Genomic DNA, 135940 nt, shown 5'->3' on the forward strand with positions numbered 1-135940 from the left:
ATGGAGTATTTGGTGTGAAAAGAGGGAGTATTTAATTATTTTATTTTATGTTAGATGTCTTCGTTAGAAACAAACTACAACGACACTGCGCTGATTGTGGCTTCTGAAGCCGATATAGTGGGCGTGTTAAACTAAATAATTAAAAGCGACAAAGCCATTTCCCGGAATCATTAGAAATCTCTGCCAAAAACAGGGTCCATTGTATGATTCCGATTTTAAAATATCAGAAGCATGTGTGTTTATGAATCACTATCAATTAGTGATGACACCAGGTGTTCATAAGATGCACATCCTTCCCCAGCTGATGCGACCGCCACAAATCACAAAATACGCAGATTCTGTTTGAGTAAATATCTTTCCTAAAATGTTTTGTCCATTCAAGACAAACTCGTTGACACATTTGTATTGACATTGCCGACAATGTCTGATAAGGTAAGACCCAAGACCTCGGCGCCTGATATCGATTATCAATTGACACCAGGTTGCAGTATTCAGTTTGTCCGTGGTCTCATTAAGCTATAGCCTCTGACTTTGTCAGTCTCATTATAGACGAACACGTCTTTGTCAGGTCTGACACACCATCTCGCACCTGTAATCAAATACTCTAGCAAATATATGGTATGTCTCTGTCTTTTACGACATAGCTTTCATGTGGTGATTCCGGCTGAAACAGCCCATAGGGAATTGGAATATACCAATGTGTCATCTAGCTTATTGTGCCTTAGTGTTCAGTCACTGGTTTATCTGGTCCAGTCTCCATTACGTATTTGATAACATGTCATGATATTCCTGACCAGTGCATAACATGATTAACTCAGCATGTGTTCCCCTTTGCGTCGATAAACTCGTTCTCTGCCGTCATTTCGAAACAAGTTAAAACGACTTTCATCAGTAAACAACACTCGACGCCAATTTCTCACTTGCCAGCGTCGAACCTGCCTCGCCCATCGCAGTCTCAGGCGTCGATGTTGAGCAGTCAGTACCATTCCTCGGAAAGGACGATACGTTCGGATTCTAGCAGCACGAAGTCGTCGTAGTACTGTACGTTGGCTAATGGGATGCCCCAACGCTGTTGCTGCCGTCGCCGTCGCCGTTACGAATCTGTTTTGCAGGTGAATGAGCCGTATCTGGCTGTCTTCAAGTGGTGTTGTCACTCGGGGTCGTCCGGTTCTAGGCCTGTCCTGTCTCCTCCCTGTCTACCTCCTGTACCGTTGAATCAGCCTGGCTACTGTCAATGGTGTACAACCAAACCTCCTGGCAATTTGGACCTGTGTTGCCCCCATTTCGGCCATACCGATGTCTCTCTCTCTCTCTCTCTCTCTCTCTCTCTCTCTCTCTCTCTCTCTCTCTCTCTCTCTCTGTGTGTGTGTGTGTGTATGTGTGTGTGTGCGTTTGTCTTGTGTACGTGTACGTGTAGGGGTAGGGGGTCACGGGTGGCCCTGTCGTCTAAGGCGCCGCAACTGTGAAGAAGCCAATGCCAAATCAGGACCTGATTGCTGGGATAATAATGAATAAACGAGTTGAACGAGAATGTATATCTGTTTCATAATTAACATACCCCTGTCCCAAATCTATAGACGTGGAGAAACAAACAACATATTTGTAATTGACTTTCTTTGTGCCAGCTAAGTTAAGAAATAAACGACGAGTCGGAGTTGTTTATCGTATGATAAACAACGGCCACGAGTCGTTTATTTCGTACATGAAATATCAACATTATGTTCAGCCTCTTTAAGGATGTTAATAAAATGTGCAAGATTTAATAAATATTTACCCGTCCTTTCATAATGATTACTCCCTGAATAGAATCCGACCTACGTAAAGTAAAGCTTGGTATATATATTACGTCATCAAGTTGCGAGCGTGTGTTCGAATCTTCTGAAATGACGTCATGATAAAACAATGATTATCGTGAAATTTACCACTCTTCGTTCTTCATTGTTCTTTGCTATCGTGCAGCTGCATTATTTTTCTAAATTCAAAACGGGGCGATCGGGTAGCCTAGTAGGCGTAAAACCATACTCACTAAATACAAAACGTCAAAGCCAGAGAATAGCCAGTATCGGTTATGCGCCGAATCATATTCCATTAGGCGTAAAAGGCAAAGTTGCTATGAAAAACCTTTTAAAATAAAAAACCTTTTATAAAAATACTTTAATCGTTGAACCAGATATTGATATGTGTAAATCTGTCACTTTAAATTTATAAAGCCCACCTCTTTCAGAATTCAAGTATAGTATGAACGCGAGACTTTTCGCACTCGCTCTGATGCCGCTATCAACATTAACATGCCTTGTCAGAACCACCTGTCGCCCACCCTGGAGCCAGACAGTGGCATGCGACGTGGTGCACAATGGACGCAGCCACTCGGCGCCGTCGCTCCGTCTGGAGACATCCACGTTAGCTCTCTTTTCCAATGTGCCGTAGGTATTTTTAATGATTGGGTGTGACAACAAATAGCTATGTATACATCATCAGCAATTTGAAATCGAACTGAGCGGCTGGCATTCTTGCATTCGGGATCGCTATATATGCATGTCACGTTGTTCGTATTATCTATATCTACAGTACACTGCATGGCAAAGTATAATTACGTATATTTTGTTCAGGCTGATACTGAATAATTTGAATCACACTATTTTGAACGGTTCTGGTCAATAATTCCGAATGTGAACCTATAACTCATGTATATTTGTACAAAACGTTCAAAATTCATTTACAACAGAACATTGTTTCGAGAACCCAGTCTTAAGTACATCCATGCGAAAGAAATACTTGTACCACTTGTGTGAGATGAATTGAAGGGTGGGGAATGGTGTCCAAATTTAATTCTAAAACATGTGACTTGGCTATATGATCTTTACGATGATGTCTTAAACAAATCGACCCGTGAAGATAAGGGTTAGAATTGGTCTTCAGCAACACTTGCTAGTCGCAACGGGTGGTCATGATCAGCCTCACTGACTTTGTTGCTGCATGTCATCGTATCCAGATTGCGTAGTCATATGCTCATCATGTTGATGCATGTCATCGTATCCCAATTGCGTGAATCGATGCTCATGATATCAATCACTGTATTGTGTGGTCCAGATTCGATTATTTACAGACCGCAGTCATAAAGCTGGAATATTGGTGAGTGCGGCTTTAAACAACAAAAACAAACAAACAAACAAAATTAAACACATTATAAATAATTAAACATGCAAACACGAGTACACAAATGATTACATTATTTTTTTTAAAAATAGTATCGATCACAATCATGGCGAAAACTGTCAAATTACCAGTTCGTCCAACCCTTTCCTTACTTTCGAATAACAGGCAGAGCATGAAAGCCATATTCCTCATGGGGAATTTACTAAATGTCAAGGAACAAGTGGTACGAGAAGGCATCTCTCCATTTTTATGTCATGCCTCATTCAGCACACGTGCACATGCTGTCTGCTTTAATGTGTTGGGCAAAAACGTCAAACACACTGCAACGTACGTGTTAACGAATCGATAAGATGGGTTGATGGACAGAGAAAGAACCAAACAATGATGTTATACAATAGAATGATGTGTTTTATTGTGATTGGCAGTGCAAAAAAAGTACGAACAGCACATATGCTTGCAATTTAACATAGGTCAGAGAGCCCTCTGCTGTATCCAGTGCAGTCACACCAGTCGATGTTCATAACGCTGTCTATATCTTGAGACCAACATGACATGATCTTACAGTAAATTAGACGCCTATGCTCAGAGTACATAGAACATACATACTAGCATAAACGTCTCTCAACCACTCAAGCTTACATACTTTGTAAGAGAACATGAAAGAGTGAAGCTCTTGCCGACGGCTTTTAAGATACCATTTTAACATAATTTGATGCGTCAAAGTGTTTCACGTACGTCATCTGGAAGATATATGAATTTGAACAACCCTTTGTTCACACCATGTGTGGGCCGCCTCCGTGGTCTTGTGGCAGAGCGTCCGCCCGGAGAGCGGAACGTCCGGGGTTCGATCCCCGCCCGCGTCATACCAAAAGACGTTAAAAGATGGTACTTGTTGTTACCCTGTCTGGCTCTCGGCATTAAGGGGCTAAAACAAGGACTGGTCGGCTCGGAGTCAGTATACTGTGTCTGAGTGGGGTATTCATGTTAAACTACAACATGGTATCTCAGTGAGCTAGCACTATAAATCGGCATCAGTCCGGACTAGTACAAGCAACCACACACACACACACACACACACACACACACACACACACACACACGTGCATGCACGTCGCTATATAAGTGCAATAATCTTGGACGCGACGTTAAACCCAATTTCACCTCACCTCATACCATGTGTGTTACTCTTGGTATTTAGCAAATTATGTTGCAGATGTTAACAGACTTGTACGTCTTACGCATGCCTGTGTTTTGTTGTTGTGATGTACTGGTGAATAGCATGTTGCCATTTCATGGAGAAAAAAGCACGTCTTGCATTGTTTGGATGTTAGTTTTATTCAGCGGGAGATCCAAATAAATGTGAAAACGAAATTGCTTCATTTTAGTAGAAACGTAATGTGTTTAGGTAGTATTAATGAGGATGATATCAAAAGTACATTGGCATTACTATAAAGTGTCCTTAATCACAGAATGTACACTCCCCACTTCATGACTGTGTCACATTGTTGATACATATAATATATGTATAATTATATATAACTATATATATGACCTGTGTTTCCTTAACATTTTGAATACAACTATTAAATACACGTCGCTTTAGTATTTCTTGAGTTTTCTGAGTTTTCTAGCCATGTCGAGAATCGAACCCTGGTCTTCAGCGTGTCGAGCCAACGCTTTCACCCCTGGACTACCCCTCCTCCATCTCAATATTGTAAGCGGTCCTGAAGATTTATGAGTGATATTTAAACGTAGATGTACAATTAAGGTGTTTTACTCGCCACTGAAAGCCTTCCACAAGGATGCAACCTTGCATACGTCATTGAAGACAGTGTCAGTACCACATTGGTGGACACCACGAATCGCCTTTGTTCACATGTAGGGAAATGTTCCCTGGCTTCAGTTTACTGATCGAATGGTTCACCCAGTAGGCTATCTCGTACCTCTTGGACAGGATGTGTATGCAATTAATAACATATTATGCTTGCTGTGAAGTCGATTAGTTATATTGTTTCTTTAGGCTATTTTCATTTGTTATCAGAGTCGAAAGACGTTTGTATAGTGGACGCATTGCCGATATTTTCAGTGCTGTGAAATATGACTTATTCTTATGAAAATATCGATTTATTGTGTTACCTACTCCCGATATTGTACTCTGAAGAATCTAATACATAATTACGAAGTATTGCTCATGACGTTTTCATTCAATACGCTTCACTAACACCCATTCAAAATTTGAAATGATTCGCGAGTTTCTGATTCAGTGAATGTGTGGCTTCCATTATCTTTGAATGATGTTTGGTTCTTCCATGTGACGGGTGCGAGTGTGATTTCCCCCAGGACATTGCCTGTGTGGTGTCTCAGATCTTTCATAAATAATAGTCTTGGTTTCAAGACAGTCATTGGATACGACCCAGAACAAAGGATTGGCTAAATGGATGTTCGGTTCCATTAAGTACTGGGTGTAAATATGGATGTGACGGTAAATAACGTCACGTTATTCGAGCTGGACGTCGCATGTTCCATTGTCTAATATTCAAAATGGCCGTAGCCATGGAAGTGAAATTGGAATTGAATGGTGCTGTTGCTGGAACTGGTGCGTGATAGTGGCTCCGTCGATAATCAATAATGACCCTTTCAACAGTGTGCGTATCAGGAACATTTCCTTCAAGGCTCATTGTTAAGTAATAGAGAATACCTTATATACCAACAACTAATTAACCAGTTGCAACGTACTTGCCAAAAGCACATTTTATAGAGGCTTATATACTAGCTGTGGTCAGACACAATCCTAGCACAGATATCACATAATTGATATGACAATGCTAAATATGTATTCGTCGTAGCTGCAATGGTATTCTGTCATATAGTACCTGATGAAGCATATCTACATCTAGTCCATTAACACTATATTAGATCACGAAGCCTTGCTAAGCATTCTTAATTAGCCATTCAAAATCTTCGGAATGCTTATAATATATTTCTGTAACAAATTTTGGCTTTGCTACCTATTTATACTTAGCCATTTAACAATCTTCGGAATGCTTATAGTACCTTTCTGCGACAAATACGCGCATTTTTATCAGTCAGTAAGCACATGTAGTACCTCACAGCTATTTTCGTCTTTGAAAATATACTTAAATTCTCTGTTAATGGTTATGAAGATTTTGACTTTATCACCATCTGTGTTGATACAACTTGCATGCGCAAATAATTACCTTGACTTCGTTTGATGACCATTTTAAGGACAATTTTAAACAGGTTACTTTTTAACTCAAAGCAAGTACAGTCGCTATTGTTCATAAATAAAAGCGACAACCCTTTCCGCATACATACGAAATCCCTGCCACCCAGGCATTCATTGTCATTTATAATTACGAAACAAAAACCGGAACTGTAACATAAAATGTTCAACATTCTTTCGTCTCATTGGTCATGACGTATGGGCACTCATGGCTATGGATTTCATACAGATGATATCAACAGCTCCCGTTTTAATTCTGGAAACCCAGTTGTCCGGAAACGCCCATCTCTGTGGTGGTCAAGTATTAACAAATTTCAACCTGTTGTTTTCATGGGTTAAAAGAAAACAAAAATTATGTTTGGTGTCTGTAAAACTCAAGATGCTTGCAATGCATTCGTCACCACTCGCCCCCATCCGTAACCTATTCGGCTTGTCCCGGAATAACACGAGTTGGTCACGAATGGCCTGCAATGGTTTACACATGGAGCTTTCAAAAAGCGAATGGGTTTGAAAAGGTGAAACGGGATGTGTTAAACAGAGAAACATAAAAAAACCGTAAAAAGTATATAATTCTGAAACGGGGCTTCCTTCTCATGTGCCAACATAACGCTCAAAGAAAAGAGCATTTTTTTGTAAAAATCATGAATCATGTCAAGGCAATTGACTGTTCGACATTTGACCTGGGAACATTATGAACAGGTACACACAGCGACACACGACATAATCGATTTTTACCACACATATTGAATTAAACAAGCCTTGAGGGCATAGCAGCTTGTTCTGCTCATTAAAATACCTAATGTGATTATGGCTCGTGTTCATATGGATCACTCGGGACAGACATGAGATCATGGTGTCAGTGGACGTTGTTCAACATGGCAGCATGACACCTTCTCCCCTCCAGGAAGCGAGACGGATGATTATGACACGAAACAATGATCAACATCCTCAGCGACCTTTAGGTGGAATGAGATCGATGGGAGACTGTGATTGCCTATAGATCTTTCCTTAGTGAAGATAAGTACCTACTGCTGAGTTACCGACTGATAATGCACCACGGGGCCACTTTTTAATATCTTTTTGCAGATGCCTGACGAGAGATAGGGCATTGTTTCTTTTGTTTTTTAAATCACTTTCTTTTTAGATTATATTGATCATTTACATTTTTCAGTTTAGCTGGTTCGTCTTGAAATTGTATAGAAGCTTATATTCAAGATGGTTAACACGTGTACACGTGTCTTTAACGCTGCTTGACGTTAAGCCCATCGTCAAATGGGCCGCTTACGGACATAGATAGAAGTAGTAATACTTCTGGTTATTTATGTTGTAATATCGCCTCGTCAAATAAATTAGAATATCCTTGTGTGGTACACTTATTCAGTCTTCAAATTGCATCGGTATAAGCGGGTTTAGGAATGACGCGTTTGTGATATGTGTCGACCACTAGCATTATTGTAGATAATACATTCTAGGAATGTTACGGGATATTTCACCTCCCTAAAGCTCAGGATAAATTTACAGCCAACTATTTCTATTTCAGACTGTAGGTGATTAGGTATACTTATGTAGGTTTAAACTGTTTGGGGTTTGTTTGCTTTTTCAGGTGAATAGTTGAGTTGCCGTTGCGGCAGGAATATAAACATTTCTCTCATTCGTTATCGCACACTTCTGTCATCACTCTTTGATAGTGATTCATAAACACATGGAAGTGTTTTTGTCGCTTTTATGCATATATTTTTACGAATGACAAACATGCTTATCAACATCCATTTATAGATAATCATTTTGTTACTGGCATCTATCAAATTATTATAAAGGATTTATCACAACATATTCTATACATTCTGCACCATTTCTTATTAGCTGGATAAGACAAAAAAAAACATAAGATAAAAACGTTTGATTAATAGGCGACTTATATAGTGAAAGACTCCAGGGAGGGTATGCCCAACGAGCACGACATTATTACCCGATCAACAGATCAGTGGGGACTCCAACTGCCGAGTCATCTCCCTGGGGAGTATTCAACCAAACACGCGTTTCTAGCGCTGGAAGGTTTTCAAGAAAGTCGCATTCACATCACTTTATCGCAGTCAAACATCGTTGTGTTAAAGCTGAAGGAACCTGCCTAACTAATAAGCGTTATCCGAGGTTAAACTCAGTGGAAAAATTATGAATGAATAACGCGAAACAATACCTGACAAACAAACAACGAGAAAATGAAATCATGTTCGACTTATCAGAGTAACATTGTGCTGTAAGAGCATGTTTTGGACTGGAAAATTCAACTTCGAGACAGCCTAACTTCGAAACATTCGATTCGACAGAACAGAGGTTAGATAAAGATGAATAAAGAAGGAATATACAAGGACCAAGCTTTTACTTCGTGACAACCGTTAGTCTGACACATCAAAGTTCGGAACATCGGTGTTCGACTGATACCGGGCACCCTTTCGCTGTCTGGTTAACATCGGAAAGAGATACTGACCAACAGGGACATTCAGGTCTTATTTACCACTTTTCTTTCCCGGGGGCCGGGACTGGAGCCATCAAAACTTTTGACCTGTGGGCGCCATGCACAGACATGCCACCACCTATCCCATGATACGCAGGGAATGTAAGCAACTCCAATTTACAAACGAAACCATTTACCAGTGGTATCTCCTGCTACATCAAAAGTGAGTTGACTTTTGTTTCATTAGTCTGGAGATTTATTGTCTAGACAGCCTCCGAGCAGCGTGTCCCAGTTGTATCATAACGCCTGTTGTTATTAGTGTGTTTCAGAACTAGATTGTGTCAACTTGTGTTCGTGGGTCCAGATGGCTGATTCGACCTGATTATTAACCTTGCTCAGTTGGGATCATACGTGTGATCATTGACTTTCCAAATGATAAACTTCTCCGATGATAAACTGTATTTTGGCTTATCGCCTTTCATACCATGAATTGTTTTAGACAGAAACCTCCTATAGGTATACCTGGGTTTAACGTCAAGTGTGAGATCAAATGCGGGATAGGGGGTGAGGGGTGAGTTCAACAAAACCCACCCCTACCAACTCTTTCAAAGATCACATATGGACATCAATGACATAAAATGAAAAGTAGCCGGGCTAATAATTATGTTGTCCTATTATTCTATTAACCCCAATCTCATTGTGCTGTGTTTATTTAGGTGTTATTTTCACTGTACATCCCATCGTGCTGCGTTATTAAGGAGCTCTACTGACTCTAATGCGCATCCCAGTGTGCTGCACATCTCATTGTGCTGCGTTATATAGCAGCTCTTTTAACCCCACTGCACATCTCATTGTGTTCCCCGTGCGGACCCGGGGAAGATAAACAAGAATGAGTCCTCAGCACCCCATTGCTGGTCGTAAAAGGCGACCGAATTGGACAGCCTGTTTGCCATGGGCTGCGACCCTGTGTCGGCAGAGGAAGGGAGTCTGGTGGTTAAGGGCGACGGAGCCGGCAATAGTGCTCCTCAGTCCAACACACCACTTCGACCCTAACTTTGCCTGGACGGGCGGTAGAATGGGCCCGATTATATAAATCGCCTGGTCATGTCATGTCCTGTGCAAAAACTACTTTGCACAAACGTTTGGTATTTAAAAATACATGTACTCAAACTGTCTATAATATCTGTTTTAATCTATAAAAAAAAATTGCTTAGAACCCTATGCCCAGGTTCTCATGGGCCAGCCTGTGGTTGCTGACCTCTGAATTCTGTACGTCTCAAATTAATTGTCATAGGCTGAACCAGCCTGATACTTAATTTGGTAGATTGTTAAAGCTTTTCGCGACGAATTTGCTGGAGTATACCACCCCTTTATCCTCGGTCTTAGCAGCTTGGAAATCCGTTGCAGTATAAGACCGTCCTTGTAGACACTCCATGGTGGGTGAGGAAAAGGGGTGCTGAATCTGTTTTCTGTCGACATGGCTTCCCAACACCTTGGTTCAAATCATAGATATATTGAGTCTGACAATTCACCTGACGAAAATACCACCACCCGATCTGACCATAGTCCTTTCCAATAGGTTCTTATCTCCCCCTGATTTATTATCCGCCCTTGCAAACTCTTTCGAAAACAGAGATAAAACGGCCCTATCACGTGCTTGACGTTCACTTCCAGAGAGGTTTTGGCAAACGAACGAAACGAGAACGAAACAGCGGCATTATTGCACTGTCTGCTCAAATTATAGAGGGAAGGGGGTAGATGGACGGGTGATGACACTTATCACTAATGAATGAATCACTAAAGAAAGCGTGGATTCGACGGCTCAAGTTGGTCTAAAAGGATAACAGACAAAACACCACCCAGCGCCAATGTTCGGAACACTTCAAGGATGGTCATTTCAGACGGTGTTTAATACCATCCATTTTTGGGGGGAAACGTTCAACACGTATCAGGTAAAGTCTGCATAAACAATATATTACTGAGGCTTAAAGTTCATGTTATTTAATGCTGCATGGGTACCCCTAAAGACAAAATACTTTTCAAAATGCTAATCATTACGATATTGTTAAAAAGCAACCAGAATAAGAGAATAATATTGGAATTATTCACATAGTTTTGAAAATGTATTATTCGGTGTATGTTACCTTGTATAGAGAAAATACATGATTGCAATGAACACGAGTAAACTGAAATTAGATCAATTACTTATGTTAACCCTGTGAATGGACACCAAGGATCTAATTGCAAATGTTGTAATCATGGCTATTATGTTTTATCTTGACGAATGTTGTAAACAAGTCTGGTTCATGTTACTGACCAAAAAGCGACAAAACCCTTTCCATGTTCATAAGAAATCGATTTACGATCCCGACTATATCATGAGTATGCGCAGTGGTAGAAACTAACATTTTAGTCTGCTAGTTGTTATAATGATAACATATAGCAAAACCCTTAAAATGGCAAATATCTACTGGTCCAAGTAATACCTTACCTGTTGAACAGTTTGGCAAGGACTTCGGGACTAGGGCCAATTTCTAACGCTGATGTGATTATGAATCACTTTCAAATGAGGAGACCAGGTGTTTGCGAAAAGGTGAGGGTGTCCTCACATCTTATCTGCAATAAATAACAGCAGGTGATAGAAAAGGGAAACAAACGTAAGTTTTTAGACAGGTATGGAAACTTTTAATGTCATAAGACCCTTCTTCATCTTTCATAACAGTGTTCATTTCACAATGACTGGCAAGGGAAAAAGCAGAAGCCTGTTTACATCAGTATGTGAAACAATTAACTAATCCTGTCTAGGATGCATATTAATGATGTTGTAATTGAATTAAACTTTTAAGGCTTTTTAAGGCTTTATTGTGTCTCCCATATTTTAAAAATGATCCTATTTCAATGGGCCCAGAGAGCCCTACATTTTGTTGAGTTAGTAGAATGAACACTTTAGTCATAAGTGAAGAGTCCATATACACATTGTATGGACGTGTCTGTCTTCATAGAGAACCGTAGGTTTCAACTGACGTTTAGCGTTTTTTGGGCCCGTGTCGAGTGTCCGCTGTTTGCTCAAAACTAAATGATTATACAAATCACTTGAGCTAAACGGTGGCACAAGTTCAACATTGCTATCCCAGCCATGTTTCAGGAGTAATGGGTCTGGTAAAAGCGCGCCGAGAGGTGACAGAAACTTCTCAAATCGTCTTTGTCTCACATTGACCACGTCGGTTGTATATACATCTTCAATATATCGTTTGCCAATATCACTTACACCTTTGGCGTGCAAAATCAATTCCGACTTTTTCTTGAAACGTATTCTCCATGATTCCATAAGAAGTCTTGAGTTCACACACGTTTAACTTGTCAAAATTCAAATTTATATATTGTGCCTTCCCGTTTACATGCTCTTCTCTTGACGCCATTTTGAACAGAAAACATCTCCGGAAGTGGCCTTGATAAAGGGAGATCATACACGAAAGGGGAGATAAGAACTTGTTGGAAAGGACTTTTGGCCACGTTTTTTTATTATCGAAGCTTGTGACAAAGAACCCATAAAACTTAATCAGTTTGCAATCTCCAAAGGTATCGCTGGTATCTGCAGAGAGGTTACAAATGTCACCAGGCTTCGATCTGGTTCTCTACTTATGTAATGTGCACGGAGACAGCAATCCGTCAATCTACTCAAATTTAAAGAGTTTGCAAATATCAAGGTTGGTGTCTCTGAACACAGAACACCGAACTCATGCAAGAGAATTGTGCGCAACAGGGCACACTGCCTGTCCGGCATGACCGAGGATGAAATCGTCAAAGATCTTGCCCAACAGTCTGTCAGGAAGAATGGTGTGGTTGTGCAGACCAGCACCTATCTCTTCACTTTCGCCCGTTCGAAAATTCCACAATCGACCAAAGCCGGTTACTGTAGCATTGGAGTGGAGGTGTATATCCCTAATCCACTCCGGTGCTACACCTGCCAAGCGTTTGGACATGGATCCAAGTCCTGTCATGCCTCTGCTGTTTGTTACCACTGCGGTGAAAAGCACGAGGCCACTGACACCAGGAACGTCCATAACTCCTTTGGTCCTGTGGAGGTAACTTCCATCTTCAAATGAACCGATAGGAGTACTACAAAGTCTTCCTCACATTCTCGTGACATTTCACCTGTGGAAGCGCCACCATGTATCCACAAACAAATATACGATGGAATTGCAGATGTCTTTAGAAGAATTTTAATGAAATACAACTTTTAATCCAAGATATTAAACCGTCTGCATATTGTCTCCAAGAAATATATCTAAAAGACATAGATCTATTTTAAATCCGTCAGTTCAGTTCTTACCACCCATCCCCCCCCCCCCCCCCCCCCCCCCCCCTGCTGTTGCTATCCATGCTACTTTGAACATACTATCAGTTACACTTTTCAGGATCATAATTAATAATCTCAATAAAGTATTAAACAATAGTGCTGATGGATCACTTTTTGTGGACGATTTCAACATTTGTGTCGTGGTAAGAATACGAGTACAATAGAAAGAGTTTTGACCTATATTCAACAACAAAACAAATCTAAAAATTTCATCATCCTCTCCGATTCATTGCATGCCTTCAGTGTCTCCGCAAATCATCCCATACTAGCCACATAAAGAAACTGTGCACGTAGAAAATATATTCTGGATTGAAATACAACTCAGCAAGAACAAAATGATGCAGACGCTGTATCAGCTGAATGATCGGACCATAAGAAAATGTCAACGGGACATGAACAACATCTGTTACGATGACGTCAGAAGATCAAAATGGAGTAGGGGGTCATACGACAAAGTCACAAAGTCAATAACGGGTATGACCACCCTGTGCGTGAATCACAGCAGTGCATCGTCGACGCATGGAGTCCACCAAATGGGCATGGAAGGCCTGGGGAATGGGAATCCTCCTCAAATCCTGTGCCAAGTCACGGACGTTATCTGGAGGATGTGGAAGACGACGTTGACGGCGCTCCATTTCATCCCACACATGCTCTATTGGGGAGAGATCTGGAGAAACTGCAGGCCATGGCACTAACATGACATTGTTATGGTGAAGGAAATCCATTGCAACCCTAGCCGTGTGAGGACGAGCGTTGTCCTGTTGAAATGTCAATCCCGGGCCATGACGTAGCAGGAAAGGAATGACCACAGGCCTCAGAATCTGATCTCTGTAGCCAACACCGGTGAGATTGCCCTGAACAACCACCAAAGGGGCTCGGTGCCGTGCTGTTACCCCACCCCAAATCATCACAGAGCCACCTCCAAAGCGATTCCTCTCCACAATACAGTTGCGTGCATAACGTTCTCCCAAACGCCGGTAGATACGTTGGCGCCCGTCACTGTGGGAAATGTTGAACCTCGATTCATCTGTAAAGACAACATTTCTCCACCCTATTCGAGGTTGGCGAACATGATTTCGACACCATCTTAGACGGTTGACTCGATGACGGTGTGTCAGGATGGGACGTATGGCAGGGCGTCGTGGTCGAATCCCGTACTGACGTAAACGATTCCTGACAGTGTAGGGATGGATACGGCGCAGTCCAGGAATTGTCTGGGACGTCGTTACTGCCGTTTGGAACCTGTGTCGGAGATGTGTAACTCGAATCCATCTGTCCTGTCTTGGCGTCGTTACTCGGGGACGTCCTGAGCGTGGGTGGTCGGCAACGTCATTTGTGTTCTGATAACGCCTCACCAATGCCGATATCGTGTTACGATGGCATTGGAAATGTGTTGCCATCTATTGTTGCCTCATTCCCGCTCGGATCATTCCAATGGCTTCATGACGCTGTGCAGCTGTCAATCTTGGCATGATTTGCTTGTGATATGCTTGTGTCTGCGCCTGAGACGTTTTGAAATTTTGAATGACCACAGATCATGCTTTCCAAAGTGACAGCGAATTTTGAGTTGCACATGCTGTGTACAGCTGCACAGGATGCACGTGCAGTAACACATTGCACGTCCATAGGCCCCAATCAATGACGTCATATCGCATGGCACGTGCATGAGCGTTTGAATGTCTCCAATAATTGCTGTGTTCAAACCTATATTTCATATATGGACGGTGTGCCCTTATATCTATATTTTCTCCGTGCACAGTTTCTTAATGTGGCTAGTATATAATCCTGGACATTCCCGTGCAGCATGCTATCCTCGAGTATCTCTAAAAACAGTATATCCAAATGTTGAAATTGCTTTCTTAAGCTCGCTTTTAAATAGTTATTCCATGACATTGTGTGACCATGGAACAAAGGTGATTATCATAACGCCACGAGATGGCAAATAATCGGCATGCATAACGCAGGAATGTCTTGTAATGTCCATGTCGAATTTTTGGATATCATCATACTGTCGTAAGTCGTTTAGTCGAGAAACATGCTCAGACTGGTGATGTACAGGACCGTCCCAGATCCGGAAGACCTCCCGTGACGACACATAGCGAAGACCTTCATCATCTCATACGCCGAGAACCCAATCGTCGTTTCGGCACCAAAACCGCCAGGAACCGGCTGAAGGCAGCAGCAGGACCTAAAGCGTCCCTTGTGGAGAGATCACTACAAAGCTGCTCGTTTAGCATAGTGTATTGCGCGACAGAACTGGAATCAGAGAACTTGGAGACGGATCAATTGGTCAGACGAAAGTCGCTTTCTGCTCAACGTCACTGATGGAAGAACGGGAGTTTGGAGGCACCGGAACATGGTCTACACCAGGAACATTTAACCGACTGTTGCATACGGCGGGGGCTATGGTTTGGGGGTGTATCGCTCATGATTGCAGGTTGGATTTGGTCACTATAAGGGGCAGCTTAACAGGGGCTCAGTACATCCGGGACGTTTTGAGGCCAGGTTTGACCTCAGTACATGGATGACAATGCAAGGCCTCATCGTTCGCATGCAATCGTGGATTACATGATGGCCAGTGCAATAACGACTCTACCCTTGCCCGCAATGAGCCCAGATTTGAACCCCCTTGAACATGTTTTGGATATTCTGGGGCGGCCCATACAGGCACGAGATCCTCCTGTACATGATATGATTTACGCCAAATGGAAGCAGCATTGCATCAGGAATGGTTGTACGTTGTTGACCCATCAACAGATCCAACGTCTGACTGGAGGCATGAGACGAAGGGTGGAATGCCTGGCACGTGGCGGTTAATCCCGCTACTGATCTGTTTTACATGTCATGTCAAGTAGAGACTTTAAGGAACATTTTCACATGAAACATCAAACGTAACTCGTTTACCTGCAGCTCCATACTTTTTTAGATATTGTCTGAGGTAAAAATCAATACCTGTTTTACAATGATGTTTTTGTCAGTAAATGTCAGACAATTGTGAATAAATTAACTTGGTCTCGTCGCTATATGGCTGAAATAATGCCAATGCGACGTTAAATTTTTAACTCACTTAATTCACATACATCTCATCGTGCTGCGTCATATATCAGTTCTTTTAACCCCACTGCACATCTCATTGTGCTGCGTTATATAGCAGCCCTTTAACCCCACTACACATTTCATTGAGTTCTGCCGGCCTCTACTATTAGGGACCTATTAAAATATACATGTATACATGTAATTGTTTAGTATAACAAGACAAATACACATATGCTACCAGGGGTTCGCCCTTGCCTCTGGAAACTTAGAGGTGAGGTGAGGTGAAATGGGGTTTAACGTCGCGTCCAAGATTATTGCACTTATATAGCGACGTGCATGCACGTGTATGTGTGTGTGTGACTGCTTGTACTAGTCCGGACTGATGCCGAGTTATAGTGCTAGCTCACTGAGATACCATGCCGCAGTTTAACATGAATACCCCACTCAGACACAGTATACTGACTCCGAGCCGACCAGTCCTTGTTTTAGCCCCGTAGTGCCGAGCGCCAGACAGGGTAACAACAAGTACCATCTTTTAACGTCTTTTGGTATGACGCGGGCGGGGATCGAACCCCGGACGTTCCGCTCTTCGGGCGGACGCTCTACCATTAGACCACAGAGGCGGTCTCTGGAAACTTAGATCATGGATCATAACATGAAAACGGTTCAGATCTTTATGCTACATTTGTATCTAGATAAGTACACGTTCATGCTGTCAGATTTGCCATCCACCCCTTTTAAGGGGGCACGGGTGGCCCAGTCGTCTAAGGCGCCGCGATTCGCTGTGCAGATTGATATGATATGCTTGTGGGTTCGAATCCTGGTCCACCCCGATTATGTTTCTAGGTTTGTCAACACCATACCCGTGCTCGCGGGTTTCACCACAGTTGTAAACATCTGAGATCTGCATCACTTGGGGCTTTCCTCACACATTAAGCTGACACGCCGCGATATAACTGGAATACTGTTAAAAGCGGCGTTAAAACCAACTCACTCACTCACTCCACCCCTTTTAAATGATGACAGAGTCAAAATTACGAAATATTTGCAGTTTTATATACGTGTACAATGAAAATGTATATTTTGTCATGATTGTGTAAAATATCCAGGTGAGAGATTCAGTCCCTGTTGGCCTCTTGCTACATTATCATATGTCAAATATCAAGGGTTGGCGATAAGACATTAATCTGACGTGTCATTTAAGAAAACATGAAAGCAACTCCATCTGAAAAATATAAACGGACATTGTTTATATACTTTGTCCGGGCATTTTCACCCAAGGCAAAAGTGACTTTTGTTACGAGATGATTTCCTAATTCGCAAAGGTTAACCAGAAGTCAGTTCGCACAGAGGTGAAATCAATAAAAGATCACACAGAATTATCAATAGATTATAAGTTTTAGGTTGTACAATAGAAAGGGCAATACAATGGGTCAATTAGTGGCTGCAGTAATAAGTAACTGGCCCGGGAATCACTGCTGATTGACTTATAACAGGCCCGTCTCCGGCCTTGAATCCTGAACAGTGTTGGAAGATGGCAGGAATTCGTTGTTTCCAGAAAGGTATCCAAACCGCACTTGCCAAGTAGATAAAACCAGATCGGGTCGAAAAGGCCCCGTTTCGTCATTTTGTCACTCTAATATATATGTATAAACAGCCTTCTTTAACATTCTCGTACGACGTTCACGTTCATGTGTTTTCTGTCTTTTGTGCAGTAAGTCTACTCGTATGTATCATTGTAAAACATCATGTTATGTGTACATGTGGGACGCAAATAGACCTTATTATTCACAGACCAAGTCGCCCTAGAGCTACACCACCACCACCTCAACCACAAAACCATTCTGGAAAACTCGCTGCTGACGACCCCTGTTCAAGTCCAGCCACGAAACCACGTGGTATTTGTTACTTGTATTTCAATCACTTGCTACCACTAACAGGTATTACATGTCATATATATTTAAAAAAACAAATACTTACACGTGACACTGGGGGACATGTTTGGGAGTTTTGGGAACTCAGACCTGAAGTCGCCTTCTCTTGCAAAAGCTCTTTTGGCTACTTGTCGGATTTACCGTCAGCGTTTTTATCCCCCGCCGGGCCAGAATGGCCGAAGGGGGATTATGTCGTGGCGCAGTCCGTCCGTCCGTCTGTGTACTAAGCTTGTGAAATCAACTCCTCCTACAGTTTCCAGAGAATATCCCTGACACTCTATACACAAGATGTCGACATGTTGATAATACGCATATCGCAGTCCCGTTTTATTTCGACTAATTGTGACAGAGTTACTGCCCCTGTTTTACGGAGCTTCATGAAAAATACAAAGAAAATATAAACTCATGCGGAGGATGTTGTGCTCTCAGAGCTCTCTTGTTAAGCTTGTTCGCGGATCTCCTGAGTCAATGTGAAAACACCGTCATACATGTATGCTTCAGACATATTCTTAAAGCCACGAGCTAACCACGTGTAGAGAAACAACCTCTATTATACATAAAAAATTATGATTCTACATACGTAAAATCAGCACGACACAAACTTCTCTATTTATTGCACAGGTTTAATACAAAATACATTCATTAATACTATTATGATGCAAAAATATTACTTTATATTGTTTAAACGTTAGATTGTCACATTTCTGGATTTTGCCGTTTCGCGGTTACAAAATAATGAAAATATATTACGGGATATACGTATTGAGCGACCAGATTCCATCCTTAGAGTGTCTCAAGAAGCTGTCAATGGGCTCTTACAAAGCCTATTAAAAAGTCTGACGTCAATAGTTTTGTACTTCCTGGTATGTTTATCAACTCTGGAACAAACTGTTTGTTTTTGACGGCAGCTGGCAAACACTTGTTTTCACGAACGTCATCAGTGTTGTCTATTCCTCGCACCGAGCCAATATGTTGTCTGTATGCCCTTGCCCTGGAAGAAACATCATAAAAACGTAATAATATCAATTATGATCATTAAAACTTTTCATGCACGTATTTAGCATCACTACAAAATAAATGCGCTTAAATGTATATGTAATATTTTTTGTGTGCTTTATGGTATGGGCTGGTAATATATATATATATATATATATATATATATATATATATATATATATATATATATACTCAACAACAAAAGTTCCTGTGACACCAATATTTTAGTGTATTTTTCAAACAGGAAACGTTTGCTTTTCAATATTGTAGTACATGTATGGAATCAAGTCACAAAAACGCAACTGCTACAGAAAAGCAAAAGCTGACTTTTATGCAAGCCCCAAGCATGTCACTACCCAAGAATGGGTATTAAAACGTGTGCGTTAACCGGATTCCATATGCATTGTTTAGCATCGTGCTGACAACCACCACCCAGGAAAAACAACAAAATTACGCAATTATTCAACATTACGAAATGCCACGCCTATCCGAAAATGAATGTCTGGGAGCCATTGGTATGCTTGAAGCAAGATCGAGTCAATGTGATGTTGCAAGACAATTTAATGTCCGCACAAACACCATTTGGGGTGTATGGCAACGTTGGCAACAGACGAATGCAGTCAGCGACCATCCTCGGAGTAGCAGGCCACGCGTAACCAGTAATCAACAAGACAACTGGATTCGAACAACACACCTACGAAATCGATTCCAGCCAGCAACAGTGACTTCAAGAAGCATTCCTGACCTTCGACGAATATCTTCACAAACAGTACGTCGTCGCCTCAGATGTGCAGGGATTGGCGCCAGAAGACCCGCCAGACGTCCCATTTTGACAGGAGACCACCGTCAAGCACGTCTACAGTGGTGTATACAGCGTCTACGCTGGACGGCCATGCAGTGGGGACAAGTTCTATTCACCAACGAGTCTCGTTTTCACCTTAGCCACAACGGTGGACGGAATCGAGTGTACCGACGTCGAAGTGAACGTTACGTCAATCATTGTGTCATGGAAGAAGATCGGTTCGGGGACGACAGCTTTATGGTATGGGGTGGGTTTACGGCAAGGCTATCGCGACGAGGTCATCGGCCCTGTTGTTCTACCGTTGCGTCGTCATGGCCCAGGCATTACCTCTCAACATGACAACGCCCGGCCTCATACTGCTCATTTGTTCAGGATTCTCTTCAACAAAACAACGTGAATGTCATCCCCTGGCCGGCTCGCTCACTTAAACTCTCACCAGTCAAGCACATGTGGGATGAGATGGATCGGCGCCTTCGACGTCAACCACGTGTTCCACAGACACTCCAGCAGATATGGACAGATATCCCACAGGACTTTGTCCTGGTCCATTCTATGAGACGACCAAAAGTGAACACACACGCTATTGATTTGTAAATTGACGTTTTGGCATGTTCATGTTTTTTTATGAAATCAGGCATTTTCTGAAGTCAGTATAGCAAATTAAACCATTTGAACACTTACAGGAGTATTTTATCTGTAGCAAACCGAAATTGTTTCAGATTTGGTAAAAAATATAACTTTGCATTAAATCTTATTTAATGTCACAGGAACGTTTGTTGTTTAGTATATAATACGCCTACGCAAAATACATGCCCAGTCTTGTTTTAAAAGGATGTGATCGGTCATAATGTTATTTGTACTCAAGGAAACTCTATTCTGACCTGTCAGATCAATGAGCTGTACTTTTTTGTTGTTTAACGCCGCACTCAGCAATATTCCAGCTATATGGCGGTCTGTAAAATAATCGAGTCTGGACCAGACAATCCAGTGATTGACATCGCGAGCATCGATCTACGCAATTTGGATACGATGACATGCATCAACCAAGTCAGTGAGTCTGACAACCCGATCCCGTTAGACGCCTTTTTCGGCAAGCATTGGTTGCTGAAGACCTATTCTAACCCGGATCTTCACGGGCATCAGGTCACTGAAATCCATTGACGTCAGATAAACATTTCCAAATACAGAATTACTCACATGGTACAATCTAGTCATTCTGTCATGGGTAAATGAAGCAATAAATGATATGGGTATTGTAACCCATGATCAACTGCAACCTACGTCTAGTTGTAATGGATAATCAGCAGTAATATATACTGTAACGCAAACGAAACGTCACCCCAAGTACCATTGCATGAAAGTTGTCAATTAATATCCGGGTAATTTTTGTCAAAGTTTCTAAAATTTAACATTACCTTGTCCGGAAAAATGAAATTTGATGATAAAAAACCCAAAGCAGATGACGATAAAACCGATCCCCCATACGCATCACGGCAACGGCCTTGGTAACCTTATGGACGTGTGTTCCGTGCACATTGAAATGCAAAGCGTTCCCCCATTTCTTGCCCTATAAAAATCCAGCCAGATCGGATAACATTCATTCGTTATGAATTGCTACCACATGCCAAGATTGACAAGAAATCAGCGACACCAAGCCCTTGGACAATTGCAAGCTGGACAAACCGCCCAGCAAGTACCCAATGCATTTCAAATCCACGTAAGGACCATATCGGGCTCCAGCAACGGTACCAGACTACCAACACTACAGATGACCGACCACGTAGTAGAAGACCAAGGGTCACCACCTGACTTCAGGATCGTCAGATTGTGCGACTGAAGATCGCTTTGTTACTGCTGCAGAAACTGCTCGACAGACCACGGGGACACACCAGCGAACACACACACACACACACACACACACACACACACACACACACACACACACACACACACACACACACACACACACACACACACATATTATAAACACTCTTCTTTAAAATGTCCCATCCAGAAGCTTCTCGTACGTCGGCCCTGCAGTCTTCCAGCTAGGTACATTAATCAATAAAGCCCGTGTCCACACTGCGAGAGCAACAAGAGACTTCCCCCAGCAGAATGGCACCAGAACCATGCAGTGCCATGCCCTCAGTCCTTGAAATCCCATTGAGCACTTGTGGGACGAGATTCAAAGACGGCTGAATGACGTCCGACCAATGCCGACAACTGCAGCTGAACTGCCTCAGGTGTTCCCCACAGTGTGGGCTCAAGTGCCTATGGCCTTCATCAACCGCCTCATAAATTCCGTGTATCGACGTTGCACGGCAGTCATCAATGCACCTGGCGGACACACGAGATACTGATTTGTTATGCCATTTTCTCAGAGACTAGTATTGTGTTTCACTTTAAGAACATTTGACACTTGACCTTGATGATCAGTTTTGCCAAGTTTCATCTGTTTAATATGTCTCAAATATGTTTACAGTGTTTGGACAAAAAAGGTTTCTCACATATCTATCCATGGTGACGTTTCTTTTGCGGTTCAGTATATGTGACCAACTATGAGATAAGGGACCTTATGGCTGACAAAAACACATTTTCACTTTTCATCATATTATAAAACTACTGTATCTTCGGAACAAAAAAAATATACAATTCACAAGCTTCAATTCATATTTATAACAGAGATACATGCCATTAAACACTTGGACTCATTTTCCGACTAATAACTGTTTCAGAGACATAATGTATGATGAATTAATAGTAGACATATTTATATTACATTATTTAAAAATATATCATATATATTTACATAAAAAATAGATATTTGTTAAGTCCGCACACATGGCGATCTTTACTGGAGTAAGTTGACGTGAAACGTTTTTATGACGTCACAGAAAAATTGTATCCAAGCACCCATAAGGTCCCTTTTCTCCTGGTCGGGGTAAATCTATCTTCCCCCCCCCCCCCCCCCCCCCCCCCTTTTTTCCGTTCCTCCCTCATCACTTATGCTTTCGATGCACATGAGTCACATTCATTACGTCCATGCTTGTGTGGTTCAACCCTATACTTGTGTCCCTTGGGCAAGCCAGAAACCTATGATTGTGGGTTCGAATCCCGGTTCGCCCCGATTATGTTTCTAGGTTTGTCAGCACCATACCCCTGCTCGTGGGTTTCACCGAAGTGGTAAACGTCTGCGACCTGCATCACTTCGGGCTTTCCTCCCACATTAAGCTGACACACCGCGATATAACTGGAATAATGTTAAAAGCGGCGTTAAACCCAACTCACTCACCCGCTCAACCCTATACACAGACCTCTATTTGTAGGAACAATGTCTCCGACAAAAACTTACCTTAATTTCAATCTCCCCTCGTCGTGAGATGTTGTAGCTCTCTTTTTCCTGCAGGATTTTGGCAGTTACGTCGCTTATGTGTATCTTCAATGCTGTGACCACAAACAAGCAGTGAATACAATGCACAGGCAGCATCACACGCCAATCTCCCGATACAACCAGTATTTCAAGGTTAGAAACTCTTACGCCAATGATAATTGCATTCATATAGGAAACCATTCATGAGCTGAACAAAGTGTTCAGTAAACTGACGAATTTGATATTTATGTATTTCAGCTGCAATATATCAGTTATCGTTCATAGTTCATAAACATATGAATTTCGTGTACTTGCAACGTTTACTATGATTCATAACTGTTTGGTTTCATTTTGACAAACAAAGAGGCAACGCTTGTAATGCTATTTTATGTCTGCTTCTGACAATACAAACTCACCTTCTCCGTTCGATTCCATTCTGGCTGCCATGTTGACCGTATCGCCAAAAAGACAGTATCTGGGCATGGTGTTCCCGACCACCCCTAGGGAAAGGAATTCAGTCAGTATGCAGAGGGTGTTGGCATGTATCTGTTAAATGTCAAACTATTTACTGTGTCCTTATGTACATGGAGGCACGGCTGGTAGCGTTGTCTGAGGCGCTGCAATTCGCCTAGTAGGGTTGCGCCCCTAGGACACGACAGAAATCTATGATCGTTGGTTCGAATCCCGGTTCGTCAGCCGCCTATGTTATCGGTAATATTTCGTCTAGATTCTGGTAGTATTTTAAATGTATGGGAGAGGGACGAGAGATGACTTAGGCGTTCGTTTCCGAAAAGATTATTCAATATCTTTTAAATGTTACTAGAAGTGTTAAAAAAGATATTTCGATGAGACACAATTACAAAATATGATCCGATTTTTTTCAGCACGTTTGCATCAAACCTGACTCTTAAATTTCACCAGTGGTAAACGTCTGAGACCTGCATCGATTCGGGATTGCCACCAACATCAAACCGACACGCCATAATATATATATATATATATATATATATATATATATATATATATATATATATCAAACTGAATTACTGTTCATAGCGGAGTTAAACTAACTTCACTATCTGTACAGTTCTCATACCATAGTAGGGTGTTGAAAGGTGTGTCTTGTCGAGTAAGCAGTGTGTGTTACTATATATCGATAGACAACGTTTATGAATGCTCAAACCGCCTCCGTATCTAGTGGTAGAGCGTCCGCCCGGAGAGCGGAAGGTCCGGGATTCGATCCCCGGCCGCGTCATACCAAAAGACGTTAAAAAATGGTACTTGTTGTTACCCTGTCTGGCGCTCGGCATTAAGGGGCTAAAACAAGGACTGGTCGGCTCGGAGTCAGTATACTGTGTCTGAGTGGGGTATTCATGTTAAACTGCGGCATGGTATCTCAGTGGGCTAGCACTATAAATCGACATCAGTCTGGACTAGTACAAGCAGCCGCACTAACACACACACGTACATGCACGTCGCTATATAAGTGCAATAATCTTGGACGCGACGTTAAACATCTTTTCACCTCACCTTATCAATGCTCAAGATATCAACCACTGGTGTACGTGGCCCAGAACTGAACTACCCACCTGCAGCACAACTACCAGTGTGAAGTCCTATCCTCAGCTTCATTTGGTATTCAGGACAATGTGCAACTCTAAAACTTCCAATCGACTGCAACAAGTCGAGTGCCATGTTGGCAATCTCCGTCGCATGGCGGTTGCCGTTTCTGTCTGGAAGTCCGCTGACAACCATGTAGGCGTCTCCGATGGTCTCCACTTTGTACACGTTATGGTGGCTGATGTTGGTGTCGAACATGGTGTACAAGTCATTGAGAAGGTCGACTACCTGTATAGGAGTGCTTCTGGCAGACAAATCGGTAAACCCAACTATATCGGAGAAATACACAGTAACAGATTCGAAGATCTCCGCATCAACCTTACAGCCTCGTTTCAATTTTTCTGCTATTGAACTGAAAATGAAAGAGATCAATAAATCAGTTTATCATGTTATATGGCAGGGTAATTCATTGTTAAACAGTTATTGTAACTGTATTGCACGGTTTCTGTTTAGATTAAGTAGAAGCTCATAGCATTGTATTCGGACAATGATTAGTAGTCAGGAATGTAGTACCATTTAATGTAAGCAGTTCTGAGGACGTTATTATATTTAGATAATGGATCTTGCATGGATGGATGTCAAGCGTTATAGAAACATGTGGAATATTCTGTGATGTTCTACCGTCACTGGACTGATCTGGCACTGTGAGGGAAGTTCGGGAAGCTACTTAGACTAAAGAAGTGGAGAGGATGCGTGCTTGTCTCATCTCTCATATTTCTGGGTTAACATATTGTTTTAATTTGGGAATCGACACGTAACGATCAAACATTAAGGTAATGGTTCAATTTATTGCCTTATATGTACCATCAACAAATATAAAGCCAGGTACTTTTCCGGAACTTGTTTCAGAAAATAATTACGGTAGTTTCTGCACATTCATAATTTCTAATCCAATTCAAAGTCATGAAACTTGCTTTATATTGACCAAACATATAGTTCATCGTGATACATGCTATCTATAGCAAGTGAGAAAAGGCACGCACAGTCAGCTCCTTTTTTGAACCACCTGCAATTCGGCTTCATTTTTTCGTGGTTTTCATAAATGGCAGCGAGACACATACATGTTGATGAATTCTGACAGAAGTGTCGTAAAATCAGTTCAATAGCCTATCGAATGGAAGATTTGTTATTCATCCGAAGTAATTTGGCGTAGAGGAGAAACAGCGTCTTCAATGGACAGATTTGTGTTGAGATGTACCCACAACAACATCAGGGTGATTGATAGTGGCATCATCATCAACTGTGACGTCCCTTCAAAGAACCTCTACAAATGATATCTGCAAAATGTCAACCGTTTCGTTGAGTCGCGTGAAATCATTACTTGCTTATTTGCTTGTTTTACGCCGATTTGAACAGTATTTCAGTTATATCACGGTGTGTCAGCTCGCTTTTTGGAGGAAAGGCGGAATTAATTAAGGCTGTAGACGTTTTCCACTTTGGTGAAACCCATGAGTACGAGACAAACCTAGGAACATAATCACTACCATAGGCTCCTGCAACGCCTAAGGGGCGCAACTCTGCTCACAGAATTGCGGCGCCTTAGATGGGGTAACCCCTGTCTGATAGATGTTCAGGTGTATACTGACACTGGCAGCATCCTGAACAGCAACGTGTCCGACTTCTTCCTCTCTTCCACGAGGTCGCTAGTCCGCTGCTCGATGATTTCCTCAAGGTTGTTGGCGTATTTCTCCAGCATCAGGATCATGTTATCGACGATGTTCAGCTTCCTGTTGACAAACAAATTATGTGAAAACACTCTTTCCAATTAAGCACATTCTACACTTTTCTTCGAATGTCTTCGTGATCTTGTGGAAAGAGCGTCTGAGTGGACAACAGGTGGTCGGCGGATCTCTCCGCAACTGCGTTAATCCTAAGGAAATGAAACTTGTTGTTACTCTGCCTTGCGCTCGGCATAAAAACAAGTTCGGTTCAGTCGGTCGGTTCAGAGTATATACGGTGTATGAGTGGGGTATCCCTGCTACACTGCGTTTCTAAGTTGTCTAGCACTATAACATCGGCATTATTCTGGACTAGTACGTAGGCACATATGCACGCACACACGCTGTGCGATAATCTTGCAATAACCTTGAACTTGACGTTAAATCATATTTCACCGCACCAGATTTTACCTCACTTGCTCTACTCTTCGGTACGGAAAACGATTAGCAATCTGAACGCGAACATAATTTGACCATTCGCCGTTTGATTGGGATAGTGTTCCGACGCATTGCGGCTGCAGCAAGATCAATTGTCGCGATCCGATCGTGATAAAGGGCCGTTATTTTGTAACAGTAACGTATAAGGAATAAATAGCCAAGCAATATCACCGCAGGGGACACCAGAAATTGGCTTCACACATTGTACCTGTGTGGGGAATCGAACCCGAGCCTTCGGCCTGACGAGCGAACACTTTAACCACTGGGTTCCCCACCAACGCCGTACCGTTATGATGCTACCGAGTTTGTCGGAGACAACGCATTGATCGAAGGTTTGATGTTTGACAGAACGAGGTCATGTCGTGACTGAGTGAGTGAGTTGGGTTTAACGCCGCTTTGAACAGTATTCCAGTTACGGTATATCACGGCGTGTCAGCTTATTGTCGGAGGAAAGCCCGAAGTGATGCAGGTCTCAGACGTTTACCACTTCGGTGAAACCCACGAGCAGGGGTATGGTGCTGACAAACCTAGAAACATAATCGGGGCGAACCGGGATTCGAACCCACAATCATAGGTTTCTGGCGTGCCCAAGGGACGCAACTCTGGACAGCGATTCGAGGCGCCTTAGACGACTGGGCCACCCGTGCCCCCTGTAATAGGAGGAACCAAGAAGACGTGGAGCCCTGACCCATGGTGTTTATTGCGGACTGGGGTTGGTACTTTTTGGCCGAGTGAAAAGGGCCTTTTGCTTTATTGAAACCGTACCCTCAGAGAGCTCGATGGCGAGTTTTAATCTTATTTCAGTTATGAAACAGCATGTCGGCTTAAAGCGGAAAGAAGGAAGAAGCGGAAGCACCAAGAACGTAACCATCTGCGACGTTTTGTGAAATCAGCAATAGGTAGATCTACATTAGTATTTATCTGTGTGGTCCATAGACCCATTTTGCACTGTGCAGCCCACTCTCAACATAAGCAACCGTAGTTTCAGCTTATGCACCAAGACATGAAAATATCCAATTCACCAATCCTACATGTATATATCTCTAAACCACAATAACGAAGAATACGTTTTACAGTGCCGTGAACGTTATTACCATATCTCGTTGTCGTCTAATTAACGTCGTATCTAACATATACAGAGTAAATGTATGAATGTTGTTTTATGCCGCTAGTATCATTCCAAATGTATCACGGCGGTTGATAACAGAGTCACCAAGGCCAACCTGCGGTTGACAGCACGAGCAACTATCAACCTCGGGGCACCATGACACACCAAATCAACCAAATCACACTTTGTCAACAGCTGATTCCGATATCGGTCAACCCGTTCGTCTGACATCGGGAACTCTGGGCTTATTCAGACTCGGGGGCGTTCATGACAACAATTGTTTATGATTGAAGCACGAAGTGGCGTGTGTTTTAGACGTTTACCACTTTGGCGAAACCCACGAGCATGGCTACTGCGCTAACAAACCTAGAAACACAATCAGGGCGAACCGGGATTCTCACCCACGATTAAAGGTTTCCGGCAGGAAAGTTGAACGCCTCAGACAATTGAACGATCCGTGACCCCATTAAAGACAATATGTGACAAGGTATTGAATGTATTCGACCTACCTGCCCTTGTTCAGTGAAAACAATTTTTGCTTGATACTTGTACAGGAGGGTCTCGTGTCAGGGACTTCCCCCCAACAACTTGCCATCAATGCCACGGCTGATTCAGGGACGTCTTCAAGACTGGACTTAGAATCGTTTTGGCGGTGGTTGCCAATATCAGGGCGGAACAAAGGGTTTCGTGGTTGTGTTAGGTTCTCAATAATCTCTGAGGAATACAATTGATGTATGTTTGGTACCATTAGAATTCGTGTAGGTTAAGCTTTTATATAATAAGTGTAGTTCTCTTGTTCTATAGTAATGTGGGCGGCAAAAGAAAGTATAGGTCAAGTTCCATGATCGATAAAAAAATAACAAGAAGAGGTTTTGTTGTGAATTATAATATAATCTAGGGAGGGGTAACAAATGATTGATCAACCCCAGATTGAATGAAATTGTTCAATCACAGGTAATGTAAGCTCAAGGTAAACAATGGTGGGGTAAAAAATTTCATTTTCAAAAGTTGTCTGAAATGTCACCAAAAAATTGTCAGACACATTACAAGTTCATTGTCGACACAGTTGCCTTCAATGGCGTGTATGACCTCCAGCTGCCTTAATGCATGCGGTGATACACCTCCTCATCAATGACGTCAGTCTTCTTATGACGTGGACTGGAATTCGTTGCCACTCGTCTCTCAGGGCCTGCTGCAATTCCTTTCTGTTGACGGGAGGCTGATGGCGTGCTCTAATTTGTCTGTCAAGATGGTCCCGCAGATATTCAATAGGATTCATATCGGGTGAGTGGGCAGGCCAGTGCAAAACGTTAACGTTCTGCTGATTTAGAAAGTTCCGAGTGAGTCTTGCAGTATGGGGCCTTGCATTGTCGTGTTGAAACAATGTCCCCTGCTGTTGGTTTTGTAAGAACGGAAGCACAACTGGCTGCAACACTTGGTCTCTGTACTGCACAGCGTTCAGGTTTCCCTGTATAATCACCAAATCAGTCTTCTGATCTCCAAAAATACCACCCCACACCATGACACCTCCCCCGCCGAATGGATGGACCTCTCGAATACACGCCGGAGCCAAACGTTCCCCTTTGCGTCGATAAACTCGTTCTCTGCCGTCATTTCGAAACAAGTTAAACCGACTTTCATCAGTAAACAACACTCGACGCCAATTTCTCACCTTGCCAACGTCGAACCTGCCTCGCCCATCGCAGTCTCAGGCGTCGATGTTGAGCAGTCAGTACCATTCCTCGGAAAGGACGATACGTTCGGATTCTAGCAGCACGAAGTCGTCGTAGTACGTAGTACGTTGGCTAATGGGATGTCCCAACGCTGTTGCTGCCGTCGCCGTCGCCGTTACGAATCTGTTTCGCAGGTGAATGAGCCGTATCTGACTGTCTTCCAGTGGTATTGTCACTCGGGGTCGTCCGGTTCTAGGCATGTCCTGTGTCCTCCCTGTCTGCCTGTACCGTTGAATCAGCCTGGCTACTGTCAATGGTGTACAACCAAACCTTGTGGCAATTTGGACATGTGTTGCCCCCATTTCGGCCACCATACCGATGGCTCTCTCTCTCTCTCTCTCTCTCTCTCTCTCTCTCTCTCTCTCTCTACCCCTGTGACAGTCGTGGCATTTCTTTTGTGTGCTTTCATCACGTGTTGTCATACCCTTCAGACGAACGCATTTATACAGCTAACATGCACGTGCAGTTTATGCCACAGTGGGTTGCGCGTTCGGGTGAGGTGCTTTATGGTACCTGTTCCTGGGCAGTCATATTCCCAATACCCACTTTCCACTAGTTATCGAAGTTTTTAGGAAAAATACAAATTGCCAACCTATACTTTCTTTTGCCGCTTAGTTTATGAATAATGTACCTTCGGGTGTGTACTCATCTGTATCATAAGGTGGACAGCGTTGCAAGATCTCATACATTATAACACCAAAGCTGTACACGTCCGCCTTCTGAAGCTCAGTCGGAGCCATGGGGTCTTTAGAACGCAGCACCTCCGGGGCTGTCCAGAATTGCCCTGTGTTCAACACAGGAGATGGCATTTTAACTGATGAATAGTATACGCTTGGGTATGGTCCAAAAACCGGCATGCAAAGATGTTATAGCTTTATATTGTGTACAACCGTGGTTTAGAGTAGAAGCGTCAGAAAGAATAACACTTTGTCTCAATCGTTCTGAGCGATTATATTGTAACAGTCACCTGTTGGCTTTAATATTTTGCCAAAACAGTGATTAGAACCACAATTTAACATACTCGCATTGTGTAATACCTGCAAAGTTCACTTTCGCTTGACGTAAAGTTTTGTTTGTCTGTTGTTTAACGCCGTACTCAGAAATAGTCCAGCTAAATGACGGCGGTCTGTGAATAATCGAGACTGCACCAGACAATCAAGTGATTGATATCATGATCATCGATCTACGTAATTGGGATACGATGACATGCATCAACCGTTAGTGGCCTCTTACAAGCATAGTCGTCTTTTACGACAAGCATGGGTTGCTGAAGACCTATTCTACCCCGGATCTTCACGGGTCGCGTGATATAACGAGGTAAAATACATCGATTATTATATAGATGGAATTAGTGTCCTAACTAAGCTAAAACAAACGATCGGAAATGAAGCAGTAACCAAATGTAACTTAAGGTTCAGAATAATACAGCGCAATGAATACGTGGTTGCAACAGTTGGTTTAGGTATTTCATAGAATTATGACAACACGTAACTAGCCTATTGCATCTTCAGCAATACTATCATGAAAAAAGATTGATTGACTAATTGATTTACTCCAACCTTGTAAAAGTTGATACTCTGAAGGACGTCGCAGGTGTTTCATGCCGAAATCGGTTAATTTAAGTACCCAGCGGTTGTCAACTACACAGTTGCTGCTCTTTACGTTGCCATGGTGGCGAAGAGGTGATGAATGAATGTAGCATAAACCCTGAAACATCAATATCGCATTTAATATAAAGATATATTATCCACGTGAGAATGCATTTCCAGGCCCGAAAGGCGTAACCAGCACGTCTTTCTTAACATATGGTAAAGACAATTATTTAACCGAGGGAAAAGTATCTGTGAACATAAAATTGAATTTGAGGCATTTCAATAACGTGTATGACTAACACAAAAACCGCCAGGCTGAATTTAAATTTGACATTTTGAATATTGAAAATATTTTATTGAAAACAAAATTCTTCAGAGAGCATTTTGAATCTGTCATCAACTCAATAACAACCAGTTCATAATAATTCTTGAAAGAGAAGACGCAGAGTTCCGAAATATATCATATATTCTAAAATAACCTTATGTGATAGCTACATTCACCATTGTGCGCTTATCTATGGGCTTCCACATAACACAAACTCGATCAGCTTCAGGCATAAAAGTCACATGAATTGATTTTACCACAACATAATACATAAAGACGAACGAGAACATCGCGTTGATATATAGTTGGTCAGTTTTGCTTCTGTTATTGTCATTATTATAGGACACAAACAGCTCTGGTATTGACCAGATGCTACGTGCTTCCATAATGGACCTTCAATGACAAATGTCCCCAAACGACATTATTTTGACGAGTTTTGTGATAAAATAATTCATCCTGTTTCATTTTGTGTCCACTCACATTGACCAGATCGGTGATAAGACTCATCTTGAACATCCACTCTAACTTGATGTCTTCATTACCTATAATATCCTGCAAGGACAATGATATCAGAATTCAGGTCAAGGACTGATGGAAAACACATCGGCAGGATTTAGACAGATTTTCATGACAGAACTCAGATCCACTATAGGATTTAAATCAATGGCTGGACTGAGTTCCATGGTAGAACAAGATCTGAATTTGTTTCGTATGTACGAATGTTGAATCTTTTTTAAACACAGCATATTACTTTTAGCCACTTGAATTTGTAAAGGTATTTATAAATTTAAGCATTATGTAATCACTCAGGACGGGTTACTGCCGAGATGATAGAACTTGTACTGAGAATTACAGGTTGGGGGGCCTACATTTTGAATATAATTATATTGATATTGATACAAGATCCATGATATGACTCAGATCCATAGTGCTACTCGGGCCCTTTGTAGGATTCGGGTTTCATGATAATATTTATAGCCGTGGTTGTAGTTAGATGCATCACAGAGACCAGTGGTTGTTCCGTTATATGAATGTTTTATCACCAGATAGATATGACTCCTCCTTCTGGTGCATGCCTCATTATACATACTACCGATGCATACGTGACGTTACATTTTAATACAATTGCTATCCTTGAAAATGAACAGTTAAAATTATAACATTTCTACTACTGAAATACTATTTGCAACCTACATGACTTATATAGAAGGGAATATGTTTCAGTTATTTGAGACCTTATACCTGCGTCCCTCAATCGTGTCAGGTTCCGTCCTCATTGGTCTGTCGGTACTACACCCCCGTACGTCTACGACCAATTGCATTAAGATCTTAGTTCTTGCGAGGGACGGTCGGATAGCTTAGTGGTTAAAGTGTTCGCTCGTCACGCAGAAGACCCGGGTTCGATTCCCGACATGGGTTCAATGAAGCCCATTTCTCGTGTCCCCCGCCGTGATATTGCTGGAACATTGCTACAAGAGGCGTTAAACCATTATCACTTGCTAGTTCTCGCTTTGACTACACAGGACACCTAATTACGGGTAACGTCAGAAAACCCTTTCGTCCGACCAATCAAACCGACGTTTACCAGAAGGTGAAATTTGTTTTCTAATCATTCAACCTCGAAAAGGTTTACACGGGGTATTCCGAACGACTATACGACTAATTCCGTCAAAAGCATCCTCTGTTCATCAATCAGTTACGCCTCAAATAGCAATGTATGTATGTATGTATGTATGTATGTATGTATGTATGTATGTATGTATGTATGTATGTATGTATGTATGTATGTATGTATGTATGTATGTATGTTTTTCAGTTATGCATGCTATATTTATATCACAAGAAAGGTACATCCAAGTAACATATTTTCATAATTGATTAAACCTACTGTGTAACCTCTGAACCTGATGTACAACCAGGTGGTTGTCCACCACCCCACTGCACCCCCCCCCCCCCCCCCAAAAAACAAAAAAAACAAAAACAAAAACATCCTCTGTTGTTTCTTCAATGGGATAAGCATTTAAAACGGAAGAGGCTTTCCATGACCCGAGGTAAGTACTACCATAAAGTCAGGGTTATCTATTAGACATTCCAAAATGTTCTTTTGTTCAGTTTTCAAATTATAAATCAAGAACTTTGTCATAATCATTTTAAAAGCGTATTCTGGAATGTCCGTCAGTTTGAAACTAGTGCCGTAAAGCTAGAGAAAGCTGCTTTTGGGTTGGCTTATGGCGACTTCGTGTTAGTCATTTCATTGGTCGGGTAAAGTTCGCGAACGGTCTTTCTTACATGACCTGTATAGACCTGTACTCCGTGTAGCAGTAGTGAGCACTGAGGTCTGATTTTAATGAGACTGGTCTACGATCCGCGTCTTTAGTTCTGTTTAGCCACAACAAAATGACACGCCACGATATTACTGAAATAGACTCACTGTTCAAAGTGACGATAAACTCCACTCTCTTAAAATAAATGGTTGTCATGAATGTATTGGTTTAAACATATTTTTTTTTCATTGAAATGAGTTGGGATTGGTGAACAAGCTTTACAGCTTATGTTAACACCGCTCCCAAGTCGTTTGTAACAAAAGTAATAGTCAATCACGAGGTTATTGTCCGGTTAATTTAATTATGAATTTGTGAAGAGCTGAAACGTTTTGTCTTGATGATGAAATCGTGGACGGATTCAACTAATTTCTGGTTTTCAGAGTGAGCAAGTTCATTGTTTCCGTTCATAATAGTATCCAGGTTATACCCGGTAGTGTAAAAGTGCATATTAAGTCTTATCTGAGTAAAGTTACAGCAAGTAAAAAATAATGTAGGGCTTTTTCACTCTGATATCCACATTAGCAACACGGACTGTCAATTAAATGTCTGTTATAATACTTATCGCCGTTTAGGTCACTACAACATGAATGTATTGATTGATGTGTTGTTGTAAAACCTTTTAACTAAATATGTGTACGAAGGTAAAACTACACGCCAATCTCATTGTGTAGAAGGGGATGCAAAAATGGCTTATTCTCTGAAGGAAAATTTCCCATGTGCTCATATAAAACCAATCACAAAAGTATTGTCGTTCTTTAATTATAGGAACACTTTGTAAAATACTATCTAAACAGACAAAAACCTCAAAATCATATGCTACTCGAAAGAAGTTAAGGACAACACGATTCTTTCATATCACTATAGGCGCGGTGAAGTATATGTAGGCTAGTGGTTTAAGCGTTCGCTCGTCACGTCGAAGACCCGGGTTGGATTCCCGACATGGGTACAATGTTTGAAGCCCATTTCTGGTGTCCCCCGCCGCGATATTGCTGGAAATGTGCTGGAAAAGTGGCGTTAAACCATACTCACTCACCCACTCACTCACTTATGACACTATAGTTAGTCATCACATGACAGATTAACTGTAGTAATCGAAATATGAAATAACCTTCTTTGGAGTAGTATACACTGAATTGAGAATGTGTATCGTACTGACAAAACAAAAGGTCATATCGGGGTGGATCTCCGATTTGAATCCATGAACAGAGAATTCTTCAGTCACCTGGGTGCTGGTGCCTCAATTATGAAATAATTGAATGAAAGAAATCAATCTCAATAAAATCAGATTTTAGTTCTTGCTATCGATAAACAAAGATCTGAGGACATCCAATTACAGGTCACGTCAGAACAACCTTTCATCCGACCAATCAAAGCTTCGCTTACCAGATCATGAAAGTGACAGTCGGAACTTGTTTTCTAATCATGCAGCCTCGAAAACGTTAACATGGGGTATTCCGAACGACAGTTACGACCCGTACGACTGATTCCGTCAACATTATAGTCTATATCTCGCTTCTGTGAGATAATCATTTGAACGAAGGAGGCGTTGCACAGTACGCGGGAAGCACTGCCATGCGATCGCAGCCATGTATTAGACATTCGGTAATGTTCGTTTGTTCAGTTTTCAAAATTTTAATCGAGAACTGTGTCAACATATTTATCAAGCGTAGTCTGAAATGGAAGTCACCAGGTTGAAACGAGTGCCGTAAAGCTGCTTTCTAATTGGCTGATGTCGATTTCCAGTTAGTTGTTTCAGTGGTCGGTCAAAGATCTCGAAAGGTCGTTCTGACGTGACCCGAAATGGGATGTCCTCAGATCTTTGTTTAGCGGCAGCGAGAACTTGATCTGATTTTAGTGAGATTGCTGCTTTTATTTACCTGTAGGCTACCTTTAGAACAGTAGAGCGTGAGCCAACATGGAAACCGGTCATCAACGCAAAGGCCAATAAATGCATTGACGTTCTCGTGGCGCAAATCTTTCATCTGAAGGGAACACACACATTATCCAATGCAAAAAAGAACTTGTATACTTTAATACACAGTCCACATGCCATGATGGCCATTGACCATGTGAAACACCTGTGTTAGAATATGTTTTATGAAGCGTGTTATGTTCTATTGACAGGGCATCCATCGTGGTTAATGTAATCACTGTATTGGAACATACAGATAGCTCCCTGAGGAATCGAAGTGGAACACTGATTTACAGCAATCGGTCTTCATGAGCTCGTAGTCTTTTTTTAACGATCAAAACATCACAGCTGTTTTCGTAGCCCCCTGCAGATCGACTAATCTAGATACCACAATGGCACGCTTTGACATCTAAAAATCTCATTTCCTGCATAATCAATTCACTTCCAATCGTCAATTCTCAACGGATATATAGCTACCCATTTACAAAATCACCATATTAACAGCCAACTGGGAAGTTAAGATTAACCATTTGGTACATGTTTGTGTGCCTACTTGATGGCTGACGTCAGGTCAGGCGGCTCTTCAGCAAATACTTTCCTTGTAGTGTAATCATCTTTTAATAACAATTACTTACAGCTTTGAGTTCGAGCATGTCTTGTCTTGACATCGTTGAGACGTTGATGGTGTCCTCTATTTTCCTGATCGCCACAGTGTTGCCTTTGAAGTGACCAATCGCTGAGAAAATTTGACCTTCACCTATCCCTCCAGTGTCCAGCTTTAAGGAGCCAAACAGGCTGGACGCAGTATTACTTATGCTTATCTGGAACAGATGGGTACATATACAGTAAAGTACGGTTATAACGAACTCAAGGGGACTACTTATTTTAGTTCGTTATAACCGTAGTTCGTTATAAGCATATATACAGCATAACTACAGCAAATAGTCGGGACCAAAAAGTAAGTTCGTTATATCCGTCAGTTCGTTATAAGCGTGTTCGTTATAACCGTAGTTTACTGTACACGTATTTTAGCCTATCCTTGTACACTCAAGGAAAAACGTAAATTTAACCATGTTCCTATTTAAAGTATTGCGTATCTTTTATTACAAATACATAGTTCAAACCTTCTCTGCACTGTTTGGATGCCTTAGGGACAGAAAATTTGAAGCGGCGTTTTTCCCCGACGCACATTAAAACGATGTCGAGTATCCTTGTCTATGTTAACTGGTGATGTGTACATGGTTACACCATTGATCAATCTGTCAAGTCGCTAAGTCCATATTACCATCATAATTCTTAAAAAACAATTAACATTTGGTTATCAATAAATAAATATGAACACGGTTACTGTGGCCTTTGCGTAAATTTTTTCCGCTGAAGAGAAAACTATAAAGCAGGTCATTTGCGAAATCTATGTTGCTATCTGGCTTCAAGACAATACCACAATAATTCACAGTCATGGTTTTGACAATGGAACACTTATTTGTGAAGTGATGTCAACACTCCTGAAGTACCAAACTGAGCAATGAACACGTGACAGAAAAAAATAATCCTGAACGGGATTCGAACTGACAAGCCACGTATCCTGCGAGCTAATGAACAAATCTCAGAGTTATAACGATCTCATAGAGACAGTGTACTCAATAAGTTCGTATCAGTTAAGTTCGACGCGGAGAAAAGTGTAAAAAATATCAATGTAGGCGTACAATTACATGACGCTTTTTAAAAATATAGTTGTTCCAAACTACGAAATATCGCTGTAGATTGAGACACTGTCCGTGGAAGAACGCTGCTAACGTCAGCTAGCACAGAATTCAGTACACTCGTACACGTATCGTGTTCCTAAAATATTAAGAAATATATTGGCGAACGTCACGAAACTATTGACATCATCATATGTCACAAAACAATATCTGCGAAAATATTTTCCTTGCAAACAAGATCACTCAATACATTTGCAGCGCTGTCCACTGTAGTTAATGTTCCTTCCTGTTTCGCTACAAAAAAAACCTACATCGACTCTGTGTTACTTACCATACTTATACTGCCAGCCAGACGATTCTTGCTGAACTTAATATCATCATATGGTATCATCCACAGTCGTTGTTGTAACTTGCGTTCCAGGCTTGAACGCCTGTCGATGTGAAAAAGACATTAATCGGAATGCAATGGAAGTCATATTGTGTCAGTTGCATGTTAACACATGATTGAATTGATTAAAACACTTCATCACGTTTCTTTTTTTCATTTCTATTTATCTTAAAGGAAGTAAATGGATGTATCAGTGAGAACACATGTATGATTAATATAAAGAATAAGGTATGATGCGAGTCATTTGTTGTCCAATGGAAACGTTGGAACTGAAAATATTGTTTTGAACATTACTTGATATGCTCATGTGACTGGCAACTATACCTATTCCGTACTTGCACTTTTATAATGTGACCTTTAACATGATCAAAGATTTCACCTTGGTGTAAAATAATAAATATAATAGTTCAAGAGCTGTCCGACAAACTCAAAATGTTTTACCTTCCTAATCCTCGATTGCAACTTTACCTGAAAAGGATAACAATTACGATGATGACCACGATGACGACGAAACCCACTAACACTGTCACAATTATTATGAAGTCCCCATCTGGAAGGCAGAAAATTACAACAGATAACAACATATCAATAACCATTACAAAACTCGAGTTGTAACTTTATTTATTTTCAGTTATATATAGACTGGGACATTCGTTTAATCAATGTGAAATGTCACTCTGGCTTCGAGATATCTAACTGTTTATTTGCATGAAAGTGGAACTTTGCGTCTTACATGATCCGTCTTTTGGGCACAACTCCTCCGAGAAACCACAAACAGGGACATCTGGCGGAGGTTTGCCGTCGCTTGTTGCCCATACGACGTCCTGTATTACGTGGATTTTCTGTAACGTAACAACCTGCACGTGTCCACTTTAGTCAGACAAACTATAACCAAACAATGCAGTGAGCTGAAGCTCTTAATTCCTTATAACAACACCCAGGGTGAGGACACAGTAAGGTTAAACCGTGTCCACCAGACAGTCTCAGGCGGTTAAATCAAATCAGCTCTATTTCTCAAGCATAATTTAATTTGCGACCTTTTGAAAGAAAGGAATTTAAAAATCATACTTAACAAACCTACATATTACCAAATACAAACATTTATACACCCGTTCTTCATTTCGTTCCAATTGGCCTGGATCATTCAACTTGCTCGCGAAGGTCAAAGGTCGTTTACGATGTGTATGTGTAAATAACTTTTAAATGTATCATATATATTCATGATAAGCAATTGTTTTCGTTTTTTTAATTCGAATGAGCACATTCTTAGACTAAAACCGCAAAAGGACTGTCAAAATATGTCTTTGTACAATGCAAGTGATACAAACGTAGCGGCTGTTAAAAGATACCATGATTCAATAATCCATATGTAATATTTTATTTGTTCTCGTTCAATCTATTGTACATTTTGAAGTCATTTTAAAGTTTCAAGGAGTAATGTAATGTAATGAAATTAGACTATGAATAGTGAAAAACAGTCACCACATGGGATGTGCATGTGTCTTCCAACTGCACACTTGTGCCGAGGTCCGGTCGTCATAAAACTAATTGTTTCCATAAAAGGAGCAATTAGTTTCGCACATATTCCGCTGTACTTGCTGTGGTTCACTACCAATTGTCATACACCCCATTTGTCAGACGACCCAATCATTTGACATACCAGTCAAGTGTGAACAGTGTATCTGCCTGGTCTAACCTACTAATTACTGAACTGCCCCATACTGTGGGCAGAGCATTACAGCTACTCCAACCCGTCGAGCGATACAGATTAACCAGATTATGATTGTGTTTGTCAGTTGCGTTTTATCTGTGTCGGGTTGCAGGTGTTTTATTAGGCAAGACTAGGAGTATTTTTTTGAATGATATAGAATAAAGGAAACTTAGTGAAGATTAATAAAAAACTTTCAACCGTTGAGTTTGTTTTGCATTAATTTCATTAAATACATTGTTAGGTAGAATAAGAACACGTTATATAGATTAAACTTCTCCATAGCCTGAGTATAATTACACATGTACTATAAGTACCGTACTATATTACTTATAGCCAACCAGACACATGGGTATTACTTACCCATGGGTGAAATATTTTAATAACGCCACAAATTAGTTGAATTAAGTTAAAATGAGTTGAAACATGTGTCATGATGCTTGTAGACAGACCTTTATGTATTTGCCAAAGAAAGCACGATTTTGAGCAAAGGAAAAAACTATTCTCGACCATGGGCCTGTCCATGAGCAAAACCTTTTCGCAGGCCCATGGGCGACATACATGTAGTTTAAATTTTGAGCTTTCGAAAGATTTTTTCACATGATTTCTATTTTTCTATGTACCCATGGGAACAGCATGTTCAATTTTGTAAATACCTTGAACAAGACTGGCAACAGCATGGAGAGTGTCTGGACAAATGGGTTTCCAGAATAAAAATGGGACGTGTTATAGAACTTTTCTCGCTAATACAAATGATTCTTTAGAAGGACGTATTTAAACACGAAGCTGTGCTACCTGTCAGCTTAGTGCATTTATTATAACAGAATAGAGAAAAATGAACCGAGGATGCCGTAAAAGAGGAGTATAGTCAATCAAGGTTGTGACATTCAAGGCAATTCATTATTACTGGGGTGACTAGGAGATTTTTAATATTTGGGAATGACAAAATTAAAATTGTTTTTCAATGAAGAACAATTTGACAATTACAGAATGGTTTCAAGGGTACTTGCCTATGCAGACATATCTCATAAAAATTATGTTGGAGATAGTATGGGCGCTTTCGAATTCAGTGGCGCTGATTTTGGAAAAGTCGCGCGATCATACATGACTCAAAACCATTGTCAACAGGAAAATATATGCCTAGTGGGCCTAGGCACAACAAACTGTTGTACAGCGTAACGTTCGTGGATCCGTTGGTAATATGTTCCTACATTCTCCTGACTATTGTCTTTGTCAAGCCCATACACGTCACCAAAACGGTAAACGTATTTTCCCCAGTGACGTGACGTGTATTGTGACATAACGCACCTGGTCATCCGTACTGGTCAGTCTGGCCTCAATGACCACATTGAAGTGTTGTCCTCCTGGTTGTAGGTCCCACACCCAGTAGTCCGGCTCCCGGTCACCGTTGTTGTCCACCTGCACAGTTCCCGTGATGCCTGAAAAAGGACTTCCACATAATTCACATAACAGAGGAAGTGTTGCTCTATTCAGTTTATCTCTGATATTGCAGATACCCATGGGTGAGGGGAGGGTGGAGCATTTAATATCCAGGGGAGATCCTGGGTTTGTTTTGGTTTGTTATATTTTTTTATACATGATATTTTTTTCCATTGCGGTTTCAAAACATAAACATAAACCGAACAGTTTGTTTTTTATTGTGAACAACAGGTATTTTCTCCAGGAAATTCAGCATAGTCAGCGAACCGTTTTGCGTCACACCTGACGTAAAATTATGTTTTTCGAAAAAGCCACTCACAACCCCTACCCACCCATCACTCGTCATTGACATCATGAGCATCGATCTACGCAATTGGGATACGATGATATGCATCAACCAAGTCAGCGAGTCTGACCAGATGATTCCGTTAGTGGCATCTAACGACGAGCATAGTTGCCTTTTACGGCAAGCATGTGTTGCTGAAGACCTATACTCAACCTGGTTATTCACGGGTTACTTCTACTGGACGTGATATAGTTGATGGGCACGTGGTAACATGAATCCTCGATATTTGATTTATAACTGTAATTATATTATGTAACATACCTTTGTACAACGCAACGTAACAACATTGTGTACAAAACAACGTAACATAACTTGGCTTTGTACAAAAAAACGTAACATAACATAGCTTTGTACAAAGCAACAAAATGTGACATTGTTTTTTTACAAAACAACGTAACATAACTTGGCTTTGTACAAAAGTAACGCAACATAGCTTTGTACAAAACAACGTAACGTAACATAGCTTTGGACAAGACAACGTAACGTACATAACGTTGGACAAAACTACGTAACGTACATAGCTTGGGACACAACAACGTAACGTAACGTCGCTTTCTACAAAGACAGCGTTACGTAATTTGGCTTTGTACAACACAAGGTAACGTATATAGCTTGGGACAAAACAACGTAACGTACATTGCTTTGTACAAAACAACGTAACGTAACACCGCTTTCTACAACGACAGCGTTACGTAATTTGGCTTTGGACAAAACAACGTAACGTACATAGCTTTGGCCAAAACAACGTAACGTAACATGGCTTTGTACAAAACAGCGAAACGTAACATCGACTTCACATTACCGCGGAAGGATTTCCCTTTGGCTTTGTTAAATATCAGCGTTCCGTTCCGATGATCTGCTCCCTCGGTGACAACTTCATGCAGCACCAGCAGGTAGAGGTAGACGGCGTCGTGGAGGAAGGGGGAATAGTCGGAACCCTGATAAGCGGATAAATAGTATATTTGATGATAATTACGACATGTATCGAATGCAACCCCGCAGAGAGGACGGGGGATTTCTCCGAATCACCTCTTGGCTAATTATCCGTTTCCGAGTAAAATTAATACTGCATTTTAAAGACATGTTCAAAGACAGAAAGCAGAATAACAGCTTAAATTGTTGTAGTCTTGTGAGCGAAACGTCTTCTGTAACTCTTAGTTGTATACCTTACCTTGATTCCTTTGACGAGGGTATAGTTGTAGTACCATGGTGCCTCAGCCATCTTTGCAGACACCAAATCCCGGAATGCCTGTACTTCGGCGCCCGCCATCTCAGACACTGTAATCTGAAGAAAAAAGAAAACAGCAAATTAATGTATTCTGTGTCATGTCTATAAACACTTGACACAGTTGTATTGGGTGTCTCCAACATTCTCAAAATATCTTCATATTACGTGGTGGCACATGGTCCTATGCACAGCGCACAGGTCACAATACAGATGAAGTTAAGAAACGTCTGTCTCGGAGAGTAGTTGGATGGGTGACCCACGTCAAGCAGCTTGACTCCTGAGAGTTTCTAGACCGCCTCCGTGGTCTAGTGGTAGAGTGTCCGCCCGCGTCATACCAAAAGACGGTAAAAGATGGTACTTGTTGTTACCCTGTCTGGCGCTCGGCATTAAGGGGCTAAAACAAGGACTGGTCGGCTCAGAGTCAGTATACTGCGTATACTGGTATCTCTGTGAGTGCTCTGTGAGCTAGCACTATAAAATCGGCATCAGTCCGGACTAGTACAAGCAGCCACCCACACGTACATGCACGTCGCTATATAAGTGCAATAATCTTGGACGCGACGTTAAACCCTATTTCACCTCACCTCACCACCACTGAAGCACATGTATCACATGTGGTGTCTCCTTAGGCAAGTAACTTTGTGTGGATGAGATGGTAATGTTAACCTCCCAGCGCTTCACAGGCAGCTTGGAATGTATACACCCCAGGGAGCTGAGAATGAAAATCGAGTGCTCACTGATCCATTGCTAATATTAGTGTGGTACTATCAGCATCCACTTGGTGAATGGAATCTGGCGCATTATAAATGCACTTATTATTATACTAATATTATTCTTATCACTATCCTATCACTAACTCAGTGAGTCATCGGCATGTGAAGACGGTGTATGTGGACTTGTGAATCGGCATGTGAAGACGTTGTATGAGGTTATGGAGTTGTGAATCGGCATGTGAAGACGTTGTATGAGGTTTCGGAGTTGTGAATCGGCATGTTACGACGTGTACTGTATACGTATATGGTTATGGAGATGTGATTGGGCATGTGTAGAAGACGATGTAGTTTAGTGTTGTGATGAATTTAGATTCAATAATTATAACTATTAACCAATAATTACAAACTTATAATAATTGCAAATAACGTGTTTTAAACCAGTGATAGCCTGCGAAGGGTTAAGGTATATGACGACTTAACGAAATCATGCATTTTGTGTTTAACAACAAATTTATTACACTGAGATGTTTCCTTCAGACAAACATATTCATATAGACCATATAGCACATCGCAGCTTCCACTTTACATGACCAATACACCAAGTAGTTCCCCACACATTATGACAATACCGACACCATAGTAGGTTAGAATGTGCACACTTTTCCATAATTCTGAGGCATCCATACCATCATATTGCTCTGTGATTGGGCTTATATAAAGTATGAATAGATCGAACGAGATACAAAAGCTGTATAATGCTATAAGCCATTACCGATTGATAATTAGCAAATGTGTCAAGACCCGTGACCATTACCATCATTGTGATTCTGTGTTACTTGATACTAATGCACGGGTTATTACTCCAGATGCTGATAAAGTAAAGTGCCATATATCGATCAAGTTGAAACAAACGTTATAGATAATTTATATGTTTGAAGGGTTGTTTTCGTGAAACCTAGCTTCAAAACAGAAAACAATGTCCGAATAAATACTATCATGTTACTTCATAACTTAAAAGCTTACCAGAATCCACAATAACCTATTTTAAGTACTACCATAATCCGTGCTCGTATTTTCGTGTCATGTAACAAAACATTCTGGCGTAATGGCAATGAGCTGTCATAAAATACTTACAAATACCTGTCATTGCGGATCGATTTGCAGCCCGATAGCTACAAATGGTACAGATGACAATAACAATGAACGGGTGATTACGGTGGATGGAGAATCCGTATCCGTAGACACCTGAGGCATCCATACCCAGGAAGGAAAAGTGTGGAGGAAGGGGAGGGGGGGTGGCTTTGTCGCTAAATTCCAGATTTGACCTTGCGGTCACACTGTAAAACCGACAAAACCATTTATAATGAGCACGCATATAACGAACTGACCGATATAACGAACTTATGTTTTAGTCCTGGCCATTTGTTGCATATATGCTGTATATATGCTTATAACGAACAACGGTTATTACGAACTAAAATTAGTGGTCCCTTCGAGTTCGTTATAACCGTAGTTTACTGTATATGCATGTGTCTATAAATCACGTCTTGGCTCTAGATCCATGAATCCTTCTTTTGGTTTGTTATGGAAATCAGCGATGCTGCTGTCATTGGGAGACAAAGGTGAGTGAGTGAGTTAGTAAGTATGGTTTTACGCCGCTTTTAGAAATATTCCAGCAATATCACGGCGGGGGACACCAGAAATGGGCTTCACACATTGTATCATGTCGGGAATCGAACCCGTATCTTCGGCGTGACGAGCGAACGCTTTAACCACTAGGCTACCCGACCGCCCCTTGGGACACAAAGGTACAAGCAATGACATACATGTAGATTATGATTTGTGGGTTGGCCTTAACCACTTCAGTGAAACCCACGAGGATATATAAGGTGCTGACCAAAATAATTAAAATCAGATATCATCAGACGAGTGGACCATCCGTGCACACGCTTAAATTCGTGCATATCGATAAAAAGCGTACAACAATGTGCAACTAAAAGGTGACGCACTTCAATAAAGTGCTAATGTGTTGTCAAGGGGAAGTACACTAATTAGGTACTTACGTTTTTTACAGTACCACTTTCGTCATCCTACAACACTATGGAGCATTTGATCTGTGTGTAGTTTGTAACAAGCGCGTCTAATGCTCAATGACCGACGCCTTCCGCTGCGACATCGTAAATAGAAGAATGAATTGAGGACAATACCAGCACAAGGAGTTACCTGGAAGACGTATGAGAACGCTGCTTTGGCCTCCTCGTCAAGATCATCTCCTTTCACCCACGGTGTCTGGACATTGGCTGGAGGAAGATGCTCCGGGAGGAAGAAGACGTAAGTTCCATCCATCATACCTGCACGTGCTGCTTGTAGAAGGATTTTCCGTCGATCAACTGTGTTTTCAGTACACAATATTACAACTGAAAATCAAAGGTTAACACTAGCGAATGGCCCATGATAGGGTAGCAGTCTCCTAACGATCAGTCTTCACAGGTTGTGTTTTCGAATCTGGGATTCATCCACATTACAGGGGCGGTCGCGTAGCCTAGTGGTTAAAGCGTTCGCTCGTCACGTCGAAGACCCGGGTTCGATTCCTGACATTGGTACAATGTGTGAAGCCCATTTCTGGTGTCCCCCGCCGTGATATTGCTGGAATATTTCTAAAAGCGGCGTAAAATGAAGATTGACCATTTGTGATTAGTCCATACAATGTACGGGACACCTGTGGCCCAGGCTTCTGAAGTGTCGCAATTCTCTGTGCAGAGTTACGTCTATGAGACGCGACACATCAGAAACCTACGATTGTGGGTTTGAATCCTGGTTCTCCCCGATTATGGTTTTAGGTTTGTAAGCACCATTCCCGTGCTCGTGGGGTTCACCAAATAGTAAAAGACATTCATCACTTCGGCATTTCTTCCCACATTTAGCAGACACGCCATGATACAACGTGAATACTGTTAAATAACGGCGTTAAACCCAACTCACCAAAGACCCGTGAAGATCTGAGGTAGAATAGGTCAACCCAGGCTTACCGTAAAAGGCGACTATGCTTGTCGTAAGAGGCGACTAACTGGATCGGGTGGTCAGGCTCGCTGACTTGGTTGATGCATGTCATCGTACCCCAATTGCGTGGATCGATGCTCATGATGTCAATAACTGGATTGTCTGTTCCAGATTCGATTATATACAGACCGCCGTCATACATCTCGAATATTGCTGAGTGCGGCGTTAAACAACAAGCAAACAAACACTCCAATCAATGTTCAACCATTACAAATAAAACATGATCCATACTTCTTCCTCGTTGCTGGACCTTCAACAGCAGGTCGTCGATTTCACTTTCACCAATGCCATCATCAATGACGATCCAATCAGCGACTGTCATATTACTGGCTCTGAAAATCTCTTCCGCCGCGCGAGACGAATAATCACAAAAAACCTTCTTGTTGTCCGTTCTTCGCCTTGATATGATGATAACACGTGACCATTTATAATAGTTACATATCTCAACAAATGCCCTGCCCATTTTGTTGAAGGGGGGCCCAAGTCTAACTAATGTTTTGTACACTGTTTTATCGCCCAGCTGTGGGTCAGTGGACGCCTGACTGAACATTGGCAGATTCCAAAACGAGGCTAAGAGGCCAGAGGGCACTGTAGCTGAAAATATCAAATTTCAGTATGACAGTTACATGTTTGTTACATCATTGTCAACATGCATTAGTTAGACCTTTATAATTATTCAGCAATGCTGACGTCATCACTATCATTCTTTGCCAAATTGTATCAACAATAACAAAATGAACCTGTAGTCATGAGTGAGTGAGTGAGTGAGTTGGGTTTAACGCCGCTTTTAACAGTATTCCAGTCATATGACGGCGTGCCAGCTTAATGTGGGAGGAAAGCCCGAAGTGATGCAGGTCTCAGACGTTTACCGCTTCGGTGAAACCCACGAGCACGGGTATGGTGCTGACAAACCTGGAAACATAATCGGGGCGAACCGGGATTCGAACCCACAATCATAGGTTTCTGGCGTGCCCAAGGGACGCAACATATTTATCTTACATTTGTAATCTTATGTGAAGAAATCCCGTTGATGGTTGCTCGTGTGTCGCCCTACACTGACGGCGTATGACGTTTTCGTCATATTCACCTTTTTGTCTTGTCTGGCCGAGACGCGGTTAATTACCAGCTGCCGTGATTTTGCTGGAATAGTGCTGATTGTGACATTAAACATAAACCTAAATACCGAGGTTGAACTATTCATTTTTGTGGGTTTTTTGTGGTTTTTTTTGGAAACACAAGACGACACAATAACCCGAAAATAATGACGAAAGTGGTACATCTTTAGTTTACGTCGTCTGTCAGTCACCGTCCCCTATCAATCATTTCCCCTTATAAACTTACCACCAAAAGAAACGCGAACCATAGTGAGTGAGTGTGTGAGTGAGTATGGTTTTACGCCGCTTTTAGCAATATTTCAGCAATATCACGGCGGGGGACACCAGAAATGGGCTTCACACATTGTACCCATGTCGGGAATCGAACCCGGGTCTTCGGCTTGACAAGCGAATACTTTAACCACTAGGCTACCCGACCGTCCCGCGAACCATAGAAACATATAGAGAGGTATGTACGTTAAGTAGAGAAATTCCGATGTGTACCACTTAATGACAAAACAAACAATCAGTTAAGTGTTACCACAGTGTCTTATCACGATATGCTGCACGTGATTTCCAAACGTTACACGCTAATCCTGCACGAGACAAATGGTGCATCTCGAGCCATGGGTCAATGGCGTCACACGTGGTGCGTTCATGAGCGTCGATTCACACACCATATATTCTTTTGTCGGTGAGTATATGAAGAAAGTGTTAAATATATATAACAGTGTCCATAGGTTACTTAAAATGTGGATTTTTAAGGACCTTGAATGAACTACGTGTAGTTACGTTACTTTTCATTGGCTGTATTAACAAAGAACTGCTACGATGAATTCGTCATGATGTCAACATTCGCGATTCACGGTAAATAAAACAAACAAATACATATTGAATGAAATGATATTGTCATTTCGGAAAAATTACCAGTGACCGATAATTGACTTGAGGAAATGTCGTTTATATTGACATTAATTAATATTTTTTTTTTAAAAGTTCCACCATTAACTGAATGCGTTTTCTCGTTTCCTGACAATGATTTAACGTCACCGGTAATGTGTATCATCAGTTACTGTATTTGTTTTAATTTTGGCGATATGTCTTCATGTCGACAGGAAGTACCTGTTCTCCCAGAAACTGATCTGTTGTCATGGAATCGACATTGGTGGACAGCGAGTTGTAGGCATTATGAAAAGATATGTTAACTTAAAAAGGTGCACGGTAATTTCAAGGAGGAAATGTGATGGAGAAAGTGTTTGTATGAATGGAAATGTTTTTTGGTTTTTTTAATGTTTCGATATTATTTACAGCAATACAGTTGTAGTAAAACAAACATGGAGGTCCAAACATCTTTTCTTGGGCCACGGACGTTCTCAAATCTAGATTTAAAAGAACCCTTATTCTAGGGCCTCCGTAAGCCTTTGTGGGTGGTAGTTTTTACTGGGGACTGGTTCGGTTAGAATGTGGAACGTGTGGTTGCTATTTTACTGATAGATTACATGACAATTGAAGAGAATTATATTCATGGAAGAGTCCCCAGAATTCAACATTCTTTGACTATCAAATATAAATTAACCAATAGTAAAACAGTAATTTGCACACTGGCACACTGGAACTATTTGTTCAAGTACTACCATACTCCACCTCCCGCCACATATGTTCAAGTACTACCATACTCCACAGCCCGCCACATATGTTCAAGTACTACCCATACTTCACAGCCCTCCACATCTGTTCAAGTACTATCATACTCCACAGCCCGCCACATCTGTTCAAGTACTACCATACTCCACATCCCACAACATATGTTCAAGTACTACCATACTCAACATCTGTTCAAGTACTATCATACTCCACATCTTTCCCCATCTGCTAAAGTACTATCCATACTCCACATCCCTCTACATCTGCTCAAGTACTACCATACTCCACATCCCGCCACATATGTTCAAGTACTTTCATACTCCACATCCCGCCACATCTGTTCAAATACTATCATACTCCACATCCCTCCACATCTGTTCAAGTACTATCATACTCCACATCCCTCCACATCTGTTCAAGTACTATCATACTCAACAGCTCGCCACATATGTTCAAGTACTATCATACTCAACATCCCTCCACATCTGTTCAAGTACTATCATACTCCACATCCCTCCACATCTGTTCAAGTACTATCAGACTCCACATTCCTCCACATCTGTTCAATTACTATCATACTCCACATCCTGGCACATTTGTTCAAGTACTACCATACTCCACATCCTGGCACATATGTTCAAGTACTACCATACTCCACATCTGTTCAAGTACTATCATACTCAAAATCCCGCCACATCTGTTCAAGTACTATCCATACTCCACACCCAGCAACATCTGTTCAAGTACTACCCATACTCCACATCCCTCCACATCTGTTCAAGTACTACCATACTCAATATTCCTCCACATATGTTCAAGTACTACCATACTCCACATCCCTCCACATATGTTCAAGTACTATCATACTCCACATCCTAGAACATATGTTCAAGTACTACCCATAATCCACAGCCCTCCACATCTGTTCAAGTACTACCATACTCCAGATCCCGCAACATATGTTCAAATACTACCATACTCAACATCTGTTCAAGTACTATCATACTCCACATCCCTCCACATCTGTTCAAGTACTATCATACTCAACAGCGCGCCACATATGTTCAAGTACTACCATACTCCACATCCCTCCACATCTGTTCAAGTACTATCATACTCCACATCTTTCCCCATCTGCTCAAGCACTATCCATACTCCACATCCCGCAACATATGTTCAAGTACTACCATACTCTACATCCCCCCACATCTGCTCAAGTACTTTCATACTCCACATCCTGCCACATATGTTCAAGTACTACCTATACTCCACATTCCTCCACACCTGTTCAAGTACTACCCATACTTCACATATTTCCTCATCTTCTCAAGTACTACCATACTCCACATCCCGCCACATATGTTCAAGTACTACCCATACTCCACATTCCTCCACACCTGTTCAAGTACTATCCATACTCCAAATCCCTCATACATTTTCAAGTACTACCATACTTCACATCTTTCCGGATCTGCTCAAGTATTATCCATACTCCACAGCCACATCTCTTCAAGTACTATGCATACACCACATCCCTCATATACCTTCAAGTACCACCATACTTCACATCTTTCCAAATCTGCTCAAGTACAATCCATACTTCACAGCCCTCCACATCTGTTCAAGTACTACCATACTCCACAGTCCTCAGTATATCTTCAAGTACCACCATACTTCACATCTTTCCACATCTGTTCAAGTACTACCCATACTCCACAACCCTCCCTCAATATATCTTCAAGTACTACCCATACTCCACAGTCCTCACTATATCTTCAAATACTACCATACTCAATATCTTTCCACATCTCTTCAGGTACTACCATACTCCGCAGCCACATCTCTTCAAACGTAACGAGGAATATTCCCATTCCAGCCCAAAGCTGAATTCGCCAAACCACGTTTTCGAACTACACATAAACACGTTTCCATTGCACAAAGCAATCGGAGCTTTATTCTACTTTTACGCTGAAGTAAAACTATGATTACAACGATAGTTGTAAAAGTATTCACAGAATATTGCTGTTCTGTGAGTTTGGATGCGATTGCGTTAACAGTTCAATATAAACTGCCATACATACAACTCGAACATGGTGGTCCTATGAAGACGTCAACGTCATCTTCATCCCTCAAAAGAACAGTGTTGCCGGACCCCTTCAGCGCGCTGCAGCCATCGTCCCTCCATCTTACTCTGACAACAGAAGAACAACAGAGTTAAGGTGCAATTCTCATGGGGATATACAACTTTTCAGATTTGGATAGATCGCAACATCGTTCATAAAAATATCGTATTCAAAAGATCGAAAGCGGCTTATTTGCACTTGTCCTATCTGTCAACTTCAGAGGCTGAAACGAAAATACAGCGGAGGTTGAGACTTTAAATACAGAGGCTCTACATGTGGTCTTGTTGGATGAAATTAGGTCCAAAATGACGGGCTTAATCGCACAACAAACCCGACCCTCCTTTCGCACTATAACATGGTCGGATGCACACGTTTTCGGCAGAGCAATCCCTTTCTTCACCGGTTTTAACTCTTAGATATTCTCCTATCCACAATTAAATAATGATCATTTGTACACTGTATTCTCCTTCGTATGATTGGATTAAATGATTGAAATATCCTCCTCTTTCCTTCAATAACGGAAATGTGACAAAGGTCACATACATCACAACTTGAGATCACTATTCGGTGAGAAAACAACGTGCGAAACATACTCTTTCTTCAATTGCGTTTATTGTTCGCGTTTCGGTACTTTCATTTATTTTTGTGATACTTTTCTATTTTTAAACGTTTCACTGATCTCAGTATAAAATGATGAAGCATCGATTGTACTTCCTTAGTTCCTTTTTGTGGTATCCAGATCCTGATGACAACTTGTCCGACTCTGACAGTGACAGTAGTTTTTGAGTTATGGAATGTGAACCACAGATATGTGTGCACTACTCACACACATGAGTCCCAAAGAGGGGCAGTTCAGCCGAAATTGCTAATGCAGAAGGCGACCTCTTAAAAACTTAAAGCACCAACAACAACACAGTAAGCCTTTTTTAAGATTCGTTTGGGTTGTGACAAATGCAGACATCAATACATTATGTTTTCGTACTTTTAATATATGCGCAACATTGCTAACCTTTTTCTCGGCCATCGTATTGTTCATCATACTGGCTACATAATGGTGTAACAAACATCTATGACTAGTTTTTCTTGATATCTGCACTTTAATACAATGGCAGCTTCCGTATTTAGTGAGTAAGTTTACATTTATCGTCGCAAAGGCATTATTTCGACCATATTACGACAGCAAGTTTGTATATCTGCCAGTACGCCATATATATATACATCAAATATATATAACTTGTCAATACAAGAGAATAAGCAGCGTAGATTATCCGCCGGAACAGATTCCATTTTGCGTAAAGGGCAGAATAGCTGTGAAAAGTATATGATTGGACCATTGGAAATCGGTTATATTTAAAACGAATTTGTCAAACATATTTTAGCATTACAATAATAATGATATACAATTTTTAATAAAAGCCATTTCATATTGGATTGTACAATTAATTCACGCGCTATAAGCCACCAGCAACCAACGCGAGATCACCTGCTGAGATCATGGGGACTAGTACCTCAGCTTCCTGCACGATATCCTAGCAGGATTTACGTTAGCAGCTTCTGTAAAGGTGATCCACTAGCATCAAGAATATACCTTATAGTGGCACTGTGGTTTAAGATGATGTCATAGATTGTGGCTTTTACAAAGTATGATACATTCACATGTCATCGGATAAGTACATTGAAATAGTGAGGGAGTTGGTATGGTTTACGCTGTTTTAACATAATCCATCTATACAACGGCTGGGAGCAACGAAAAGGGCACGTTGAAATACCATCAAACTTTTCTTTATATCCCACAGATATGTTTATTACAGTCAGCAGATTATATCAAGCATGCTGTCAATTATACATGATCAGATATGATTTACATTTTCGACTATATGTCTATATATGTCTATATAGGTGTCTATTATGTGACGTAAACGTCTTTTTGACAGTTTCTACTAATTGGAGGAATTAGCTAGATATAGAGTCAAGACTGACTATCACCTTCTGGAACAGAGGAAGGTGTTACCTCCGACTGCGTTATCTCAGGCCTTCATTAAACTGAGTATCAGCTGTAACAATGGATGATTACGGCCATCATTTAATTGTTACAGTCCGGTAGGTTTTAATACTGACAATGCCTAACTGACCTTTGTCTCACCCTCGGATTGACCATAATAATGTGGCCGGCCGTGTGACGTGAGGCTAACACACTTATCACTGGCTCTCTGAGGTGGTGACCATCGGTGACAATCCGGCAATGAATATGTCTCTGGCTCACAGCCGAAGTGACAATGTTTTAAGCCGCATATGTGAACTATAAGTTACTGGTATGCGGAGGTCAGTTAATGCAACGCCTACACCGATTTTCCTCTAAGAATATTTCTTTAAATTTGCCGACGTGATCACGACTTATTTAAAAAGCTGATGTTGTGAAGAAAAGTAAAGACGGTAAAGTAACTTAGGAACCTAAGCGTACGTCCATTACTCATCAAGTAATTCAATGACCTAGTTTCACAGTCATTATTTGGCGTAAAGTATTGCGGAAGCCTAATTGCATCTTCATTACTGGCGGTTACGTAATTCAGGAACCTAGATGTACGCTTCTTCCTCAGCGTAAATTAATTCAAGGGCATAAATATTGTTGTTAGTTCATTACTTAGCGTAAAGTATGGACCCTAGTTGTACGTACACCACTCAGAGTAAGTAATTCAGGACCCTTGTTGTCTGTTCATTACTCACGGTAAAGTAACTCAGGACCCTAGGTGTACGTACATTACTCACGGTAAAGTAACTCAGGACCCTAGGTGTACGTACATTACTCACGGTAAAGTAACTCAGGACCCTAGGTGTACGTACATTACTCACGGTAAAGTAACTCAGGACCCTAGGTGTACGTACGTTACTCACGGTAAAGTAACTCAGGACCCTAGGTGTACGTACATTACTCGCGGTAAAGTAACTCAGGATCCTAGGTGTACGTACATTACTCACGGTAAAGTAACCCAGGACCCTAGGTGTACGTGCATTACCACGGTAAAGTAACTCAGGACCCTAGTTGTACGTACATTACTCACGGTAAAGTAACTCAGGACCCTAGGTGTACGTACATTACTCACGGTAAAGTAACTCAGGACCCCATTTGTACGTACATTACTCGCGGTAAAGTAACTCAGGACCCCATTTGTACGTACATTACTCACGGAAAAGTAACTCAGGGCCCCATTTGTACGTACATTACTCGCGGTAAAGTAACTCAGGATCCCATTTGTACGTACATTACTCACGATAAAGTAACTCAGGACCCCATTTGTACGTACATTACTCGCGGTAAAGTAACTCAGGTCCCCATTTGTACGTACATTACTCACGGTAAAGTAACTCAGGACCCTAGGTGTACGTACATTACTCACGGTAAAGTAACTCAGGACCCCATTTGTACGTACATTACTCACGGTAAAGTAACTCAGGACCCCATTTGTACGTACGTTACTCGCGGTAAAGTAACTCAGGACCCCAATTGTACGTACATTACTCACGGAAAAGTAACTCAGGGCCCCATTTGTACGTACATTACTCGCGGTAAAGTAACTCAGGACCCCATTTGTACGTACATTACTCGCGGTAAAGTAACTCAGGACCCCATTTGTACGTACATTACTCACGGTAAAGTAACTCAGGACCCCATTTGTACGTACATTACTCACGGTAAAGTAACTCAGGACCCCATTTGTACATACATTACTCACGGTAAAGTAACTCAGGACCCAATTTGTAAGTACATTACCGCGGTAAAATAACCCAGGACCCCATTTGTACGCACATTACTCACGGTAAAGTAACTCAGGACCCCATTTGTACGTACATTACTCACGGTAAAGTAACAGGGAACAGGTAAGCATGCCTTTTACGAGCAATAGCAAAATGAAAGCCAAGGTCAACACAATGGAGGGTATATGTACATTTATATGCTTTGTACATAATCATGTTCATGTGTTATCATAGATGAGCCCCTGGCAGGAACTCACGATGCGTCTTTGTATGGTGTGGGCATGAGAGGGTACCATTAGATGACCATGAAGCATATTGATTTGCAACTACCACCAGATCTGTATAATGAATGTGCGCCTTACGGAGCTACCAGGTTCAGGTTCAGGTGCAGAAGCATTGATTAACGACAAACAATTGTGTGTTTATGTATCAATATAAAACATGATAAATGCAATATGTACAACAAGTATAAATAAAGAACATACAAAAATTCCGAACCCTCATTATTATCATTTTATTAATTAAATGTTTGCCAGATACCATGGCGCAGTTTAACATGGATACCCCACTCAGACAAAGTAAACTGACTCCGAGCCGACCAGTCCTTGTTTTAGCCCCTTAATGCCGAGCGCCAGACAGGGTAACAACAAGTGCCATCTTTTAACGTCTTTTGGTATGACGGACGCTCTACCACAAGACCACAGAGGCGGCCCTCTAATGACAGTGAGGTTCTTCAGTATTATTTAAGAAATATGCAATTAACACATAATCAAAATCAAATTCATGTGTTTACATTTTCAATAACCATACCAGGAAACGTATTAAAGTAATTGAGACCCCAATGCGACTGAAGTTGAATGTATGACCAGGTTCCGTGACTTAACTGATTGCGTGTCATTATGGCCCGATGGCACGGATCGTTGTTCAAGTTCTCAGTCACTGGTTTGCCTTAACCAGACTCGATTAATGACAGGACATCGGGACAGAGTTGCAATGCTGCTGACTGCACTGACTTGAAGAACGAAGTACATCGTCCGATCTGCATAGACCTGGCAGAGTGTGTTGGTCAGTAACATAATAAAGTCTTTGATAGGCATGTAAAAGTTGGAGGTACATGAGTAATGACAATAAAAGGTTGCTGGAGCAGATGTTCTTGGCTCTCTTTGTCATTGGAGCCAAGAGCACCTGCTCTGGCAACCTTGACCTTGACCGTGAACTTAAACATCTGCAGCATGTCTCAACCACTACCCACAAAATAAGTCAAGAGGACCATCTCCACTACACTCCAGCTTAAAACCAAAACCGACCAGATCAGAATCTGTTTCCATCGCATTCACCCTACCCTACATTGGGAAGACCAGCAGAAAACCTCGCTTCGTGCAATAAACCAGAAGTTGTTATCCATGAAATTGTACGTTTTCTTACTGATTTACCAACTTCTAGAATGCCAATCAAATAGTTACCAAAACAATGCAATTATGTGTCGACGACTTTCAATATTTAATACATTTTCTATTTCCCAAATCTTTTTCACATAAAAGAGATGCCACTACTTTACTATCACAAATCATGAAAAATAAATCAAAAGAACTTGTTTTTCGCCTAAACAATGCTCTGAAAGTACCCAATATAACTTTCAGCGCATGAGATGCATCACCCTGACTATGTTTATGCGATTTTAATGTTTACTTCAGATAATACCCAGAAGCAAATATTTATGTAATGACACACATTACATTCTTAGAACTTTATAATGGCATTTTTCTTCTTTTTGATAGCAAACTACCCTTCTTGAAAACAACATCTTTAGTTTCAACAAAAATAACTTTTAACTGATATTCATTACAATAACATTCAAGAATTTTTATTCCCTTTTCCTAATCAAAAAGTTCAACAGATACCACAATAAAACAAAGTCAGAAAATAACACTCTGTCATGTCCAAATGTAAATGTAGTCATGGTCTACCAATGTCTAAGAGCGCTAATTCATTTATAAACATGGAAAATATATCAGGACTGGGGACACAGCCCTGGCGCACACTTAAATCACAATCAAATACATCAGAAGACAGGCTTTCAAATTTGACACATAATCGCACTCTATTATAAATAGCTTACACCGCTTTTAATCTATTTGGTGAAACTCCTCTTCAGCACCGTCTATAATTTTGACCTCGCTACGAAAATGAAAGGCTTTAAAAAAACAGAAACAAAACATTATCAACTATAGAGTAACCCTGTCCAATTCCGGCTTCAGATTTAATAAGCTGTAAATAAGCCATTTCCAAAATGCCTGTTTTCTTACGGATATACTGACGCTCTAGCCTTTGGCTAAAAACGCAATAAAGGATATTGATTTCCAATTCCACCAGGTCTGCATATTGAATGTGCGCCTAACGGGGCAATCAGGTTCACGTTCAGGCGCAGAAGCATTGATTAACGACAAACAATTTTGTGTTTATGTATCAACAAAAACCCATTTTTTCTTGCAATGTATACAGCAAGTATAAACAGACAACATACAAAAATCCCGACCTTCATTATTATCATTTTAATAATCAAATGTTTGCCAGCCAGCGAATAGCCTGTTAACGCTGTAACAAAATGGAAATGACCCCCTTTTATGAACACGCTGTTCTGTTGTTAACAATGCTCTGCCATGATGTGTTCCAGAGGCTCATTGATTCAATCAATGTTAACAGACATAATGTAAACGCTCTTCGTCAGGTTTGTAATGACGGCCGGGTGAAATAGGGTTATTGCACTTATATAGCGATGTGCATGCACGTGTGTGTTGGTGTCACAATCACCCTACCTTACATTGGGGATACCTCTCATCAAATCAACAACTTAAGCACCAAGCAGCCATCGATTCCATAGTATCATCCTCCAAGTTAATGGCCACAATAGGATCCAATCAGCTTGTCACAGCTTTTTAATCCTTATCCTTATTGTACATCCGGCTTCATAACTTGTGTGCTATTGTTATTCTCTACTGTACTGTTCTCTTCTTCTATCAACATGTCATTCATATATACCTCTCATCACTTGGTTGTTGTCACTCCAGCTTGATAACGGTGTAAGAAACAACTTCGAAACGTCGCTTCGTGCAATAAACCAGAAGTTGTTATCCATAAAATTGTACGTTTTCTTACTGATTTACCAACTTCTAGAATGCCAATCAAATAGTTACCAAAACAATGCAGTTATGTGTCGACGACTTCACGCCAAGTAATGACTGACAAACCATGATGTGAATAGTTTTAATATTAATACATTTTTTATTCCCAAATCTCTATCACATAAAAAGAGATGCTACTATTTTACTATCACAAATCATGAAAAATAGATCAAAAGAACTTGTGTTAAGTCTCAAAATGCTCACAGAGCACCCAATATAACTTTCCTTGCATGTGATGCCACACCCTAACTATGTTTATGCGATTATAATGTTTTACTTCAGATAATACCCAGGAGCAAATATTAATGTAATGACACACATTAAATTCTTAGACCTTCATAATGGTATTTTCCTTTTTGACAGCAAATTACCCTTCTTGAAAATGTATAGGGTTTTGTCGCTTTTGTTATTCTTTGGGGGCGGTCGGGTAGCCTAGTGGTTAAAGCGTTCGCTCGTCACGCCGAAGACCCGGGTTCGATTCCCGACATGGGTACAATGTGTGAAGCCCATTTCTGGTGTCCCCCGCCGTGATATTGCTGGAATATTGCTAAAAGCGGCGTAAAACCATACTCACCCACTCACTGTTGTATTCCTTGGGGATAATAATGTATTAGAAAATAAAGGCGAAGTTTCCTATATTTCGACAGACCTCCAGGACAATGTTAGCGTTAATAGTATAACATAAAAATATATGGCAGCAATCCCCTCGCCCCTCCACCTCTACACGCCCATGATCCACACAACAATTGTTCACTCACAAATGAAGATCTGAACATGAAACTAAACTTCATACAGAATATGGATAATCTGATGCGTCAGTTTCATAATTGCTTAAATTATCGGGTGCACGCACAGACTGATGACATGGGGAAATTTTCAGGATAAATTATCGATAATCTTGATTTGATTCATTTTCGTCGGGTTAACATCGATTTCGTTGCGTTGACACTGGTCCAAATGCAGTACATGCAAACAGTTTCCGTTGTGTGAGATGCCGTATACAAATCATATATTAAATTAAAACTATTTGAAGACTCATCCCATAAAACATATTTGTGAAACGGTAGATTAGCTGTATCACGCTTCTTAAAAAGTATATGCCATACAAATGGTCAAAATATGTGTCATATGTGAAATCCATTTTCCCAAAACAACACGATATTCTCTCATTATGGCTTGTTCATTAAAGAAGCATTGATTTCTATACACACATCTTTCAATTTATGAGGAAAAGACGCCTTTACTCGCTGTTCAGATTTGCATACCTTAGACGTGCCAGAATCCCGTTACAGTGGATTCACACACATCCGCAATGATTATGACTTTTAGTTTGTCAGCACCATATCCGATATCGTGGGTTTCACCAATGTGCTAAACGCCTTAGACATGCATCTGTAAATGATTGAATCTGGACCACACAATCACGTGATTGAATAAAGAGTATCGATCTGCAAAATTCTGATTCGATGACATGCATCAACCAAGCCAGCGAGTCTGACCACCCGATCAAGGCAGTCGCCTTTTGCGATAAGCATGGCTGGCTCAAGACGAATTCTTACAGATATGCTGCAGCTCCAGCCTTTGGCGTCTACATTTCACACGCATTGAGGTACAATCGACCATGCTCATTCCAGGCAGATTTCAAAGTGCGTCATACGACTCTTGCTCCAAAGTTGTTACAACATGCAATGCTTTCAAAAAGTTGTAGAAGAAGAAGAATATTTTATAATAGTGTCACCCGCTGTACATGTACATGTATTTGTATATGTGTATGTATGTAAATGTATGTATGTATGTGTATGTATATATGTGTGTGTGTGTGTGTGTGTATATATATATATATGTGTGTGTGTGTGTATGTATATGTGTATATGTGTGTATGTGTATGTGTATATGTATGTATATGTATATGTGTGTGTATGTGTATGTGTGTATGTATGTTATATATATATATGTATGTATATTATGTGGAGTTTGCAATGAGGATATGGATTGTTTTTCACATGCACAATATGTACTTCTGACTGAAAAGGTGTATTTTATTTAAAATTTTGATTTCGAATATGTACAGTCTTATTACACAAGTATGTGATCACAACAAACATGTCTATAACATATATTCCATTCTACTTTTGAAATATATACCGTACTCTCAGGTATTAGATTCAAAGTGAATATGCACTAACTAACTTGAAAATTATGTTTAAGTTGATCAAAATTGGAATTTGAATACACTCTTTATGTGCTGATTCACCTATGATCAAAACATAAAGGATTATACTTTAAGTATTAGCTTACACAAAATGATCAAGTCGCAGCTAATCATATACTAAATAACTCAAATAGTAAATACTCTATAATCATAGCTCAAAATTACCATCCCAATCCAGTGAGTTTTAAAATTCAATGTCTAAACACTGATGTGGTCCAATTTGCTTGCATATAATAATATTATGATTGTTGTCATATCTATAACCCCGGCTGACCACTCATTCTGATACAGCGCCATATATTTCCCTCAACCAAACACTATTTAAAACATTTGCATAACTCTCTTAAAATTGTATTCAACAAATACTTACTTTTTGTGTTTCTTTTCTTTATTGTAATGGGTATCCAACGGTATGAAAACAGCCGACAGACTCGCATTGAGGTCGCTTGCGTAAAGCGTGCAGCAGCTTATGTTATGTAACTTAATCGAGTCTCCCGTATTACCCCAGTATGCTGCGCTTACGGCATACAAATATAGTTATCGTAAATTATTGGCTACCTATTTCTCTTAAACTGTACATGTACTGGTACCTCAACCAAATGACCTAGTAAAATAAACCATGCGGTGATTGACTTTCTACTGCATATTTATGGACACATCCATTGTATGCAGTCCTACTTTAAATGTTAACTTATGTAAATTGAATCAAGTCGCAGCTAATCACATATTAAATAACTCAAATAGTAAATACTCTATAATCATGGTTCAAATTACCATCCCAATCCAGTAAGTTTTAGAATTCAATGTTAAAACACTGATGTGGTCCACTTTGCTTGCATATGATATAATTGCTGACTTATTAAAACCCCGGCTGACACTCATTCTGATACAGCGCCATATATTTCCCAAAACCAAACATTTTTAAAATATCTATTGCATCACTCTCTTAAAAGTGTATTCAACAAATACTTACTTTTTGTGTTTTCTTTCTTTATTGTAATAGGTATCCAACGGCATTAAAACCACTTGCGTAAAGCGTGCAGCCAACTTATGTTATGTAACTTAATCGAGATGAAAACTGATGATCTTGAACAGTACAGTAGAAGAAACTCTCTACGTATTAGTGGCCTACCTGAATCCAAGGAGGAAAACACGGAGGCACTAGTGATGGAGGTCCTCAGAGACTTACACCCTGACCTTACAGCATCGGACATCGACAGATGCCACCGAGTCGGTAAGAAAAACATGGATAGGAACAGACAGGTCATCGTAAAGTTCGTCAGCTATAGAAACAGGCACAAAGTAATCTCAAACAGAAGAATGCTGAGACAAAATAGAAGTTCAGTCTATATAAACGAGGACCTAACCAAGCATCGAAGTAAACTGTTCAAACTGACCCGAGATTTAAAAGCAAAACACCTAATCTCTTCCACGTGGACTTATGATGGCCGAGTGTATGTTGAGGAACAACCCGAGGGTGTTATGAGGGTGATTCTGTGCGAGTCTGACCTGGACAGATATCGCTAACTTTATTGAGAACTTACATTAGATAAGATTTGTACCCTGCACTGTACATCTTCAGTTACAAGTAATCCATACTGCGATGAAACAGTGATACAAAAGGATCCGCCAACGTATACTTATAGTAATGTCATCAAAACTAACTACTGTCACGTGTCCACACAACGGAAAACACTCCATGTATCTGTTGTTACTGTTACTTGAGTCATGTACTATAATTGTATATAAGTTTACCTCTGTCTCTACCTTCTGTCAGCCTTCCTATGTAGTCCTACCGAAACCTTCCTGTATCCTTTTCCTATTGCTTTCTGGTGCACACAGTTTTATGATGACTAACTATCCTTGCCATAATTCTTTGTCAAGATCTGCATTGCCGGTTTTGTTAAATATGCATGATATTTTGTTCTCGCAGTTATCTTACTATTGTCAGTGTTCCCGATCACACTACCACACACCTTTGAGAAGTATGTATATATTTATCTTACCCAATGGGTAATGATGTAATTCAACACCGTGTGGTGATCGGGGTTTTCAATTGTATTTTGTGTCAAAAGAGTCTGCGTTGCACACTTAAACTCAGCCTAAGTTGTACTTCATTGACTGTATTTTTTCTGAACGAATTTTACAAATTGTGTGATATACTACATGTCGAATGCAGAGCGTGCAGCGTGTTTGTATTTCTTTGTTTCATACAAGCTCAGATCAGAAACGCTAATGTAACAATTGTATTGTTATTGTTGCTCATGCTAGCCGGGGACGTACATCCAAATCCTGGACCACCGAACCGTGACAACGCTGACCAGTCACTGTCTATATTTCACCTAAATGCTAGAAGTATACGTAACAAACTCTCTTATTTAAGTGAATACCTTTCAGATTACAGCGTCGTTTGTTTTACCGAGACACACCTAGATGACAGTATTAAAAATGAAGACTTGAGCTGGGAAAACTTTTATGAACCGGTACGAAAAGACAGAAATATGTTCGGTGGTGGTGTTATGATATATGTAAATAAGCTGTTATCTTTTAAAAGAAGACACGAATTAGAAAACATGCAAGACGAATCGATATGGATTCAAATATGCTTACCTCAAAGCTCAATTTTATTGTGCTCTGTCTACAGACCTGAACATAATTCAGTGAACTTTTGGACTCGCTTAGATGATAGCATTGAAAATGCCCTGGATATTTCGTGCAAGATTACTATTGTTGGTGACATAAATGAAAACATGTTATTGTCTAGGAGCTTAAACGTAAATGAATTAATAAATAGGAAAAATCTACAAAATATCATAACCGAGCCTACCAGAATTACGAACCATACCAGTAGTTTATTGGATCCTATTATTATCAGTGAAGATATAAAAGTCATCGACAGTGGTGTAATTGATTTTGATAGTAAAATTAGCGACCATAGGGGAACTTACATTGAAATAGACACTGGTTTGCGAACAAAATTAGCATATAAAAGAGAAATTTCATGTTTCAAAAACGGTGACTATGATAAGCTCAATTCGCTCATTGAAAATACTTGCTGGAATGAATTATTTAGTCAAAATTCAAATGTTGATGAAGCATGTAATCTGTTCTATAAATACTTGAATAAATATGTTAAAATATGCATTCCAACCAAAGTAGTAACCATTCGTCCAAATGACAAACCTTGGTATGACTTCAGTTTAAGACGAGAATCCAGGAAAAGAGATAGATTAAAAAAGAAGGCTAGAAAAAGTAAAAAGGAAAAAGACATTCGGGCCTATAAAAATCAGAGGAACAAAGTAAATAACATGAAATGTCACGCTAAAGAACATTTTTACTCAAATCTCGATGAATTGCTATCAGAATTGCATGCAGAAAACAAACCCTCTTACTGGAAAGTTTTACGTTATGTTGTGAAGAACTCTGGCTCAGCTAACAACATAGCCGCTCTTAAAATGTATGATACGGACGAACACCCGACAATTTTTACTGATATTGAAAAGGCAGAGAAACTGAATAAATATTTTCAATCTATATCTGATGTCCACGATACAAGAACAACTATGCCCGACTTCACATTTCGTACAGAGACAGAGATAAACAACATAATCATATCTAAAAAGGAAATTGAAGACATAATACAATGTTTGCCTCTTAATAAAGCCTCCGGACCGGATAAAATTTGTCATAAATTATTAAAGAAAACTGTATATTCTATAAGCGAAGCATTGTGTTTACTGTTCAATATGTCACTACAATCAAGTATATTTCCATCAGTGTGGAAAAAAGCAAACGTTATGCCATTATTTAAGAAAGGTGATCACACTATCGTTTCTAATTATAGACCGATATCACTCATTAGTTGTTTAGGAAAATTGTTTGAGAGAGTAGTGTTCAAACATTTATATAATTATTTTCATGAGAACAAATTGTTGTATAAGTACCAATCTGGGTTTCAGGCTGGTCACTCAACTGTCCATCAACTAATAGAACTTTACCACCAAATTTGTACAGCGTTAGATAACAAAGAAAACTATTGTATTGTATTCTGTGATGTATCAAAAGCCTTTGATCGTGTATGGCACAGTGGGCTTGTGTATAAATTAGAGAGGTATGGTATAAAAGGCCAATTGTTAAAATGGATCACCAGTTACATAAGTAATCGTAGCCAAAGCGTATTTGTGAATGGGGAAATATCCAAACCAAGATACATGAAGGCTGGTGTGCCACAGGGGTCCGTGCTTGGTCCTTTACTCTTTATTGTTTATGTTAATGACATTGCTGATAAATTAGACTGTATGACAAGACTGTTTGCCGACGATACATCGATTGGCATGTCATCCAATGATAACAGTGTACTGGAACGTTCCTTAAGCACAAATTTAGCAATCTTAAGTGAATGGGCGAAACTTTGGCTCATAACTTACAATCCCGATAAGACCAAATCGGTTCTATTCTCTCGCAAAGACAACAACGGAGGTCTAAAACTATATTTCAACGGAAAAGAAATCAGCTCTGCAAACAGTCATAAGCACTTGGGTGTTATACTTGAAGCCAGTGGCAAATGGTCTTGTCATATAGATACCATAATTAAAACAACTTCCAAGATGATTTACTCAATGAGAAAACTCAAACATCTACTTCACAGAAATACTATTAACAATATATATAAAATGTTCATAAGACCACACTTTGAATATGCATGTGAGGTTTGGGATGGTTGCACCGAAGGACAAAGTGAGAAATTAGAACAATTACAATTAGAAGCTGCACGCATTGTAACTGGTCTACCTAAATATGCCCCCCGGCATTCATTATATTACGAAACCGGTTGGGAACCCTTAGTTGAGCGTAGAAAGAAACGTAAACTTTGTCTTTTCTTCAAAATTAATCATAACATGGCCCCTTCCTATCTAACAGATATTCTACCCAAAACGGTTGCAGCAAAAAACTCATACAGTCTCAGAAACTCTGAAAACATCAGTGTTCCTGTCACAAGACTAAGACATTCGTGTGAATCCTTTTACCCATCGTCTATCCGATTGTGGAACTCTATTCCGTTATCAGATCGAAATTCTACGATTTCTTGTTTTAAAAATTCGCTACAAAAGCACCACCCCACGTCACCTGCGTACTTCGCTTATGGAAAAAGAAAATATAATATCTTACACACAAAACTGAGATACATGTGCAGTCAATTGAATTATGATTTATATAGAATTGGTATAAAAGATCACCCGAACTGTACATGTTCGAATACATGTGAAAATGCATATCATTATCTCATGGAATGTCCATTCTTTAGTCATCAGCGTGAAATTATGTTAAACAGCCTTAAACATATTGTTCATAACATACCTATTGATGTACACTTACTGTTACACGGCAATGCAGATCACGTTGTTACAGAAAATGAAGCTATATTTAAGGCAGTACAACATTATATATGTACAACTAAAAGATTTGTGTAAAGAACTGTTCATTCAACAATGTCTGTCTGTCTGTCTGTCTGTCTGTCTGTCTGTCTGTCTGTCTGTCTCTCTCTCTCTCTCTCTCTCTCTCTCTCTCTCTCTCTCTCATCTATAGTGTTTTATGTTTTATGCATATATATTGAATTTGAAATTGTGAATATTTTGTAAATACCAGGGAGAGGGCATTCTAAGTTGGAAGAACTTGTCCCCCAATCCCGTTCACTCCTTGTGAATAAATATGTTTAAATCAAAAAAATCAACTTAATCGTGTCTCTCGCACTACCCCAGTATACAGCGCTAACATACAACTATAATTACCGTATAACATTGGCCATCATTCTCCTTGAGTATGACACTTGCATTATGTCCAATAGCTGTAATTCTCTGTTGTATTGATATTAAGATATGCATTATCCCTGATTGTTTTTATCGGATATTTTGTTTCTCGAACCGAGAAAACTATGTTTGTGTTGTTCATTCACTTTTTCATCTCTGTTTTTGATAAATATTTCGTACTTGTTTGTTGTCCAAGAAAAGAAAACCAAAATAGTGCTTATTTATGTATCTTGTACCGAGCCATATCTGTAGCTTGTGTGTGTCTGTGCGTTTGTCCATTTCTTTTGCGACCCACTGTGCCTTTGTTTATCATACTAACATTCGATGTCGGTTGACATATCACAATATAGACAAGCAGTGGGTACATTTGCAGTTACACTTCATGTTAAATACTCATTTAAGTTTCTGATTTTTGTACACATTTCTAAATTTCGATGTTTGTATAATCTGGTACTATCAATTTTCTTCATTTTTCTACTCCTCTGCTGTGGAGATGTTCACCCTCATCCTGGACCTAAATACTTAAAAGACTTAGATATTATACACCTAAATGTTCGTAGTCTCAGGGATAAATTGAATATTTTAAGCGCAGAATTTGGGTCATACGATGCAATATGTTTGACTGAAACATGGTTAAGTGAAGATATTCGAAACAATGACATACAAATTCCCGGTTTTCAATCTTCATTTAGAAAAGACAGAACAAAACGTGGTGGTGGGGTTGCGGCTGATGTTAAAAATAATCTAAACGCTAAAATAATGAGAAATTTAGAACTTGCCGAGCTTGAGGCGATATGGATACAGGTTAAATGTAAAACTCGAAATTACTTAATTGGTACATTTTATCGTGCCGATAAATGTGTTCATTATTTGAATTTAATTGATGAATCAAAAGGCAATGCTGTTGATCTTGATATGTTTACTATTGTCACTGGCGACTTCAACTTAGATATTCTATGCGAAACCACTAAAAAGATTGAACATTTACAATCTATGTACGGTTTAAAACAAATAATTACAGATCCTACAAGAATAACCTCTAATTCTAAAACTTTGATCGATTTAATATTCGTATCCTGTGTAAACAATGTGAGGTCTTCTGGTGTACTTGATCCAATGTGTAGCGATCACTGCCCTATCTTTGTTCATATAAAAGAAACTATACCCAGAAACTATGCGTTTAAGAGAAAAATATATAACTATCCCTTGGCAGATGCAGATGGTATAAATCAAGGTATTAATGAGATTGACCTGGATAGCCTATTCGCATCTGATAATATTAACATTATCACTGGAGATCTGACTTGTAGACTTAAAGACATATTTGATAAATACATTCAAACTAAAACTGTCACAATACGAACAAAGGATCCTCTATGGATAAATAACGAGATACGCTCTCTTATTAGGAAACGTAATCGTATTCACAAAATTGCTAAAAACAGAAATCGACCGTCAGATTGGGTAAAATTTAGGCTTTGCTGGAATAAAGTAATATCATCAGTCAGAATAGCCAAAAGAGCTCATGAACTAAAAATAGATAACATCATAAATACTTCATATGGTACTTAGATCTGGTGGCGACTAGTTAAAAAATATGTCAAAACGCAAACCGAAAATTCGTCGTTTCCGTCAATAGTTTCAAATAATGTTTTATATGATGATATTGAAGATATTACAAATGTCCTAAATGAATTTTTCACTGACCAAGCAAGAGTAAGAAACCACGATTCTGATCTTGCATCTATTTTGACCTAAAATACGGTCATAGATCATGCCAAATTGTCCACTGTCGCCTTAGGCTCGGCTGCAGTGACCTAAACGCTGATAAGTTTAGACGACATGTATCAGACATATCAGACTGCCCTTGTGGGTATCAATTTGAAGACGCAATTCACTTTTTCTATACCTGTCAAAAATACCATAATATCAGAAACACTATGTACTTCTACACACATGGGTATGATTTAAAAACGGTATTACATGACAATAGTTCAGTTAGCAGTTCTACAAACATGACTATTCTTAAATCAGTTCACGATTTCATTGTCAAAAGCAAAAGATTCGAGTATGCATGTAGTAATGGAAAACTGCTATATCTTATTTCACAGACACCACTTGCATTGGCTTCTTATCTTTCATTTGTGTATTTAGTATGTTTATGTTTAGCACTATTTTACATATAATCTGATATATAACCAGCTGTTGTAAAGTTATTACCTGGAGAGGTATTTACATAAGCAAGTTTTGCTTGTTTACCGATCCAGATTTCTTTTGAAATAAAAATATGTTTAAACCACCCGCTGTACATATAAAATGACAAGGCAAGAATGTAAAAATTAAGGGCTGGCCAAAATGGCCTACGAGACACTAAAAGACTCATAAAAACAATATTTTATACATGTACACACCACATTTAATAGTAATTATGAGAATAACATTCATAATATTATCCCCAATACAAGCATCCTATATACACACAACCACATCAATTCCCACATCCAGTCTTTCACTCCTAGCAGCTTACTCAAAACACATCCAAACCCTCATCGACAACCTTTCAATCACATCCGAACCTTCACTCACACCGTCACACATTACCCTCACGCACACCCTATTTCTCAAACATACCCTCACCTGTACCCATTCCCGCATCCATACTAACTCCCTCATCTGCATTATCAACCATGTCCTCACTCGCATCCACATCCTTTCCCAATCCACAAAAAGAAGCATCAAAACCACGTACAAAGTCACTATCAAAGTAACAATCCACTGTCGCATATACACACTCACATGAAATCCTCACGGAGGGACGGGAGACCTACTAATATCTGATATTCCCACGGAGGGACGGGAGACCTACTAATATCTGATATTCCCACGGAGGGACGGGAGACCTACTAATATCTGGAATTCCCACGGAGGAACGGGAGACCTACTAATATCTGATATTCCCACGGAGGGACGGGAGACCTACTAATATCTAATATTCCCACGGAGGGACGGGGTACCTACTAATATCTGATATACCCACGGAGGGACGGGAGACCTCCTTATATCTGATAAAATGTACTATAACCCGTAATGATATTGGAAAGGTAAATGAGCAATACATAAACTAGCCAAGGTATCTAAAGATGTTGCTAAGGATTGGTTAAAGAAACAAGCAATATGGCAAATATACGTGCCAGTCCCACGATACATACCGGGGGAAAAAATTAATATTGCCACAACTAATAAAGTTCATCGGGCTGACCACTTCTTTCTTACACGGTAAGTAAGACGCAAAACACATAAACATGCTTTAACAGTAGTAGATGTGGGAAGTCGATACAAAGAGGTTGAACGATTTACCTCAATACATTCAAAAGAAGTAGCTAATGGACTGGTTCGCACATATAAACGCGGACCCTTAAGTGGCCTGCGTTATTTCAAGTAGATCCTAGACGCGAGTTCATGGACTCAGTAACTAAACTATTAATAAAGCATGATGTTACAATCAGGCATATTGAAAAAGAGGCCCATCAAAGCCAAGCTATAAGATTTTAACGGATCATTAGCAGAGTGCTTGTTTGGATATCAATATGCTCAGGAGATGGTGATGACTCATAAAAGATCAGTGGAATGGGTGACACGATTATCAGCTGTTGTATCAGCGCTAAATAATGAAGTGACAAGATTAATTGGTAAGAAACCATCTAAAGCAATTAAAATGAATTCTGTCATTTATGTATGTTCAACGCCATGCAGAGGTAAAGAACAAAACCTTCCAGATAGAGTAAGTGTATGATATTTATACCATCCCGGTGAACTCGAAGGAGGTCAATGTCTTGCAACTAACCCAGTTTGGTCGCTTAAATATATAGCAGTAGTCGATTTGGTTATGAAACAAGGTCAGCCTTTTTTATATCATATTAAGTGAAGTGAAGTGAAGTTTCTTATAGTTCCCAGCGATACTGTATTACCTCCCTAAGTAACCATATGCATAGGTAGTTATACAATCCTCATCATTCCATCTCGTTGTGTATAAGGGGTGGGGTGAGGGCGTCCCCATAGTCTCATGTCCCGTAGAAGGTAACCAGATTGTGTCATGAAACGTTTCCGACTACATGTATATGTTTACTTTGTAGCAAATAAACTAAACTAAATGGATTGTCTTATCGAGATACAAAATTGCTTGAAGAAGCTTAGCGGTTTATATTTGGGTCTATCTCGCATGCACACAAAAAGCAGTATACAATAGTGCATTGAATTCAACCTACACGCGGTCCATTAACCCAGGCAGAAGATAATCAAAGATATTAAGATCCTTTTGTCATGTAACCTACTTTCGCGATGTACATCTCTTGTAGAACAATACAAAATCACTAATCAATGAACTGATCGATATCACACAAAAACAAACTACACAAACGTATCACAGAGTGCCAATAGGCACTTGTTTTAACACGCCATTCAACCTTACTTATTTCCATCACAGCTGTAAATGAGGAAAATATTACAACAATCATAATTCAGGGACGGGTGCTTAGTTTGTTATGCTATTAGCGTATAGCCATGACGTCACACTTATGCTGTTGATGGGTGTGGGCCTAACTACTTGAGAGTTTAATCCTCCCTCCTATTTGTGTGCATCCCAACATCTGCCAAACATTGATATTTTTCTGTCTCACATAAGGAGCAATAAATACGCCTGGGAGGTGTTCAATAAAGACTGGGGTATAGAACTTTCTAAACACTTCTAAACGAGTGACGTTTTGCAAAAAGTCTTCTGGGGTATATGTGCGTTCTTGTCAGGGTGAGAGCGTGTGTGTTTTTTTTTTTTTATATTTCACCTTTACGGTTATTTGTTTGCTAACTGATAATGAATCCCGTGCTTTATTCACTCGTCCACAATTCTCAAGCGAGCGTTCTCGAGATCTTTCCGATATATATTTGTGTATATTTATGTACATCCTGAAATCACAAAATAGTGTTACTTCTGCCAGCATACTTGTATAAACCCCTCTGTGTTACAGGCGATTTCACAGAGCACCCATCACTGTCGTATGTAAGTTATTGAGTGAGTTAAATTTTTATGTTATTTGTATGTTTGTTTGTTTGTTTGTTTGTTATTTAATGCCGCACACAGCAATATTCCAGATATAGGAGGGCCGTCTGTAAATAATCGAGTCAAGATCACACAATCCAGTGATTGATATGAGCATCGATCAACGTGATTGGGATACGATGACATCCATCAACCAAGTCAGAGAGCCTGACCACCCGATCCCGTTAGTCGCCTCTTACGACAAGCATAGTCGCCTTTTACGGCAATCATGGGTTGCTGAAGACCCATTCTAACCCGGATCTTCACGGGAAGTTAAAATGTTACATCGCATTGGCAATATTGCAGCCATTACGCGATAAGGACAGGAGAACAAAAGACAGTAAAACAGGCAAGTATGCATCACAGTTTAGGCTGTCATATATTAACGTGCCACACGTTTATATGACAACTTGAAATGTCATTTAAAGAGGTATAAACGTACTGAGGACCAATTCGTCTGATTGACCAATATAAGATATACACAAAGAAAAAAGTTAAGCACACCCCTATTTCTGAACCATGACAAATGGCAAAAATCATGGCATGGGATGACTGACCACAGGAGCTGGGCGATACCAATGTCACCGGATAACCATTTGACAACAAATAAAGAAGATACTGGTTGTGATTGAAATTTACTGACAAAAACATCATGATAACACAGACAGTACCTAAAAACGTATGGAGCTGCAGGATTAAGTCAACTCGTTAAGTTTGATGTTTCATGTGAAAATGTTCCTTAAAGTCTCTACTTGATGATACCCCAAATTCCGACCAATGGCTTTACAAGACATTCCTGCGTTGTGCATGCCGATTATTTGCCATCTTGTGGCGTTTGATAATCGCCTTCGTGCCAAACAATAATGAAATATACTAGGGTGTGCTTAACGTTTTTCTTTGTGTATATCTATCTAAATCTGCTGCTGTTAACATTGAATATTAAGCATGCATTTTATGAAAGGAACATAGCTGTCAATTGCAGGGTCGAATATATGGTGGACATTTCAAATTGTGACATTTCAAGAAAACATATTGTGAAATCATCTTCGACTAAATTGCTTGCATGAGAAACGATGTAAATTCGTGTAAAGTGTTGGTTGTTTGATTAGTCTATTTAATTAGAAGGAAACTAAATAAATAATATTTCTAAGATAGTTTGGTGGACCGTCTGCATGTTTTAATCATGAGCAGATATAAATACAAAAACGTCACCCCCATTGAGGGAATGATACATAATGGGAGTTACGACATTCTGTGGAATAGCATCCACGTTTGTTATTATAAGCACTTAATACAACGTAAGTAAGTGAGATTAAGATATATGGATGAACAACTTCTTTATAACAATTATGAACGACTAACTAAGATGCAGTTACACTGGAATGGAGAAGCCTCTCGTGTACACAAATGGGTAAACATATTGACCGGTGAAGTCAGTAACATAAACCCACACCGAAACGTCGCTCCTAATTGTAATAAAGAAGTTGTTCATCCATATATCCTTATCTAGTACTCCAACTTCTAAATGCCTCTCAAAGAAACACTTACGTGATGTTGTGACCAGCGAGGAGTCCTTCTCCCTGTGCCCTCTCGATGGCCAAAGTTGCTGCTGCCGCATTGTTCTCCCAGCCCAGTCGGACATGTCGGAACGGACTCAACATCCCCAGTCGGAACTCCCTTGCTTGACAAGAACCTAACAGCAAAAGTTTAAGACGCAGCAAGAAACAAGCAGCCTGTATCTTAACTTTTAAATGCTTCATGTTGAATACGTTCTTAGGATTCCAATACCATAACTGATGAGCGATCCATGTGCAATGTCTTGAAATACTCCACCGTCTATTTAAATATGTAAGAAACCATAATTGGTGTTTTCTGTCATCTGTGGGCACAAAGTTATAGGTGAAGACAACAATAACGTTCCCGTCGATAGACTAATGAGACAAATGAAAGGTTTCGGTCGTTGCTACATGCTGACACATGGCGTGTCTCGGTACCTGCAGTTCTATGTTAACGTATGGCATATTACCAGGAGGTGGATCATCACCTGTGTCTATCCAGCTTATCACGGCGAATCAGCGCGGTTTACTTCAAGGCACGCTGTGAAGATCAATACCAAGCCATATATACATGGGCATAGGGGGAGAGCCTTATACGTCGCGCTGGTTAAATCAAGAATGGTCCATAACAACGGAAATGTCTTAGACAATATTAAAGATCATGTGATTGCTAAAACCCCTACTTTATTGAAATACTTTGATATGTTATCAGACTGCCCAATTAGATTTTAGTAAATTGGTATAACGGTGCAATGTTTATTTTGATAATGTATGTACACAGGTCAAATGTTCAATCATCTGTGTTACTCTAACCTTTAGCGAAACCACATATATAAATAGGCCACTAACTTTATATATAGGAAACAGGTAAATAGACCAATCACTTTATGGGAAACGTAGATGAATAGACCACTCACTACAAGGAAAACATCAGTGTTCGAAATAGACATCAGCTCGTAGGTCCGAGGCCGTCAGATTTGTCCTCGGGCTGATAGTTATATATTTCAGCCCTTGCGGCCTGCAGTTAATTTAAGTGATTATTTATAAAGCATTATTTTAGTGATGTGATAAACATAACTTTCATATTTACAAACAGTAGGCTTAGACCTTTCAAATGGTGTATCGATGCTCATGATACCATTCCTGGATTGTTCGGTCCAGACTCGATTATTTACAGACTGCCGTCACATAGCTTGAATATTGTTGAGTGCGGCGTTAAAAAACAAACAAACAAATCCTAATAGTTTGTAAGTGCAACGAAGCATATCGTCAGATACTGTAAAATATTATAACCCAGGGTAAGCCTGTTCCTTAGTGTTTGACACATTCAGTGAATCTCTCTATTAGGATATAGAATCTTCCATTAGGATATTTGTTTTCCTACAATTAGCGGGGCCAATTTTTCCCAAAACAATTCAAGAAGATTTTTCAACAACAAAATTCAAACAATTTCTCTGCATAAAGTCATTGGCCAATTCATACATCCTTTGTTGTTGGTATTGACGTTTCTATCGTCTTAATTGTCTGTTGAACTTCATTCTATATAAACAAAATTTAAATTAATTTTCTTCATTATCAATGTTATTATATTTTAAGCAGGTTCTATCATTGTTTCATTGTATACTTAAGTTAAGGAAGAGAACTATGGATGTCAACTTCTTTATTATGAGGAACTCAAGGTTTCGGAGTATATACTGACTCCTTCATCATGTGATTAATGCTATGAAGCAGAGACCGTATATATGTACCTGTAAGACGACAATAGTAAGATGACAAAGATGGAAACAAGAGAAGTTAATTGACGCTGACTAGCAATGGACAATTGGAAGCCAACACATCACAGTTAATTAGCGCTGTCAGGAATGGACAACTGAAGACAGGACTTACATTATCACTAGGCAATAATAGGCAATGAGCAAATGGAAGCGATGTTGACTAGAGCTGTCAGAAATGGACATCTGGAATCAAGGACTTACATTATCGCTGATTTGTAATAGGCTATGGGCAAACGGGAGGCAGGGGGTAATTGGCAGTGATAGGTAATATGATTCGTATGCATTTCGAAAATAGGAGTGGCCATTCCATACATTTGCTTTGGTGCAATGGTGTCATGTCGTGGCTGTGGCTTGTTACAACATAATCTCACATGTACGACTTCGGTGATTTCCAAAACAATTACTGTTTTAGGTAGCAGAGTATTATACTCATAAGACATTTCAATCAGTTATAACTAATTAAGTCTCAAGTTCTTAACTTGCGCTAACTGGAAATTGGAGAAATAATATAAATGTTGCAGCCAAGTATTTCATGAATTAGCTTGAAAATACATTATGTAAGCATATTAACAGAACTAATATTAAATAGAATAATCATTACCCATAAGCCTTTCTGGTGTTCCCCGCCGTGATATTGCTGGAATATTGCTAAAAACAGCGATAAACCCAACTCACTCACTCACTCACTCACACGGGGTTGTATGTAATGAAGCAGCTTTGATTTAAACATTGACACTTAAGGTTTGATCCATTTCGGCAGTATTTTGAAATGAACATAATATGGTTCGATCTCACATCACTATCCTTCCAAGCAAAATCAACCAACTCAAACATGACACTAGTTGAGACGCATAGTTATATTTAAAAAGATATATTCCTTCTGTATAGTTTATAACACTTCTCAGGTAATATTTGATTTAACATACTTTCTCGTTAGAACACGTTGTATCGCTCATGATCTGCTCTCATGTTTGCACGTCGTCCTGCGCAATAAACTATGTTATGAGCAAGTTAGATATTATAGTCGTGGTTTAAACATATTTTTATTCCAACTGAAAATTGGGATCGGTAAACAAATCAGGCAATAAAGATGGTCAAGGTGTTTACAAAATATTGAAAGATATTCGTATGTACACTATGTTCTCTGTAACCCAATAACTATTCATAACAGTGGGGTTGGTGCTGAATGTTCAATTCTTCCTCTTCAGAACTTGTAGGTCACGGGCCTTTTTGTACAAACGGAAGACAATTTAGGTGCAAACAGTATAAAATATGACACATTTCTTTTCTTTTTTAACAAAAGCAGTCTTAGCATGTTATCAAAGTTGGAGTATTTTTGTTCATACAGCATTGGCATAAAACAAGTATTTTTCTGTATTCATGACAGCCATGACAGAAGTGTATTAAAATTTAGGTTTTATGTAACTCTGCCTAAGATGCTTATAAACTGGACAAATTAACAAAAAGTTCAATATGGTTTAAGTTACAAACCTTATATTTTCTAAATTCACGAGAAATATTATAATGTCGTCCACGTTCAATTTTTAAATTGTGAGAACTAAGCCGAAAACGAGTCAATGTGGTCCTGAATTTATTTACAGTAATACGTATCAGGTCGATCTCTCCGGATGGATATATGGAAACACACATAATGTATCTCTACTGAAAACAAACATAGTGTTATCAAACAGAATAGTCATAGCATTTTCTCCGTATTTAACATCAATAACATATCTCACCAGTGAATATGTTATCAAAACCAGTATTCGTCCCGAACTGGGACACTTTTGTGGCTGGTGCACAAAAAGGTTTATATCCTGAAAAAAATGTCACCAAAATCATTTTTTGTTGACTATTGACCATGTTTCATATAAAGCAACAATGTCATGTTGTGATACCAAAGAGTGAGTGAGTACATGTACCTTAAAGCCGCATCAGCAATAGTCCAGCTATTCGCGGCTATAGTGAGTGAGAGAGTATGGTTTTACGCCGCTTTTAGCAATATTCCAGCAATATTACGGCGGGGGGGAACCAGAAATGGACTTCACACATTGTACCCATGTCGGGAATCGAACCCGTATCTTCGGCGTGACGAGCGAACGCTTTAACCACTAGGGTACCCGACCGCCCTTCGCGGCTAGAAAAACAAAATCAGTTTCCTTTAGACAAGGCCATTATATAAAAATTATAACGAAGATCACTAAAACATCAGTCCATTACCACAGTATACTGACATTCAAAATTTAAAGTCTACATCTTTTCAAACAATTTAATTTCTTTCAAACAGACAAATAGTTCATAAATAGTTTGAACTGTGTAAAAACCTTGACGAATAAGTGCAAAATCCACACATTCCAATAAAGGGTGCTTGGTAGTCAAAGGACTATGGCAAGGAATACATTAAGGGGGATCTTCTCCCTTCAATACAAAGGAATGAGTTAAATGACTGTCCAATACGACACCTTCGGATTATAACTTCATCCTGACGACTTAATCCAGTAAGGGTATGATTTCCAATCAATGATTGTATGGCATGAAGCTTATTTAACACTTGTTTCTTCCACATATGGCATCTTATGGCCAACACATTGACAAATAGCAGGTTTTAGGCCAGTATATGGAAAAGTACCTCTCGATACAGATTTTCCAAGAGCAGCTATAGCTGCAGAATCTGCTTTAGAATTTCCTTTGATGCCAACATGACTGGAAAGCCAACAACAGATGGTGTCATTGTCAGCCACAGATAAATTAAAAATGATATTTCAAAATGTCATCTAAAAGAGGATGGTACGTCAGGCTGTATTGACTGCCACGGTGGCACTTCAGGTAATTTATAAGTTGCAATTGAAGAAATATTGATATTTGCATCTGTTATATGTTGTTGAATACGGATTGCATACATAGTCTGGTATGTAGGATTAAAAACAATGTTAAACGCCGGAATGGATGGGTTGGAATAGAGTTTTGTGACGTATTGCAGTGCCAGTTTTATCCTTTACATAGTCTGGTATGTAGGATTAAAACGATGTTAAACGCCGGAATGGATGGATTGGAATAGAGTTTTGTGACGTATTGCAGTGCCGGTTTTATCCTTTACGTAGTCTGGTATGTAGGATTAAAAACGATGTTAAACGCCGAAATGGATGGATTGGCATAGAGTTTTGTGACGTATTGCATTGCCAGTTGCATTGCCAGTTTTATCCGGACATCAAGACACGGCTAATCAGACTCAACATATAAACTTTCAACAGGGGAAATTCAAAATGCACCCAGACACGATCTAAGACCTTGATTGTGAATGGTGTTAAGTTCTTGAATGTACGATTGACCGGCTGAACCATATATGAAACAGCCGTAATCAAGTTTAGATCGAACCAATGTCCTCTAGAAACAGAGTTTGTTGGTCTCCGCCCCATTTAGTATTTGAAACTAACTTAAGATTTTTTATGCAGTTAACTTTTAAATTTAAATGAGGAATAAAAGATAATAACTTATTGTCAAAGGTTATTCCTACAAACGTGGTCTCTTTGACCACTTGGATTGGAGTTTTGTCTAAGAATAACACCGGGTCATGATGTATTTTGCGTTTATTACGAAAATGAACACCACATATTTTGGCTTTGGAAAATGTAAAACCATTTTCCAGAGACCACTTGTAAATCTTGTTCAAACAAAGTTGTAACTGTCTTTCAATCGTGTTCCTCTTTGTACCACGGCATGAAACATTAAAATCATCAACAAACAATGACCCATCAATATTTTCAGTCAAAACCTTTGCAGGGCTATTTATTTTAAAACTAAAAAGAGTAACAAAATGCTTCCTTGAGGGACTCCCATTTCCTGATCAAATACATCAGACAATGTGGATCCCACTCTGACTTTAAACTTCCTGTCTTGTAAAACTCGAGCAAGAAATCAGGCACGCGGCCACAAAGGCCCATGTTGTGCAGATCTTTCATAATGTCATACTTCCATGTCGTAACATAGGCTTTCTCAAAAGTCAAGAAAGATGGATACAACATGTTTTTATTAATAAAACCATTGCGGACAAATGATTCCAATCTCGTGAGACGATCAAGAATGTTCCTTTGATGTCTAAAACCAGATTGAACATCCGTTCTCAGATAATTTGATTCTTGATACCATGCAAGGCGCCCATTGATCATTCGTTCCATACTTTTGCAGACACAGCTAGTTAATGCTATTGGAAGGATTTGTGTGATCCTTACCTGGTTTGGAGATTGGAATGATAGTAGCTTCGTGCCAGGAAGCTGTATCATGAGCCTTGCTCAAAGCCTCACTTAATTCGTTCAAAGAAAATGGTTCATTATAATCTTTGGCATTATCAGAGTGAAAATTCAGAGTTTTCATTTCCTGCAAATTTTGAAACTTTTGAAATTAGTTGGTAGATGATGAAATGATGGTAATCGTTTTCGCCAGCTCATTAGCGATTTCATTTTGAGATGTTGAATACTGTCTGTGGACCCTTTACCTGTTATTCTTCTCAACATATTCCAAACTTTATTGAGGGGAGTATGAGTATTTAATTTGGAAACAAACCTCCAACCTTTTCGTTTAGTGTCCTTGATGGTGCCACGAGCTTTTGCTCTTAGTATCCGCAGCTGTGATAAATTGTCATGAGTCACCGTTTCACAACCTGACGACTTAAATCAGTAGGAGTATGATACCCAGTCAAGGGTTGTATGGCATGACGCTTATTGAATATATGTTTATTCCAGCTTTGCTGTCACAGATTTGTAACAAAATAGCAGATTTTAGGTCAGTTTATGGAAACGTACAGGTTGATACTGCCTCTCTTCTTTTGCCAACGTGACTAGGACGCCTTAAAACGATTATGTCATTGTCAGCCACGGACACATTCAAATGACATTTCCAAATTTCAACAAGAAAGGGAGGGTCGGTTTTACGCTTGTTGATTGCCTATAAGCAGGATAAACTCCTTGTCATCGTTTGTTGATCCACCGGTGTATATGCTTTTATAACTGGTGTTTTGATGTTATTGTTTTGGAAGTCTTTTTTCAATTGGGTTAATTCAAAATTGACATCAAGCTGTATTGACTGCCTCAGTGGCACTTCAGGCAGTTTGTAATCAGCAATTGCAGAGCTATTTACATTTTCATTTTTAATATGTTTTTGAATACGGACACCAAGTATTAGAATTGAGTTATGTTTCTGATCATACATAGACTGATAAGGAGTATTAAAAACGGTTTTAAAATGGTGGATTGGATGGATTTGAATAGAGTTTAGTAACATATTGCAGTGTCATTTTGCTCATCCTGATATCAAGACAAGGTTCATTAGTTTCACATAGAAGCTTTCAACAGGGGAAGTTCTAAATGCACCCGGTAAAACTCTAAGATCCTGATGGTGAAAGGTGTTAATAAAGCTCCTGTATAATAACTTTATCATTTTCTTTCAAATAAATCTCTTGAAAGCTGAAGGCTATTGGATTATAGGTACGTGCTAGAAGTTTTATTTCTTCGAAATCTTCCCTCCAACATTGACAGTTCCGCTGAATTCAATCGTTTGTATTACTCATTAACAGGAGAGTAACATATGATATATTCCTGACTTTCGTTTTGGGAGACTAGCCACGCTCGTTCAGTTTGATTTTTCCTTTTTAGGAATTTCAAAATTATATAGTGTCGTAGCGTTTGGAGTTATTTGTTAATGTGGATACTGCTGGAGTTGATGTGTCGGAACTGCAACTATTTTTCTTTCATGTTTGTTAGTCTCAATTTCAGAAGTTTATAGCAATTTTTGTTGATGTCATTTAATTGATGGCTTGTGTTTTCCTTGCACATTGTCAGAAGATGTCAAGATCGTAATTGTTTGCATCCTTCAACTTATAATTACCAGCTTTACCCTTGAGCCCTTTTTCTGAAAGAAATGGTAAATACAAAGTTAAAGTACCCTTAGCTTCTATGACAGAGAATCGGGGCCAAGTATCCCTTTCCGAATACAATATCCTACTCACTATTTCCTCATCAGATGAATCAAGTTCAGAATTAGATTCTGCGAGTTGCCATTGTGTTTTTTGTTGTTGTGTTTTTGTTTTTGTTTTTTTGGCTTTCCGTGGTTAAATATAAACTGGTTCAGCAGACCCTTTCTCTGCCCACCACGGAGCACCAACAAGGGCGATGCCATATGTAAGCGGTATTCCAGGAAACTGACACCATAGGGACACAGGAATGCAATGCTCTCTTACCTTACCGCCACACGATGCTGGTTGCCGTGAGGTGTTAATTGATAGTGTTACGGGATTCTAATAACCTCATATAACAATGTCAGTGTTGTCACAGATATGATATCATTATCACCTGCAAATGAGCCCGTTTACTTGTTGATGATGGCTAGGCGCATAACACCCGTCTGCTTCCGTTAGACGCTATTGTTCTATCAATCTCATTAAAATCAGATCTTAGTTCTCGCTAGCCCTTAACAAAGACCTGAGGCATCCCATTACGGGTCACGTCAGAACGACCTTTCATCCAACCAGTCTAAGCGTCGCGTACCAGATCATGAAAGTGACGGATGGAATGTGTTTTCTCATCATGCAACTTCATGTATTCCGAACGACAGTTTTTTTTATTATATCAATACAATTTGTGCCATCTATAAGCCATTCCAGAATGGTGTTTTTATCAGTTTTGAATTTTTTAATCGAGAATACGTCAAAATATGTTTCGAAGCCTAGTCGCCAGTTTGAAATTAGTGTCGCAAAGCTCGAGAAAGCTGCCTTCTGATTGGCTAAAGTCGTTTGCTTGTCAGTCATTTCATTGGTCGGTCAAAGTTCGCGAAAGGTCGTTCTGATGTGACCCGTTAAGGGATGTCCTCAGATCTTTGTACAGCGGTACCGAAAAACTAAGTTCTGATTTTAATGAAATTGTTGTTCTAATTCTCATGGTCTCCTTGATTTGCCACAACCTATTGTTTCAAAGAGAGAGTGAAGATTGGATACACAATAGAAGGTGGCGTGGGTCATCACAAAACTTTTATTTCCATTGTACATTTTGATATCTCCTTTTTATATCAATTGTCATATAGATATTTGTATCTTATATCCGACATTTTACAACAATAGAATTATTTACAAATAATATCATAAATCACGCACATATATATATATACTGAACACCAAAAGTTCCTGTGACATTGAATAAGATTTAATGCAAAATTAATTTTTTTACCAAATCTGAAACAATTTCGGTTTGCAACTGATAAAAGACTCCTGTAAATGTTCAAATGGTTTAATTTGCCATACTGACTTCAGAAAATGCATGATTTCATAAAAAAAACGTGAACATGCCAAAATGTCAATTTACAAATCAATAGCTTGGGTGTTCAGCTCTTGTTGCGATGGGGGCGGTCGGGTAGCCTTGTGGTTAAAGCGTTCGCTCGTCACGCCGAAGATCCGGGTTCGATTCCCGACATAGGTACAATGTGTGAAGCCCCTTTCTGGTGTCCCCCGCAGTGATATTGCTGGAATATTGCTAAAAGCGGCGTTAAACCATACTCACTCACCCACTCACTCACCCTGGCTGCGATCCAAGCAAAACATCTTCGTCTCAAGGAATGGACCAGGCGTCGCATTAAGTCCTGTGGGATATCTGTCCATATCTGCTGGAGCATGTTTCGAAGTTCCTGGAGTGTCTGTGGAACAGGTAGTTGACGTCGAAGGCGCCGATCCATCTCATACCACATGTGCTTGATTTGTGAGCGATCACGGGAGCGAGCCGGCCAGGGGATGACATTCACGTTGTTTTGTTGAAGGGAATCCTGAACAAGTCGAGCAATAAGAGGACGGGTGTTGTCATGTTGAAATGTAATGCCTGGGCCATGACGACGCAAAATCGGTAGAGGCCGATGATCTCGTCACGGTAGCGCTGTCCATTGAGATTTCCCACTCCCACTATCAAATGGGTCCTCTGTCTTGCTGTAATCCCACCCCATAATATAACGCAGCCGCCCCCGAACCTATCTTCTTCCATGACACAATGAAGGACGTAACGTTCACCTCGACGTCGGTACCCTCGAGTCCGTCCATCGCTGTCAGTCAATATAACTTGTCCCCACTGCATGGCCGTCCAGCGTAGATGCTGTCTGCAACACTGTAGACGTGCTTGACGGTGGTTTCCTGTCAACATGGGACGTCTGGCGGATCTTCTGGCGACAATCCCTGCACATCTGAGGCGACGACGTACGGTTTGTGAAGATATTCGTCGAAGGCCAGGGATGCTTCTTGCAAGCACTGTTGCTGGCTGGAATCTATCTCGTAGGTGTTTTGGTCGAATCCAGTTGTCTTGTCGATTATTGGTTACGCGTGGCCTGCTACTCCGAGGATGGTCGCTTACTGCATTCGTCTGTTGCCAACGTTGCCATAAACACCAAATGGTGTTTCTGCGGATGTTAAATTGTCTTGCAACATCACGTTGACTCGATCCTGCTTCAAACATACCAATGGCTCGCAGACGCTCATTTTCGGACTGGCGTGGCATTTCGTAATGTTGAATAATTGCGTAATTTTGTTGTTTTTCTGAGTGGTTGTTGTCAGCGCGATGCTAAACAATGCATATGGAATCCCGTTAACGCACATGTGTTTGTACCCGTTCTTGGGTAGTTAAATGCTTGGGGCTTGCATAAAAGTCAATTTTTGCATGAAATGCATGCTTTTCTGTAGGAGTTGCGTTTTTGTGACTTGATTCCATACATGCACAACTATATTGAAAAAAAACTTTACTTGTTTGAAAAATACACTAAAATATTGGTGTCATAGGAACTTTTGAGTTGTGACTGGGACATACTTGTTGCAGTTTCAACTTCAAATGTTTATTGAGCAAGGTTACGTAGGCCATCGGCCCAGGTCACAGCAGTTGTAGAGCAGCCATTATTGTGCGTGAAATTTACACTAATCTTCTTTTTATATCAATTGTCATACAGATATTGGTATCTTATATTAGACATTTTACATCAATAGAATTATTTACAAAATACATCATAAATCACGCGTATATACAATACACAACACATTACAGTCACACTCTCCTTGAGTTGTGACTGGAACAGACTTGTTGCAGTTTCAACTACAAATGTTTATTGAGAAAGGTTACGTAGGCCATCGGCCCATGTCATAGCAGTTGTACAGCAGCCATTATTATGAGTGAAAATTACATCAGCAGTTTTGTCCTTAATTGCATAGACTTTTAGATATACATGGCCAAATTTATTATGATATTACATTTACCACTTGACATCAAGACATTGAATTTATGTAATGTGTGAAATACACTTTAGTTTCTTGGAATGAACTGTTCACGCAATTCGGCATACACCCAGCTTACAAACAAGAAATGATACTCATCGTCAACGAAACCTTTTTTACAAACATTGCAAAACCTTTCATTTCTTGGAAATTTGCATATGCGCCAGTCTTAATTTTTAGTTGGTGAGAACTACATCTAAACTTTGCTAAAGCTACACGAAACATATGGATAGAAATAAACTTAATATAATACTCTTGACACACTATAGATTTATACAAAGAGTAATTGAGTGTTTTAGCATCTTGTAACAAGGATGTATGCCAGTCTTGTTCATAAATACATTTTGCTCTTACCACAAATTCCGACAAAAATGATTGAATACTACCAATGTTTTGGGGGGCACGGGTGGCCCAGTCGTCTAGTGAGTGAGTAAGTTTTGCTTAACGCCGCATCAGCAATCTTGCAGCTATTCGCGGCGAAAAAATGTCTAATTGGACCATAGGGAATCAAATATCCCAGTCGTCTAAGGCGCCGCGATTCGCTGTGCAGAGTTGCGTCCCTTGGGCACGACAGAAACCTATGATTGTGGGTTCGCCCCGATTATGTTTTTAGGTTTGTCAGCACCATACCCGTGCTCGTGGGTTTCACTGAAGTGGTTAACGTCTGAGACCTGCATCACTTCGGGCTTTCCTCCCACATTAAGCTGACACGCCGTGATATAACTGGAATAGTGTTAAAAGCGTTAAACCAAACTCACTCACTCACTCACCAATGCTTTGATTAAGCCAAACATAGCCAAATCCCATTTTAATGAATACATTTCTTAACTTTGAGTGAGTGAGTGAGTTAAGGTTTAAGTCACATCGGCAATATTTCAGTCATATCGAGACTATCAAAGGTTAAGGATTATAAATATTTTGAAACGTATAAAAACCTGCCAACGAAGGGCAGTAAAATAACTAGACCTATCACAGAGAAATATTTAAAACTAGTATGGAATCACAGAATGGATATTACGATACATAACACTACATTATAAAAACAGGCTATTGATCTCCAACAACCGAAGGTAGATGACCATACTTGGGACCATGGGGACTTACAGTACCTTTGCTACCTGCATGGACCCCAGCTGGATGTACATCATCCCATTAGGTGTTGGCAATTATAAACACATTTAGCCTAATCAAAACAACATATATTCTACGGTTAAAGGATGTGGTAAGAATAACTCTCTCCAGGGGACAAAAATTTTACACTACTTCAACCCCCTTCGAGTGAGTGAGTGAGTGAGTGAGTGAGTGAGTGAGTGAGTTAATATTTAAAGTCAGCCATATTAACCCCCTTCGAGGATACAGCCACTAACAATCTCAGTTATCACATTTATTCTGCCAATTATAAAAACACTAAATTATATACATAACATATTAATGAAAGATTATGGAACAATTCAATTTCTTTTTTAAAATAACAACAACTAAATGAGAACTGATATTAAAAAGATCCTTCATAGATGTAACCTTGAAATATTTGTCCCTTGTGACGGAAAAATCAACACAATCAAGCAGGATATGCTTGATGGTGATTCTTTCATCAGAAGGGATACAAAATGGAGGATTCTCACCTTTTAATAGATATTCGAGTGTATATATATTATGGCCAATACGACATCGTCGTAAAATGACCTCTTCAAATCTGGACTGACAACCCAAGTAAGTGTAACCGATATTTGGTTTAATTTCATGTAATTTATTGATACCTACTTGGATGTCCCCCTTCTTTTGCATCAGATCACGGATGTAAGATTCAATCATAGGTTTATAATCACTGTATGGGATAAGAAGTGGTGTCACAGATTTGTTAAGTGCTGCTTTTGCAGCGGCATCAGCCATTGTGTTACCAATGATACCAACATGGCTTGGTAGCCAACAAATGACGATGTCATATTGGCCAGTAGCAAGATCATTAATTAATTCGAGAATTTGGATTAAAAGTTGATGTTTGCAAGACATATTTGTAATCGCCAGAAAGCACGAAAGAGAATCTGAAAACATAATGAATTGTTTATATTTATAGATTTATAAGTGCCATAAGTGTTTCTTAATTGATTGTATTCTTGTTGGTAAATTAATTGATTAGTGTCTGATTTCTTTAATTTTGTTAATGTGAGGTCTACCTCTGGCCTTACCATTTGCCAAGGAGGTGATGAAAACAGTTGAGAGGGAGCAATATCGTGCAATTCAATATTAGAAGCAAACATGGCAGACTGGATGCCTAATCCCGTGTGGTGGAACAAGAGATGACTTTTTATTGTAAATATCTTGGTAAAAAGGATTAAAGACGCATTTAAAAGCTGGATTTGACTGATTAGAATATAATTTAGTGACATATTGTAAAGATATATTCAGACGGCGTTGTTTAAGAGAAGGTTCATCCGCTTCTACATACAGACTGTGAATTGGAGACGTTCTAAAGGGTCCAAGGTAAAGCCTCAGGCCCTGATGGTGGATAGTATCTAGTTTTTTTAAAGTTACTTTTGCCGGCTCCATCATAGACGATGGAGCCGTAATCGAGTTTTGAATGAATCAATGACCTGTACAAGTGTAAGAAGGTCGTTTGATCCCCTCCCCACTTAGAATTAGAAACTACTTTCAATAAATCAAGTGCCTTCAGAAATTTAGCTGAAAGGTAATTAATATGCGGAAGGAAAGTTAAATGACTATAGAAAATAAGGCCCAAGAACTTGGCCTCTTTTACAACTTTGATAGGGGTGCCATTTAAAAATAGTTCAGGGTCCTTATGCGGCTTATATTTTCTGCAGAAATGTAGACAGTTAGTTTTTTATTTAGAACATTTATACCCGTTTTCAAGGGACCATTTATGAATTTTAATGAGACAGATTTGTTACTGCCTCTTGTATGTATATTTTTTCCACGACAAGAAACATAAAAATCATCCACAAAAAGTGGATGAATAATGATTAGACAGGGTAGAACCTACGCGAACCTGAAATTGTCTGTCAGTTAAAAACTTGGAAACGGCCTCGCGATCCAAAATCATGTAAATCTTATAAAATACCATGTTTCCATGTAGTGTCATATGTTTATTTCTAAATCGAAAAAGATCGACACTGCATGTTGCTTGTTAATAACGTCATTCTTAACGAATCTAACCAAATGGCCATGGTCAACAATACTTCGATTTTTACGAAATACACATTGAATATTTGTAATTAAATTATTAGATTCCAAGTACCATGTTTATCTATTGTTGACCATGCGTTCCATGGTTTTGCAAACGCAACTGGTCAATGAAATGGGTCTATAATTTGAGGGATCACTGTGATCCCGTCCAGGTTTCGGCATGGGTACAACTATGGCATCACGCCAAGAAGAAGGAAACTTACCTGATGTCCATATATCATCAAAAATTAACAGAAGGGTTTCTAAACACGGTTCTGGTTAAGTGCTTCAGGAGTTGATAGTGTATATTATCAGCTTCTGTAGCAGTATCGTGAGCCTGTCCAAGAGCAGTATGAAGTTCAGTGAGAAGAATGTTTCGCTAACTTTTCACAGAGTTTATTTGAAATATCAATTGTATTAGTTAATAGATGGTGGATGCTAGATTTCGAACCCTTACCTTTAATTTTCTGTATCATATTACATAATTTGGACATGAGCGTTCGTGAGTTTATTTTGAAAACATAATGTTGGCAAGATTTATTTTGTTTAAACGTACGCCTGGCTTTAGCATTTAAGATTTTATATTTATTCAAATTATTGACCATGGGATGGCGACGAAAATAGTGCTTAGCCTTTTTCCGTGCCTTCCTAGCTTGTTTGCAGTCATTGTTGAACCATGGTTTACGGATGTGTGGATCTGTAGAGGACTTAGGAATACATCCATCTATAATTCATCAGAAAATAATTGTACAGGATTAGTCACGTCAAGAAACAAATCAGATTTTAATTTATTGGATGCAAGCATTTCAAACAAAGGCCAGTTTGCCTAAAAGAAGTTCTATCTTGTTGAAGAAGGAACATCTGAAGGTAAGACAGGTTTTAAAATTGTTGGGAAATGATAACTGTCACAGAGGTCTTCGTGGACGGACCATTCAAATTCGTTTAATAAATCAGAATCTGCAACTGCTAAATCAAGAGCAGAGTAGGTACCTGCACCGGGATGTAGATATGTGTTTGAACCATCCTTATAGACACATAAGTCATTGTTGCAAATGAAATCTTCCAAAAGCTTCCCCTTATTATTGGTCTGAACACTACCCAAAAGTGGATTGTGCCCATTTAGATCACCCATAATAATACAGGACTTGGGGAGTTGATCATAGAGAGCTTGAAGTTCAGATTGTCGGAGAGAAGAAGATGGTGGAAGATATAGTCAGCACGGGTAACTATATAAACAAAGTCGTGTCAACCGGCGAAAATCTCACCTCAGCATTTATTGCCGCAGCTGAAAAATCAATTAAAAAAAAAATACCACAAAACTGGCAAAACTCCGGTACAATGGTGGAACAGGGAAATAGCAAAAGCTAGGGGAGTGAGAAAGAAAGCCCTAAATAGGTCAATAAGGGATAAATCATCCTTCCCCCAAGTCCGAGCAGCCAGGACAAAAGTAAGACGACTCATAGACGATTCTAAAAAGAGTCATGCCAGACCTTCTGCAAATCCCTTAATGAGAAAACAAATCCTAAAACAGTCTGGAGCAAAATACACGCAAACAGGGGTAAGCGTAAAACCACAAAAATTCCCAAGTTAGCCAACGCCCATACAGTCAAAGAAAAGGCCAACATTCTAGCTGAGCACTTCTCATCTGTCAGCAGCAACACAAATTTCAGCAAACAATTCATACAGGAAAAAATGTTTATGCTTTAGATCTCAAAACGGCCGCAAAGCAAGCATCTGGTATACAATATACCATTTACTGTGACAGAGTTTGATGATTCGATACAACATAGAAAAGGCACCTGGTCTTGACACAACCAGCTACGAGATATTGAATAACCTACCTAATAAAACAAAAGGCTTACTCACTGAGTTGTATAAAACGCTGCAATTATCCCGCTGCTAAAGCAAGGCAAAGACGAAGCCCTACCAAACTCTTATCGATCTCACTCACTCACCTCAAAAATGTGCAAAGCCATGGAAGCCTTGGTTGCGAAAAGGCTCATGCATAAACTTGAAACTGGCAACCACATAAAACCTGACCAAAGTGGCTTCAGGAAGGGACACTCTTGTCTAGATCATATTCTAAGACTGGAAAATGAAATAAGAAAAGCTCAATTAAACAGACAATACCTAGCTGCAGTATTTCTGGACTTCAGCAAAGCCTTGGACATGGTATGGCATGACGGACTCCTCTCAAAACTAGCACAAAATGGAGTAGAAGGGAACATGGCAAACTTCATATATATAGACAGCTTCCTGCAAGACAGGTCGCTATCAGTTAAAATAGGGAACAATCGATCTGATCCTATGGCACTGGACAATGGCACGCCACAAGGCAGCATTATAACCCCTACCCTGTTTAATATCGTGATCAATGATCTTTTTGACCATGTCAGCTCTCCTACCCAAGCTTCTAAATTCGCTGATGACGGAGCAATATGGGTAAAGCACAGAGATATTTCACAATTCTGAAAAAAACTCCAGTCAGCCCTGGACGGAGTAGATCAATGGTGCCAAAAATGGGGATTCACCCTTTCAAGTGAAAAAACTGTTGGAGTTCTATTCAAACGCCGGTGAAAGATGCTATGATACCCCATGTCTCCATAAAAGGCAAACCAATCAAATTCGAAAAATCTGCAATATTTCTTGGGATAATCCTTGATCAACACCTCATTTGGCGCAAACATATAGAATATGTGGAAAACATATGTCAAAAAGACCTGAACGTATTGCGGACAATTTCAGGCACGTCCTGGGGCACATCGAGGGACACATCGAGGGACACTCAGCTGGACCTCTACAAATATCTTATCAAATCAAAACTTTACTATGGTTGTGTTGCCTTTCATTCAGCATCAAATACTGTATTGAGTGAGTGAGTGAGTGAGTTAAGATTTAACGTCACATCGGCAGTATTTCAGCCATATCGTGACGAGAAGTACATTAATAATACACATAATTATACGAAATAAAAACCTGTCGACGAAGGACAGTAAAATAACTAGATTTATCACAGATCATGTCTAAAACTAGTAGTAAGCAATAAAAATATAACAACATACGAAACAATACAAGATAAAAATGAGCTATAGATCGCCAGCCACTGAAGAGAGATCACCATGCTAGGGTCCATGGGGACTTACAGTGCTTTTGCTACCTGCATGGACCCTAGCCGGATTTACATCATCCCTTCAGCTGTTGGCGATTATTGACAAATTTAGCAAACATTAAAATAACACATATGCTACGATTAAAACCGTGGTACAAATAAATATACTTTGAAAGACGTGGTCTTACATACCCTCTTAGGGGGACAATAATTTTACACTACTTCAACCCCCTTCGAGGATATAGCCACTAACGATCTCAGTTATTAATTTTATTCGACCAATTATAAAAAAACTGATTATGTACAGAAAATAACATTCAAAATTTATGCAATAAGTCAATTTCCTTTAAAAAACCAATAATTAAATGAGAACTAATAGTATTAAAAAGATCCTTCATAGATGTAACCTTGAAATAGTTATCCCTTGTGATGGAAAAATCAATGCAGTCAAGCAGGACATGCTTGACCGTGATTCTTTCATCACAAGGGACACATAATGGAGGATCCTCACCTTTTAAAATATATTCATGAGTATAACGCGAATGGCCAATACGACATCGTCTTAAAATGACCTCTTCAAATCTGGACTGACAACCCAAGTAGGTATAACCGATATTCGCTTTTATTGCATGTAATTTATTTATACCCACTTGGGTGTCCCACTTCTCCTGCATTAGATCTCTGATGTAAGATCTAATGACAGGTTTATAATCACTGTATGGTAAAAGAAGTGGTGTCACAGATTTGTTGAGTGCTGCTTTTGCAGCAGCATCAGCCATTGTATTACCAACAATTCCAACATGGCTGGGTAACCAACAAAAGACGATGTCATATTGGCCAGTCGCAAGATCATTTTGAAGTTCTATGATGTCGAGTAAAATTGGATGCTGACACGAATTATTTTTAATAGCCTGAAGACAGGATAAGGAGTCTGAAAAAATAATGAATTCTTTATGTTTAGATTGGTTATTTATATATTCTAAAGCAGTTAAAATGGCCTTTGATTCTGCTGTAAAAATTGAAGAGTCATCTGGTAATCTAGTTGATATAGTTCTGGATCCAATGACGGTGGCGCTGGCAACAGCATCACCATCCTTGGATCCATCAGTAAATATAGATTTATAGGTATCATATTCACACCTTAACTGATTGTATTCCTGTTGATATTGGAGTTGATTAGTGTCCGATTTTTTTAGTTTAGATAATGTAAGATCCACCCGTGGCTTTACCAATTGCCAAGGAGGTGAAGAAAGCAGGCGGAAAGGAGAAATATTTTCCATTTGAATACCAGCAGAAGAAATTAACGGTTTTATTCTTATCCCAAGAGGCGGAATAAGAGAGGACTTCTTACTGTAGAGATCCTCGTAAAGTGGATTAAACACACAGTTGTGAGCAGGGTTAGATGGATTAGCATATAATTTTGTGATATACTGCAAAGATAATTTAGTTCGGCGTAGTTTAAGTGGTGGTTCATCAGCCTCAACGTACAGACTGTCTATGGGAGAGGTTCTGAAAGATCCAAGACAAAGTCTTAGACCCTGGTGATGAATGGGATCGAGTAATTTAAGATTACTTTTACAGGCTCCACCATAGATGATGGAGCCATAATCGAGCTTAGAACGGACAAGTGATCTGTATAAGTGAAGGAGGGTCGTTTGATCTCCTCCCCACTTGGAATTAGAAACAACCTTTAATAAATCTAGTGCCTTCAGACATTTAGCTTTCAAATATTTAATATGCGGTAGGAAAGTAAGGTGATGATCAAAAATTATTCCTAAAAATTTAGCTTCTTTTACAACTTTAATTGGAGTTCCAGCTAGATGTAAATCTGGGTCCTTATGCGGTTTATATTTTCGACAGAAATGAATACAATTAGTTTTAGATTTAGAAAACTTGAATCCGTTCTGCTCTGCCCAAACATTGATTTTATTCAGACAAAGTTGCAATTGTCTCTCGATCGTGTGCATATTTTTACCTCGACATGATACATTAAAATCGTCAACAAACAAAGACCCGTCAATAGAGTCATTTAAAACCTTAGCCAAACTGTTAATTTTTATGCTAAACAACGTCACTGATAATATGCTACCTTGTGGGACACCTTGATCTTGATCGTAAAAATCAGACAAGGTGGATCCCACACGAACCTGGAAATTTCTGTCTGTTAAAAACTGATCTACAAAATGTGGCAAACGCCCTCTCAAACCCATGTCATAAAGATCTTTTAAAATTCCATGTTTCCAGGTGGTATCATACGCTTTTTCTAAATCGAAAAATATTGATACCGCATGTTGTTTATTTATTAAAGCATTTTTCACAAATGTTTCCAGTCTAACCAAATGGTCAACTGTACTTCTATTTTTTCTAAAACCACATTGAATATTTGTTAAAAGATTATTGGTTTCTAAATACCATATAAGTCTGTTATTTACAATTCTTTCCATGGTCTTACATACACAGCTAGTGAGCGATATCGGCCTATAATTAGAAGGATCAGTATGATCACGGCCAGGTTTTGGAATTGGAATAACAACGGCATTTCGCCATGATGAAGGGAAATTCCCAGTTGTCCAGATAAGATCGAAAATATTTAATAATGTTTCTAAGCAGGACTCGGGTAAATGTTTGAGTAACTGATAATGAATATTATCAGCACCCGTGGCAGTGTCATGAGCTTGCCCAAGGGCGGTATGCAGCTCATGGATGGAGAAAATTTCGTTGTAATCCTCACCATTATCAGAATTAAAATTAATTTTCTTTTTTTCTTGTAGGTCTTTAAATTTTTGAAAATTTGGTGTATAATTTGATGAGGAAGAATGTTTAGCAAGAGTTTCTCCCAATTTATTCGCTATATCTCTTTTATCGGTAAATATTGTGTCACCCTCCTTAAGATGATGAACACTAGATTTTGATCCTTTGCCCTTAATCCTTTGTACCATATTCCAAACCTTAGATATTGGAGTACGGGAATTTATTTTCGAGACATAGCTTTGCCATGATTGGCGTTTATTCTGTTTAAATGCTCGACGAGCTTTAGCATTTAACACTTTAAATTTATTTAAATTATGGACAGTTGGGTGGCGTCGAAAATATTTCTCTGCCTTTTTTCTCACTTTTCTAGCCTGTTTACATTCGAGGTTAAACCATGGTTTACGTATATGTGGAATTGTAGAGGATTTAGGTATGCATTCGTCAGCAATTCTATTTAAAACATCAGAAAAATCCTGAATAGGATCGTCAGCATCAGTAAAACATTCGGGTTTTATTTCAGTTTGGCACATTGTTTGAAACCAAAGACCAGTTGGCCTTTGTAAAATTCCATCGTGTAGAAGGAGGAACATCAGACGGATTTACAGCTGATAGGACAGTAGGGAAGTGGTCACTTCCACAAAGATCATTGTGGACAGACCAATCGAAATCATTGTGTAGATTAGAATCAGTAAGGGACAAATCTAATGAAGAGTAAGTCCCAGTTGCTGGATGCAGATAAGTGTGTGCATCATCATTAAAGATACACAGATCATTATTAATTATAAAATCTTCAAGTACTTTACCTTTAGCATTTGTGTTTGTACCGCCCCAGAGTGGATTGTGTCCATTCAAATCACCCATGATTATACATGGCTTTGGGAGCTGATCGTAGAGATTTTGAAGTTCAGACTGCTGGAGAGCTGACGACGGTGGAATATAAAGAGAACACAGTGTAAATGCAACGTGCAGAGTAAGTCGCACTGCAACGGCTTGCAGATTAGTATTAAGCACAACAGGACTGTGTATAACATTCTGTCGCACAATGATTGAAGATCCTCCTGAGGCTCTATCACCTGGAGGAGAAAACGAATGATACGCATTAAACTGGCGTAAGTTAAATTGGTCTGTCTGCTTTAAATATGTCTCTTGTAAGCAGAATGCTGATGGATTAAAATCTTGGACTAATAGATGTAATTCATTAAAATTAGTCTTTAATCCTCTACAATTCCACTGTACTATATTTGTTGTAAACACTATCTTTTAGGGGGATTGACAGGGGACCTACCCCTCACCTTCCTTGAGGGCGACAAGCTATGTGCCCTGTGATGGCTCGTGTCGGACACATCCATGTCCTCAAGTGATCCAAACTTGTTAAATAGCTGGATCTTGTTTTCTGCCCCTTTCGAGGCCCTGCCACTCTGATACCTTTTAGATTGTTCGGGTCTTGGTTTTGGTTTGTTCGTTGAAATTTGTTTGACATTTGTTTCTGATTTAGACTGTTCAGAAACTATTTTTGATGATTGGTCTGCATCCTTATGACAAGGTGTCATTGATTGAGTGAATACCTGTGAGGTTTGGGAGGTAGAGTTTACTTGTAGTTGTCTCACCTGCATTTCTGTAGATAATAACGTTGGGCCAGAGGTTTTGGCCCACGTGTAATCAGTCTGGCAAGCTATGGATTGACATGAAACATGTTTAGTCGTGGTAGAAACCTGCAGAGAAGCAGAAACAGCAGAAGAATATGTCGGACCTGCTTGTTCCTGAGCAATAACAACCTTTTTTGCATCGAAAAAAGATATATTACGTTCATGCTTAATCTTTGATATTTTGGACTGTAGTTTCCACGTAGGACAGTCTTTCGAAGAAGAAGGATGGTTGCCTGAACAGTTGACACAGCTAGTTGGTTTGTGACACAGATTACTATCATCGCATGTTCCAGCACACCGATAACATGCAGCTGGATTATGGCAAGATTTCGAGCCATGGCCATATTTTTGACAAGTGTAGCACCTTAAGGGATTTGGGATAAAAGTATCCACTCTTAAGTTGCAATAACCAGCTTTCAGCGAGTCTGGACGAATCGGGAGACAAAAAGTAAACAGATAAGTGTTTGTTTTTGTGATTTCGTTATTTCTTTTTGCTGTAAAACGTTTTACAGCAGTAACTCCCTGGGAGTGTAATTCATTCACAATTTCATTTTCTGTCATATCAGAAAGGCATCGTACAATATCACGAACGATGCCTTTACTACTATTCAGTGTCCTGTGAGGGGATACCTCCACAGGAACATTAGCTAGAGATTTGGTGGACAGAAGAATTTGGGATTGTATTTGTTTTTTGCATTGGATCAATAGAGATCCAGATCGCAATTTCTTTATTTCCTTGACTTCACCAACCAAACCTTCAATACCCTTTGATATCGCAAATGGGTTCAGTTTAAGTGGATCACCATTCGGAGCAGACATGACGAGAAATCGAGACCAAGCATCAGGATTTACGAGTGGTCGAGGAGAATCTTCATCTCCAGAAGAGAGCGAATCATCCGATTCGTGTGAGCGTTTTTTTAGTGGTGGTGCCATGGTAGTATTAAATGTGTTTCACCCTCCTAGCTCCCCACCCACCATGGAGTGTCTACGTGGACGATGCCACACGTCTGTGGATCTCCAACAGACGGCACCAAGGATACCAGGAGGGTATACTCAAGCAGAAGTACTAATCAAAGATCAATAAATCCACCGGATTGGCCCATGAGCCACCGCCTTCTGGCACTGGCATCTAGGCAAATTTTGAATATATCAAATAGTACAAAATAACAATAGACATATATATTCACATAAAACAGTTCTGTCATAAACTGAAACAAGTCAATGATAGATATAAATTTCCAAGCCGGAATAGTGAGAACAGTGAGCAAAATGGAAGGTGCTCAGGGCTTGGCATGACCAGCCGATTGATAAGACCGGGCCCATCTTACCACCCGTCTAGGCGAAGTAAGGATCAAAGTGGTGTATTGGGCAAAGGAACACTATTCCTGGAACCAGTGCCCTCAACCACCAGACTCCCGTCCTCCGCCGACACAGGGACGCAACCCACGGCAAACAGGTTGCCCATTTTAGTCGCCTCATACGACCAGCAATGGGAGGCTGTGGAAATATTCTGCCCCGGTTCCACACGGGGGAAGAGCTATTAGCGTTACCCAGCACTCACCACGAGGAGGTTGCTCTTCACGAGTGCCAAATACTGTATTGAGGCGCCTAGACAGAATACAATACAAAGCCCTAATGCTGGCTGCAGGCACCTCACTAGAAGCACTACAAGTAGAAACGGGTGAACTCCCATTGAAACTAAGAAGAGAGCAGGCAATATTATCGTTCTGGGGACGAACATCAAACCCTTTGGTTAAACAGATATGGCAAGACAAAAACACTCGAGATGAAGCCCTTGCTCAAAGAAATCCCTCACTAAAGCCATCTGGGATATTAGTACGTGAACTCATTCGAAGTCACAATTGTGATGACATTCAGCCTCCAGAAAGTCACTACAAAGGGTTACACCCTCCCTGGACTTTAACAATTCTCAAAGTTGAAACTGCTTTAACATCAGAAGTCACTAAAAAAGAAAACCCAACCCTACTACGATCAGTAGCTATCACTAAAATTCAAACTACCTGGGACAGCAGGGCACATATATATACTGATGGATCCAAGAATCCTATCAACAACAGTGCTGGTTACGGGATCCATATCCATAGCTCCAAACCCCAAGCACATTCAGTTCGCCTGCCTGATGGTCAGTCAGTATCACGGCATCATGCATTCAAACTAATACCGGAACTTCAGGAAGCAAAGGCAATCGTCCTATCAGACTTGCTAAGTGCACTTCAAGCCATCAGTGGCAGAAACTCAAACTACAGGCCAAATACAGTCAACAATATTCTATACGAATATACAAAACTATCGGACCAAGGTGGAGCTGTGTTGGATCCCCTCTCACATAGATATTCATGGAAATTAAAAAGCAGACTCACTGGCGAAGATAGCTCTAGGCAAAGCGGATATACAGCCTATTCCCTTCAATAAACTAGAGATAAAAAGCAAATTCAAAGCATCCATAGAAGAAAGATGGCAAACCCAATGGGACGCAAGTAAGATCGGCAGATGGCTATACAAAATTCAACCCAAGGTCCAACAATAGCCAAACTCATACTCAAATGAAAGGAAAATTGAAATTGCTCTCACGCCTCAGACTCGGTCACAAAGAGCACTATGACAAGGTTGGTTCATCTTGCAATCAGGCTGAAACCATTGTTCACGTGTTACTAGAATGTCAAGACCATGCCCCAGCCCGGGCTAGGTTAAAACAAGAATTGCAGCTAGATCCGCTATCTGTCATAGATCTCCTAAAGCCAAACTAACTCTATTTCTGAGAAATGGACAGCTACTCGAACGTATATAAACAGAGCAGCCAAGGATAAAAATGAAATCATATCAATGCAAAAACCGAAATTATGTGAATACCAAACTCACAATAGACATGTATACCCTACTCACACACTGAGTCCCAAAGAGGGACAGGTCAGCCGAAATTGATTGGGCAGAAGGCGACCTCTTAAACACTTAAAACAACAACAGTGTTGGGCTGGGTGGGTATGTTTGTTTTGTTGTCTGTGTACTGATATATGGCATAATATGTATAAATAATAACTTATGTTAATTAATGTTTAACTGACTAACAAAAGTTGTTTTTATAGATGCCAGTTTGATTGTCAATGACCATGATGCCAGTGCGTCTACATTGGCAGGAAGTTTACTGCATTCTCTCCCAGTCCCAGACGAGGCACCAAGTGTGACCTCACAAACCAGGTACTAATGAATATAAAACCTATGAATTATAAGCCATGAAAACAATATTAATAACCACTGGAACTAGCTTATTTTAATCTGTACTTTGTAAAACAACTGTTATCGTGATCACCACGTTCGTTAATAGTCTCTTGAATGTGTGCTAATAACATTTTTTGCGTACAGGTACATTCAGAAATGATGAATAAAATATTAATAATAAATTGCAAAAGGTTTGCAATCCTCTTCCAGTACACATAATATATATTTTTCCACTTTGTTAATACAGTAATGAGTTAAATTATTTAATTGTATTAAATGGCCCGTGAAGATCCGGGGTAGAATAGGTCTTCAGCAACCCATGTTTGCCGTAAAAGGCGACTATACTTGTCGTAAAAGGCGAATAACGGGATCGGGTGGTCAGGCTCGCTGACTTGGTTGATGCATGTCATCGGTCCCAATTGCTTGGATCGATGCTCATGTTGTCAATGACTGGATTGTCTGGTCCAGACTCGATTATTTAGACCGCCGTCATATAGCTGGAATATTGCTGAGTGCGGCATTAAACAACAAACCAAACCAAAAATTGTATTAAATAATTTCAGCTTCAACACCGGCCTAGCAGAACTGTTGGATGAGAATGAAGATGATGAAGAATATAACCCCAATATTAGTGACACGAGGTATATATATTCCATCTTTAATACAGAAATTATATACATTGTATCATTGCAAGGTTGCAACTGTTTATTTAAAAAAAAGCCCTCATAAGACAGATCAAATTATCAAGATATTTAGTGTGAAAAGTTATTCAAACAATTTTCCCATAATCAATATCTCAATTGTATCGCATACAGAGAAGGATACATGCTTTTGTATGCAGTCTTATGTACCTGACTGCTATCTTGCGATATTATTGCCAGTTTGGCCCATATACAATAACAATGAATTGTACAGATTAAAATATTGTTCATTAACTGGAAAGAGGATTTGCTTCTTATATAATGTGCATGGGCACTTGTAAGTGATTGTAAGTGAGAATAACATGTGTTATCGGGGCTACTTTTGGAGAGGACATTGAACAACATCTCAGCTTTAGAGGAAGATCTCCTAAACTTGCCCGAATTTGCCACAGATGATGATGATACCCCTGATCACTTCCCCATCACTTCTGATCCACTGCTTGAACTCATCTGTGCACCGAAGTTTATTGGTTACCTGAGTCCGATCATGGAGTTGGTGAAACTGAAAGCCGGTGACATGTGTACAAGACCAGCCTGTGTTAGTCCGCTCATGCTCACAGACAAGACGTATGGCACTGCCTTGGTTGTACGATGGGATTGCACTTCTGGTCACTTGTGTGGATCCTGGGCCTCACAACCAAATATGAAAAGGATGTTTTGTGGAAATCTCCAGCTGTCGACCAGTATCCTCTTCAGTGGCAACTCCTACGTGAAGATTGCTCTTCTAGCAAAATTCCTAAACCTTGGAATTATTGGCAAGCCAACTTTCGACCAGGTTTTATATGATGACAATAGAATAAATTGACATCCTGTTAAAACTCTAAGACATTAATATTCATTTATTTAGTAGTAATGAAATAAAAGTACCTAGGTGCTTAGGTACATGTTGACATTCATATATATTTGTTGAAAAATATTTTCCTGTATTACTAAGACACAGGTTAGCTACTTCCTGCAAATACTGCTGCGACCAAAATACAAATAAGTAGTTGAAAATGAATTATGCTTTCATTTTAGGTTCAAAGACTATATGCTGCCCCTGCGATCAATAAGTACTGGACTATGATGCAGACGCAACTCCTCTCAGAGAAGGTCCGACGACAGGATGTCCGTGTAGCTGGTGATGAGAGGAATGATTCTCTAGGTCATTCCGCCCAGTTCTGCACATATTCGTTCTTAGACCTGGACACAGATCCTATATTGCACCTTGAAGTTGTATACGTCCGCCAGTCAACATCCAGTGTTGCTATGGAGCAGGTTGCATTTCAGCATGGCCTAAACTTCCTTACTTCCAAAGTAAAGGTTACAGAGGTTGTCACTGATCAGAGCCCAATGATTACCAAAGTAATGAGTGAGTATGAAACAGATTATGATGTACTTATACTTATCAAGAGTACTAAATACTTAACACTAAACACTTGTGGAAATATGACCTATTATCAGTCGACTCGATGAAATAAACACTTTATTTGACAAGATTAATCTAATATCCTCTATATACTCTGTATATTAAATGAAAAAATGGGAATAGTTCATGAAGGATCACACCTTTAATTATATAGAACGAGAGAAAGTTCAAATTGTGGACAGCAGGAAATTCATTGGGAAAATTTAGAGTTGTGGATCCTACCACAATGCTATGTTGATTTGCAGGAACACCCCTGGATACCAGGTCATTGACCACCAGTACGACATATGGCATGTTGCAAATAAACCTGGAAAAGCGTCTGATTGCTGTGAGTTATATATATTCTATAAAATCTACTCCACTAACAAAATTAGATGTATTCCCCAGGGAATGTACTTTGAATTTACAGTGGTCATTATTCTACTGGTCTATTGCTTATGCTTTATTTTTCTTATCTTTCTATTGATTTGTACTTCAGTCATGCAAGCCAAATTCTGCGCTGAGACAGTGGATTACACCTATTAAGAATCACTTTTGGTGGAGTGCTCAGGTCTGTGAAGAACAAACAGTCAAAATGAAGGTAAGTATCTGTTAAATGTGTTTCCTAGGTAGTTTACAATTACAAATTCATTGGTTACATATATAGTTGTATGAGATTGTGTGAATACAGTAATCTCATGATTGTTTTACTTGTTTACAGGAAATCTGGCTCAGAGTCCTGTCCATGAATGACATGTTGCAGGACACACAGAAAGAAAGTGCTCTCATGCCCCCATCAACGAGACAGAACAACCATGGCTAGACAAAAACAGCCCTGAGGTGGACTCCCTGCGTCATGTTGTAAACGAACCAAGGTTTCTAAAGCAGTTTAACACTGTCATATAGCTGGAATATTGCTGAGTGCGGCGTTAAACAACAAACAAACAAACAATTTAAAAAAAAATGAATGTTGCTGAGTGCGGCGTTAAACAAACAATTTTTAAAAAAATGAATGTTATTATCATTGTAACAATTTATGATAGGCTTTAAATAAACAGAATAAAATATTTTCAGAATATGAATAACTTACCGTTAGTTAAATGTTGCATGTTCTCATTTTTCAGATATACCGGCGGCCTGGAATCATTTAATAGTCACATTCTGATGTTCTCTCCAAAACCCCACTCCTACCAGTAAGTAATTTTGCAGTTTATTCGGACCAGTTTATTGGTTGCATAAATTGGCTTATGTCGTAAGCATATTTTTATCATAAATATAAGATTTATCACAAGTGTTTTTGACTAGGAGAATATTGAAATATTAATTGGTATTTGTGAAAGTGACTTCAATCAGTTTGTTGCCATTTCCCTTAATCCCTAATTTGCATATATATACGAAAGAGTACATACAGGTTATGTAATGGGACCATAATAGCCATATCAAGCATAGTAATATTATAAACATCTACCGTCATTTACTTAATAAATTATGCTTCAGGTTCACAGGCTATCGTGCAAGGAACCAGTTGGCAGCAATGGACCACAATCACCATCTCCATCGACCTGAGCAGATCAACAGTGAAGGCGAAACAATGTAAGCAATAGGCTTAAAAGTATTCTCAGACAACTTGTTTTCCAAATCAAGAGGGAGACAGCTTCTTCTTTTCAAATTGGGTGAAAAGTGGGTATCAGGGGTCAAAGTGTTGCCATGATGTGTATTAGACATAATACAAACCATAAATCGAATCAACAATAATCATATGTATGTTATTACATTATAGGTACATGGGTATATACAGTAAGAGGACCGAGCGCTGGAGACCAAGGGCCGCAAAAGTGCTCAAGAAATACTCTTACAGATGGGACCTACAGATGATGGCCTTTCGGCAGAGGGACCAGGAAGAAACTGGGGGCTTGAAAAGGAAGCATCCCATGGCAGACGACGATCCAAGGTGCATCTCGTCAACTATTGCAAAGAGACCCTGTCCCCCGATTGCGGAACAAAGTGAAATAGCTGTAAACTGTTGTAAATGGTTGCTGGATTAATGTAATTTTAGTTTACTTTTTAAAATCCTGTTCAGGTTGTGAGATACATTGGGAAAGAGGATAGTGAACAGAGTTATCCAGCGTATATGTCAGATATACATTGAATTATAATTTGAAATAAAGAAGATTATAGTATAGTATAAATTGCTATGTATTTTAATTTTTAAAGTCTGTTCAGGTTGTGAGATACACGCATATAAGACTCCAAAGTCTCCAGATTGTTTAAACTGTGTACACTTTGCGTATGTACTGACATGTTATGTCAGCAACGCCATAAAGGTAGTGTAACATACTACACAGCTGTGTCTTGAGTACATTTAGGAGATCACAATTAGTTGAATTGTTATTGAAGTTTATTGGGCAATTGGTAACAAACAATCAACTTATTAGATAACAATTCAAGTAATTCCATTGTGATCTCATAAATCTACTGAAGACACAGCTGTGTGTATTCATTTAGCATGTTACATGTCACATTTCATTTATTGTGTTACTGACATAACATATGGGCAATAAGTAACACCCAACCTATTAGATAACAGTTCAAGTAATTGCCTTTTCAAAGCCTTTATGGATGGATGAGGTCCCAAGTCTGGCTAGATATCAGGAGCACAAGGGACCTAGAAATAACAAGAGACAAGTTAAAGAGAAAGTCATTTCAAATTGTTCATATGTACACTGATTAATAAATATACAACACTGAAGCATCACATGGCTTTGAATCCCGGGTAGATCCCCCTGGGATCTGGGAACCTCAACAAGACGTCCATTACCCATGCCCAGTCGTCCAAACGCTCTTCATCTTCGCTGTCAAGTAACATGTCAGTCTGTGAAGAAATGTAATTTAATAATGTTACCTGGATATCGTATTATTTTGCAATAAAGGGTGACATTTTGTGTTCAGTTACTTTACCATTGTTCACATGTTTGAGATAAAAAAAAACTGTCAATAAAAATAACCAATTAGCAGTAATCAAAAGCATTTTTCTAATTATTACCTGTGCTCGAACCTGGTCAACCGCAAGCCTCTGCGGACCCGAGCAGCAGTTGCACCCTTCTTCTTTCTCTTCTGAGAGGAGTTGTGCACAATTGGGGTGGTGTGACGGGTGTCAGCATCTACTTCCTGAAATGATATAAGGCATTTTATTAGAATCATAAATGATAATAATAATAATCTGGGAAAGTTGTTTATTCAGGTATTCTATTTGATAATAGTACAATATATTATTAAAATTCGGACAAGTTCACTATCATAAATCATATAGTGTAATGAAACAAAAGTATTCAAATACCATCTCATTGTCCATGTCAAGTCTCTCTTTTTGCCCCAAGTCTTCCGGTTTGTGGATGGAAGTGGCATGCCACGCCTTTCTTCGGGTTGCCAACTATCTTCGCTGTCAAGCAGGTTCTAAAAAATCGATATTTGAGAATGTATTAAACAATCCCAGTGGGCAAAATTCCAGTAAATACTGCCCAAATACAAAAAAATTCATAACAAAATACTTCACTATTTGTTATACTTTGTAAATAATGTGAATCGACTATTATTTGTGCATCATCTTGTGTAATTACTTAGGTACTTATTTTTATATATTGGGGGAAAACATACATCTCACGTGATATAAACGAGTAACGGTAAAAACATACAATTTACCTCTCGGGCGAACGGCAGGACTTCTCTTTCGGCGGAATCATCCATATCTACGTCGATCGGCATCGGAGGCTGGTGAGGTGAGGTGAGGTGAAATTGGGTTTAACGTCGCGTCCAAGATTATTGCACTTATATAGCGACGTGTCGGAGGCTGGTATTCATGCTTGTTGATGCAAGGCACCATCAAACCACATGTGCACAAATCGGAGCACGGTATCCCGGCAGCGCGGCACGGACACGATCCGCTCTTGGTTCCGCGAGTACACGTATTTTTACAATTGCAAACGATGTCTTAAGAGCTGGCCATTTTGAGTGTCATCCATCTTACTTACTTATTTATATTGGAGATTCTACGTGCGCTTTCCGACTGCAAGCGTATGTCCATCTGTGTGGTATGGGTATATAACGAGGTAAGGAACCAATCAGCGTTCATGTAACAGACATGGGGCTTCCCCGTCGCGACGGCTGGGATGACCAGTCTGCCACAGTGGACAGTTGCCCAGTCCCTTGCGCGTCTCGGTCGAGTGAGTGCGGACTGTCCACCTGGCAGCTAGACGAATTTAATTGTATTGTTGACACGCGGGTAGAAATCGCATTAGATCAGTGACCCTTTAAGTTTCACTATTTTGAACAGGATTTGGAAGAGGCCATGTGTTGGCCTTCACAGTTGGAATATTTGAGATCTTGAGTACAATCCGCACTCTCGTGGTTGCCACCACAACGATGACAAACAACAGGGCGTCTACAGGTTTTCGAACCGTGACCAAACTTTTGACATTTATAGCATCGGAGTGGATTGGGGGATGTTGCCATAACCTGCTTTAATTGAATTTGGAACCGATGGACGAGCACAAGTGAACAAATATGTGTTCGTTTGGGCAATATTTTTCATATTGATTTTTCATCCTTTCGGGTGAAACGTTTGACGGCTTGAACTCCTTGATTTTTGAGTTCTGAAACAATTACATCTTCCGTCATGTCTGAAAGGGAACGTTTCCTGACACGTTTCACTGTCCTATGCTTGGAAACAGTAACCTCAATTTTAAGCAAAGTGTTGGATTGATAATAAATTGAGAGATTTTCTCCTCGAAAATCCCACCAGAAGAGATCCAGTACGCAATCGTGTGACATTTTTAACTTCTCCACAATATCCATATATAGCAAAGGGATTCAGTTTGAGCAGTTCATGATCTATGGCTTCGATCACAAGGAATCGAGCCCAGGAATTAGGAAGAGTATCAGCTTCATCAGACGAACTTGAGCCTTAATGACGTCTTTTTGAACCAGAATGTGAGTGAGCCATGATTATGTTGAAGTGATTCAGCAACCCTGCTCCCCACCCACCACGGAGTATCATAATAGACAGTGTTGCAATGCACCGGTTCTCCAAGATGCAAACACCAGGGTTACAGGGTTGTTATACTCCAGACAATATGACACAAACAGCAATATCTGTACACCAAAATAAATGCCAGGCTGGGCCTGCCCATGACAAGAATTTGGATACAACATTACATACGAGTTTGGAGGTCAACATTACCAGATTGGCCCATGAGCCACCGCCTTCTGGCATGATACTCTAGGCAAATTTGTACATATAATTTGCAATGAGAACATACATTTCTAGCATTCAAAATTACAGAACATACTTTACTTAACATGAACGTTTTCCATACACATGGCATGGCGTGACCAGCCGATTGATAGAACCGGGCCCATTCCACCACCCGTCTAGGTGAAGTTAGGGTCAAAGTGGTGTGTTGGGCAAAGGAACACTATTCCTGGAACCAGTGCCCTCAACCACCAGAATCCCTTCCTCCACCGACACAGGGGCGCAACCCACGGCAAACAGGCTGCCCAATTTAGTCGCCTCATACGACAAGCAATTGGGTGCTGAGGACACATTCTGCCCCGGGTCCACACGTGGGAAGAGCTATTAGCGTTACCTAGCACTCACCACAGGGAGGTTGCTTTTCAAGAGTGCCTTCTTAACTTTGAAGCCCAATTGATTTTACCATGACTCATATCAAACAATATAATTTTAAAGCATTTCTTTGGTAGTCCCGAGTCTAGCATGGATAATAATGTATACCAATATTTTATACACTGCTTGTAGGCATAAAATATGCAGGGTATGTCCCACATTCACCCCGTACAACATGATTTGGAGTTCAGACCAAGAAAATATTTGCATAGCTAGACACGAACGCCTTCACTAACTCTGCTAAGTCAATTTCTAGTCCCTATAGTTCGGCACCATACAATAAAATTGACATCACTTTACTATCTAACCCTTTGAAGAAGACATCATACGGTAAGGATCTTAGTTTCGAAAGATATTTTAAGATACCAAATAATGCCTTTCTAAATTGCAACGAAGAATTCGTAAAGTGTTTATTCCAGGTTAACTTACTAGAAAATATTATACTAAAATACATGTAAGATGAAAGACATTCAATGCGATTGCGCTCAAAATACAATTTCTCACGCCTAGAAAGGATACCAGCATTCTTAAAAACCACAACTTTAGTTTTATCTAGATTTACGTTTAGGTCATATTGATGACAATACTGTTGTAACACGTTAATTCGTTTTTGAAAACTACGAATAGTGTATGATAAAAGAAATGACCCGCAAACAAAAGTAAGAATAAATGAGTCAAGTCTGGATGTATTGGATGCCAGGATACCATGAGTTTTCAACTTCATAAACAAGATCATTAAACAATGAAAACAGCAAGGGGCTTAAGACACATGCCTGACGAACCCCCACGATACAGTCAAACATATCTGAAACTAAAGTATTAAATTTAACGCACGATTTTACACTTTCATTAATAGACTTTCCAGACGTTCACCACAACGGTGAAACCCACGTGCACGGGTATGGTGCTGACAAACCTAGAAACATAATCGAGGATCGGGTGGTCAGGCTCGCTGACTTGGTTGATGCATGCCATCGATCCTAACTGCGTGGATCGATGCTCATGATGTCAATCACTGGATTGTCTGGTCCAGACTGGATTATTTACATACCGTCGTCATATAGCTGGAATATAGCTGAGTGTGGCGTTTAACAACAAACCAACCCCCACTGCCATGACATTTGTATAGAAACACCATCTGGATATGACTAATATATGTAGATGTTACGATACCTATCTATACGAATTCGTACTATTCTCAACTGGGCTTGACTTTATCGAGAAGGATACCCTGAAAAAAGTTAAGTAACAAACAATCACCCGGTAGAGTTGGAGATGTGCAAATAAGTATACTCAACCGCAAAAGAAACGTCACCCCATGTAACATTGCATGAAAAGTTGTCAAATTCTCAAATTTAACATTACCTTGTCCGGAAAAATGAAATCTGATGATAAAAAAACCAAAGCAGCTGACAATAAAACCGATCGCCCAAAGGCATCACGGCAACGGCCATGGTAACCCGATGCACGTGTGTTCCGTGCAAATTGAAATGCACATGCGCTCCCCATGTCTTGCCCTATAAGAATAGGTCTTCAGCAACCATGCTTGCCATAAAAGGTGACTATGCTTGTCGTAAAAGGCGACAAACGGGATCGGGTGGTCAGGCTCGCTGACTTAGTTGATACATGTCATCGATCCCAATTGCGTGGATCGATGCTCATGATATAAATCACTGGATTGTCTGGTCCAGACTCGATTATTTTACAGACCGCCGTCATATAGCTGGAATACTGCTGAGTGCAGCGTTAAACAACAAGCAAACAAACAAAAACTATTGTTTTGACATACAAGTTACATAACAGTGAGTGAGTATGATTTTACACTTATAAATCACGGCGGACAACACCAGCAATGGGCTTCACACATTGTACCTATGTCGGGAATCGAATCCGGGTCTTCGGCGTGACGAGTGAACGCTTTAACCACTAGGCTACCCGACCGCCCCTAAATAACAGAAAGAAATGGCCAGCGTATGTGTGTCGGCTTACTAGATTGTCAAGCAGGTATAACATTAGATTGGCCACTCCGCCAATAGGATCCTTTGTGACAAACGCCCCTTTTTGTGTAATGGCAAGTGACACGTGTTCACACACATAACCGTTTCACATAACCTGCAAGGGTTGTATGTGATGTTTTAATTACAAATTGACCCGAATTAAATATAAACAGGCTATAAGTTAACGTGTTGTACATTATTTACTTTATTAAGCAGCAATTAGTAAAGAGTTCAGCATGACAAATGTTACTCTGAACACCCTAGCAAAAGAAACTATAAACTGAAAGATTGCGGATGCGATGTCAAACATGAACATGTTCACTTTACATTGTCAAGGTGTCGGAATGATTAAATCTTGGAAATTCTATATCCGTTGTCCTAGTAGCTGTCCAGAGAAATCGAAGTTAAAAGGAGTTACAGACTTGATTTTCAAGTCTCAGTGGATAAATTTGAAAATCTGCGTATGATAAAAAAAACCTGAACGAAATTGTTTGTCTGGAGGATAGAGTGATTGAGGTAACTCATTATTCCGTAGCTTGAATAAACTATAAAGAGTCAACGCCAGAGAATACTCAATCTCTATTAAGTGCCGAAACAGATTACATTGGTGAATATTATATTATATCATACAAATATATGTTGCATGTTATGTATTCAGTCTTCGTTTGTGACACAGCTGAACAATGCATGACGGTTTACGACTACGAGGTCGTAACAATGATATCCTCATTTGGGGTTTCGAGCAATGTTCTGTTGACCCAAACTCACAATCACCCGTGGTTGTCGTAATTTCCCTGCTTACAATGTCTGTGTTCGGACGATGGCGTCTGGTATATATCGCTATCAGTGCTTCTCATTTGGCGTTTTCTCTTCTCTGTGGTAATTATTTAATCAACGATTGGGTTATTAATTTAAAAGTGATCATTGATGTGTAGAATGTCTTGCTGCAGCCGGGTAAGACTGAACAGATTAGAGGTGCATAGCAATACTCATGGATGTTAAGTCAATAAACCTACAGTTTACGGATTGAACATTATAACTGTCTGTCAGGTTTCTTAATGCTTAATGAATGAAATGAATGAATGAATGAATGATCTTTATTTCCTCCATTAATTGACCCGTGAAGATCAGGGGTAGAATAGGTCTTCAGCAACCATGCTTGCCGTAAAAGGTGACTATGCTTGTCGTAAAAGGCGACTAACGGGATCAGGTGGTCAGGCTCGCTGACTTGGTTGATGCATGTCATCGATCCCAATTGCGTGGATCGATGCTCATGATATTAATCACTGGATTGTCTGGTCCAGACCCCATTATTTAGAGACCCCCGTCATATAGCTGGAATATTGCTGAGTGCGGCGTAAAACAACAAACCAACCAATCCTCCATTAATTTCGGAGAGTGACAGATTAATAGTTGTCGAGCTCTGTTCAAGACCTCCATTTCAATTTAGTTGCTTCCCCACTATACCCATATAATTGTAACGCCACTCTATTGCTCCATCCGTGTGTTGCTTCCAACGAACACTTTCCTCCAAATACATGTAGCTGAAAACCCCTATCAACACGAACTTGTTCACAATGAATGAATGGTCTTTACTTCCTCCACTGGTTTCGGAGAGAACAAAAACATATGCATGTATATGTCATAAATATTTAGACATTATAGCGAAACCAGAAGACTGAAAGAAAATTTGAAACATGTGATACATAAATCCGTTTGCTTTGCTAGATACAGCCACCCCAGGGTTTCTCTAGGAGTGTATTTACACACTGTAATCTGTATTCTACAGGTACAGCATGGACTGTAGGTTCCAGGAACTGATATTTCTGGAGAAGATGTTAATGAAAGTAGTCCATGTAGTAAGGTCATTGCATTCTACGATTTGTGTTATGCCCCCAAGTAATGTCACAATCTTTAATGATGTGACACAATTGATGAAGTGTCAAATTATCAAACAGCTTTTCGTGCAGAGCATTTCTTCCACGGTGTAACATGTCACAAACAAGCAGATGATGATTCGCAAAATGCCCAACTTGACAACGGCAAAGATAGATTGTTTGCTTGGGTTAAACCTGTTACACAGACTCCATAGTGTATGGGGTACAAGTTTTCCACGAATGGCTTTGAATCGTGATAAGTCTGGCCCGAGTAACATGCTGACAGACCACATCACTGACTCTAACTTTGACACTAAATTTAAAACTAGTTGTTCCATGTTTTCTAGAGGTTAGTGTCCAGCTTCTATACATTTGAAGAGGTCATATATCTTCACTGTGTTCATACGGTCACGGATCACTGACACTCTTGAAAGATTATTGCACAAATATTGTCAAACTTGCATGTAAAACACTTTTTTAGAGAAATGTGAAGATGGAGTCCATAGATTAGATAGATAGATAGATTCTCAACATATCTTACATTCCTGACCATGGTCCCAATAAGGTTATGCCTCCAGACCAGTAGCACCTCGTCTGCAATCCCCCATGTTATCAATGCAGCGACCCCCTTTCTCTCACCCCTTTTTAGACGTCCCTGGATGCCTAACGTGCATGTGCCTGGTCAGTGGTAGTTCAAAGTTGTATCCCCCCTCAGGGTATTTTGGTAAAGGGGGACTATGGGGGAGGGTGTGTGAAACGCCACTGATTAACATGTATTAATACAGGGCCCGTCCTGCAAATCTTGCCTCTGATACTTGTCAGAGGGGTACACAAAGTATGTGATCGAGACTACCAGTTGTCGGACTTTCATTTTTATGGAAGTCTTGGTGGATGAGTGGGTTAAATCGCTGGCTTTGTGTGCTGGCGATTAGGTGCATCACGCTGGCAGTGTGGGTTAGAATCCCAGATTGGACTCAACCCAAAAAAAGTACGAGAATTTGTACTTTACTCAGAAAGTGTTTTTTTTAATTCAATGCCTTTGTCGTTCAGAATCTATCAAGGGTCGGACACCTCTCCACACAGACATTCCCTACAAATTCCCTACCAGTAGAGGGTCAATTCCCCACACCTACCAATATTTTTATGAATGAACATTAATTTATTTTATGGATTACATACAGATCTTACAAAGGATATGTTATACATTTTGCGTGCAAGGAGGGCGGGATTAAGATATAATGCAAATGATTTGCTAACTGTGTCTAATAACTGGTGGTAGATATTGGAAGTGACTGAACATGGAGAAAGATGTGACAGATCTCACAGAGGTTACATTCAACAGGATCATTACCTCGTGATCATATTAACGTTATTCTAAGCGGTTTCGAAGAACTGTTCAAATGGAAATGAATTAAATTTGAAAGCGAGGGAAGAAATTAGTAGTCAATGTTTTTCATCAAAACCTCTCCGTCTCTCTTGTCTCCTCAGTCCCCAGCTTCATAATGTTTTACGAAGGTAGTATATTTAAATTTGTAGTACGTAAATATGGAAGCATACGCATAGGATGACGAACACTTGTCAGTCAACAACTAAAATAAGTCTAACAACTTTATAGTGTCTGTGCAATACCGTATTATTGGACACCGCATGTGCACAGGAAAGCTGTTAGGAAGAATCAGTCCCGAATAAGATTGATTCAATTTGTTTCATCATAACATAATTTTTATACAATTATCTCTGCATTATCATTTTGTTTAATTAACCTAATTTCTTATGTCATTGACTGATTTTCAAACCGCAACTTTTGGTATTACATAGCCAGTGCCCCCAATCCTTCGTGTATCATAAAACACTTCAATGTTTTACGTCGTGATCTAATGTAAGACAGCGTGTATAACGCCGAAATGGAGAACGAACAGCGGCATGTCGCGTTCAGGAGGTCGGTCGTGCCATATGGTGGAGGGGTGAAATGGTGTTAGGAGGAAATTGTGTGGTCATCGTTAATGGAAATTTGACAGCTCAGCTTTACATGGATGACATTCGTCGTCCGTTGTACTACCATTTTTCTACCTTTACCGCATGACAACGCCAGACCCAATACAGCCCGAATCCGACCGAACGTCCTTGCAGCCAACACTGTCAACATGTCGACTTGGCCTACACGCTTCCCTGACATGTCCCCAAAAGAACCCATAAGGAATGTCGTGGATCGTCGTGTTTGACAACGACCACAACTTCCAGTCAACCTACAAAAACTGGTGCAGGCCGTCCAAGAAGAATGGCGACGTATCCCAGGTGAAGTCATCAGAACAGGGAGAACTTCAGATATATTCCGATACATACTATTGCTTCAGGAATTGGTGCTGATGTAGCTAAAGCTCTAGGTTCCTTTCGCGCATTAACTTGTTGTGACCAAGTGTCTTTCTTCGCCATCAAGGGCAGAAAGACAGTATGGAACACATGGATAGCTGACACAGAAGTCATTGATGCATTCCAAACACTCGCAAATGGACCTACTGAAGATGATGTGAAGGAAATCTTCCCCATTGTGCAGCGTTGTGTGTGTCTAATGTATGACAAAACCAGCACCAGCAGCACAGTCAGTGTTTCCGGAAGAGAACTGTTCACCAAAAAGGGCCGATTAGCTGAGATTATTCAACCAACAGCTCCAGCACTGTATTGCTCTCCATTGTCCAAGTCAGTCGCGTTGGCTTTAAACTCCAACGGATTCACACGAACCCTTCTGGAACTAGAAGAGGCATCCAAGTCATGTGGAGAGCTACTGAAGTTCGGATGCATGAAAGTATGTAGAGCGCGATAGTCTTGTGTTGTTTGCAGGTCTTGTGCCTGCACCGCTTTTCAAATTGAGCGACAGTTGCAACCGAAGTTAGTGACAGAGAGATACGTGTTTTTCAATTTACACCTCTGGATGATTTGTTTGATCATTGTGATTGTATTCTATATATGCTTCATGGCCACCATGTACTGTTTATAACACCTGGAACCAGTAGGATCGGACAATCTTCGTCATGAAAATACTGTGAACTATACTGTGAACTGTCAACTGCAGATGTGTTGACCGTGACAAAGGCTTTGCATACTTTCTGCAACTGACACTCTCTCTGTATCTATTGTGTGTAGTGTTCCAAATTAGGTCTCATTGCTCTATTGTATTTGGTGGCCCTTTCAAACTTTGTAGATGCATCAATTTCTGGTTGGAGAATTATTTAAAATGCCGACTCTGCTTTTGACAGAGATTATCATATGAATAAGGAAAGGGTTTTATCGCTTTTATTTATATCATCTATGAAATACCATTTTTTGCACCGTTTATTAATTTATATTTTATTGCGATGTTTATAATGTTTTAATTCATGTCAGTCATATTTGAATTGGCGGCCATCTTTAAAAACCTACTTTAACTTAATATTGTACATTGTAAATGTATTCTCACTATTGTGTAACTGTTATCATAAGTTTGGTAACAAGTATATTCATGGTGTCACTTCTCTGCATGAGATAATGTTGAAAATGACTGGAATTTAGGGACGTTATCGCGGATTTTGCATAAATATCGTTGATGTCAGTATTGGTATATGCTCACATTGATGGAACAGGTTAACGTGTGAAGTTCAACAATGCCATTTCAATAAATAGATGTTCAATGTTGACAAACTAATGAAAATTGCGAATTTTGTGCATTTTGAGAGTCCATCTTGGATTTGGCGGCCATATTGGAAACACTATGGTAACCAACTATCTAAAAAGGATCAAATGAAAGAGAAGAACCATAATACAAAATATGAGAAAGTTATATGAAAAACTAAAGGCCCAGTGATTAGAAATGTCCAAAACTAAGGACAATTTTAGGGGCCATCTTGGATTTGGAGCAAATGTCATGTTTTTAGCTCAAAGTGTACAATTTAGTCAATAAGCCGCTCCACTTTCTGGAGAAGTTAAGAATTTGAACCCGGTACCGTGTAACATGCATGCCACACGCGTGTGCAACGATTGACCCACGCGTGCTTAAACCCGTGTTCAACCCGTTGAGCAGCTGTGTCTCATGCGTATTACAGGCGTTCTCAATGTGTGTCGTGTCAGCCCAATGGACATTAGTGTATGACACATTTGACAGTTGAAACAAACATGTTTTTCTCCCCGCTTTGTCAATTTGACGCCAGCGAGTAAAGGTTTCCATAGCTACGGAAGAACGCTGCTGAAAATATGTGAAAGGTGTGCTTGAATTAAACAGGAGATATTCGGGATGAAGTAGGAGGTAGGTTGTTTTTGTGTGTGCTGAGATAGAGTAATAATATATAACATTTATAACCAATGTGAAAATCGAACTGAAATGAAGGTTTTAGGGCTGTGGTGTTGACGTTTTAAATTTAAACTTAACAAAATGCTTGCTCAATAACTGACATTGGAAGTTTCCAACTTGGCTGTATACATTGATGAGCCTTCTTTATTTATTTCCTTTGTACTTCTACCATCTTAAGCTGTGGGCGTTACACGCATGGTGGTATCTGCCATTGTGCTCTTAGCGAAGTCATGAAGGGATATTCTAGAATTAGTTGCGTTATTCGTTGGTACAGAAAGGATTGTTACAGTTCTGACCGTGTGTCAACGTGTTTATACCATTTTGTCATAAAGAACAACGATTTATGTTATGCGAGCTTAACACAGATTTATATTATGCGAGGTCTTTTCCTGAGAAAGGTTTAACTTTTAGTAGAGTCGACATGGTTTAAGTTATGAATGAATGTTGTAGAACGACGGTGTCAGCAATATTCCAGTTAAACCACTTGCCTTGTTAACTTGCCTTTACATGTGTTTTTGAAGGGTATCACTGATGGTGGAGGATACGCTCACCTTTTCGCGAATACAGGGTTTCATTCCACGGCGGCCGTGGTCTGCAACAGTTTTCTAAACAATCTATGGGACTTGTGGATAATTGTTTTGTAGCCTTAGCAGTTCTTGAAATTATCAGCTTTTTCTTAGTTGTTCAGTTTTAGTTTCAATAAAACTCTAAAAATGCATGACATTTGAGTGAAAGGTCAGTGCAATAATGAGAGAGACATTTTTAATTAGGAGTCGATGGGAGTGGCGGGTAATTGAATAGAAATTACATGCATTTCTATCTTTTTAAACAATCGTTTACAACATGTGATTTTGGGTCTACTGGTTCTTAAATGTATGGATATGTTGTTTCGTATTCAATTATATTTTTATTTAAACCCTAAAAAGCATGACATTTACTTGAAAGTTTACGGCAATAATGAGATGGAGACGATGTCTACGTGCCGGCTCATCAAAAGCGAAATGCGGCTTGACCTAGTTTCGACCCCTATAGACAGTTTAACTGCGCTCATTTCCTGTGGGAAGACATTGTATATCAAATGCAATATGTGTGGTAATCGCATAGTTGTCAAAAACATGGTTGAAGACGTAAAACAGGACACGAAATTGTTGATGTTGCCAGTGTTGATTAAATATTTTTTGGAAATTATTTTGTTGTAAATTTAATCTGATGAAAAAAGACTTGTTGCAACGCATCAAAACTTTTTTTGTCTCCATTTAATATCAACTGAGGATCGGCAGTCACGTGACTGCGAGCGGCTATATTTAGCAGCGCGTGCAGCGTACTCACATTACCCGCAGGTACTGAAAGTGAGTGTGTGAGTATGATTTTACGCCGCTTTTAGCAATATTCCAGCAAAATCACGGCGGGGGACACCAGAAATGGGCTTCACACAAGGTACCCATGTCGCGAATCGAACCCGGGTCTTCGGCGTGACGAGCGAACGCTTTAACCACTAGGCTACCCGACCGCCTATGGTACTGAAAGAAAAAAACATGCACATGTAGTATTTAAAGCGCAATTGACCAAGTTTAATCTATTGCTCGAAGTAACGTGACTGCCGATTCCTACCCGGATTGTGACCACGTGATGATGTTTATAGCGAGGAAAATGGATATTTCTTGAAAAGCTCAATTTGAAATTTTTGCCATTACTGTAAGTCATATTCCTCGTCACCGAATGACTTGTTTTCACTATTATCACACATGCACGTGATGGTATTTCAAGTGACGAGGTCTTTGAGTCGCTCTTCTCTGTATTTGATATTATATAAATATTAAAAATTATTACAATTGAATGTGGTAACTGTGTCTGTTGTCTGTAATAACTACACAACATTTGTTATCAATAATACGTTATAATAATGTCATCTGGAACAGGTATATATTAATGTTCGCGTCATGAAAATCAAATCGATTATCGCATGGTGATGTCATCTTCAAGAAGTGAGTGAGTGAGAGAGTTTGGTTGCCCAGTCGTCTATGGCGTCGATATTCGCTGTGCAGAGTTGCGTTCCTTGGGCACAACAGTAACCTTTGATTGTGGGTTCGAATCCCGGTTCGCCCCGATTATGTTTCTAGGTTTGTCAGCAACATCCCCGTGCACGTGGGTATCACCGAAGTGGTAAACGTCCGAGACCTGCATCACTGCGGGCTTTCCTGGCACGCCGTGATATAACCGGAATACTGTTAAAAGCGGCGTCAAACCCAACTCACTCACTCACAACTGGATATGTGCATGGACTTTCCGTGGACGATGATCCTTATATAAGAGTAGCTTGGAATTACTACTGTTATATTAAAACTATATTAGAATGACTATCAGGTGCAGTTGTGTAGCCTAGTGGTTAAAGTGTCCGTTCGTCACACCGTGGACCCATCACTGCGGGTCCTCGATTCCTCTCATGGGTACAATGTGTGTAGCCAATATTTATGGTGTCCACTGCCGTTATATTGTGGGATATTGTTAAAGGCGGCGTAAAACCTTACTCTCTCTCTCATTAAAGATCGGTTCTCAAATTGAGACGTGTGTATCAGTAAGTTACAGAGGGAACAACATATTTAGATTAGGATTGCAAGCATTCAAGCTGTTCAGTTATCAATGACAGTTAATTTACAAAAGAACCGAAAACTATCACCTTGGCAGCATGTTCGCCAACAGAGGTGTTTTCTGTACTTTAATGTGGAGTCTTCACAGTCTCCGAAAGGTTCTGGGTGGATTTGACTAGGCAGCGCTTCCTGGGAGAAGTCCCATTCGCTGTCTGGGCTGCGTGTAGAGGGGGCAAGGGCCCTGAACTGATGATGAGACTAACCAGCCTGTCTGTGCCAGGATCACCCAAACCCTCTTTGCTGATTTTTTTATTTTAATCTGTAAATAATAAATTATAGTGCCAGCACATTGAGATGCCATGCCGCAGTTCAACATGAATACCCCACTCAGACACAGTATACTGACTCCGAGCCGACCAGTCCTTCTTTTAGCCCCTTAATGCCGATCGTCAGACAGGGTAACAACAAGTACCATCTTTTAATGTCTTTTGGTATGACGCTGCCGGGGATCGAACCCCGAACCTTCCGCTCTCCGGGCGGACGCTCACCTTGACAATCCAGTGATTGACATCATGAGCATCGATCCACGCAACTGGGATTCGATGACATGCATCAACCAAGTCACCGAGCCTGACCACCCGATCCTTTCAGTCGCCTCTTACGACAAGCCTGGTCGCCTTTTGCGGCACGCATCGGTTGCTGAAGACCTATTCTACCCCTGATCTTCACGCGTCACATAATTTTGAATAACGTCGTCACATATTTTGTAATGGTTTGGTGGTTGGCCCATATATTCTTGAATCAGTTTATTCAAGGAATTCTTGGTTCCTTCTCAGTCTTGGTGTTCATTGTGTCACAATCACATTTGAGACTCAAGTTCTGTTTCGTGTACATTTTTACAACCTAATATGCATTCCACCAGTTGCAAATCATATTAAATATTAGATTAAACTTTACGCATTTTACTTTACAGTGGAAAATAGAAGTCGAAAAGGCTGAGAGCACCGAACTACCATCTCCAGTCCACGCCATTACTTGAAATCATGTATTTAGTCATTATATTGGCATCAGTTGCAATCTTCATCATCAGCTCTTGTGGTTGCCTTGGACACGTATTATCACTCAGAGCTGTGAATGCCATCTCCGAGAAGAAAACGACTTTTTTAGGTTTGTGAAGTTGTTAAACTACATTTTTATTAATAATACAGTATTACAAACTGTATGTAATGACTTATCGTTAGTGCGTATCCAGTTGATGAAAATTAATTTCAGTAAGGTATTCAGTAAAGACCAGCTATCAATAATTTAGTCCCTGCATATACATATTATTATTTTTATATATATACAATAAATAGAGTAAACACAATCACTTCGTAAAATGCTCTCAATGGCACACCTATAAAGACTATTATAAACGTAATGCCACTTTCGCCTATTGTGCAATTCAATTCAAACACATATTGTATGAACGGCCACAAGTCCATATACAAGTTACATAACATATTTTATAGATTCGCCCATTGTATTGTAGATACCTTTCTATCTAGTAGTACTGTAAAATTATTGTCCCCCCGAGGGGATACATAAGCTCCACATCGTTCAAAGTAAATTTAAGCCTACCACGATTTTAATCGTAGAATATTCGTTAGTTTTAATTGACGGCTAAACTTGCATATAATCGCCAGTGGCTGAAGGTATGATGTAAATCCTGCTGGGGTCCATGCAGGTAGCAAAGGTACTATAAGTCCCCATGGTCCCCAGTATGGTGATCTACCTTCAATTGCTGGCGATCTATAGCCCGTTTTTACCATGTATTGTTCTGTTTTATAATAACTTTTTATGGTCACGTACTAGTTTTAAAAATTGATATCTGTGATAAGTCTAGTAATTATACTGTCCTTTGATGACAGGTTTTAATATAGTCTAAACTGATGTTTTCTTAACGTATAAATTGCTTTAGTCACGATATGGCTGAAATATTGCCGATGTGACTATAAATACTCACTCACTCACTCTATCTATCTATCTATCTAGTAGTAACCTCTAAAGAAGTTTTCCTTTTTCCAGTAAGACCTGATTATTTGAGTAGGAGATGGAATTTGGACTAATGTTCAGACGTCCAATGTTCTAAAATCGAAGGCAAGAAATGAAACCTTTTCATTATCATGATTATGGATGACGGGAATGGAACATGCAACCTCACATATCGTGTTAAGTGTTTGTTATGCCCATTTTTCTCACTGAGCTACCGGGGCAGGTGGTAAAAAACGTTAAATTTTAGGAGTCATGACTTAGCACGTGTTGATATAGCTACTGTACAATGTACAATGTCAACTCCAGAGAATAATTTGTCTCAGTTAAACAGACTTCCATCAGGCGTGACATGCCAACTATTGGTGAAGGATATGAATGCATCACTGAAACACGGTGTTGACACCAGGTGGCAAACATACCTTGGCTGTACAAGGTTAATACAGGCAATGTACAAAATATTCTCTGATCATATAAAGATTAATCAGTAGGACAGGTCAATAATAAGTTATTATTATACATACATGTCAATTTTAGAAATACCTGCTACGGTAAACATAGAGTTAACACAGGCAAATAAAAAACTACTACCTGATTATGCAAAGGGTAAACACAGACCATAACTTCAAACAGTCGGTGGGGTATACATTGTGTAAATGTCGCCAATTTATGACAGTGTTTAACTGAAAGTGTAAAATAAACTTTACTGATACGTTCATATTAGCACAGGCTTGGCCAAAAGGAGACTCTCATACAAATCTGAAACAAATATATCCAATACAGCCCATGCAAGTCTATAATATTTGGCAAGTCTAGATGTGAACATGAACAGCTCTGGGCTCCTTTTTATTATGTTGTTTTAAGATAATTTACAAGTGAACGCTTTTTTCTGTAAAATATTTTAATTTCAGAGACTAGACGTTAGTGAAGATGGCTTTAAGAAGTAACGTCTCTGAGTAGTATTTAGAAGTTGAGGTGATGAATAAGAGGTGGCCTGTGAGGATTGTTATAGTGGAAATACATAACAGAAATTATCGACATACACTATACACTTCCTACTTTTATAACTCTTGTTTTGAGACTTGAAGATATACAGGTATTCCACGTGAAAACAGAATGTGTCAGTGTTGCAACTTAAACAAAGTAGAAGACGAGTACCATTTTGTTTTTGTTTGCCCGGCATATTCGGAGCTACGAGGTACGACGTAAGTATATTAATAAGCTTAGCAATTCTCCTTCTCTATTAAACTTCAGTGTACTCATGTCAACAGAAAATGTCATCAATCAATCACCTATCAATTTATATATTTCACGCCTTGAATTTTAGAAAGTCTGTTGGATAAAGGTTTGTTTGTAATGCAAGACACTCACGAGAGGACAATTTGTAATGTAGGTCTGTGGCATTTAAGTATGTGAGATAAAGATTGATTGACTCTTGTTTTGGTGCAGGTCTGTTCATTCTGATGACTGTGGCCGACATCGCCCTGCTGGTATTAGGGACGGGACTACAGGCGTACGACCTGGCCCTCCCCGAGAACCATCATCTTCCAGGGATTCAAGCCGTCATGGATTATATAAGCAGTATAGCTCTTGTCGCAGCAGCTGGCCTTTCTATAGACAGGTGTGTTCAACAAATAACGGTAGACGATTGATGGGCAGGTGAAATGACGAAAGGGGGAGTGGTGGAGTTAGTTTGAACGCCGCTCTCAACAGTATTTCAGTTACTAGCATATCAGAATAATGTTTACTGAGAGCCCAAGCTGACGTATGTGACACACTTTGATCACTTTGGTAAAGCAAACAGTCAACAAAGTGTGATAATCAAGAAGAAGTTGAGATTCTAGTGAGTGAGTGAGTGAGTTTGGTTTAACGCCCCTTTCAGGTTATATCGCATCGGGTGGGAAGAAGTCCGTCTATCACGTTTCGTTTCCGGAGCATAACGCAGAAACTGTTTAATATTTTTTCATGAAACTTTGCAAGTTTGTCAGGTACATGCTGAACCGGTGCCTTTTGCTATTTAGAAATTTTAGATTTTTTTAAATTTTTACGTTTCCATGGCAACAAGACGGACTAAGGTTCCAAACTCCTTTTTTTACAATTTCCATGACAAGTTCCATCTTACGGCCAGTTGATCAATGATGACGTACACATGTAACCGCCACAGGTTCATTAACAACTTCGGAAATCTCTCCCGTCACGTTTATCGTGTCTGCCATTTTGACGTCTTATACTTAATGTAAATGTATTACGACGCGCTGTCATTGTGACTGACTTACTGAGGTAGTTCTTTACAGACCTTTCTCATCTAATGAGGATATGATCTGAACACATTTCCTGCTTAAGATGTTTCTGATGAACAAGTTGTGCATCCATACGCCCATGTCAACTCTCTTTTTGAGGAACTATTTTACTCCGCGATATAGCTGGTTGTTGTATGGCTGTCAGTGTAAACATGAAGTCACACGTATGTAAATGAAATTGTGTTTAGATCTTGGCCTACATCGTTTGAGGTAAGAAATTGTGATGAAAAAATTATAAGAATTGACTTTCACTTTGCCGCAAGCTCCGACGTTCATACAGTGTGGCCCTCACTCTATGAAGGTTCATACTCCAATGAACTCACACAAAGTGAAGGTCAATTCTTAAATATACATCTGTTCCACCTGTTAGATTACTAACTGAAGCTCCAATCTTATCATACCAGTTTTGTATACATAGACATTCCCTGCCCGATGAACACGGTGTGCAACCAGCTATTCGGGCTTTTGACGCGTGTCACCTATTTTCGTGTTAAATACACACGATGCGCACCTATCTACAGATTGTGATGAGCTTATATGTGTCTTGATGTTCCAGATATTTGGCTGTGAAGACAAACACTCACTTTCAAACCTGGAACAAACCTAACACCATGGTCTTCATCGTTGTCGTTGTCATGACTATATCCTGTGAGTATACTTTATAGCCCTGTTGACCCGTGAAGATCAGGGATAGAATATGTCTTCAGCAACCCATGCTTGCCGTAAAAGGCGACTATGCTTGTCGTAAGAGGCGACTAACGGGATCGGGTGGTCAGGCTCGCTGACTTGGTTTGAAGCATGTCATCGATCCCAATTGCGTGGATCGATGCTCATGATATCAATCGCTGGATTGTCTGGTCAAGACTCGATTATTTACAGACCGCCATCATATAGCTGGAATATTGCTGAGTGCGACGTAAAACAACCAACCAACTCAAGCCCTGTTAATCCGGACGGTACATCAGATGCAGTTCCCTATTTGACTTTCCTTTGCATGTGTTTGTGACGGGTGCCACCGGTGGAGCCGGATGCGCTCACCTGGTATCAGTACTTTATGATAGTGGTTCAAAAACATGTATTCATGATACATTAATTTATGAATATGGAAAGAGTTTTGTAGTTTTTATTGAAAAGTACAAATTTCCGGATAAATGAATAATGGTTAATGGTTATGGGATATATCATCTGTTACCAACAGTGATTACGTTTTTCGGATTGACAGTATATGGACTAACGGGGTTTGTAGTATAATGTTATGTAGTGACGTAATGTAAGACGTAGCTGTGAGCGGGTCTCTGCAATCTGTGCTTCAATCCAGTCGAGATAGGCTTCTAGATAGTGCTCTACACAAAGTTTCAATGTCAAACATTTAGAGGAATTCATACAATCACTAGACTCAGCCTCATCATTTAATATATGTGTTACTTAAAAGGCGTTACTTAAAAGTTCGACCCGTGAATATCCGGGTTAGACTAGGGCTTTAGCAACCCATGCTTGCCGTAAAAGGCGACTATGCCTGTCGTAAAAGTCGACTATGCTTGTCGTAAGAGGCGACTATGCTTGTCGTAATAGGCGACTAACGGGATCGGGTATTCAGGCTCGCTGACTTGGTTGATGACTTGTCATCGTATCCCAATTGCGTGGATCGATGTCAATCACTGGACTGTCTGGTCCAGACTCCATTATTTACAGACAGCCGTCATATAGATGGAATGTTGCTGAGTGCGGCGTAAAACCGTAAATAAGCAAACAAATAAAACTTAAAAGTTCACATACAGATGATGTGTGGAGGCAAATCCGACTATTCTCGAAATACTTTTTGGGATGTCGTGCATTCTTTGCCTTGACAAAATATCTACTCGTTTATGGTAACAATGCTTTTTGTTAACCAAACAATTCCCACAGATGACTTCATGTTCTAATTTGCCATTCATACCCCTCTCTCTAACAGGTGTGATCACTCCCTGGCCCTCCCATTTCACCCCAGATCCGATGTGTGGTGCGAGTAAGTCTGTGATGGCAAGTAATGCCTTCACCTACCTGACGTCCGTGACGCTGGTCGTAGCAACGGTAGGAGTAACCTGCAGCCTCAGTAGATGGATTCTCAAGATGGATACTAGAGTGGCTGCTGTAGAAACACAGACTCCACAGCATACCTGCCTCGACAAGAAGAACCACATGAGCTCTGCTATGGCAATACGTTGGGTAATCCTAGTGGAGGTTCTGTCCTGTGCGTGTCTTGCCTCTGTCTCATTCATAAGCCTAATTTATCACAACAAATGCGGTTCCACTGTGTCCAGCCAGTGGTGGTATCGCTTATTGCAGGCCAGTCCTAAGGCTTCTAAGCCATTCATTTTTATGCTGGTCAGTAGATTTTTCAGACAATCAATCACTGCCAGTGATACGAATCGGCATGCAAGACGCCCCACAATCCGACGTGAATCCACCTTCAGTCATGAAGAGGGTTCCTTTCACATACATGACTCCTTTGCTCATCTAAATGGCACCAGTGGACACGAAATGTTTCCAGTTACAAATCCGATTACTAATCAGGACGGCACTGGCCAAAATCAACTCAGAGCAGTAGCTGCCATTCAAGGAAGACCTTACCCATTCACAAGTACAGAGCCAGTTGAGACTTGTCGTGTGACTACAGGTAGCACAGTTTCTCCGACTCCAAACATTGCAGATATTATTCCAACACATGCAGACACAGCATATAAACCTGTCTTCAGCTTACACGAACTCCACCTACAACCTAGCCAGGACCCAATACAAGCATTAATGGACCGCCCTGTGAGTAGAAATGAGCCCCTTTCAGTCGGCTTTACTTGTAAGTTACAGTTCAACTCTACCAACTCTTGTCCTGATTTAAAAGAAGCTGTGTCTAATGAAGACTTCATGAACCAATCGCCCCTTACTAGAGAAAGAACTCAAACCGTTGTAGCTTCTCATTCCACAAAGCCGGATTCGGGGTATCACAATTTACACCTTCCACCTCTGACCAAAACTCAATTTCATGCAAATAATTGGAAATCCAGTGCGAATCTTGAAGTAAAGAAGCTTGAAGGGGATATGAATGAATCGACGGACTGCATTCCCACACTGAACAATGTTCTATGGAGTGTGACAACTGCACAAGGTAAGTTAGAACGCCAGGATTCAATGTGCAATCTTGTTGAAGTAGACTATAGTTTGTCATTAGTAAGTCTTAATGACAGCAAGACTGATATTCGTAAACGCTATGGCAGTGAGAAGGATGCAGATATCCCACTCCAAAGTCCGGCGTCCCATGGCATTCCTAGTATTGTCTTGATCAACGATGAAAACGTATCCACACAGGTTTTGGAAGCTGTCGTGCCTTTGCCCATTGCTCAGTCTGAGGAAGACAATGAAAAGACGGAAGAAGCCATCACTGACAACCAAGAACCATCGGTCGTGTCTCCAAGGTCTGATGATAGCGTTGAGGCTGGAAATGCATGTCTTCCTAAGGCAGCCGATACCAAAAGGAATAATGTGAATATCTTCAACTTCGACTCCGTATTTGACACGGAAGAGACACTTGGACACAATGAATCCGTCAAATGGTATCGCAGAAGATCAGTTTGTAGCAGATATTCTCTTGAACAGGCATCTGTTAATATAAAGTCAAACGGTCCGAGACAGCGCCTACCCTCTGCGCCTTCGATATATGGCAAAGTCAAAGAATGTATGGAGTCTATTGATTCCTGCCTAGAGGGCCTATCAATGACCCCGTCTTTACCTGGTCTCGTTTCGTTTAGACGACTGTCAACTGTACAGTTCTCGAAAACTTCAGATTATCCTCCGGAGCTTAAACTTGCATTCTGCACTCCTCGGCAATCGGTGTCCAGTCCACATTCGCTCCTGAAGACAGAAGGCAGGGACTCAGACTCTAAAGAGTTGACAGCCCTTCCAACGGAATTTCACCATCCTCCAGGCACGAATGACTCTCCGGTAGAATGTATCCATATACTTAGCACTCTCTCCTCGCCACAGAACTCTCCACCACGGAAACCCAGAGTGTCAGTATATGACCCAGATAGTCATGTGTACCTTGGTTCCCTTGGTTCCCTTGGGAAGTGACAATACTTCGTGTACAGAATATCTACGATTTTCGAACAGCCTTTTCCCTTTAATACCAAGCAATATTCCTGCAGCTCCTACCTTTTAGGTCTATATTTCACAACTTTTGAGGAACAATAGAACATGCTTTTTCTACGAATATTTTAAGGAGCGCTGTACGACTCTTGCACTTCTCAGAAGTTGTTTGATGAGGGTTATAACATTCCATGCTTCATTTAAGCTTTCAAAAGGTTTTATGGCATACACGTGAAGGACATTTCCAAATCTGACGCATTATTGACCAACATTATTTCAATGCAATTTCCTATTTTGACTTGTACCTTGTGACCTTCTCACCTTTTCGCGAACACCTAGTGTCATCAAAGTTTGATTGATTCATAAACAAAGGCTTATGCTAACGTCGGAAGCATACAATGGAAATTTCTGATGCACGGCAGTAGTACTGCTGTGTGGCGTTTGGCAACAAACCCTTTCCATTTTAAGAAAATGTGTGAGCGGTATACCATTTTGGCGAACACATGGTGTCATTACTAATTCTCAATGATCCATTCATATTATTTTCACCGATGTTTTGTCTTTCGCGCCTAGTGGAATCAGTATCGGCGGATAATCTCTGGCGATGACGTTTTTTTTCTGCAAAAGGGAACGGTGATTCATACGAAGTAGTGTAAATATCATGGAGAACATGATCTCAAACTATGTCGTCCCGGTAGCGTACAGCATTCAAATGTCCATTTAACAATGGTGAGATGTATTCTCCCATGAGTCGTGGTGCCACCCCAAACATTACATTTCAAACCCAAAATGGACGACGTAGCGTGAAGCAAGAGTCGCTGAAACGTTCTACGCCTGTAGACCCTTGGAAAACTGGACGTATCGCTTGACATCAAGGCCGGATTTTGTGCCCCCTAAGCCGATTGCGTACAGCTCTGACTAATTGGTCTGACCACAAGAATTGACCGAGCTGTAAAATGTGCGAGTTTGGTATCGAGTCCTCAGATGCTCCAACCGAATGTGTTAGCCTTTTTGACTTGACGTCACACGTGGACGACCGGCCCGTGGCAAGTCATGAGTGTTGCCCTGCAATAGAAAACGTCTCCTCTGAGGTGATACTGTGTTTGATCAGCATTAACATTTCTCTTCCCAGCATACCCACAGTGCGTAGACATTTTAGTAAAGCTCATTCTCATTTAATACTATGTTTTTTAAAGGAAATAGACCTTATTCATAAATTTTGATGTATTTACTGTATTGTTTTAAAAATTGGTAGTGCAAAATTCATAACTTAGATTGCTAGTAGCTGTATCCTCGAGGGGGGGTTGAAGTAGTGTACAATTATTGTCCCACTAAGAGGGTATGTAAGTCCCATATTATTCGAAGTATTTTTCTGCATGCCAGGCTTTTAAACGTAGAATATTCGTCATTTTAATTTTTGGCTTAATTGGTACACTGTCGCCAGTGACTGAAGGGATGATATAAATCCTGCCGGGGTCCATGCAGGAAGCAAAGGCACTGTAAGTCCCCATGGTCCCTAGTATGGTGATCTCCCTTTAGTTACTGACGTTCTCTAGCCCATTTTTATATTGTATTGTTCGCTAATACTTATGACTTTTATATATTCTCAAATAGTTTTAAATCGAATCTGTGATATTCTAGTTATTGCACTTTCCTTCATTGACAGCTTTTTATTTAGTCTAAATCAATTATTGAAAATGATCTTCTCGTCACGATATGGCTGAAATACTGCCGATGTGACGTTAAATTTTAACTCACTCACAGTGCGTAGACGTTGATCTTCAACAAGCCGTGGCATTGCGTAAGCGTTATTTACGGTTAGTCAAAACTGTTGTTATGAGCACGTGATAGCTAACCAAATATTTGTGCGGTGTTCACATTAAAAAAACCACGCGTGTGAGTAACATGCTCCAAGCAAATACACAAACATCCAAATTGTGCTTTGTGCATTAACACGCACGTGCAAATTGTGAATCACAACGTCTTTATCAAAATTATTGAACTTTATAAGAGGCACAGTTACTTTTTTTCCGTGAGTATGTTATGATTATTTAAATGCTTGTGTCGTTTTTATCATAAGATAAGTTCTATGTGTCATCAGCGAAAGCTAACGGCAGTGAAGGATGAAAACGTTGCACAAAATCCGTATAATCAACTGTTAATCATTACTAGTTCAATGTTTCTCACTTCACAAAGCTCAAGGTCACTGTTTACATAATGGCTTCGTGACATACCACAGCTCGCTTCTATTGTTTAAAACAAGACAGCAACCTACCAATCAGACAGCTAGGTTGTGATGATATTGTTCATTGGATAATTTATCTCGGTTGTGATGACGTCAGCCACTTGAGTTAAAGTCATACTGGCCTTACATTAACATTGCCACACAAACAAAACTGAGGGCGCGGCTAGCCAAGTTGTCTAGAGCGCCGCAATTCGATGTGCAGAGTTGCGTCCCTTAGACCCGCCTGAGACCAATGAGTTTGGTTGAATGTCTCGCAGTCAGTTTTAAACCAAATTACTCAGGTCGCGGATAGGATTGAATTTTGTGATACGTTTGATATTTTTGGATTAATTGGAATATGTAGCAATTTTCAAAAGATAACATTGAGCAGGGCGTTCTTGATTACTTAGTGTATGTAAATTATCGCGAGTTCTACAATAGAGGTGGAATCTCACTGTTAATAACAAATGTTTTTATACAGGGATTGAAACGTGTAAATGTATCCTTAAGTGATGGCATTTATGTTCTCTTAGACGCTAACTTTTTCGGATTTAAAAAATACATTTTGCTTCAGTTAAGTCTGACAAACGCGATATAAGTGTATTAACTATATCCAGTCTTGTTAACCTACTGACGCTGTTCTGTGATGTTGACATTATACGAGTAGGCGATTTTAATGCAAGAACATGATCATTAACGGATTATATACTTTACGATGATGATGATAGTGATGTTTACATTCAAAATCTGAATGATATGCAATATATAAAAGATTCTTTTCATATACCCATGGACGAGATAAAGAAGTTAACAATTTTTTAAAAGAACTTATTGCATGTTGCACATATGGAATTCATATGCTGATTGGTCGTTTTCCACATGACTCAGGTGGTAGCTTTACCTGTTTTATCTCCAACGGTGCAAGTCTTGTGGACTATATAATGTGCTCAACAAAGTTATTGGTTTTATTGATACGTTTAATACTCACACACTCTATGAATCAGATCACGTTTGACTTTCCTTTTCAGTCAGAGTTAACTGTTACTATGTGCAAAAGGCTATAACTAAAGAAGCTGTTCTCCCTATTGTTCGATATTGATGGATACCACAAAATCCCGACACGTTTATTCAATGCCTTAGAAATAATGTGTGTAACTGTTCTACGGTCCAGTGTATATATACCCTTAGTTTGCAATGACACTTCAGATGTTGCTATGCAGTTATCCCAACGTTTATAGTCAAGTGCTAGAAATGTTGTTTGGTTGGTTGGTTTGTTGTTTAACGCCGCACTCAGCAATATTCCAGCTATATGACGGCGGTCTGTAAATAATCGAGTCTGGACCAGACAATCCAGTGATTGATATCATGAGCATCGATCCACGCAATTGGGATCGATGACATGAATCAACCAAGTCAACGAGCCTGACCACCCGATCCCATTAGTCGCCTCTTACGACAAGCATTGTCGCCTTTTACGGCAAAAATGGGTTGCTGAAGACCTTATCTGTCCCGGATCTTCACCGGTTGCTAGAAAGGATGGCATGCTTATGGGTACATTATATGACATTACTTTATCGGAATATCGGCGTACCGTGTCACCCTTAATATTCAGGATGCCTAAGAATTGGAGAATTACAAATGATAAAAAATATAGGAAGGCGGGAGAGTGTACCTAAAAACCTTAGATTTTGTCTTTGTTTGTAAAAGTATCATAGAAGATGAGTTACATTTTTTGTTTGTATTCCCAACTTATGATATTTAAGACACACATATTTTCCCAACACTAACTCAGAACTTTACTACAAACTTCTAACATTGAAACTTTGTTATTATGTGCTAAATACATAAGAGATGTCCTATCATAACGTTCTTCATCATTATAATCTGTACTTTAATTGCACTCTGTACCTCTTGATATTGTACCACAAATGTATATAATACATGTACTAAGTATGTATATTGTACTTGGGCCTGTGGCCTTCATACTGAAATAAACTTTACTACAAAAATCCCGGTTCGCCCCAATTATGTTTCGATGTTTGTCAGGGGGCACGGGTGGCGCAGTCGTCTATATTTTGATTGTTTAAGCGGTGTTCGTCAGGGTTGTATTCTAACTCCACTTCTGTTTCGTTTGTTTATAAACCAACTTGAAGATGACAGCACAACACCTCTACTCACTGTTTCATCAAAGATGTTTTTTCTCCCACATTAAGCTGACACGCCAGGATTTAAATAAAATACAGTTCAAAGCGGCTTTAAACCCAATTCACTCACTCACTCACCCATAACTAGATTAACTGGTGCCAAAATGTAACAATCTGACTCTTTGTTGCCATTTAAGACACTTCGTATATTGTTGCATGCATGTATAGTTTGTGCACGTAGCATATAGATACGTCACATGTGCTGCGAACAGGCGAAGATAAAAATTGGTAAAAAAGTAAAACTTGAGATAAAACTTCCCTTAACAATATGAGTTACAATGTTAATGGTATTGTTAATTGTCATATTGTGCTAGGGATCGTTTTGTATGCAGAAATTAATATTACCGTGTGTATTTTCTGGTAGATAAGGCCGGACATAGCAATCAGCTGTGCACATATCTTGTCTCAGATCTATCGGTGATGCTGTTCAAAAATACCCCAAAATAATAACTCACAAAAATATTATGTAATGATCGGAAGAAAATGAAATCAGTACCTGATCAGGAATAATATAATCAAATATCGTGTTAAGTGTATATTTCAAACTGTTGGTCATCGAAATTCACTGTCCTAGACCTGGTCTTGAAACTGGATTTCCGGAAAAATGAAGCATTATATGTAGTACATGTATATATTTTGGTTTAATTGAATATCGCCCTTTCGGTAAGGTTTCCGGACATCTGGGGTCCGGTTAATGGGGGTTCTACTGTATATAATAAAATAATTAGGTAGCAATGTTTATGACCTACTTACTTCTCTGTGAACACGAACATATACAAATTTGAGTTTTCACCAAACTGTAACTTTCATTCACGTACAGTGTATTATGTCAATCCTTAACTGAGTGAAGAAGACCGTGGTCTATTGGTAGAGCATCCGCCCGGAGACCGGAAGATCCGGGGTTCGATCCCCGGCCGCGTCATACCATACGTTAAAAGTTGGTACTTGTTGTTACCCTGTCTGGCACTCGGCATTAAGGGGCTAAAACAATGACGGGTCGGCTCGGAGTCAGTATACTGTGTCTGAGTGGGGTATTCATGTTAAACTGCGGAATGGTATCTCAGTGGGCTAGCACTATAAATCGGCATCGGTCCGGACTACTACTAGCAGCCACACAAACACACACACGTGCATGCTCGTCGCTATATAAGTGCAAAACTCTTGGGCGCGACATTAAAGCCAATTTCAACTCAACTGTATGAAGAATGGAGTTAGAGTTCAGTGCTGTCTATATGTTTATAAACTGCATGGCAAAAGAGAGTATACAACCATGTTTGATGGTGGCTAAAATGAAACAAACAAGAAATGGTTACTCGATGGTGATGTATTTGATACGGGTATCATGGCAGTGTTTAGAACCTCATATGTTCGCAGTGTTTCGGCGACTGTTTCTCGATACAGTCAAACACTAATGTGTCGAAGTTGAAGGGTCCTACGTAAATAATTCGAGTTATCCGAGTTTCGACACAACCGAAAATGATAAAGAAGGAACCAAGCTTCGACATCGATACAACCGTAAGTTCGACACAACGGTGTTTGACTGTATAGGATTTGGTGTTGGAAATTGAACCTGTATTACATCACAATTAATATCAATTTTGATAACGTTTATATTTTCTGTCACATCCAGTTTTCAAGTGTATGCCTTCTGTTGTCCCCGGTCCTTTACCATGACGATTTATGTAATAATTCAGACATTATTGGGTCTAGATGTTGATTAATTCACCATGATTCAATGTAGCAGACGAAAAGTACATATCGAAGTCCTTGGGGCCATGGAATATACATGTATGTCGACTTATCCGTTCTTGGAGTGAATCGGAGTCTCCCTATAATGCCGAAGTGTTGATAAGCATTTTCCCTCACCACACAACTGAGTTTCATTGCTTTGTTTGTTTGTTGTTTAACGCCGCACTCGCATATTGCAGCTATTTGACGGCGGCCTGTAAATGAATCGAATCTGGACCCGACAATCCAATTACTGACATCATGAGCATTGGTCTTTGTACTTGGGATACGATGAGTTTTATTGGTATAAGTATTAGTTATTAGTTAATCGTTAACCCCGAACAACAATGAATTAGTCATACAGACCGTAAATTTAGTTTTGTGTTACGCTTTAGAGGCTGCATCATCAGAAAACACATTCCGCTAACAATGTAACATAACAATATGAACATTTCTATTTTCCTTTTTTTATTACAACTTGTTTGTTTCGTTATCTATCGTGTATTTGACCAATTTCGATCACCAACGTTGATACTACTTAATTTTGTTTATCCGACATACTCGTTAATCAGACATAATCATATGTCGGATTAACGAGAATTGACTGTATACGACAACAAGCGTATGAGTATGTTGATAAAAGTATGTAGACAATGGGATATACATGAAGAGCATGTCGTTTATGCCTATGTCACATTGACTGCACTTTATTGAAACTGGAAAAAAATGGTCAATGACTTTTAAAAACAATGAAATAGGAAGATTGAAGGTGATGGAAAAAGCTATCCAAAACACATGGGTTTAGTCGTGCAATACATGATAAGTAATAGTTAATGTTGGTTTAAAATGGTTCATGACAGAGGCAACTGAACTGTACTTGGAAGTTGAAAATTCGACGTTGTATTCATATAGTCAGATGAGAGGGAGAGGAAAGCTGATGGTATGCGACGGGTCAGAAGGCATTTGAATGCGAGCCAGAATATCATCTGAAAGCTTTGGGTACGTTTTCAAGCTACAGGATCCGTTGCGTAAACAAAGAAAGCTTTCATACTTACGTATCTCTTATTATCTGCGTGACCCCCTCTGTATTGACGCAGAGTATGCTAGTGTGAGAAACCGGGACTGCTTCACAACATGAAGAACAGACACAGGTGTTGTTGGCAGTAATGACCAATTTTATAACTGATAAATTGAGGTTAAACCATCCAATCAATTGTAAAACATTCATCATAAATGAGACCTATACCAAATATTATAACGGGTAAGAGATAGACATACTTTTACTTTGCCTGAACACTTAATTAATGCTATATCACAAACATGCGTATATAGTTATTTTAGTTTGTTGTTTAACGCCGCACGCAACAATATCCCAACTATAAGACGTACATATCATTACATGTAGAGTCACAGATATGACATGATAGATAGATAGGTAGATAGACAGATGGATGGATGGATGGAGAAAACAGAAAACCCACCAACAAGTGTGTGGACCTGGGTTCGTCAGCCGGGTAACTAACAGCTGGACGACTTGGCCACCCACAGATCAATCCAATCACAGCAACATCAATACAAACATTCACAGGCTATTGCTGAGTAACTTTAAAATATTTCTAAGATATAATACTAAAACCCTGCCTCCTTTCATGCATAACATAACATGTACCCTAGCGTGACATATATTACACCTGTATGCATAACATAACACGTACTCTAGCGTGACATATATTACACCTCCATGCATAACATAACATGTACCCTAACGTGACATATATTACACCTTCATGCATAACATAACATGTACCCTAACGTGACATATATTACACCTGCATGCATAACATAACATGTACCCTAACGTGACATATATTACACCTGCATGCACAACATAACATGTACCCTAGCGTCGCATATGGTTCGTATTCTTTCCTTCATACTTCACACAAACATACATCACTTTTATATTACTTGAAGATTTAGTTTGATAATGACATATTTTGCCTGAAATTAGCGCTTACTGAATTGTGTACCTTTCGTAAATGATAACACTTATAATGCATTGTACTATACGTTAACATACAGTAACACGACAAGTAACCATGATCTATCCAATATTTACAACATGACAAAACAGCCAAAGTATTGAAAGCATAAAAACAACATCCTAAAAACCCTAGGAATACACCAAAAACCTGTCCAAATATGAATAACAAAAACTCCAACGCCTCAAATACTGTTATGACCATCTGACAGTAACCTCAAATGTTCAAATGTGACATAAACTGTAGTGAAGCTTAACTCTTTAAACTGAAGACAATAAACTACTAAGTTGAAGACTAAAGGCCAGTAAAGGGCGTGCTTGGGCAAACTTTTGTGTGACAGTGCACTAGATGTGGTTGTGTCAAAATACTCACGCGGTGAGCTGAAATAGAGAATTATGAAAGATGAAGTGTGTAGTATATAATGTTCAAAACATACTTGACTGAATATTTAATTCAGTAAAAGCTAAAGCTTTCACAGGTCCCTCCCTTGAAAAATGAGGACCATGTCATTCTGGTTCTTAATCAACAAGGGAAAGCAATGCCTTGGAGACGCTGGTGCTGATGTGTCCAAAAATGCCAGTCTCTGCCAGATGTTGCAGGCGTCAACTCTTCTGCTGACAGTCTGGATCGGAAGTCTGGCACATAACATGACCTCCCTCCCAGCGATCTGCAAACTTGTGCTTACTATCAAAGGCTAAGTCTTTCACCAGACCTCGATCACCTTTCTGTACAGTGGCTCTTCTAATTGTCAAGTCATAGCTGGCTTTGTGCTTGACTTGTGCTGTCTTTGATGCATTGAATGCCAGGTCATAGGCTTCTTGCAGCTTCTTAGTCAGTGATTCTGAATAAGCTGTAAGGGGCTGGTGGTACTTGTTGGAATTCCCTCTCTCGTCCTGGTACCTTGATGGCATTCCTTGATGAGGTGGCCAATGCTGTTGAGATGGAGGCTGCAGATCGGTGCTGGTTCTTCGAGTCCTGGGTTACTGTTCATCCAAGGAACAGAGGAAACAGGCAGTGGGTGGTTCTGTTGGTTCTTCAGTTCTGCAACTTCACCAGTCAGGTGTCTAAACATCCCCTTGATAGCCATCATCCAGTGTCATGTATGTCCAAAGTGGCCATACCTGGAGGTTACATCTTCTTCTTGGCCACAGGTCCTTTCTATTGCAAATCCATGTCACTCTCCGCAGGGCTCTGAGCTGTCTGATCCCTGGGCTCTGGCTTCGACCCTGACCATAACTATGTTCGGAGCATCTCCTTCCTGGTTGCCTGGGGAACTAAAGTTGGTCCTTATATCTCTGCTTGAATGAGTAAATTTTCTAACCTGCATGTTCATGCGGCAACTTCTTCTGTGGTCTACCGTTGCTGCCTTACCACGCAGAGATTGTTTGACTATGTTAGCAACAGCACGTGGTTAAAGAGACCTGTTTTGATTCAAGCACTCAACACGATATGTCTAAACATCAAAAGATGTTTCGACCCTTCTTGTCACCTGGAAAAGATGGAACTTTTGGTGCCTATGGTAGCGTAACTGTGCTCGAGTGCCTGAAATTGAAGAGATATTTGAGTCTGGCCGAGTGCCTGGGTTAAAAGGCATGATGAACGAACCATCCTTAGCCTTGACCTTGCCCTGGGTGTATGCTCGCATCCATCGTAACAGGTCCTTTGTGTTATCAACAGAAGCCCAGGTACCAAGAGTCTGATAGGAAGAAATACGTTTCTCGAACTCTTCAGGTAGTGGTTTACTCATAATGCTGTAACATGAACAAGTGATACGAAATATCATTGGGGACAACAACATTAATGTTGTGTTAAGAGCCACAATCAGGATGCCCTGATAGGATCAAGTGATAATATGTACTTGTATGTTAAGGATACCCTGAACACCAAGCAAATTATGCAAATAAGTGTGTGCTCATGACATCACGACCAAGCTGAAATATAAAAGTGAAACCTAAATACAAGTGGCCTGAAAAGCTAAACCGTGAGGACAATATAATGAGACTGGGGGATGCTTATACATAAGCAACGTCAGCTGTAAACCCACTAAATAACAAACCAAATGCAACCCATATTGACACATACTATTGTTTTGAATAAACAACAAGGTACAAGTCTACCACTGAACTCGGAACACAACACCATCCCCACATGATGAAACCTGAAAAGATTTATTGGGCATAATTGTTTATTTGGTAAAGTTTAATTTGTTAATCAGGCATTGTACATGCAATCACAGGACAACCCACAGAAAACATATCATTTGTACCAACTAAATACCAAATGTGTGAGCGCTCACTGAACGAAACCCCAATACATACCAATCAGAATGTGCACGAAGGAACAGCAATATCACAGGCACATATACAATAAAGCTCAGTACAGTCAGAATATTCAACACACGCCGGGTACATTTAACATCAGGTTACAAAACTCCATAGATTATGCATAAAATAACATACATACATACATACATACATACATACATACATACATACATACATACATACATACATACATACATACATACATACATACATACATACATACATACATACATACATACATACATACATACATACATA

At 39.8% G+C, this 135940-nt stretch overlaps 2 protein-coding genes and 1 pseudogene across 2 annotated transcripts; 2 read left to right on the top strand and 1 right to left on the bottom strand.

Annotated features, from left to right (window-relative positions):
- Positions 1 to 19122: 19122 nt before the first annotated feature.
- LOC139457873 (atrial natriuretic peptide receptor 1-like) lies at positions 19123 to 45998 on the bottom strand. Its single transcript, XM_071239225.1, has 18 exons — positions 45873 to 45998; positions 42880 to 42993; positions 42511 to 42646; positions 41231 to 41361; positions 38948 to 39056; positions 38683 to 38764; positions 38158 to 38257; positions 36759 to 36944; positions 36089 to 36193; positions 32368 to 32439; positions 31530 to 31677; positions 30602 to 30754; positions 28747 to 28951; positions 26560 to 26700; positions 24943 to 25325; positions 23770 to 23853; positions 23336 to 23427; positions 19123 to 19176 (listed from the first exon to the last, which is right to left on the bottom strand). Exons 1-18 carry the CDS (start codon positions 45996 to 45998, stop codon positions 19123 to 19125), a joined length of 2421 nt encoding a protein of 806 aa, XP_071095326.1.
- A 15790-nt stretch (positions 45999 to 61788) lies between these two features.
- On the top strand, positions 61789 to 62244 carry LOC139457883 (uncharacterized). The gene has a single exon (XM_071239235.1). The coding sequence runs from the start codon at positions 61789 to 61791 to the stop codon at positions 62242 to 62244; it is 456 nt and encodes a 151-aa protein (XP_071095336.1).
- Positions 62245 to 95739: 33495 nt separating this feature from the next.
- On the top strand, positions 95740 to 102260 carry LOC139457894 (uncharacterized; annotated as a pseudogene).
- Positions 102261 to 135940: the final 33680 nt, after the last annotated feature.

This window comes from Haliotis cracherodii, unplaced genomic scaffold, assembly GCF_022045235.1.
Source record: "Haliotis cracherodii isolate W230 unplaced genomic scaffold, xgHalCrac1.p SCAF_1, whole genome shotgun sequence".
Taxonomy (NCBI): domain Eukaryota; kingdom Metazoa; phylum Mollusca; class Gastropoda; order Lepetellida; family Haliotidae; genus Haliotis; species Haliotis cracherodii.

What these genes read in the sequence shown, in the direction of transcription:
- LOC139457883 (XM_071239235.1), top strand. Translation starts at nt 61,789, where the DNA reads ATGAAAACTGATGATCTTGAACAGTACAGTAGAAGAAACTCTCTACGT.
- LOC139457873 (XM_071239225.1), bottom strand. Translation starts at nt 45,998, where the DNA reads ATGATGGATGGAACTTACGTCTTCTTCCTCCCGGAGCATCTTCCTCCA. An exon ending in TGACCAGTACGGATGACCAG is followed by an intron (nt 39,057 to 41,230) that starts GTGCGTTATGTC and finishes GTTACGTTACAG; the next exon opens with AAAATCCACGTAATACAGGA. An exon ending in GTTCTAAAGGTAGCCTACAG is followed by an intron (nt 32,440 to 36,088) that starts GTAAATAAAAGC and finishes TTGTCCTTGCAG; the next exon opens with GATATTATAGGTAATGAAGA.